Consider the following 107,596-nt stretch of genomic DNA (forward strand, 5'->3'; position numbering starts at 1 on the left):
GTTTGAATAGATAATGATAGTGGTGGGAGACTGTGCCGAAAGTATAAGGAAAGTGAGGAATTGAAGTGTGTCAGGTCATGAGATAGTAGTAGAAGAAAGCTAGAATGTGAGAGAAAATAGTGGTTTGATAGTAAATTGTGATGTTGTACAAGATAGCAATGAGAGCGGTGATGAAAGAGAGAGAGAAAATGATTTCAATGATGAAAAAAATGAGAAATTAGCTGTAATGAGTGAGATCGCACTGTTCCTTGGAGTAATACATAGGACGAAAGCGGCAGTTGGAGCAACTGCAAAACTCTTTCCAGAGCGCCTCAGCTAATGGAAATAAGCAAGTGTATGAAAGGAAAAATAAGCTTATGACCGAGTGTTTCAGAAATGAAGGAAAGAGTGTTGTATGGTGACTCGTTAGTAAGAGGTGTGATAGATGAGAGTGACTAAATTTTACTTTTAGAGTGGTGACTGAATGAGTGGAATAAGCCAGAGTCCGTTTCTGTTGTGGGTGCTATGACAGTAAATGAGTTCAAGCAAAGTATGATAGATACTGTGTGAATGTCAAATAGTTGAGATGGACATAATGTTTAGGGCCTCACTCCATTATTACAGGAGTCGCCTGTAATAATAATAACTCATTGCTTTTGACTGGGAAGAAAGTGACTGTATTTTTTCAGTAATGTTACTATCGCCTCTCCTTAGCGATTATAGCGACAGGAGAACCTTGTAGCTTAGTCAGTATTGACAAAACAGAACTAGAAATTGCCTGGATTCAAAAATTTGTAACTGTTTTTCAAACATCATCAATTGAGATAATGGAGACTTAGTGAGACAGTTTCTACAGTTGGTAAAGATGTTCTTTAGCTGGAAAGAGATGTAGGTTTCAATTCGGTCTAAGATGTTAAGAAACTTTCAAAAGTGTTTTCAACGGAATGTCAGCCAGTTTCATGAGGAGGGTAGAGATTTACTCTTGAATTCATTCACTGTCTGCAAAGGCAAGCCTCATTCTCTCATATGAGAGAAAAAATAGCTCATATCTTATTCTTGACTGCATTCATTCTGAACTTCTGTAGATGTCCTTTCCAAAACAAAAACAACTCCATTTAGAGATATCCTGTATTGAACCTTTCACGTTATCGATTTAACCAAAAAAAAATGTTCTTTTTCGTATCAAACTTAATTTACTGTGTGTATATATGTGTTTCATTTAAGGAATCGTCTTAGTTTAACGATTTCTTTTAAAAAGTTAAGGCTTTAAGAGTGGTTTACCACATGTAATCAAAAAATTACACATAGTAATCTGATAATGGCCAATGGTAGCATGGCTGTTTTATCAACAAATTAACACACATCCTACATATTTTCATACCATTGTACATCCATTAATGAGATGAGAATGTAAAACGATATTCTCCACACTGTGGCCCACTCAGATGTAAGTTTCCACAACAATAAACATTGGAGAAAGAGCTTACATACCTCATGCAGATTTTGCTTCCATAAAATAATAAATTGTGCCCTCTCATTTCCTGTTAAAGCTAGATAAGAGTGGACATGATTTATTTCTTGTATGGAAAAAGCAGCGGGGTTAGTCTGGAGGCTATGCGCTTCGCAACTATGTGTCAGGGGAAGGGGTGTCCTAGGTTCGATTCCTGTCGACGACATGAGCTCAAGGATCTTCCTCAGCCATAGCCAAATTAGCCAGTCTTGGGCATGGACAGCTGAGTTTTACTCCCCAGTTTATCTGGGGGTTTTCATCCCACAAGCAGGCAAACCGGCCCCTTGAACACACGGATGCACGGTCATAGGATACCTCCAGGAATAAGGATTAACCAGCCTGATCTGTAGGATTTCGGTTCTGAACGCCTACAAGGTAAAATGTGTAGGTCTACTCGTGAGCGTAAAATTAGAATTAGAAAATATATGTGTATTTATATATATATATACTCACACACACACACAATATGGCAGTACAGTGGAAATATTTACTAGAATATTTGGCTCGTTAAAAATCCACATGGCAATTTACATATGTACAATGTGGCATATTTATTTCCTTGTAAAGGCAACTGAATAGCAAAAATTGTATCTCGACGTATAAAAAATTCTGAAATGCATATTTTGTGATAATTCTTATTTGTCTAAAAAGGAGACAAAAAAATAAATTTTTTAAATTTATTTTTAAGAGATCACCAGTCGTGAATTTTATAGATGGACAGGGGTGAGGTATAATGATGCTCTGATAAAACTGGACGAAGTAGATTTATGTTGTCATCAGAAATCATAGACCTAAATGAAGATGATGAAATTGTAGTACCTGATAACATTGATGGTGTGGCTGATGGAAGCAGGGAGAACCATTCCGGAGGTGAAGATAATACGAAGTTTTTCTATTTGGACTTCATGTATAATGAAATACCAGATATTTTATGCTTATCACCTCCAGAAGTTATTCTCGATTATTTTAACTGTAGTCCTGGGGCATGCTTGGATATTTGCTATGCCAAAGTGGAAGCACCTGATGAGATTTCATACCCGTTTTATACGTCAAAAGAAAAATTAATCTACGCTATATGGTTTCTGAAATGCACTCTTCTGTGTGCATGCAGACTGGTCGTTTTCAGGTGCTTGGCGGACGCCAATATTTGATCACTCCCGTGGTTGTGGCTAAGAAGTTTTTGAAATTTACGAGTTGTGATATTTTTCAAAAAATTAAACAGAAAACCTCCTTATGTATTGCGTGAGATCATACATTTTTAAAGCTAAAACAGAAATCACTTGGATGTCCTGAGGACAAACACCAGAAAGCCTCTGAGTTTTTGCAAAGGGAAGGAATCATATTAGATGATCTAGTATGATTCCTTCATACTAGATGATCAACATATTAGTAACAATCCTGCCAAAGCGTTCACCTGATAGAGTTACTTAAATTCTTCATGGCACGCATAGTAACGAGTCCTTTGGAAATTGCACGGAAATGATTTCCTGGTGTTCTTGGAAACTCAGAATTCCTGGATATGAGTAAAATCATTCAAGATGATAGGATAATTTTGGAGGAGCATATGATGGTTTCCTGCTCTCCTATTCAAGGCATTGAGCATGTAAATAGGAAAGGAATGTCGTTATCACTTTTGTAGCCACTTGAATTAGGATAAAGTTATATGAACTTATGGAACTTTTGCAACGTGGATGTATTTTATACAGCGAACTTGATTCTGTTATTTTCGCCAAGAGAAGAAAAAGTGGAGAATTTTCACTGGTCACTTTCTTGGCGAACTAGGTGGTGAATTAAACGGTGATGGCATCGTAAAATTTGTCACAACTTGTCCTAAATTATATTTCTACAGAATGTAGCTGAGAGAGAAGAGTGTGGAAGAATTGTGATCGAGTTATTTAAATTCTGGATGTCTTGTAACGTCTCAAAGATATCTAGATGATTTCACACGGGGAGGAATTATGGGAAAGCTTGAAGATCGCCAACTTACTGATATTGCCAGACAGTTTGGAATCTCACATCCGTTGTATCCAGAGGCTGGGAAGCATTTCGAACCAATGTGTTTCAGATCTTTTCTAAGTGGTCGCTCTCGTTTTACCACGGGGCATTAATATTAAGAATAAGTACTAGTAATTGACGCACCATGGCAGGGCAGGTCAGGTTGCAAGTCGGCTCCATTCAAGCACAGGTACATAGATATCTCGACAAAGTGGGGCAAGTTGTCTGAGAGAATAGACCTATATGTCCAAAGGCCTGTAGTCTGCATCACTTTATCCACAGCAATTGTAGAGCACTTTTTCAGTGGTGTATCCATAAAAACTGGACAGTACATCAAGAGGCTGATGTACTGTTTACAGATGGGTTTTATTTTCTACTATTTTAGATGGCTTGATCTGGTGTGAAAGTGGTACTGCTTACCATCAAGAGAATATTCCTGAAAAGGACATATACAGCGGTGCTGGGGTCATGAAGTGGGGAGGCATTAAGCTTATTGGACGCATCGAGTTACAGTTGCTGGGAAAAGGAGCCTATGACTAAGTGAATGATATCGCAACGAAGTTTTTCAACTTCATGTTCGATTGTTACGTGGTGCTGTAGGCAAAGAATTCATTATTCATTTTTACTGATGATTGCCACACCATATCGTAAAAAGGCAGTAGAGATAATTCTGGAGGCTGAAGATATTAATGAAATCGAGTGGCCATCACTCTGCTCAGATTTCAACTCCTCCATAGCTTCTGGAATGCAATAGGGACTAAATTCCTCTCCAAGCAACAAACGCATTATTCTGGCTCTGAAGGAGGAAGAGTGGGCCATTTTGCCTAAAGAACTGAATCACTTGGTGTTAAACATGGGATGATGTAAGAGCTGCATCTAAGTTTATAGTGGACATATTCCATACTGGAATGTCTCTGCATAGTTTTCTGTAAGCACTGCACATAAATCCATTAACATTAATCCCACGTCCTTAGGAAATTTGTAACTTTTGATAAAAACGTATTGCAATTTAATTTGTACGAAATTTATCACACATTTTTGTGTAATGTGTATATTTTAGTATGCTGACAAATGTGTATCCACATTTGGCTGTGGTCATAAAAAAATTTTTCTATACAGATAAAAATGTATTTTGTCCTTTACTAGTACACCAGTGTCCAAAAGTAAAGCCCAGCAAAATTTTGGTTTACTTATAAGCGGATTCACTCTCAATCATCCCTGCAAAAATAAATGGGGAAAAAAAATTGAAAAGTTATGGCTGAAACTATCTCAGATACTCAATTTGAGGACTAAACGGGGGTTGCCTTTTTTTCTCTGTCTCTCTCTCCCGTTATATAACGCGTTATGACTAAATAGAATCGAATATATTTAGAGGATTCATTACTTTTGATGTATTATATCATGACAGTTACAAGAATCGTTTTTTGAAGAAAAAAAAATATATGGAAGGCCCTTCAGTAGCAGATTATTGAAGAGAAAGGGTCAATTTATGTAACTTTATCTGATGTGTAGGTAATTCATTTTTGTATTTGCAGATATATAAACTTCTCCTAGAAATGTCCTGGAAGAAAAAGTAATAGAAATAGATTTGATAACAATATACTGCATAATATATAAAGTATAACAGATTCCCAAAATGTTGATTTAAAACTAGAAAATTTGAATAGCTAGCTATAAATGCTGCAATTAATTCGAAAGCTTTATACTGTAAACTGGTTCCATAGAGAAAAATCGCGATAACTCAAAAATTGAATGATGAGTTGTTAATACAGTTCAGTAAAAAGTAGAATGATATAAGATGTGAAAGAAACTCGCAAAAATTATAAATATAAGTAGTGTCTTCATTCTATTTGTTACCGAATTAATGGTCAAAATGAGACAAAGTGCCTCAATAAAAAGTGGTCACCATTCATCAATACTGTGCTCGCTGTTCTTTATATAATAGTAGCCAGGAGATCCGTTCATAATAACTATTCCTCCTGTAAAGCTCTCCTAAGCCCTTGAAGGTTTTTGTTGGAGGTTGGGTTAAGGACAGCAACGTGTTTATCTAGAGCATCCCAGACATTCAAAATATTGGTCCATGAACATTATCGTCTCCCCCTAGCACCCGCGTATTGGATGCACATAGGGTTTTAGAACTTCGTCTCTATCTATAAATTGCAGCATTCATGGTTCCGCTAGGAAGCACATACAGGCCCTTGCGTTTATTTACCCACGAAATGCCTCCCAAACCGCAGTAGCTCCACCATAAGTGTCCCTTTCACGAATATTAGAATAATGATAGTGTTCCCTGGTGCTTTTCAGATCAGAGCATGCCTGCTATCCATTTGAAGTGCAAATTACGTAGTTGAAAAGAGTGGTTGATTAAGAGATACCAGACTAGTTTATTCTGGAATTAGAATCTAGTAGAAGGGTTGTGACCGATGGCGTTGTAGAGGACTCAATTCTACATTAACGATACAGGAAATTATCTGAGAAGTATTACTCAGTTGTTTGACATTTATAAGCGATTGGGCAGAGAAATAGACAAAGAGGTTAAATAGATGGCAATGTCGGCAAAGAAGAATGAACGTCAGTTTAATGAGACAAAGTGTAAGGATATGTATTTTGTGCTGAAAAGATTAACAACTGTGTAACATAGTGATGAAAATACTCCGGAAAATGGATGCAGCCAGAGATTTCGAAGTATTATTGAATAGAGTTTTTAGAGGTCATTGCAAAAGTGGCTAGGACAACTCATCGGATGGCTGCAGAACAATCTCATTATCCTGTCTTGGTAAGACCCGACCTTGACTTGTGCACAGATCTAGACTCCTGCGTTTCTTAGGGATAAGAAAACGGTGGAAAGGATCCAGAAGAAGTGACCAAGATGATGGCAGCCTCGAATGCACCTCACACCGATAAGCTGAGGATTTATGTGTTACAGAAATTGTTTACAGATGGAAAGCGGCGATATGATTGGAACACAAATCACCGAAGTGCTATTACAAGATTAATAAAGAGGAAAATTTGTAGAACATGTCTGGTGTCATGAGAACTAGGAGATATCCTTGGAAATTGAGCAAGGGTGTGACGACTAGATATTTTGCTTGCATAGTGGTAAATGATTGGAATTGGTTGATAGAGGCTGTTGTTTGCGCATGAATTCAAAGCAAAGTATGATAGATATTTTACTTTCAACCGTGTAATAATCATCAGTTGTCCTATAATAATAATCGGGACTCCATAAACAAATACTGATCCGTATGGGCTTGGGTACAGTTAACGTTGGAGCCTGGCTCATTTCAAATGTTCTCCACTGTGGCTTGGAGGTTACGGGCATTAAATCTACCCTTTTTTTCTGCTCACTGTGGAAATACGCAAATGTTCTCTCTTGTAGCCCACTCGAGGTCAAATCATAGCTAATTTGGGGCAGCACTCCTGTGTCGTTTACCTATGTCTCCTATTATCTGCTTGCCAACACAGGAGTTATAACCCGTAGTCTTCATTCACTGCATCTCCAGGATGTCTGTAATATTTGGAATTGGTTCCATAGGCTGTTAATGACTCATGCCACTATCTTGCTACCAGCAGCCGAATTAGGCTAGGCTCTACTCTTACGATGGCTTGACACCTGAATTCATCGATTTTCATTTCGTGTTTGGAAACGTAAGGCACAGATCCATGTTGGGTGTGACTAGTATTCCTCTCGCCCTTCCGAACGGGTTGGTTGCACTGTACGTGTTTGTTCTCCAGTCACCCCAGGAATGAACCTAGAAAAAGGAAATCCTATGAAGATTCTGCAAGAAATAAAATTTAAATTTACTTTACTACACTTGTAAGCTTTTAGAAATACTACTCTGAGAGAATTATCGCATAGGCAAAAATTTAACTTCTTCCCTAGAACTAATTAGATAGGTGGACTACATGTTTTTTCTCAAACTTAATTTCATCTAATGCTTCCTGCTTTATGTTCGAAAAACCACGAAGAGAGGTGCAGAATTTAAATAATACAATCTGGTACAGTGTAAACGGATTAGAGGGGGGGGGGGGGGCTTAAAATCCTTTGCATAACTTTTCCGGACTTTACATGGTATTTCAGTTCATTAATTATTCATGTTAATATTCTGTGTCTCTTGTTTACTCGTGGAATTAACTGTAGGAAAAAAAAATATGTTCTTTGGTGAGTAGCAGTATATGTAATCTTTTCATAATTGCGTCCATATTTTATGAGATGAGGCAGGAGTAAAATGTTGGATGACTATCATGATCAATGGCGGCTAGTGACAATAGAAACAGGTGGTCCAGGGGCTAAAAACAACTTAAAAACAATTTTTTTATATTTATATAGTGGGTTCTATTTTTGATTTATAGTTATTATTTCTATTAAAATAATGTTTAGTCAGAGTGTACTGAGATTGTGAAGCATGTGCTTCACAATCAAAGAATCGCGCGCTATGTACGTACGTGCCAACACAGTGACTGGGCTAGACTAAACTGGCCCCAAGATAAGCGTTGCGCCCGGTAAACAAATACAATTGCCAGTGCACGTGTCTCATACATGTCCTGTGTTCTACACCTATAAAATAGGGCCAGCCATGACTGGCCCCAGAGACCGTACTAAATCGCATTATACAATATTGCCACAAAATATTACAGTAATTTTTTTTATTAAACAATAAAACGTGTTGGAAATAGATCAAAAAATAATAATTACAAGAAACATATTTTTTAAAAGTACAATTATTGGGCTAGTTATACAAATATAGGTTGAGCCTGGCCCCTATAGACGAGCCGCCTCTGATCATGATTATATGTTAGAGAATGGATCTCTACTGATGTTGCACATCAACTTGTTGATATTCACGACGAGATTTCCGTAAGCTTTTCTCCAGTTAAGGTCGCTCCTCATTGGGTAACCTCTCTCCTTAGTATATTGCTAAAACGGACTTCTTTGTAGGTGTAGAGATCCAGGCAACTAATATGGGAATGGACGAAGAGAAGCTTGTATCAGTTTTTTTTTTCTGTGGATCCCTGCGTTGTAGTTTGAGGAAATCAACTGCTAAAGCGTTCGCATGTTAATTTGCAATGGTCTGGCACTTTGGAACCTTTGTACCTCTTGACATGTAACAGCTGGAGTCTGTCATACGCAGTACCAGAGGAATAGCTACCCAGTTGTTGGGTATAGCACCTTTTGTTTGCAGGATATCGTGTTGCTGTTATACAGTAATTCCAGTACTGTGCGGCCGAAGCCTCCCGATTCTACTCAGAGTTCTTGTCTTTCTCTTTATCTACTTCACTGTGAATATTACTCTAGAAGGATTTGAGAGATTTCTGATATAACTGGGTTTCTTCTTCTTCCTCCTCTGTTTATTCTTTCTAATTCCTCATTTTCTTCAACATCTATTATTTCAGTCATATTAATCATGTATTGGCATCATCAATATGGCAGGATAGATGATTGCCTTAATAACTGCTGCTTTGTAGAAAAGAGATAGCAGTCCGACTCTCCAGTTATATAACATTGCGTCGATTTTCCTTTCCATTTTCCCTATCTGCCGCGCTGGTTGTGCTGTGATTGAAACCCCTCAGAACAGTAAGGGGTCTTCTTTAGAGACATGCCTAAAAGGGATGTCGTTCTAAAAGCGATTTCCCTGAAGAGCCCACCATATTGTTCTCATAGGCGATTACCTTAACCTCCGTGGTAGGGGTTGAACTGGAATACCTGTTGTTCCATGCTTGCGGAAAAAGCTCAAAAACTAAAGCAAAGAGCAGAGGGATAAGGGAAGAGCATTATTTCATCCTCTCTATCTTTATATGATCTGATGCTGTTTATAAGCAGATAAGTCGTAAGTCTTAGAAGTTATATGGTTTCTTGCATTGATAGAGTCCATCCATCCATCTCATTGATGGTCTACCCCTTCCTCTTTTTCCAGGAACTTTACCTTCTAATACTGTTCTGAGAAGTCCCGCTTCCATCCTTTCAATGTGTCCAAAATATTTTAACTTTCTTCTGTCAAAATTGGGATAAGATCGCCACTTATCCCAGTTTTTTTTTTTTTAATACTCTATGAAAAATGAAATAAGTGTCCGAGGCCATCAAACTCTCGGCTTAGGGCTACAGTAAACAATGCTCTTGAAAGATTTTTGTTGTTGACTAATGGAATCAGGTCTCTCAGAAGAAACAGACTGAATTCCATCGCTCGGCCTGGGACATCATAACTTTATTTTGTGTGGTTCGGAAGACATCTCATCATCTGGAGTCGGTAATTAATTTTACTCCGTATTAGCTAAGTTACATAGGACTAGAATGGCTCACTAAATGGTTGGCTGCAAGCTCCCAAAGGGAAGGATCCCTATGAGACTTAGGGATCATATCAGTGTAGCATTTCCCCAGCGAGTAGAACGGCGTCCAAGAATAGGTAGAACAAAGTCTCATGCCTCGCGATTTAACTTTTAAACCATCGGGCACAGCGTTGCTTATTATTACTGTGGTGATAAGCCTGTTGAACCCTGTTTGTAACATATTCAGGAAATTCATAAATGCTCCAAGACGAGAAGCGCTACTATCTTGAGATACTATCTTGTGTGTGTGTCCACTGGGCATCCACAGATGCCTTATGGTAACTTCGGGCCTCGCCATGTAGTCCTGTTTGCTTTTCTGGAGGCCTGAACTCTCTGAAGATCAGTCACCCACACACACCATCCATCCATCTCATTGATGGTCTACCCCTTCCTCTTTTTCCAGGAACTTTACCTTCTAATACTGTTCTGAGAAGTCCCACTTCCATCCTTTCAATGTGTCCAAAATATTTTAACTTTCTTCTGTCAATATTTTTATGGAGCCTGAAAGTTCTACTGATCTTTTCTAACACCCATTCATTTGTACGTCTTTCAGTATATGATATCATCAACAGCCTTCTGTAACACTAGAGGTGTTGATTGGATTTCCTAAAAGTGACAAGTATTTGGTAAGTATTATTTAAATCATGCCTGCCTTCATTGATGTTAGTGAACGTCCTCTCTTCCCAGAACTTGGTGAAATACCTATGATAGAAATTCGCTGGTAGCAGTGCCGCTCGTGCAGTAGCATATTTTGCCGCCCCTTCTCCCTTATTTTTCGTATATAGTTTATGCCAACTTTGTCGCCCCATGCAAATGCACGTCTTTCACCGTCGGTAGAGGCCTGTTCTGGCTGGCAGTTTGTTGATCGATGGAAATTGCCGCTGAATTTTAAATTTTCTCTCCTCTATCCGACTTCTCTTTCCGAGTTTATTTCTCGTAAAATATATTTTCACGTTGTACACCGCTGCGTTGGTTGGCTTAAAACCAACTTCCCTGCTTGCAGAGATCACAGAGTCGCTGTCTTCTTGCAACGAGCTGTTCTTTTTCCCCGTTGAATCATATTCTCTTTTGACTCTGCTTCAAATGTGACCGATATCACCCAATCCCACCTAGCGTTTTGCCAAGTGGAACAGAGATGAATAGAATAGAACTTAGCTGAGAAAAGGAATGGGAAATGTGAATGTATTCAAGAACCAAAGCTAACCTCTACATTTTCGAGGCACTGCATGTAAGTATGATCGGTCTGTAATCCAATAGGTTGATACTAAAGTTAGCAAGTTGCACATCCCTCACTCTGTCAAATATCTCACATATCGTGTGTAATTAGCCACAGCCCTTGTCCCGGTTATTGGGTTTCCTTCACTCTTATGTTGTTCGGGATTTTAGATACAGTTAAAGTCACCCTCAGATTAATGTGATGAGCTCCATAAAAGGAGGTTTCTATCCTTGCAAAAAAGTAGGTCTGTCCTTCCGCTGTGAGTGAAAGGGGGGGGATGTGTATTCAGGAATCATGTCCTACAGCATCTGGGCTTCCAGTCGGATGTTAAGATTCTACCTTTTGCATTCCTCCAAACATTGTGAAAAACTCCAAGAAGGGGGAAAGGGAGGATTATTAGGTCTCCCACATCGGTGGAGTGTACTGTTCCATTAATTTAGTACGAAAGCACCGGATAATTGTTGGTAATATGTCTGACATTTTGGTACCTGTAGAAATGTTTCTTTCATAAATAAAAATTGGATGATTCAAATTTCCATACCTCCTGTTTATGTGGTGAAAAGAGCCTGCACACATTAACAGGGACGATGCAGAAGGGAAGTCCCATGCGTTAACAAGCTGTTTTTTTTTCGGCCCAGATGTTGGATGTGTAGATAATTAACTCTTCAATTTGTATGTAAGGAGGGAACTACATTACTTGTACCCCGTAAGTTTCCTTGTACTTTAAAGAATGAAAATATTGCCAACAAGTAGTGTATAGAGGAGGAGATTCCAAGATGAAGTAGCACATCGATTTAACCAATGGCGTGCCGCAAGGTTCTGGTTCTGCACGTGGACCATTATTGCTTATTTTATGCATAAATGATTCAGTTGTTTGTGATGATACAATGTTGGGTAGTATAATAATTAATCAATCTAATCTACAGAGCTTGCAAGATGATTTAAACAACCTGACGGTATAGGCAAAAGATAATGGATGTCTGTTAAATGTGCAAAAAGTGTTATGTTATGAATTAGGAATTAAAAGATTACATGCTGTATCTCACTTTGATGAAACTGTACTCCAGGTTATTGATGAGGCTGGGGACTTCGGGGTATTGGTGGAAGAGAGAGTTGAAGTTCAAAGGGCATATTACTAAGGTGTCAAAGATAGCTCATAGGATTACTTGTCTATTGAAGAACACACACTAGCATGTAGAGATAAAGAAATTATTATTCATTTTACTAGTATATAGCGTTGATATATTCACATCTGGATTACTGTGTTCAGGTCTGATCGTTTTGATTCTTTATAGAAGAGTTGGGACAAAGTTGATGAGTGGTGTAAGAAAATCTCCCTACATTGATTGATTGATTGATTGATAGTTTGTGGGTGACAGAAGTTAGTTCATAGGGGAGAAAGGGGATATGATAGAAACAAATAAGATTAAAAATCAGCTAACAGCTTTTTATTCCAGTTTAAGAAGTAGGCGAAGCTGTTTTAGCCCTATCTAACTCTTGAAGACTGAGTGGGCAGTTCAATCTTCACTGGTAGTCAATCAGAGATAGCTGACTCAAGGCTATCACTAATTGAAGCAGCTCGCAGTGGAGAGACGGCTCAATAAGTGCAGCAGTCTCGTGGTTCCTAAACCTAACACAATATTTTTAATCTCTGAAATAGTGTGGGGGTTCCACGAGGATGAGAGGAAAAAAGCGCCTTCGTAGCACAATGGGAAGAACGACGCTACATTGCGTTGTTCTTCCAGTGGATTCGATTGGAAAAGGTCTAAGCTCGATTCTCGTCGTGACGGGAGTAATCTTTGTATGGGATTTTTCAGTTGAAGGTGCGTTATCCGATCTGATACGGCGGTAGCAGGGATTTTTCTCCCAGAAACTCGTCTTTTTCATCCCGCATACAGAGAAATCGGCCCTTCAAAACACACGCAATTTACAGACAAAAAATACTAGTGGCGGTAGATGGCTTTGATGTAGATGATAATAGTAGAGGTTCAGTGTAGTTGGTGGATGGAGTTGATGGATTGAGTAGAGTAGATGTCTTCCCTCGATGAGTCTCGATGAGTCAAGTACTCATCGAGGGAGGACATCTATTTATATAATTTTTTTAAACATTTTATTATTTCTCGGATAAATTACACACATTATATGGAGACAATTATGCATAACAAATACTTTCTCGTACATAAAGTTGTTTTAATATAATAATAATAATAAAAACTACAACATATATTATTATAATATTCATAATGATGATTATTACAGATGTTTGTTTGCAATTTTTCACTCTATATATACAATATCAATGGATATAATCACTCTATATTGCATACTTTTATTACAGTTATTACATACATTACAGTAGTAATGTATGTAATAACAGGTGACATAAATGTCTGGGATGTAGAAGTTTCGCGGCCTTTCCGTAGTGATTATTGTATTTATATGTGATATAATTATGATACATTACTTATGATACTTACATTACATAAATTTGTTTACATATAATACATACATTACATACTTTGGTTTGCATGTGATACGTACATTACATGCACTTGGTTACATATGATACATCTTGGATGAGAATTAATGTCTCTGCTTTCATCCTCGAAGCTTATATCTAAGCTTATCTGAGGATGACACCAGTTGATTATTATTTATTGGGTTTTTTTTTTTTTTTTTTTTTTGCTGTGTTGGGAAGCTACGAAATCTATGATTGAGAAATTCTCGCGCGCGCACACACAATAACTTGGAATGTATTGATGCATCGCTGAACTGGAAGCCTGAACGAATATATTGTGTTTCATTAAGTTTGTATGGTATTTTGGGTGCGTGCTTCTTGTTCGTAGTATGTCCCTAGAGCTCTTTTCAGGCTATTGTAGTTTGTAAGGTTTCTGTATTCAAAAGGTAATTTGTTTATCATGTCTGGGATGTAGAAGTTTCCTTTCCGTCGTGATCATTGTATTTATATGTGATATAATTAGTAGTCTGAGGTCTTGTTATACGGTTTGTATTTCTGACTGTCCTGTAGTTGGCATCGAAATAATGTTTTAGCAAAGCTGCATAGTGACATAAATGTTTTGCTGTCAGTATTTTGTGTTCTGACATTGCAATGTAAGGTCGTTATTTTCTCTTTGTTCCCAAAAGATCAGTTTTATCATTTTGTACTGTAGCGACATTAATCTATTTAATTTGTAGGGTGCACAGAAAGCATACGTTGTTATAGTGTATCTTAGTATATTTTGGCATAGTGCTTTGTATATTAGTGTTTTTAGGCGTATGTGAACTATGTCTTTTAACCTGTAGAGTTTGACACTTATTGTTTGGAGTTTGTTGTGTAGATGGTGTATGTGGCTATTCCAGTTCATATCTGCATCGAAGTAAATTCCAAGGTATCGTATTGTTTCAACCTGAGTGATTGTAGTGGTTTAGCTGTTCTGTGTGATTTTTATGTTGCAAAGTGGATGTTGGATGGTTATATATTTGTTATCAACTGGTCGAGTCAGTGGATTTCTGAATATCATTAATTTTGTCTTTTCTGAGTTTAGGTGTATGGAGTTTTTCGTGAGCCAGTCTATGATCTCGTTTATGTCATGTTGCATATTTGTTTGGGCTATGCTTGGGTTATTATGGATGGATATTATTGCGTACTGGAATATCTTACCTTTGAGTGGTAGCTGATTAATATCGTGCGTGCAAATGTTGAATAGAGTTGGGGAGAGTACAGCTCCCTGTGGTACTCCACAGGTTACTGTACTCTGCTTCAATTTCACCTGATACGTGTGATATGCTTTCTATTTTGAAGGTAGTTTGTAAACCACCTGTAAAGAGACCCGTCTATTCCAACATGCCTCAGCTTTTCTAACAAGGTTTGATGTGTAAGTGTATCGAATGCTTTAGTTAGATCAATAAAGACTACCATGACAATTTTGTTTTTGTCTAAGGGGGTATTAATTACGTCTGTAAAGTCTTACAAGAGAGATGTTGTTCTCTTATTTTTCTGAAAACCATATTGTGTTTTGGGGATAATATTAAAGATCTCAGTGTATGCTGTGAGTTTCTTCAGTATGATCCGCCCCATAATTTGATTGATAATTGGTAATGTTGCTATGGGTCTGTAACTGCTGATTAAATTTCTTTTTCCATGTTTGTATATGGGTGTGATTATGGCGGTCTTTAGCATACTTGGTATCTGTCCCGTTTTAAATATTTTATTTATTAATTTTAGTTGGATAGGACTTAAACTAGTTGCATGTTGCTTTATATCTTTAGGTCTTATACCATCAATTCCTGGGCCTTTGTTTGGTGTGATTTGATGTATTGCAGAGAGAAGTTCTGCTGCTTTTATGATTGGGAACCATAATGTCTGTTTTGATTGTGATCCAAGTGGAGGATCTCGTTTTGTGATTGGGGGAATAATTCTGTGCAGTTCTTGGATGGAGTCTGCAAAGTATTGGTTAAAGTCATTTGCTAGTTGTTGGATAGGTTTTGCGTCTTTCATGAAACTGTGTTTTATGGTTTCGGAGGCGGTGGTGTTGGGAACAAAATCTAGCATCTCATTGATCAGATGCTAGGTTTGTTTCATATTGTTTTGTGCAGAGGTTAGTTTGTCTCTGTAGTAGCTTCTTTTTGCATTTCTGATTTGTGTTGTAAGGCGATTCCTTGTTATCTTATATTCAGTTTTTAAAGCTGTGTTATTTGGATATCGTTTTAATTCTTTCCAAAAAGCGTCCTTTCTGTGTATTTCTAGGATTAAGTTTCGTGTTATCCAAGATTTTGTGTTGTTTTTGAACGAATTCTGACTTTCTTTGTAGCTTTCTTATATATTTCCTTCAGTGTGAGTTTAATGTTGTTGTATAAGATATCTGCTGAATCTGATGCCAGGTGTTCCCAGTCTGTTTTTTTTTTTATTTCGTGCTTGACTATTTCTTCGTCTATTGTTGTTTTCTGTCGCTTTTCTTCTGTGGGACATTGCATGGATATTGTCTTGATGTGGAGGTTTAGAACGGTGAAGTAATGTCTGCTACTTTGCACTTTATGACTGATGCAGTGTAACTGTTTGGTGGTGCTCGGACGTTTATATGATCTAGACAGGAGGCAGTGATAGTATTTCCGACTATTTCTTCTCTAGTACATGATGTTATTGTTGGTATTAGATTATACATGGATAGCGTGTTTAGGTATTGTACAATGTTGTTCTGATTTTCGTTTGCAATATTCATGTTTATGTCGCCAATTATCATTAGGTATTCGGTTGAGCATATTTCTTGGCTTGAAAGCCAGCAATTGAGTTTGTGCAAGAATTTTATCATCTTTAGGTTTGGTGGCCTGTAAATAGCATTTAGTATTATGGGATGCTGTCTATTGGTGGTATTAGTGATTTCGAGGCAAAGGGTTTCAGCATGCTCAAACTGATAGGCCGTTTCTTTTGTAATTAATTTTTGTTTGATAAATATTAATATTCTACCCCCTCTTTTTGTTTGGCAGCATGATCTATGTTGTTGGAAGCCTGGAATTTGGAAAGCAGTCGCTTCGGCATTAGTTATGGATACTTCTGTAAGAATCAATATATCAATAATATCAGGGTAATTCCTCAGATAAGCCTGTAACAATAACCAATGTTTTCGGATGCTTCTGATGTTAATATGCAAGATTGAGAGACCTCTCGCTTGTACTGTGTGTTGTTTCCATGCATCAAGCGATTCGAAAGTACAATTACTGATGTATTCTGGTGTAATTACAGTACATCTATCTGATGGTTCACATTAATTTTGTTGTGTTGAGATCTTCTTATTGAACTAATTTGGAGGCTTTTGTTTCACTCTGGCAACCTGTCTATATCTTCCTAGCTTTTTATTTGTATAAACTTTGAAGTCTGTGACTTTCTCAAGAATATTTTGCCGTCTTTGATCCATAAAAATTGATACTTTTTTCTGTTTTTTCTTTTCTTGCTTGGTTCAAAAGATTCTGATTGAAAGGTGTTAAATACTCAGATAGGAAGATTGGCGTATTGTATTGCGATGCATTTAAATCCTTGACTACTGGTTTTTTCAGTCTGCTGGCTTTTATGAGATTGTCTCTTGTAGCCTTGCTCGTCAGACGAACTATGACTGGTGCGGGTCGTGGCGAGCCTTGTTTTTTGTTCTTCCTTGGAAACCGATTTATGGTCTGAATATCACTATGCTCTAGCGGGATGTCAATTGCATGGCCTAACTTTAAAACTACGTCTCTGAGATTTTCTGTGGATTCAGTTTCTGGAAGACCGTTTATGACAAGGTCTTCTTTATGTTGTTGGTTTAAAACTTCGTATTGTAGTTTCAGGGAATTAAATTCTTGACGAAGTTCCGATGTGTCTTTTATCAATTTGTGCTGCTTGTCAGTTAATGCGTTAATGCTGGTTTTAATGTCTTTTACTGTTTGTAAGACTTCGACTTTTGAATTATTAAATTTAACAAACTCTTCATATTCGCTATTTTTTTTTTTTTTTTTTTTTGTTATTTCTTTATTCTGTTTATCAAATAGTTCTTGGACAAGATCTACCAAGCTGGCTTTTATATATTTTAAACCTTTTTCTAGTAAAAATTTACGGATAAATTTAGTAATAAATAGTAATAATAATAATAAACCCGGTTGCCCGTGCCAGATCGACTAACTCGTTAACCGTCGGGAAAAAAAAAAAAAAAAAGCCTTAATAAAAGTTCCTTTAGTCGGCAAGTAGACTTAAACTTAAATATATCTGCAATCGACTGAGGAGTACAAACACCACTTCCACCGAACAACACAGGCACATGTAAGATACTAAAAAGTTTTTATAAGATTGATGAAGGCGAAATATTTCAGCAGTTTGATAGTGGTGAAAGAACAAGTGGTTATCCCTGAAAATGAAGTAGGATTGTGGTTAAACAAGGATGTGAGAACTAGACTTTTCTCTTGGAGAGTGGTCAATGAATGGAATGCGTTGCCTGACTCAGTTGTGAGCGCTTCGTCTGTCAATGAGTTCAAGAAGAGGTATCATTGATATTGTGTGGATAGTTTGGGTCTCCTGCGATGAAATTACTTAACTGAGTCCATGAAGGTGTCCGTTTTTAATAACTGCCTCTAAAAAAACCCGCTTAAAATAAAAAGAAAACAAAACTACTAAAATAATGTTAAAAAATTCTACTACCATACCTAATTAAAAAATCCGACATACTGTATATTTTTTTTTATTAAGTTTAACAATATTTTACTAATTAAATTAATTGTCGATACTTGAAACTTGCTGATAGGTATTGAAAATCTTGGATCCCTCGGACTAATTCCGTGCAATATGAAAACGTATTACATGTATATACACACACACGAGCATATGCGCATACAACATCCGTCTATCTCTCCCTTTCATCTGCTTCAGACGGGTTGGGTCTCCTCCTAATGAGGAGTCATGGCGAAATAATGCAGCCAGCACGCCACTCCTCTGCTGCATCCCTATTGGAGGTATTCATGACTAGTCTATGTATTCACGGGGTCGGTTTGCCTGCTTACCGGATGAAAAAAGCCCCAGCTAAACTGGGGGGAAACCCTACTACCCGCGCCCAAGGCCAACTTGGCTATGGATCCTTGAGCTCCTCACGTTTCCGACGGGAATCGAACTTAGATCACTCCTTCCCCACGCATATGGTTGCGAGGCACACAGCCACTAGGCTAACCGCGCGGACACACACTAAGAGTAATCACTAAATTCCTTTTTAATTTTATTATTGTAAAAATAATATTTTTATAATAATTATGAATTATTATTTTTATTTTTAACCTGCCAACTGTGATTGTCCACTTCATCGCGGTAGTCTTAAACTGCTTGTTATTAGTATTCGTGCGTTTTCTTGTCATATAAATATAAATATTGATAATGAGGAATGTTTTGTGATAAATATTTTAATTTAGAAAAATGATTTCGGCAAGATTTAGGTGCACTACTACTCAGTCCAATGTGAAGGAAAACAGTGGAGTTTAAATTTTGTAAGGCATTATAGATTAAGCAATTTTACTTTTCAATGTGATTAAAAACGTATGAGAAGAATATAACCTGCTCCTTTTTGCATGAATATTAGTATGGTCAATTAATGTCGCATTCTTAATCAAATGACTAAATAAGCAAAATAGTTGCTGCCTTGAAAGGCCTGTACTAATGTATATTTCACAATGCGTTCATATATTATTTATTATATTTGCCTCTTTCTAAAGATTTTCTGAAACTTGATTTCAATTCGCTCCTGATAATAGACAAAAAATAGCAAAGTTATTAGATACTGAAGCTACCCTATTTCCAGTGGAGATAAGAGGGTAGCTCCATGTTCTAATTAGCTTTGTATTCTGTTAGCTCTTTTCATTGTTTTAAAACGCACAATGAACTGTAATTCCTTCTTTCTCATTAATCGTGGTACCAGGTTTTGCAACCGAGTGTGTGGAATTAGTATTAAAAACAATAGTGGATTATTCCTTTGTGTACACCCAGCTTACCTTTGGAAACGCAAGGAGCAGCATGTATGACTTATACAAATTAAAAAGTATTTTTTTTTAAATTATGTTTAGTATCAGTTATAAAGAATACCACTGGCATAAATATGAGGAGCCAAATTAGAATGATTGTTTGATTTGTTCAAAGGAAAGCCAGAAAACTATCAGCAATTATTATCTGAAAATATTTACTTTTCACAGTTCTCTTCCTGTTAGACAAAATAAAGTGTTGAACTTGGTGCTAAAGATTTGATTTGAAAGAACTGTTAGATTCTTGTTGTATAAGAAGAAGAATAACAGTTGCATTTGAAAGGCCTTTATGTTTATTCAGTTTGCTTCAACAAGAAGTTTTGGTTTTTCATTCAAAACATGCAAACTAACCCAGAGAAAAACAGTTCACAAACATAATACACAAATGCATATCCCATAGGTATAATTGCTTTGCATGAGCTAAACAGTTGTATATTTGACCTCTGTAATGCAGATGAAAGAACAGCAGTACCTTAGCATTTGGCTGAAAATGCTTTTGTCCAAATCTTGTCTAAGATACAAAGGAACTTTTTTAAAGGCATTTCACCTGAAGATGAGTTAGAGACATATGGAGTGGCGTAAGGATCTTTTTTTTTTTTTTCCCATAATACAAATCAGCCAAAGATGAGTCCTTGGTCTCCTTGGAGGTATCTATAACAAAATAATAACATGATGTGTAGTATGCACACATCATGTTATTATTTATGCAATATTTAGGCCCAAATATTGCATGCATCATCTACAATAAATTATATGGGACAAGAAATTATATTTTTGTTTTATTCCTTCAGTCTTGTATAAGCAAACAAAAATTTGTTTTGTGTGTGCATGATATATCTTCACAACTAGGATACTTGAACATCAAAACATATGACTTCACATAATTTGTCCACATAATATCCCTTAATGCAAACATTCTTCTTTAGTGTATAATGTTATGCATTATGGCAAGAGCCAGTAACTAAATGAATGCACTTTTATTGATGTCTCATCACTTGGAGCTAGACCCATTGAGATACTGAGAACTAAATCAATTTTCAAGTCACTTTTTTTTGTGATTTCTCATTTCATATTTGAAAATTAATGTAGCAAAAGCGGTGTATTATTTTCTTTTAGAATAGTTCTTGCCACTGCCTTTGTTACTTATTAAATTGGGAAATTTAAACTTTTTTGTGCATTAAAAAAAGTTTATTATTATTTTTTTATTTTTTTTCCAAAACTATTTAGCTGGATGTTTTGGTATCTAATGTTTCTCACTACCTTTCCTTGATGAAGCTGAATCTGTTTATAAATAAATGCATACATTTATAAGAATGACGTTGATGCAGAAATTGATGATTGAGGTAGTTGGTGAGTGTCTTCTCATATCTTTTGCAGTAGTAGCATTCTTATTTACAAACAAAAAAACTGAAAACCACAAATACTTATTGTTTATATTTTTGATTCCTAAGTATGTAGTCTCCAAAATTGCTTGAACAGCATAGGCATTTTGTCAACGTACTTTTTCGTGTGCAATGGAGAAATTCAACTTATCTTTTCATTTTTTCTATTAAAGCCCTTTATAATTTAAAATAATTAGCATGTGTATTAGACTTTAATCAATTTTAATTAATTTACAAATGCTAATGCATGAATGATTATTAATCATTCATTGAATTACCTGTTTGGCTTTCTTATCTGGGCATCTCTTAACCATATGTGATTTATTATATTTTCGTTGTGCAAATCAGCTGACAAGAGCCAAAAATTTGTACACTTTGGTTATTTTATTTCTGTTTAGGATGTTGGATAATTATTAGTTATATCATGCCCAACATAAAGAAGTTTATAAATTCACATGGAGAGAAGAAATGTCTTATTGTACTGGCAATATCTTCACACTGGTTCAAAATACAAGAGTGTACAAGGGATTTGAAATATGAAATGATCACCATTCACATGGTAAGAGGATAAAAGTGAATGTCATATTGAAAAGACATATGCAAGAATGTTTTAAAAAGAATCAATTCAGGAGCTTTCAGAGATGAACTGTAAACTCAAATACAGTTATCAAAAAAATGAGTTTCATAACAAGAACCAAACCATTGAATCTCAGTGGCAGCCTCTGCAGAAAGCATTGATAAATTGATTGATTCAACCAGGAAGCATGTAGTGAGGTTGTTTAATAGGCCCAAAAATTCTGAACTTTGATTGCAGCAATACTTTGGATGTTGACTATTATAGATACTAGACTGGTGATTTCATTGTATAAAGCCCTGATCAGACCTCATTATCTGGATTATTGTACTCATATCTTCACTAAAATTTGAATAGGATAAAATAACACTTAAGGGGTGCTTAAGGGTCAGAGCTGTATAACTGAGAGGAGACCTCCACATAGCCTTTAAAGGAATGCGGAGAACTGACCAGGGCTTCTGACCTAATGTCCAATCCTCACCTTCTTGTGGTGCACCATGTTGGGTATCTAACTGGATACTGAACGAACGAGGATGGGCTGGCAATTTGGGATTTAGCCGACCAAATTGTATTCTTATTGGTTAAACCAAAATAAAAAAAATGATGGTACAACACGACAAAATTTCATGGCGGCTGTGGCGTCGCCCAGTTAAACAACGCCCCCGTTGTTTTTGCCAGGGAACCAAGGCAAACAGCGAAAAGTCAGCTACTGCAACAAATCTGAAAGCACACCCCAACTCAACATCACCAGAGTTAAAGATCGGTACTGTCAACATAAGAAGCCTGAATGGCAAAGAAATGGAGCTAGCTGAGGAATTAGATAAGTACCAGATCGACATAATAGAGGTGACTGAAACAAAAAAAGACAAAAACTGGTGAGATCTTTCTGAGCAATAAGTACAAAATGTTATATTCAGGCAATGACAATCAAGAAAAAGAAGGAGTAGCCATAGTATTCAATACAAAATATGAGGCTAATCTTCTTGAATGGCAGTCAGTCTCAAGTAGAGCGATGTCGGCAAATATGAGAATGGAGAACTGGACAATGAGACTTATTTGTGCCTATGGTCCCACAGAAGGTTCTACTAAGGAAGAAGTGGAGGAATTTTTTGAGGCTTTATAAAAAGCAACTGACACAATGAAAAAGGAACAGTTGGTCCTTGTTGGAGATCTAAATAGCAGAGTAGGAAATGATTGTGAGACATACAGAAATATTTTGGTAAAATTTGGAGAAAAGAGCAAACCTAATAATAATGGCAAATATCTGTTGGATTTCTGCTCAGGACATCGACTGGTTATTACTAACACCATGTTCCAACATAAAAATGTGCACAAATTCACATGGAGAGAAGAGACAAGGAATAAGAAAAGTCTTATTGACTATGTTATTGTTGATAGTGATGTTTTCTCCCTAGTTCAGGACACCAGAGTGTACAGAGGATTTGAAATTGGAAGTGATCACTATTTAGTCTTGAGCAAGAAAAAATTGAATTTCATATTGAAAAGAATAACATGTAAGAAAGTTTTAAAGCGAATAAAAGTTGAGCAGCACCGAGATGTGAACTGTAGACTAAAATACACAAAGATTATTGAAGAAAAAATGAAAGAACAAGCACCAAACAGTGGAGATTCAGTGGCAAACCTTGAAGAAATTCCTGATTGATTCAGCTAGAGAGGCATGTGGTGAAGTTGTCTGCAAGGATAGAAAAATTAGAACTCCATGGTGGACACAGGAAGTTAAAGAGGCAGTGAAGGAAAAGAAGAAATCATATCAAAAGTTCCTGGCAAATAAGTCAGCTTGTGCTCTTAGAGAATACAGAGACAAATGTAAGACAGCCTAAACAGTGTGTAAAACTAGCTAAACAAAAGTCATGGGAGGACTTCGGCAAGAACATAGAAAATAAATATCAACAAGGTGATACAGATATTCTCGAGGTTGTTGAAGAAGCTTAAGAATTGGCCTGAATTCAAGCTGGATTCAGGCCAAATAGAGGCTGTCAGGATCAGATCTTTACTTTACGACAAATAGTCGAGAAATCATGGGAATATAACAAAGATCTGTATTTAAGTTTTGTCGATTTGTAAAAGGCATATGACAAGGTGCCAAGAGAAAAGCTATTCAATACGCTACAGTTATATGGTGTCGAAGGGGCATTATATCAAGCAATACTTAGACTGCATTTGAGTTGTAAGTCAGCAGTTAGAATTGAAGGAAGTACAGGGAGATGGTTTAATGTTAAATCTGGTGTGAGACAAGGATGTACATTATGCCCTCTGTTATTCATTATCTATATGGATCACATTATGAAGGAAAGTGGTATTAAACATGATATCAGAATTGGAGATGTTAATGTCAGCTCTTTGCTTTATGCAGACATGTTATACTTCTAAATAAATCCGCTACAAGTTTGCAAGATTCCCTGACTAAATTGAATAATTGTTGTAATAGATATGGTATGAAGGTCAGCATTAAAAAGACAAAGACAATGAAAATAGGCAGAATCATTGAAAATGTCAACTGTGTTGTGAATGGAGAACCTGTGGAACAAGTAAAACATTTCAGCTACTTAGACACGATTTTTAGTGAAGATGGTAAATGAAATATAGAAATAGACAACAGAATCAGCAAAGCTGGTATGGTGGGAAGTCAATTGAGTAAATTCATATGGAATAAGAGAGAAATTAGTCAGAACAAATTAGCTGTATACAAGACAGTGTTCAAACCAGTTTTAACTTATGGATCTAAGAGCTGGGTCAGAAGTAAAACACTTGACCAAAGACGAGACCACAGATATGAGACTACAGATGGCATCAATGGCAATATCATATTAAAAACGGGGATATTAGGAAAGAACTTGACATTGTCAGCATCCAGGAATGCATTAGCAGAGCTAATCTCAGGTGGTATGGTCACTTAAACAGAATGGGCAAAGAAAGATTAGCAAAACAAGTGTTCTCTGCCAGGTTTGCAGCAAAACGACCCAGAGGAAGATGATGATATAGGTGGATTGATACGGTTCAAAGTGCCTTAGACGATAGAAATATAAGATCTGATAATGTTGGAGTCTTGACAAGTAAGAAACTGATTTGGAGGAAAATTGTAGATAGGAAGTTAGTAATGATGTAATTTTTTTCATGTAGTACTATCATATCCTGTACACTTCTTGAGGGTACATGGCAGGAATTTGGTGATGATGATAAAATAACACTGTAGAGGTACAGAGTTGAATAACAGAAATGATATTAGGATTGAGAAGTTGCAGAGAAAAATTGTGCAAGGGAAATTTGGAGAAGTGCAAACTTCATCCAAACTGTTAGGGATTGTCATTATTAGAATTTAACTTTAAGAAAAAGAGCTGAGAAATAATGGAATTTTACAAGATTTTATATTTATATGCCAGCTTAGTTGGCCGAGTGGTTAGCGTATCCAGCCGAGAGGCAGTGGGTTCAAATCCTGCCGTGGGGATGGATGTTTGTGATTGTCTGTGGAAATAGTGGTGGTGGTTGGCAGGAGATGGCGCTGGTTTAGATGATGAATGTATTGTTTAGTGGAGACGGAGAGCTGTAGAGCAGTGCCCTCCCTTGATGAGTCTTTGGACTGCCTGTAGGTGTCAAGTAATAATAATAATAATAATAATAATAATAAAGTTTTTTATATTGGGAAAAGACATATGACATGATTGCATGAAAAGCTATTCAAAATAGAAAGTTATATGCTGTAAGCAGGACGTTATATCAATCCGTAAGTAATCTATATTTGTGTTTAAAGGCAGAATCTAGAATTGAAGGAGACCTCAACATAGTTTGATGTAAAATCAGGTAAGATCAGTAAATTAAAGATGCCAAGAAAATGTATTCTTTGTTTTATCTTTTATCCAAGCTTAAGCAAACAAAATTTGCATGTGACTTCAAATGCAAATTTCCATCATCCAAATTACACTTGGATGATGGATGAAACCAAGAATATAATTTCTTGGCATCTTTAATTTATAGTATAACCAAGTGGAAAAATCTTCAACAGGTAAGATCAGGTTGCATATCATCTTCACTCTTATTAATAATCATCTATATGAATCACATTATAAAGGAAAATGGAATTAGGCCTAATATCAAAATTGGATTTAATCTCAACTGTATACTTTTAATTATTCACACATCACCCATGATACTTTTCCTTGAACTCTATCAGTGGTAAAGAACACTCTTGCAATGAGTGCCATCCATTCACTACCTTCAAAGCAAAATATAAGTCCTCACTTCCTTTGCTAATAGCACCTTACAAAATTTTTAGGAGTGATCCGTTAATCTCTCCCTTCCTGCAATTGTATTGAAAAAAGTCTCTTCTCCAAATATCCTTTTAATAACCTAAACATTTATAATGTCCTCTTTTTTTAGTCTTTCAAGTGAGCTTAGTTACCCACGAAATTGATATATTATGAAGAAAGAGAGAGAGAAAAAGAATTTCATAGACTTGTCATGAGTTTTTAATGGTATTTGTGACATAATGATGGTTATCATGTCAGATATTAACAAGGACAAACATGTATTTACATGTGTTAACACATGCTTAGTAGCCACATGCTCCAGAGTAGCCATATCGGTCATTACAAAATAAAATTAATAATAAAACTAAAATTAAAATAAATTTATTTTGAAATACAAGAAACAAGATAAAAAGTAAAATAAGTTTGAAACATTACAAAAGGTTTTGCATAAATAAGAGACAAGTATGCTACTGCTTGCCATTTATGAGGACTAAATTTCCAAATCATATCATTCATTCTGATTTAAGTTTGGGCAGTGTAGAAGCACTTCAGCACTCTCTTTAAACAACTGCCCAAATTAAACCAGCACCAATATAAAAGACAGTAATGAAGTAGAGGATATTATAGCAGTGTCCACTCCACTATACTAAGCCAGATTTTTCAGGTACAGGGTGTTCGGGATAAATTTGACAGTTTCGTAAGGAAAAAGAAAATCTTCTTTGTATCTATTAAATTTAATGAATTGACAAAAAAACATTACAGGCAGAGTTAATTACAATACTATCAACAAGATTTACTCAAAATAACCACCATTAGCATCGATCACAGCTTCAATTCTGCTTCGGAACCTCGAACAAGCTGATGCTACAGTCTCCCTGGGAAGGGCTGCAAAAACTGTTTTAATTTTATCCATTAACTGGGCTTTTGTATTACTGGAAGTGCGATTGGTGTCTTTTTCAACTGCGCCCCATACAAAATAATCCATGGGGTTAAGGTCTGGGGAGTTTGGAGGCCAAACATTTGGACTGGTGAAGTCGTAGAAAATTTCAGACAACCATTTTTGACTTTTCCCAGAGGTGTGGCAAGGGGCCGAATCCTGCTGCCATACATACGGCCTACCATTGGCTACCCTTGTTATCCAGGGCTTGACTACAGTTAGCAACTCCACGAACAAAGCCCGAATTCCAATGCCAGGGTTCTTCAACACCTGTTCCTGCAGATTTGCGAGGAATTCTGCTGTACGAACGCAATCAGATCGTCTGCTAGGGATCTTTCTTCTTGCTACATCCTCGTAGTCACCATTGCAAGTCTCTAGTTCATGCCTGATTGTTTTTACTGTATTCAGGGAGCATTGGGCAGCAGTCGTAATATCCTTATTTTGATGGCGGGCACGAATCATCATGATACAAGTTATTCTCTTCCATGATTCAGGTGGGTTCCAGCTATCCATCCTTTCTGACATCTTGTATATGAATGAAGAAGGGTCCAAACTTTTAAATGAAGAGAAGTGTGTGTTAATACATGTAACTTACGGAAAAATATAATTAATTATAAATATGTCAAATTTATCCCGAACACCCTGTATGTTGTGGCTGATATAATACTAGTGTTTCCATTGTTTGTGACCAAACATTGTGTTTTGTCAAAAAATATCTGTAGGATGTATGCACTGAGAATCATTGTGAACCTATAAAACATTATGGAAGGAAAGAGGAGCCCGTTTGTCTTTTGTAGTTTGTAACCAAGAGGTTTTTTTTTTTTTTTTTTAAATAGGGAAGAATGTCGAGACTAAACTGTATGTTTTCAGGATCTTTGTAGTTTCCTTCCAGATGCCACAATGTATGGTATTGAAATTCACTAGACTGGTTCGTTATTTTTAAAGACTGGTTTGTAAGTGTCCATAATGTGTTTAAACTAGATTGAGCTGAAGCCATTTTGTAATATGGTTCTTTGGATGGTGCCTGTTGTGATGAATCTTGTTGTATGCAGCAGCCTCTGAAGGTATATCGTTTGGTTTATTCTGTGACTTCCGCAACTGAATTGTCAGATTTCTCTCTCTCTTTTAGATGTGCATTGCATGTGATGGTGAATGGTTCTTGTAACCATGCAGCTAATGCTGGAGACCTGATAGATTCTGTCTTCTCACCCACCTTGTTCTATATATCAATGACTTACTGCTGTTGACCATACAATCATAGAACACTATATTCCTCCTTCTTGCTTGACAAACCTTGCATCACACAAACCACCACAACTTACAGAGTAACAACTTCCGATGATACCTAAATTCAGATCTGGATCTAAATCATTCTTTGATTGGGTTTGAATAACCTTGTTAATTTCAATGCCTGCAAAATATAGTTTTGCCTTGTTTCCCACAAAAAAAAAAAAAAAAAAAAAAAAAAGGAAAAAGGAATCAGATTCTTCCAGCCTTACCTTTTGACAACAGCACCTAAATTTCTAGGCAAGAAGAGATCCTCTCCTTGGGACTACACTGAGATCAATCCTCTTGGCATAAACACATTATTGAACATGTTTCCTTGTCATACAAAAAAACTAGTATTTGTCTTTCGCTCAGGGCATTACTTTACCTCCAAACAGCTACTATCTAAAAATCACAAATCCACCCATCCATCCATCAAGTATTATTGCTCGCACATTTGGGACAGTTCTCTGAAGAGTTGACTGAAAATACTCAGATCATTACAGAAGAGAGCAGTCAAACTGATCAGTGATCTGTCTCTTACCATTTCATTCCACCCACTTTTACAGTGTTTGGTTTCCACTGCATGCTTTTATAAATACACGGTAATCAAAATTAAAGTATCCCTGTTTAAGACCTTGTGGCACAGCACTTGGTGATCCAGATACTGAGAAACTTTCCAGGAATACATGTGAAAGCGATATCTGAGAAAAAAAAGTACTTCCAGAATTCACCACCAGTGGGAACTGCATGATGTACCAAATGTAGATGTAGTAACTTTTCTGTGGTGAAGAAGAAAAGCAACACAAGATTAAATAACATATTATTATTCGCTTTCATTATGAATTCACTAGTTGTATTGCTCAATGTGTTGCACTTCCCAGTATTCCACAAAGTGCATCCTTTGCACAGTGTGTTCAACAGCAGAACGTAGCTGGTCAGGACTGATGTTGTGCACATTCTACATTATGCTGTCTTTCAGCTCTAGCAAGTTATCAGGATGAACCCAATAAACTCTGTCTTTGAGTAATACCAGAGCCAGAAGTCACAGGAGGTCAGATTAGGTGAATGAGGTGGCCATGCAGTGGGATACATGCACACAGGTGCTCGTATAGCTGTGGCATAACAAAACTGTTTATTGTATCTCAATCATGGCAGTAAGTGTGAATGTCCTCAGAAAGGTCTCCAATGATAAATGATGCTGTAACCCTGCACCAGACAGTAACTTTGGGTAAATGCAAAGGAATTTGTTGGATTGTATGTGGATTTTGTGTAGCTCATACTCAGCACCTGTGGGTATTCACAGCTCTCTTCAGGTGAAAGTGAGCCTCATCTCCCCACAAAATTATCCATGGCAACACTGTGTCCAACTCCACTCGAGCAAGGAATGTTAAAGCAAATTTCAGTCACCTATCAAACTTTCAGTCACCTATCAAAATTCAGAATCTTCCAAAGAATTTTCCAGACAGTTGTGTAAGGCACATCCATGTGTTTTGATATGTTGGTTCCTGCATGTGCACTGCAGGAACCAACTCTGTGAACTGATTGGTTTGGAACCTCTGGTATGCCTAACTCCCAATGATCCAGTTTCTTCAAAACAACTAATCATTCATTGCAGAGCACATGGAGATAGCAGACCTCATCTGTATTTGTTCATGCGATGAAATTCGCAGAGTGCAGCAGCATCGTTGCAATTTTTTAAGTAGTACAGCTTCATGAGCAAAGCACATTGGAGCAAGTTTAATACTATTACTGTGGACAGTATTAACAACCAGAATAAATGGAATATCTTGTATTCATCTTTTTAAACCCTCCTGACACCTGCCGAGTTGCTTGATATGCAAATTTCAGGCATTTTCTGTATACAACACTCCTGGTGGTGAATTTTAGAACTTTTTTTTCCCTCAGATATCACTTCTACATGACACACAATGTATTCCTACAAAGTTTTGCAGCATTTGGATCACTGGATGGCACTCCACAAAGCCTTGAATAGGGATACTTTAATTTTGATAACCCTGTATTTTTTTTTTTAACAGTTTATTATTATCATTCCCATCATGTATACAAGATATTTATATTATACAATTCAATGTACAGTATTATACAATACAAATCAAGTTATACCATTTGATGTACAGTATTATACAATACAAATCAAGTTATACAATTCAATGTACACTAGTATTATTATTCAGGCCTCCATGGAGTCAAAAGGCTCATCGTGGGAGGTCCTTCCTAAGAACATAAAGTCTGTCAAGACTCATCGAGGGGAGGTCCCCCCTAAGAAACACAAAGTCTATCATACCACTCCTTAAACTCATTGACCGTTTTTGCTCTCACCACACCATCGGGCAATGCATTCCACGGTTCAACCACCCTCCATGCAAAGAAATCACTCCTCACCCTCTTGCTCACAGTTTCATTTTGTAACTTCCAGGGATGACCTCTTGTCATCACTCCTTCCCGCTGTTCAACCAAGCGAAAGAACTCCCCATTGTCAACCCTGTAACCACCTCTCAACAGTTTAAAAGTTTCAATCATATCACCTCCCCTTCTTCTATCCACCAAACTCTGCAGTCCACATTCCCTCAGTCGATCCTCATAACCAAAATTGTACAGTCCTGAAACCATCTTTGTCATCTATCTTTGTACCCTTTCCACAGTTAATTTATCCCCTTCAAATCCTGGGAACCAAATCTGAGAACAATAGTCTAAGTGTGGTCTGATCAGAGACTTATACAACAGAATGATAACCCTTTTATCTCTGCAGGTCAGTGTCCTTCTCATAATTGCAGCAATCCTCTCAGGGGATTGCTGCAATTATGAGATCATCAACCCCAGATCTCTTGTCTCCCCAACTTCCTCCAGTATAACTCCTCCCATAGAGTATGCAGCATCCCATCGATGTTTCCCAAACCTCAAGACCTTACATTTTGCTGCATTAAACTGATACCCCCATTTATTTGCCCATCTATCTAGCTTATTCAAATCCTCTTGCAGGGCACATCTGTACTGTTACTAATAATCCTTCCCAGCTTCGCATCATCCGCAAACAACTGAATATCCCCTTGCAATCCACTGGCAATGTCATTGATATAAAGGTTAAACAATATAGGTCCTAGTACTGAGCCCTGTGGGACCCCACTTGTAACCCTTTGCCTCCTTGAAACCGCTCCACCATACACAACTCTCTGATACCTATCAGACAACCAATCCTGAATCCAGTTGACCAATCTGACATCCAGACCCATGAGATGCAACTTAAATATCAGCTTATCATGTGGCACCCTGTCAGATGCCTTTGCTAAGTCTAAGAAAATTGCAGTATATACCTTTCCCTCATCTAATGTTCTTGTAACTTTATTATAAAAGGCTAGCATATTGCTAAAACAAGAGTGCCCTTTCACAAATCCATGTTGACTCTCACAGATAGCAGTACCCTTATCTGCCCAATGCTGTATACGGTTCCTCACTACTTTCTCCAAGATCTTAACAACTACTGATGACACACAAACTGGCCTATAATTAGACACTTCCAGTCTGTTACCACCCTTATGCAATGGCACTATCTCTTACCTCCCTTCCATTTCCTGGGCACTTTTCCCGCAGCCAGACTTTCATTGAAAAGCCAGGTCAAAGGCACTGTCAGTTCCCTAGCACATTCTCTCAAAACTCGTGATGAAATACCATCCAGTCCCAAATCTTTACTGACATCCAGAGTACTCAGTATCTGAAACACACACTCCTCCTGTACCTCTAAACCTCGAACCTGCCCTATCCCTCTAGCATTAAAACTGACTCCTCTAGGATGAAATACTCCAATGAAGTGTTCATTGAACAATTCCACTATGTCCTCTGCATCAGTCACTCTATTCCCATTTTTATCCCACAATATCATTCTTCCACAGTCATTTCTCCTCTTACTGGCCACATAGCTAAAAAATTCCCTAGGATTTTCTTTGGATCTTAGGGCCAATCTCTTCTCATATTCCAGTTTCGCTTTCCTTACCACACTAGTCACTCTTCTGGCCTATGTCTTATATTCTTCATGCATCTTCTCTTCACCTGTCTCCTTATATCTCTTCCATAGCCTCTTTTTCGCATGCAATTCCTGTTTAATATTGTTTGTCATCCACTTTACTCCAAATTGTGTCCTCTTTTTCACTCGTGGTATACAACTTACCATTGCTGCTAACAAATATTCTTTCACAATTTCCCACACACTAATGATATCCCAGCCTTCCAATTCCTCTCTCCATGAAACTTCCCGAAGTTGACGTCTAAGACTACTATAATCACCTGCTTTATAATTCCACATAAGTTCTCGTCTCTGATACTCCTGCATGTCTATTCATTTTCCAAGTCAAAACCATATGGCCACTCTCTCCAACTGGTGGGAGAGATGTCATCTCAGTTATTATCAACTCTTCTGATGCTATAACCAAATCCAAAACTCTTGAACCTCTTATTCCCTCTGTTACATGTTGCCTAAGACATTTGTCCCTCGATAATTCTAGAAATTCCATTCCGCTATTGCTACGTGCATCTTCCTCTCTCCAATTTATACTACTGTAGTTAAAATATCCCATAACAATCATTCTTCTTGCACTTGCCAAACTTAACTGTCTAAACATCTCCTGGTCCCCATCCTCTGTGCTCCTGGGTCTGTAGCAACACCCCACTAAATATCCTGTCTTGCCCACCTCTACCTCACAATTATACAATATGAATTAAGTTGTACAATTCAATATACAGTATTATACAATACAGTTCAAGTTTTGCAATTCAATGTATAATGCAATTCAAGTTGCACAATTCAATGTACAATTTTATACAATATAGTTCAAGTATTACTATCATTTTCTGTTGGTAATTATACTTATTTTTGGCTATTATTTTGTTACAGTTAGTAAATGTTTCCTTATATATATATACACAAATAGAGTAAAATACATTTCAGATAGTTTTCGTAGTTTATAATAAGTTACTGGTTTTAGTGATAAAGTAAGTTAGTTTGTGTATTTATGTGTAATCAAGGGCGGTAGCCATACTGGTTACTAGAGAATTAAATTAGTTCGAAACAGTCACCACGAGTCCAGTGACAGTATATATGAGGGCTCACCTTACACGGTTTGATTTGATGTACATGTTAATATATTAGTCTCCTAAGTGAATGAAGTAGTTTCCATGATAAATGTTCATCAGAACTAGCATCAGTAATTCTCTCTCTCTCTCCCTCCACCAAATCCAACGAAATACATGCTGCTGTCACTCAATAACCCCTTTAAAGTCTAACTCCAAACTGAAGAACAATTTTCTTCCTCCTCTTTCATTCCTGCTGCTGTATCTTGGAACATTCTCTCCTCCTCTGTGTTTTCCAGTGAATACAATACCCAGGCCTACTAATCTAATAGGAACAAGTTCCTCCTATTTCTCAAATAATTTTCGTATTCTCGGTACTAATGTACTATAGGATGACTAACCAACATCTTGTATATGGACCATAACATAAAAAAACAGTCAGTTCTGTGATTTGATTGCCTGTTACGTTGTGATCTTTCCAAGTATTGAACTAATCTATATATTGAGCCAACTAATCCATATCTTGTTTTTCAATTTTTAACTCCAAAACTTTGCAGATGAGTCACTTCCTAATCTATACTTTTTTTTAATGCAAATTCCACTCACAGAAGGTAGTAAACTTATCTTATCTTTCATTTTATTATTATTATTATTGTTATTACACCCTCTGGAGTCGACAGACTCATCATTGGAGGTTCATTCATCTAACAACATATCATATAGAATCTTAAAGTCCTTAACACTCCTTGCATTAACAACACATTCTGGTAATGCATTTCATTCACTGACAATTCTGAATGTAAAAAATCTACTCCTCACACCCTTCTTCACCACACTTTTACATAACTTCCAGGAAGGAATGGCCTCTGGTTCTTCCCCTCTCACCTTCTACTCTTTTTATAATCCCCTCTGGATTAATCTGATAAAATCCTCTCACTAACTTAAACATCTCTATCATATCACCTCTCTTCCTCCTATCCACCAAACTCTGCAATCTACATCTCTTCAACTACTCTCCATAGCCAGCATTCTAAACCCCTGATATTGTCTTAGTCACTCATCTCTGGACCCTCTCCAATGTCTCCACATCATATGGAAAACCAGGTGACCAGATCTGAACACAGTAGTCTAAGTGTGGTCTGACCAGTGGCTTACACAGCAGCACAACCACTTCCTTATCATAACAGCACTACAATGTGCAATGCTAGCAATATGCCCTCTAAACTTCAGTTTACTGTCAACCATCACTCCCAAATCTCTAATCTCATCCACTTCTTGCAGTACAGCACCATCAATATTGTACACAGCCTTATATTTCTGCACTCCAAAATGCAACACCTTGCACTTATTGATATTAAAACTACAACCCCATGCTTTTGCAAGTAAAAAGTCTATTTAAATCTTCCTGAAGGGATTCAACATCAACAGTGCTACTTATAATTTTTCCCAACTTTGCATCATCAGCAAATAACTGAAGATCCCCAGACAGCCTACATGGTATATCATTTACAAACAAGTTAAACAGCAGAGACCCAAGAACAGAACCCTGGGACATGCTGCTAGTTATTACCCTTCTTCTACTACATCATACACAGCCTGCTGGTATCGTTCGGAGAGCCAATCTCTGATCCATCTAACTAATATACTGTCTATTCCCATCCTCTACAGCTTGCACACCATCCTCTCATGTGGTAATCTATCAAATGCTTTTGCAGAGTCTAAGAATATCACTGTATGTGATTCTCTCTTATCTAACACACTCATCACCTTATCATAAAATGCAAGTAAATTACTGAAACAGGAACTATCCTTTACAAATCCATGCTGACCTTCTTAAGAATGCCATGTCCATCAACCCAATTCTGTATTCTATTCCTTATCAATCTCTCCAACACCTTGACCACAACTGCAGTTATACAGACTGGCTTATAGTTGAGGACTTCTGTCTTAGAACCATGCTTGTGGAGTGGAAAGAGGGTTTTGCCCTCTTTCCACTCCTTAGGAACCCTACCCACTGCAAAATTTTCATTAAATAACCAGGTCAAACCAACCGTGGTGCACATTCCTTAAGTATATGTGGTGAAATGTCATCCATTCCTACAGCCTTATTCACATTTAATCCAACCAGCATCTGATACACCTCTGTTTCTTTCACTTCCAACTCTACTAATACTTGCTTGTCTTCTATATGCAGCAATCCCTCGATTAGTGCGCTTAATGCGTTCCTTAAAACAGGCACATTAATCGAAAATGCACTGATCGAATACAGTAACCTATGGGGAAATGTATAATTCGTTCCTCAGATTTCTTTTTTGATCCTTAATTTTTTTTATAAAAGAATTAAGGTATGTCTCAGGTTCTAGTTAAAGGAAAACCATGAAGCTGAAAGACAATAAAACATATTCTGAATATAAATTTATTATTCTACTTGTTAACAAAGAATTGAGCTACCTTAGTTTGGCAGGCATTTTGTTTCTTTTTTTCATACAACCAATGGTATGGCCCTATTGCCTCTTCTGCAAATTTTGCTGCTTCTCTCTTCATCAGGGTCAGCCTCTAAGCATTGTTGCTTAAAAACTTTGATTGTACGAAAAATATTTTCAAATTGTTTCTGTGAAATCTCTTTTGGCTGATTATCAGTGATTAAATTTTCTTCATATTCCCGCTGTGCATCTAAATTTAGCAGGTTGGAATCAGTCAAATCTTCAGAATGAGATTTAATTAACTCTTGGATGATATCATTGAAGGGGAGAAAGAAATGAAGGATGTACGAATTGGTTGCCAATACGCGAAAGCACGTGCTTTATAGATAAAATTTTCCAACTGTTATACAACCAAATAGTTACCACTTTAAAAACTACAATGATCATAAAAGAGAAGTTAATTTTCTGACGTGTAATAATAAATAACTCATCCCTTTTGTGACATTCGCAGTGTTGAAGTGTTGAAGGGTCTCGAATCTGTGGGCATACTATAGCAGACGACATAAATTTTGTCGGTAAAAATTTGAAACACAGTATACATCAGGGGTGTTCAACCCGTCGATCGCGGAACGATTTTTGGTTGATCTCTTATGTATTCCTCCTTAATTGCAAATTTAATTAAAACTGAAAACATAATATTTTATTTATCATTATTTTGTATTATTTTAAATTCTCTTTAAGTGTATTGCTATTGTTTATTTATTTTTCGTTAAAATTGTCAAATCAGTAATTTTCTTATAAGTCAGGTAAATGAATTAATTTGGATCAGTGGAAGTCAATCAGCGAGCCGAGTGAATACGATTATAAGCAAAGTGTAAAAACTCGATTGTCGCTTAAATATTAAATATTCCAAAGCACATTACATAGATTTTTTACTTAGGTTAAGTCCCATGTGAATATTGTAAAAAAATAAACTTTGTTTGTCTCGGTACAGTTTGTATTAGATATTTTTGTAAATAACTCTTTTGAAGCTAACTGTATATACTGCTTTAATAAGAATATGTTAGAGTGTTAAAAACAAAGGCAATGTTTTTGTCGCCAAAGCTGTACATGGCGGCATTAGAAAGACTGTTATTGAAACTTGTATCTATGAGAAAGGCTTGCAGGCTCTAAGTGTAAACATATCCGAAGTCAGTCAGAAAGAGTTCAAACAACTTTCCGATGGCCAGCAACTTACAATCAAAAGAAAGCGGAGGAGAACAAAAGGCATGACAAACTTGAAATTTAAGATGAATGACTCATACCGATTCTTTGGGGGTTGCCAGACTTCATGCAAGGTCTCAGAGGAGGCTTAATAAAAAGGGACTGAAGCAAGCAGAAGGGGTCCCGGTTCCAGAATTGTCAGAGAGGAGGCCGCCCAGTCAGAGTCGTCGTCAGAGAGACTGCCCAGATCCACATTGCTTGAGAGAGGAGTTTCCTGCTTCCAGAAAGGAGCTTCTCGGTTCAAGACGTTGCTAGAGAGAGACTACTTCTAGACTGCAGACTTTCTAGACTTTTTGCCAATTTGAAACCTTGTTTCAAATTGCCAAAAAGAAGAGTTCCAGTTGCCGGAGAAAAGTTTCTAGGCCAGGTTAATGTCAGACATTCACCTGTGTGTTGTGTTTTCATTACAATTTGATGAATCAAACAACTTCACTGATATTGCTCAGTTAATGGTATTTATTCGCATGGTATTTCAAGATTATTCAAGTAAAGAACTTTGGAAAATTATACCATTATTGGGAAGGACTAGGGGAGAAGACATTTTTTCAGCATTTGATGAATTTGTGAAACAACACAAACTTCCGCTTTTTAAACTTGTGTCTATTACTACTGATGGTGCTCCTGCAATGATAGGTAATAAATCAGGCTTCATTTCATTATGTAAAAACGATGACAAATATCCAGATTTGTTAACGTACCACTGTATTATTCACCAACAAGTACTGTGTAGTAAAAGATTAAACACAAAAGATGTTTTGGATATTACATTTAAAATTGTAAATTCTGTTCGAGGAAAAGACCTGCAATGGCGGTTATTTAAATTACAGGCGGATGATGATAGGGAACTTCTGTTGTACAATAATGTTCGCTGGCTCAGCAGAAGTCAATTTTTAGAAAGATTTCTTGTATTAATTAACGATATGAAAAATTTTCTTAATTAAAAAGGAGATATTTTTCCATAATTGAGTGATAAAAGATAGTTGTTACACTTATCATTTTTAGTAGATTTCTGTACGAAATTAAGCAATTTAAATTTAGAGTTAGAAGGTAGAAATAAAAATTTAATTGACATGTTAAGTTCAATAAAAACTTTCCAATAATACTTACTTTTATTAAAGAAAAACATAAATTACCACGAATTCAGACATCTCCCATATTTATTAAAATTTTTTGAACAAAGTCAAGAAATGCTTCGCTATGATTTAAAAGAATTTATTCGTGAAATAGAATTAGTTGAGGAAGAAATAAATTCAAGATTTAAAGATTTTAATAAAACTTTAATGATTGTATCTTTTATTAATAATCCATTTCAAGAAAACTTGAACATCACAGAAATTTCAAATAAAATTAGTGGACTGTTTGATATAAACCAAGCTGAAGTAGAACTTTAGATAATAAACATTCAGAATAGTTTACATTTAAAATCAATAAACAATGAAGTCATTTGGAAGTATGCACATGAAAAATTCTGTTGTGGTTTGGATTGACATACTTGTGAGAATCTGCTTTTTCAGATATGATCGTCATAAAAAATCAGTTAAGAAACCAAATTACAAATGATCATTTGAATGATTCTCTGCGATTGGCCACTTCTTCATATCAATTTGACTATGAAAATATTGCGAGGTCCAAACAATGCCAAATTTCACATTAACTTTTTTTTTTTTAATCAACCAGCATTTCCTGTAACTTGTGAGTTTGTAATCAATCTGTTGTTTTTTCTAACTTTGGTTTTCCAAAATAGAAAAATAAATATTTTATTCCAATATTTTTTTTTGTTGTATTAAAATAATTAAAAGTGATAAATAAATTTTTAAATACACAAATAAAGTTTTTAGTTGTGTATTTTTTTTTAGTTGTTTATTTGTGCGTAATCAGATTGGGGTTGGGGGAATGTGATCTATATAAGAGAGTAGATCGCCGAATAACGTTTTATAGAAAAGTAGCTCACGTAGTAAAAAAGGTTGAACACCACTGGTATACATAGTGTACATGAAAGTAGTGTAGTAGGCCATTAAAAATAACTTTGTAAAATGTTTTAAATCGCAACTAAATTATTTCATCTGGTGAGTGATTTTTTAAAATAGTTAGCCATTAAAATATATAGATAGAAAATTTTTAAAATCTATAACATTTATTTTTAAGATGTATATAGGTGCATAATTGAGTTTTAGAGGCACACTAATTGAATTTGGGTATCGAAAAAAAATGATGCACTAATCGAGGGATTACTGTATTGTACTGGATAATTTATACCGGTATGATATACACTGATAAAGTGCTTGTTCAATAATTCCACTATATCCTTTACAGCTGTTAGTCTGCTGCCATGACTATCTACCAATGTTAGTCTGCCATAATTATTCTTCCTCTTGCTTGCCATATAGCAGAAAAATTCCCTCAAGTTTACCTTGGCCTGACCAACCCATCTCTTCTCTTCTCTTCTCATACTGCACCTTTTCTTTCTTTACCATGCTCATCACCTTTCTAGCCTGAACCTCATAGTCCTCATGGATCTCATCACCACTAACTGTCTTGTACTTCCTCCATGGCATTTTCTTTTCCAGCACAGCTTGCTTGATTTTGCTGTTCATCCATTTCACTCCCACTCTATTTACTCACGTAAGCCTCAGTATGCAGTCATACTTCGCTTTTGTCAGATACTGCCTTATGAGTTTCCATGCATTTACAACATCTTTTCTGCTCAGCTCATCTACCTGACATTTACCTAACATACTGATGCTAACTGACAACAGAGCTTCCTATAATCACCTGTTTTATACTTCCACATGTATCCATTTTTGGCAGTGACCTTTTCTTGTTTCATCACTTCCCAAACAAGTACCTCATGATCACTCTCACCAACTGGCGGCAGTGTCAACACCTCATTAACAACTACATCTTGTGAAGTTATCAATAGATACAAAACATTAAAGCCTCTAGTTGCTTCAGTCACGTGCTGCTTAATATACTTATCTCTCAGAAATTCCACAAACTATCTCTCAGAAATTTCACAAACTTGCTTTCCTTGTTCTCATACACTATCACCTCCTTCCAGTCTATATTCCTGTAATTAAAGTCTTCCATCAGGATCACCTTCTTTTTACTTGCCCAACTAATTTGCCTAAATATTTCACAATCAGTATTCTCTGCATTCCCTGGCCTATAACAGCGTTCTATCAGATATACTAACTGTTTATTTCAAATTTGCACCACACAGATTCAAAATCTGTGCATGCACCATCAACTTCCACACTTTGCAGACACAGTTCCTCTGCAATCATTAACAACACTTCCCCCCTCCTCTTTTCACATCTCTATCCTTCCAGAAAAGTATATATCCTTCTAATTCTATTCCCGACATCACATCCTTCTCAGACAACCACCAAGTTTCACTTATTCCAATTACTTTTGGGCATACCGTCTCAATCAATGCCGCAAACTCAGTTTTTGTTTCACTGTGTGTTTGATGCCATCTTACTAGCAGCAATGTTCTCTATTCGAGCTGCTATACTACACCTCTCTCTTCAGTTTGACCACTCCCATATCCCTGATCCTGACTGTGATTTCCATTCTTACCTGTCTCATCCTCACCTTTATGCATTCCATCACCTTGTGCTGCTGCAACCACATCTTCAACCTTATATCCGTCTTCCTCCTATTATATAGTGAACTAAGAGTTGATAATCCAGAGTGCCTGCATGATGATACATAGACAGATTAAATATGGAACTTGATCATGTTACTTGAAGACATTCACAAACATCCATACCTGCAGTAGGATTCAGATCCATGACTTGATTCCTGGAGAGAAGAATTACTGTCTGCTTGGCTAGCATAACCATCCAGATTAGATTAACACATAAGCATTCTTAAAAATAAATCCTGATAAGAGTCTATCTGATATATCCATTTTAATATAAGTTTGCCATTTTTTACTTCCCTAATTATCCCCAGAACTGTCAGTTATGTCTCAAGTCATTGATTGCAGGGAACAATTTAAATTTAGCACAGCTGCTCTGTGTCAGGCAACATCCTGTAATTATTAAAAGTCATGGTTCCATTGAATGACATGACCAACACCACATTCATGTTCAGGTTGAAATTCCTCACATTATATTTTTAGACATTTGTACCTTCATCATCATCATCATGCGTATCAAGGATTTAGGCCTAGCATGGCCTGTTCCGGCCTTAGAAGTCATCCTTTAAGAGGACGTCGTGGGTTTCTTTTTCCTAATGGCTTGTACTTTACAGCTTGTTTTGGTAATCTTTCTGTTTTCATTCTTTGAACGTGTTCCATCTATTTATGTTTATATTTTTTAATTTTTTCTATTACTGGTTCTTGGTTTAATTATTTCATAATTTCTTCATTTCTTTTGTGATCAAATAGCGTATACTTTGCAGTTTTTCTCATAAACTTCATTTCTGCTGATATTAATCTTTGTTTGTCCTTTTGTTTTATTGTCCAGATTTTGCTTCTATACATTAAGACTGGTAGGGCTAATGTATTGTATACTTTTAGTCTGGTTTGTTTTTGAAGTAGGTTTGGTTTAAACATAGAGTTAATTACACCTGTTATTTTTAAATATTTTGCAATTTTTACGTTTATATCTTTTTTATTTTCATATGTGATCATACATCTTAGGTAGTTAAATGAATTCACCTGTTCTAAGATCTTGTTATCTAATACTATTTTAGTTCTTGCTGGATCTTGTCCTTTAAATGCCATAGTTTTTGATTTTTCCGTTGATATTATCATACCATAATCTTTGGATATCTCATTTAGATTTAAAATAGCTTTCTGCAAGTTATCTTCAGAATTTGTAATTATTATTTGGTCGTCTGCAAAGAGGAGAGTGTTTAAGTTAACTGTAGGTGAAAGTTTAATTCCTTGGTGTAAATTTTTACTCCATTTTATTATTATTTCATTTAAGTAGATATTAAAAAGAGTTGCTGAGAGGGGACATCCCTGTCGGACCCCTTGGTTTATCTCTCTTGTATATGATAGCTCGTGATTTAATCTTATTTGTATTTGATTATTTTCATATATGCTTATGATAGCTTTTAGGATATTATTTGGTATTTGTCTTTCTTTTAATATGTTAAGTAATGTTTCTTTTAATTTTGTCAAATGCTTTTTTAAAGTCAATAAATGCAATATGTATTTCTAAGTTGTATTCTCTTCTTTTCTCTATTATTAATTTTAGGCAAAAGGCCAGGTCTATACATGATCGTCCTTTTCTAAATCCATTCTGTACTTCTAAAATAAAGTTTTCGGAATATTTCATTAGTTTGCTATTTAAGATTCTGCTATTTATTTTGTAACATGAATTTAGTATACTGATACCGCTATAGTTTTTAGAGTCATCTCTATTACTTTTTTTAAAGATAGGAATCACAATTGTTTTTTTTTTTTCATTCTATTGGGGGGATACCAGTTGAATAAATTTTATTTAAAAATAATAAGAGTCTTTCTTTGAATCTTGTTCCTGCGTATTTATATAGTTCTGAACCTAGCTTATCTTCTCCAGGTGATTTTCCGTTTCTTGTTTCTTTCAGGCTGATTTCTAATTCTTCTTTAGTTATTTCCTTTTCATTTTTGTTAATTGTTTGCCAGTTGTCTTTTTTAAAATATTTATCTCTCCACAATTCTTTGTTGTAATTTAGAAATTCTTCTAATTTCAATTCAGTATTTAATTTTATGTTTTCTTTGGTATCTGCATTTAAGTGTTTCAAAACCTTATATACATTGGTTCTTATTTTATATAAATCATGTTCTAAATTAGCAACAAATTTGTTTCATGATTCTCTTTCTTTTTCTAACTTCTCTTTTAACTATGGCTCTAATTCTTTTATATTCTATTTCATCTAATCTTTTACTGCTTAACCATTTATGATAGACTTCTTTTTTCTTTTTGATTATTTCTTTGATTGTATCATCCCATATCTTCAGTTTTTTCCTTTTATTGAATTTTTTGGTCTTTCCTAAGCTTTCATTTGCTGCTGTATTTAGTATCGTTTTTATATTAAGCCCATTCTATTTCTATTTCTTCATTTTGTTTTATTTTATCTAGATATTGGTTAATTCTTTGTTCATATAGCCATTGTATATTTGTGTCATTCAGTAGGCTAGTTTTATAAACAAATGTTTTAAATTTCTTTCTGTTCTTGTTACTTGTAGCCATTTAGGTGGTAATCTTAATTTTATTTTTACAAGGTAGTGGTCACTACTTATTTCATATCCTCTGTGAACTCTAACATCTAGCGAAAACTTTGATATCTTTTCATTTAATATAAAATAATCTAATATTGATTTCCATCCTCTTGCTGCCCAAGTATAATATGTATGTTTTTATGTTTATAGAAAGAATTTATTATTTTTAGTTTATTATAAACTACAAAGTCAATCAATTTTTTTCCATTCCTGTTTAGAGTATGTTCTCCATGTATTCATATATTATTATTAATTTTCGTGTTTCCAATTCTTGCATTTAAGTCTCCTGCTAAAATTACATAATCATTTTTATTTATTTTATTATATATGTTTTGTAACTGATTATAAAAATCAATATTATCCTGTTCTCTTCCTTCTTTCTAGAATTTGAAATTTATTGATGTTTGCTATTTAAAACCAATCAAATTATAATACTTCTGGGTATTATTATTACTATTATTATTACTACCCCAAGATCTCATGGAGTCAAAGACTCATCTGGGAGGTCCTTTTATCACACACACATCTCATCATACCATGTCTTAAACACACAAACTCCTTGCAGACACCACACTCTCAGGTAAGGCATTCCAATCATTCACAACTCTGCACGAAAAAAACCTGCCTCTCACTCCCCTACTCACACCCTCCTTATACAGTTTCCAGGGATGACCTCTGGTTCTCCCCTGATCTCCCACTATTCTCTGTAGAACTTCTCCACCATTGATCCTATAACAACCCCTTACCAACTTGTAGGTCTCTATCATATCTCCCCTCTTCCTCCTGTCCACTAGACTCTGCAAATTACATCTTCTCAATCTTTCCTCATACTCGAAAATGTCGAGTATGAGGAAAACTAACTTGACTTAGACTGACTAACTCGAATATGTCGAGTTAGTCAGTCCAAAGGCGACTGACTAACTACCTTAGCCTTTGGACCCTTTCCAACATCTCTTCATCCTTCTGAAAACCCGGTGACCAAATCTGGGCACAATAGTCCATGTGTGGCCTAATCAAAGCCATAACATTTTTTGTTTTATAAATTGTTATTTTTGTTTTTTGAATTGGTTTTGTGATATAATAGAATGGTACCCATGCTTCGCAAAGGTGTTTGCAAAAGTAAATGAAAACTAATAAAGAAAAAAGTATATAGAGTTTGAATAAAGCAAGCATGTTGATGCAGAAAAATGATGGAAGCATTTCTTTAACCTGAGGAATTCATAAGTCAAGTCCATCTTTCTAAGTATTACAACCATTCTAAGTATTACACACATGCATGTGCACATCTAACTGAAATGGCACCCAACTAGAAGAGTGTTCTAAAAATTCACTAGTTTTGCATTTTCATATGTTTATGTGAAGATGCAAAACTAATATAATCTTGATAAGCCTGTTTTGCACAAAACCAGGCTAATCAACATTCAGAAATGCAACTATTTCTATGTGTGATTGATTATGTGTGATCTATTAATATAATTATTAAAACTGGAAATCAATTAATTATTGATTTTTTTTTTTTTTTTTAGGAATAATCTTAGCATTTACAAAATGGAAATGAGATCTGAGCACAAGAATCATTTACCAGAATTCTTTTCAAGTTCCATCATATTTCCAGGTGTATATTTGAATTCTGTTATTTACAATGAAGTTCATTGTTGAAAAATTGCATGAAATGACCAAATTTAGATCCAGTTGTTTACTGCCACCATAGAAAGAAATTTATTAATATCACATAATACAAAACTGCATTTGTATGTATACAAATAGTGTTGCAGTCTTGGGTAATATACATATATGTATATATTTTTAGACATGTAGTCTTTTTGTTGTTTCCTGCTTTTTCTTTTGGAAGGATATATATGTATATACAAACACACACATAAAAATTGATGCAATGGAAGGCAATTCTAGGTCTAAAACAGAAGGGAAAAAAGAAACTTCAGAAGAGCCTTTTACTCTACTGAGTGAGAAATGGACAAAAACAAGATTATTTGCATGTGAAATTTGTGATAGGAAGTACACGGAGAAAGGAAGTCTTAATAGGCACATAAGAATTCACACAAATGAACGACAGTTTTGCTGTGAAGTATGTGACAAAAAATTTTTAGAAAAAGGTACCCTTAAAATACATATGAGAATTCACACTGATGAAAAACCCTGGGCATGTAGTATTTGTGAGAAAAAGTTTGTACAAAAAGGAAACCTTGATAAACATGTAAGGACTCATACAAATGACAAACCTTTTGCCTGTGAAATCTGTGAAAAGAGATTTTCACAGCTTGGAAATCTTGTTGCACACAAAAGAAGTCACACAAATGAAAAGCCATTTGCTTGCGAAGACTGTGGGAAAAAATTTGCACGGAAAACAAACCTCATTGTGCATAAAAGAGTGCATACTAATGAAAAACCATATGCATGTAAAACTTGTGGGAAAAGATTTTCACAGAAAGGAAATCTTTTAAAACATGGAAAAACTCACTATGAGAAACATTTTATATGTGAAATATGTGGTGAGAACTTTTCACTAAGAAAATTACTTGTTCAGCATCGAAAACTGTTGCATGCAATTGAAATTCCCTTAATGTGTAAAACATGTGGAAAGCGATTTTTGCATCCAAAAGTATTTGCCCTACATATCAGATATCATTTTAAAAAGGGAGTGTTTTTATGTGAAATCTGTGGAAAACAATTTTCACAACAAACAAGGCTCACTCTCCATAAAAGAATTCACACTGGCGACAAACCTTTTTTATGTGAGACATGTGGGAAAGAATTTGTAACATCGCGTCATCTTACTGAGCACAAGAAAACACACTCTAAAGTGAAGCCATTTTTGTGTGATACCTGTGGAAAGAGATTTTCATCCTCAGGCCACATGATTATGCATAAAAGGACACACACAAATGATAGGCGTTTTCACTGCAAGACTTGTGGTAAAAAATTTGTGTGGTCAGGGGATCGTACAGTACATGAGAGAATGCACAGAAATGAAAAACCTTTTGCATGTGAAATATGTGGGAAAAAATTCTCACATTCTGGACATCTGAGTGCACATAGAAAACTTCACCTTAATGAGAAACCTCACAGATGTGAAATTTGTGATAAAAAATTTGCACGTTTAAGACAGTTGAACTTTCACAAAAAGGTACATTTATTACAGAGATCTGATTCATGAAGATATGAGTTCAAAAATTGTGTGTAGGACTGCTATATGCTTTAAAAATAAAACAATGCATATGTTTACAAAAACAAATTTCTTTCTCTCTCTCTCTCTCTCTCTCTGAAATCAGTTTCATGTTTCATTATAAGTGCTTACATTCATTTAGCTATAGTAGCAGTAAGAAACAAAAAGTATTGAGGTGATTTGTGATGTTCTAAAATGCTGTTCCCCCCCTCCCTCCCTCCTGCCAGAAACTGAGTGGGGAATGGGGAAACTTTTTTTTTCCCAGGTATATATTTAATGATGTAGTTATCCATTTCATGTTGCCAGTAATTGAAAAAAGATATGTTACATCTCATGTTTCCATTTCATTATAGCATAGTGTCAAAAATAATGCAAGTATGTTAAATTTTGTATGAAGCTTGGGAAAACAGCAAATGACGATGTCCTCTGCATAAAGAAGGAAAATCATTTATTGAAAGTGATGAAAATGCATTAAGCCTGTCAGCATTGTGAAATGACGCCAACTCTTCAGTGTGATAGTGTGATAAGCAATGAAAGATAGCAGAGTAGAAAATATCTGCATGGAAGAAAAGTAGATATCAAGATTTCAGAACCAGAAAAATTGCCAGATTATTTGCTTCATTACTGCAGTGTACTAACCATTCACATCATGAGATTTTAAACTATTGAGCATATTCCATAAATGCTAAAACTGTTTAGTATTGCCTTATATGATTTTTTTTTCCTTTTCCTTCTGGAAAGGATAAGATGTTATACAAATTAACAACAGGAACTGTAGCAGAGTAACTTTTAGTGTTTCTTTAGTGACTGTAGAAAATTAAGCCCAAACCTCTAAGTAAAATGTACAGTTTCATATCAGTACTTTATTAAAATAGCTCCTCTTATATTCATAATTAACTTTGGAATTTAACACTTATTTATTTAAAAAAAAATTATCAGACTCTGCTTCTAAACTGCAATTGTAATATGGAATTGACGTTGCAGAGTAATCTAAATAATGATGATGGCGACAGTAGTTAATAACTTTTTCCTCTTTTATTTTCCATCTCCCAGCATTCCAAATATCTATTATTTCTACACTGGCGTCCAAAACCTAAGGATGAACATTGTTTTGGAAGATTATATCTGCAAATTCGGATGAATCAGCTTGTGGCAGTTTGTATAACTGACGATTTCAAGTAGAAAGCAGGTGCACATTCAAATTTTTGAATTACACACAAAGGGGTCACTTGGTAGCACTCAGCAAGATAAAAGGCAAAAGGCTGCACTATGTGAATTGTGTTTGAAGGAAGCTTTTTTCATGAAGGAATAAAGTTGCACATTTGAATGTGTTCTAATGCCTCAAAGATATCATCTAGATGAATTCACATGGGGAAGAAGAATTATTGGAAAGCTTGATGAATATTGCCAGAGAGTTTAGAATCTCACACAGCATTGTATCCAGGCTCTGGGCAGCATTTCAGACTAATGGAATGTGTTCCAGACATTTGCTAAGAGGTTGCCCTCGTTCTGCCATGGAGCATGAAGATAGATTTTTGGTTATAACAGTAAAACGTAATCGATACACCACGGCAAGTCAGCTCCATTCAAGCACATGTAAGCAGATATCTTGACAAACTGTGGCAATACATCTGCAATAATAGGCCTATATGCCCGAAGGCCTGTAGTCTGCATCCTTTATCCACAGCTCATTGTAGAGCACATTTTCAGTGGTGTTGTATCCATAAAAATTGGACAAGACACCAGTGGGCTAATGTACTCTTTACAGATGAGAGGTTTTTTATTCTTTCCTCTGATTCTAGATGACGCTTGATCTGGTACTGCTTGAAAGTGGTATTGCTTACCATCGCAGAGAGAATGTTCTTGAAAGGGATGGATACGGCAGTGCTGGAGTCATGATGTGGGGAGGCATTATGCTTGATGGACACACTGGGCTACAAATGTTGGAAAAAGGGACTATGACTGGTGAACAATATTGTAATGAAGTTCTTCATCATGTTTAATTGTTCCATGATACTGTAGACGAAGAATTCATATTTATGGATGACAGTGCCACACCACATCGTACACGAGCACTGGAAATACTTCTGGAGACTGAGGATATTAATTGATTTGAGTGGCCAGCATGCTCCCCCAGATCTCATTCCCATAGAACACTTTTGGGACTTAATAGGGAGACACTTGCTGCTCAAAATTCCCCCCTCCAGAAAACAAACACGGTCTTATCATTGCTCTGAGGGAGGAGAGGGACTGCCGAATCACATTGTGCCAAGCATGGTACAACATTGTTAGAGTTGCATTACAGTTCGGGGTGGATATATATACTGAAATGTCTCTCCGCATAATTTTCTGTAAACACCTTACATTAATTCCTTAACTACCTCATTAGGAAATTTGTAACTTTTACCAAAATCATATTACAATTTAATTTGTATGAAATTTATAATGCATTTTTTGGGTAATGTAATTTATTAGTATGCTGGGAATAAATTTATATCCACATTTGGCTTTAGTCATAATGTTTTCATAAACAGGGAAAAATATACTTTGTCTTAGCTTTTGGACATCCTCATTATTAACTTAAAATGGGAAGCTGTTGCATTTTGGAGAAGAGTTATGGAAATATGTATTCATAAAACAAATATGAACCCTGTATGGGATATTTTTAGAAACTGCTTAGTACAGTAATGAATGTTTTAAAAAGTAATGTATAGAAATTTACTTTAGGTATATATACATATTTCTGTTCAGTAATTTATGCCAAAAAAGAAGGAAATTATTATATCCTAACACTTAAGTTTTGGTAAATTTGGATATCAGTAAAGTGCCTTAAGTTTCTTTGCACAAATTACAGCTCACCAATTAGGTTTAAAAATTTGGAAAGCAAAGATGGGATGCAGAACTTTATGCTTGGTGAGGATATATTGTCGGAGGTGGAGGAAATAAGAGATTTGGGGGTGATAGGGATAAGGATCTGAAATTTAGGGGACACAATCGTGAAGACAACACAAAGGCTTATGGGAATGATGCAGAGGACACTGACTTGTAAAAGTAAAGAGATTCTTGTTCCATTGTATAAGGTTTTGATTAGGCCACACATGGACTATTGTGCCCAGATTTGGTCACCTGGTTTTCAGAAGGACGAAGAGATGTTGGAAAGGGTCCAGAAGTGACTGACTAAGATAGTTTCTAACCTCTGGAAAGTCGAGTATCAGGAAAGATTGAGAAGATGCAACTTGCAGAGTCTGGTGTACATGAGGAAGAGGGGAGATATGATAGAGACCTACAAGTTAGTAAGGGGTTGTTATAGGATCAGTGCTGGAGAGGTTCTACAGAAAATAGTGGGAGATCAGGGGAGAACCAGAGGTTATCCCTGGAAACTGTATAAAGAGGGTGTGAATAGGCGAGTGAGAAGCAGGGTTTTTTTCATGCAGAGTTGTAAAAGATTGGAATGCCTTGCCTGAGAGTGTGGTGTCTGCAGAGAATTCGAGTGTGTTTAAAGCATGGTATGATGAGCTGTGTGTATGATAAAAGGACCTCCCAGATGAGTCTTTGACTTCATGGGGTCTTGGGTAATAATAATAATAATGATGATAATATACTTCCATGCAATAAAAGATAGTAAATTTTAACATTTTAATTGATCATCAAAGACTTAGATAATTTATGAATATCAACTATGTGATGTTCTTTTACAATCTTAAAAGGATAGTATGCAAAAGAAATTTGTGACATGGATAGGTGAATGGCTGACTGATAGTATCAGAAAGTGATGTATGGTAGTGCTGATTCTAGGAGAATGGGGATGACCAGTGGAGTACAACATGTTTAGCAGGCTGGTATACTTGAACTTTATGTTTTAACTATATTGGGGATGGACTAGATGGAGACATCCAGTTGCTTACTGATAATCCTGTGTTGGAGGAATGTGATAAGGGATGTAAGGCACAGTTTAATGTTTCTAAATGTATGGTTATGCATTATGAATGAAGTATGTTGCAGGTAGAGCATCATATTAATGGGAATTTGCTGCAGGTAGTTAATGAAGCTAGAGACTTGGGGGGCAGACTGCAAGTTAAAGTTTAGGCACCACATTTCTATTCTATGTAGATGGGATAACAGTTGAAAAAACCCAAAGATGAGGGTAACGAAATTTCAATTGGCCTCTGAAATTGTATAAGCATATAAGGAAATGTGGTTTTTGAAGTTTGATTAATAGATAGATGAGGGGAGATACAGGTTAGTAAGATCTTATAGTATAGATATAAGTAAGATTTTGCAGCTTAATGCTAGTGCAGGTGGAACTTGTCCTTCTGGAAACTGGCTAAGGAGGGCTTGTATGGGCCAAATTCTTTATTTGATGAGTGTGTGGAATGAGCTGCTACTAGATGTTTTTAATGTCTCTTCAGCGAGTGTGTTCAAAAAAAAGAGAGAGAGAGAGAGAGATGATAGATATTTTAAGATTATCTTCTAAAATTAACCTCCCTTGATCAGTCCTTGCACTTCCTGGAGGAGTATACATAAAAATGGTAATAATAACAATAATATCTTCTCTCCAGCCAAAAAGCTGCGGGTTCGAATCCTGCCGTGGAGCATGGATATTTGTGATTGTCTGTGGAAGTGGCGGTGGGCAGTAGATGGCTTTGGGGTAATTGCGGTTAGTTGTAGTTGGCAGATTGAGTGAGTGGTGGAGACAGAGTTATAGAATAGATGCCCTCCCTCGATGAGTCTTTGGACTCCCTGAAGGCGTCACGTAATGATAATAATAATAATGTTCATGATATAATACAATCAAATTATGCATGAATAGCAAATCATATCTCGATTTAATGTAGTGACTTTTTTTTTATCTAAAACACCAGCACTTTAAATTGCTTTCAGGTCAGATCAATGAGAAATGAAAAGGTAATCGACACCTCCAGATTTCTGACTGATTAGGAAAAGTATTCTAATGGTGTGGGTTCCAAGTAAATAAGTAGACAAGTTTCATATATCTGATATTCTTCTTATCAGTGTTAAAAATCAGGAAATGATGATGGTGATATGATGATCAACATAAATAAATCACAGGTTATGAAAGTTTTATATCTTGTTATATTTATATTGGTCATCATAATGTCCTGGGATGTGTACCTTCAAGGGATGTACAGGATACTGTAATAGCCTAGGATAAGATTTAATTACAGTAATCTACCATTTATCAGAATGTTGAGTACGGATAATTGAAGTACACTTACATGGTGCACTGCCAGAAGTCAGTTGATATGCAAAGATCAGTTAATTGAAGGATCACTGTTTTGAAAGTCAGATAAATGGTAGATAACTGTACAACAAACCCTTCTATCATCTGTTTCCTTCTGGATCAGGTTTTTATATGTCAGGTCCCCGAATATGGTCAGCTCTGGATAGAGCATATGGATTTTTTTATTTGTAGAATATTCTGTGAAATTTTCAAGTTTATATTGTGTTTAGGAGATGTTGAAATATCTTTCCACAAAAGTTTCTAAATCATTTGGTTACATAATTTGCCTTCATTGCTCATATATCACATTCATGTATTTGCTCACAATTAGTTGTTGTATGTTAGCAACTTTGGAGATGTAAAAAAAGTCATTAAAGATTACTAATGAGAAAAAAATAAAAATAAATAGGTGAAGAGATGGATAATAGATATGACATTAGGACTTGAATCTTGATTATCAGGATAGACTGAGGGCATGCAGACTTCAGAGTTTGGTCGTTATAAGATAAAGGAGCAGGGGATGTGATTGAGGCATTTAAGCTGTTGAAGGTTTAATATTGGATTAACACTCAGGAGGTTTTTCATATGATAGAATGAGGGGAAAGGAACAAGGACAGGAGGCAATCTCTGGAAGTTACAAAAGAAAGTAGTGATTAAAAAGGTAAGAAGTATTTTTGCCATGGAGATTGATAGGAGCATGAAATACATTGCTTGTAACGGTGGTGAAAATGCAGACAGTGGATGAATTTAAGGTGTGGTACAATAGATGTATTGACTAGTCTTGTAACTCCATGGAGATCAAGAAAATGATAATAATAATAATAACATTTGGTAGAGAAGCATAGTAAGATCAGCTTTTACATTTTGAAAATGTAAGAGAAAATTACAAGTTCAAAATGTAATGTCAAATTAAAAATTTAACCAGTTATTTAAGTTGACTAAAGACCTTTAAAGATAGCAGTAAGTTTATTTAAAAGGATAATGTCACTTACTTAGAGTAAATAATATGGTGAGATTTTGGTCTTGATTATCCTCACTGAGCTGCTTATTCTTCTCCAGTTTTTCCTTTAATTATTTATCTTAGTCTTTTCTCAAATATGCTTCTGTGAATCTTTCCTGGAACACTGAGTGGCATCTGATATCCTCAAGGAGTGTACAGAATATTATCAGATCTGGTAATGACTATTCTCCAAAGGGAGAGTAACCAAGTTAATTTTAGTCCTAAATATTTTTTTTTTAATATTGGTGGCAGTCAGTTTCTTTCCCCATCACTGATGGCTGTCCCTAAACTATCAATAAACAAAAGGCATCCAGGAAGGGAAATATGACAGACAGTTGTTGGTGCCATCTTGTAGTCCCTAACACTATATATAATTATCTGAAATAGCATGAGCTATTACAGTCAATTTTCTTGAATTGTGTTATTAAAAACTAGAGTTTCTGGGAGAAAAAAAAAAAATCTACTTGCCTGTGCCAAAGATCATCTAACTCAGGAGCTGGCTGAAAAAAAGCTTAGAAAAAGAAAAAATATACTATCATAATACTAAATAATGAAGTTTACATTACTACTAGTTTCTTATCAGTAGTTTTGTTCCAAATAAGTCTGCTTTGTCGTGTCACCAGTATTGTGAAATCTTATATTTCATTCTTCTAAGATACTACTACTGCACACCCCAATTTGATTTGCCTTCTGCATTTTACCATCCTGGTATCAGACACCTGCTTTACATACCTTTTCACCTGTTCTGTTTATATGACCACACCACCCTAGATTAGTTTTGCTGCACTTTCTTGAATGCTAATGATATATTTCCCGCAAATGGATTCATTTGTAATATGATTATGCCATTAATATGCCATCTGATCATTCCCTTAATTGTCCTCAGAACTATACTATCATATCAGCAGTCATTAGTACTTGTCAAAGAGAGTTATGACAAACAGTTTTACTTCTAATCCTACTTTCAGATCCATCAATGAAAATCGGTTTGAACACCATCTCTTATATTGCTCATTTGGTGTTTTGTCTAATTTTCTCGAGTATTCCATTTAAATTTATTAAACTGGCTCTCCACATCTCCAGCTTTGTTTATTTATCTGTTTTTATATTTAATTTGCCATCATTACTAAAAAATTGTGCCTAAATTTTAAATAAACCTAAATTAGATTTTAATTTAGATTTCAGTCGTTTCGTTAAGTGTGAGGTCTGTCATATGTATTCCTTCGATTACATAAATGATTTGTGGATGTTTAGTGCGGATGGAAGAAGGGTGTGTGTGCAAAGTGTGACCTGAATGAGGAACTGATGAATGCAAATATGAAATTGATGACAGAAAGTGTTAGTAATGATTGTGTTGTGAGTGCACGTTTGAAAGAGAAGGATGGTGAAAAAGAGAGGTGAAAAAATGTTAAAAAATCAGGAAAAAAGAAAAAGAGCGATTTGAAAACCGTAACGGATGTTAAAAGGGACAAAAGTGAGGCGAGAGTGGCGGAAAGAAACGAAATTGAGAGAACGAATGAAAGTAGAAATGCCGTGATGCAGAAATCGCAAGTGAAAAAAATCGAAATAATAAATTATAGTGAAAAAAGAATGAATGATGGCGAAAGTTGGATGCATGTTGGACTAAAAGTACTGAAACAAAGAAAGATGAATGAGAGTAAAAGTGAGAAGAATGATAGCGAAAGTTGGACACACATTAGTCCGAAAGTACGGAAACAAAGAAAGATAAATGAGAGTGAAAGTGAGAAGAATGATAGTGAAAGTTGGACGTATGTTGGACCGAAAATACGGAAACAAAGAAGGATGAATGAGAGGGAATATGAGAAGAGGGGGTCGAGAGTTAGAAAGATTTAATGATAGAGAGAATGTGTCGCGAGATTCGGAAAGTGAATTGGATTGGATGAGGCAAGAAATGAAACGGATGCGGAATGAAATTAAGAGAATTCAGGTCAAAGCTATTAAAATAAATCATGATGGCATGAAAGAGTTAACGAAAGATGAGAGAGTGGTGTTGTATGGCGACTCCATTATTAAAGGTGTGCTAGAGGATAAAATGCACAAGGTATGTTTTCCAGGCGGTAAAATGAGTAGAGTGATTGAGGCATTGGTATTGAGGCGGGAGCGAGCAAAAGATTTAATTGTATTAATTGGTACAAATGATTTGAGAGAGAACAAAGAGCTTGTCAGAATGAATGTCAGGAGGCTGCTTGGAAAGATAAAAGAGAATAGTGTGACAGGAAGGGTAGTCAGTGTGTTGCCTAGGTATGATTGTGGTGAAATGAGGCGGAGAGCAAGGATTATGAATGATATTTTGGCTGAAATGTGTGAGGAGATGGGAGTACAGTTTGTTAATGTGTGGAATGAATTTGAGGGACGAAGTGAGCTGTATGGGAGCGATGGACTGCATTTGAGTGGTTATGGTGTGAGTTGCTTGGAGAGACTGCTGCTGGAAGTGAATCGAGAGAATGAATCAGATCGAGAGGGGAGTGATGTGGAAGAGCAGGAGAGATTGAAGAAGTGGAATTGACTGGGGAAGTGAGTGGTATGAGTATAGAAAATGAGAGAATGGGTGTGCAAGAGGAGCAGGGAAACGGGGAGGCTCAGGGTGGACAGGGGTACACAGCATGAGAAAGGTGGATGCTCCAAGAGGAGGTGAGAGCATGTGAAGGCAGGAAAGAAATGGGATGACCAGGGATCAGGAGGAAACAGATGAAATTGAAAAGGGTTCTAAAATGAAGAAGCAGAAAGGGAAATGGCCCCAGTCCAGCATGGAGAGATCACATCGAGTGAGCAGTATCAGTGGAACTAGCTGTAGATCCAGAAATGAGCTGTCGTGTTTGTATACCAATGCTAGAAGTATAAGAAACGAGGCGGATGAAATGGTTGCACTAATTGCGTCTGTTCACCCAAAGATTGTCGGAATAAGTGAGACATGGTTAGATGAGGACGACATCCTGACAGGAATAGAGATGGAAGGGTATGATATGTTTCGTGAGGATAGAAGGAGTAAAAAGGGAGGGGGAGTACTATTGATGATAGAGAAAGAGTTATGTCCATACAAGGTAGAGATGCAAGAGGGAAATAGGGCCAGTGGTTTTGAGGCAGTATGGTGTGAGATAGAGGTGAATAGAATCAAATACTTGGTGGGATGTTGTTATAGACTTGGTAATGTGGATGGTGGTGATAGTGACATGTATAGTCAAATAAGCCAAGCAAATAAGAAAAGGGTGATCATTATGGGTGATTTTAATTATGGCAATATAGACTGGAATGAAGAGATAGCAACTGGAAGTAAAGAAAATGAGTTTCTTGAGTTTTTGAGGGATAACTACCTCAGACAGTATGTAACAGAGGGCACATGAGGATTAAGGGTCTTGGATTTGGTCATCTCATCAGAGGATGTAATTATAAACGAGGTGTCAAATCATCCACCAATTGGTGAAAGTGACCATGAGGTGATTACCTGGGTGGTTGCCAGCAGTGCAAGGATCCCTGCGAAAAAAAAAGGGTATATGTGGAACTACAAGGGGGGTGATTATGAAGAGCTCAGGTGACAACTTGCGGGTGTAGCATGGAATGAGGAGTTAGCTGGAAAAGAGATCAATGCAGCTTGGGAAATTTTCAAAAACTATTTAGTAGATGCAATGTCTAAATGTATTCCAAGGGTGAAAAGGTTAAATAAGGTAGGTGTGAGATGGATGAATAAAGAGATTAAGCATGCGATACAGAGAAAAAGGGCATTGTGGAGGCAGCATAAGAGAAGTGGAAGTAACCAATTTCATGAGGTCTACAACAACCAGGCAAGGAGGGTGACTTGGTTGGTAAGAATAGCTAAAGAGAGGTATGAACAGCAGTTAGCTAATGAAGCCAAAAAGAATCCTAGGGAGTTCTTTCGATATGTAGCCAGCAAAAGAAAGAATGATTATTGACATTGATTGGAGAAAATGGTATAAAGACAGCTGTTGCAGAATGTGTGGTGGAGATACTTAATGAGCATTTCATAAAGATCTTTCAATCTTGAGAATGTGACTTCATGGAGAGATTGAGAGCAGTTGATGATGGGGAGGAGAGACTGACTGTAAGTGAGCAAGAGGTGTTTAGGGAGCTGAGTAAACTAGATGTAAATAAGGCTGTGAGACTTGATAATATATCACCGCATATTCTGAAGGAATGTGCCAGAGAGTTGACACCTGCCTTGACATATTTTTTTAATAAGAGTCTTGCACTTGATCAAGTTCCTAAAGAGTGGATGGAGGGAAAGATTGTGCCACTTCATAAACGAGGTGATCGAACTCAAGCATCAAACTATAGGCCTATCTCTGTGTCAGGTGTTGTGGTTAAGTTGTTGGAGAAGCTTGTGAGAACTAGGATCCAGAGGTGGGTTGACAACAATGATATAATCTTTGATGGACAGCATGGATTTGCTAAAGGGAGGTCATGTTTTAGTAATCTACTTACTTATTACAATCAAGTGACTGCTTCCTTGGACAGAGGAGAAGGATACACACAGTAATATACTTGGATTTCGCAAAGGTACCTCATGATAAGTTGACAGTCAAACTAGAGCAGATGGGATTGGATATTAGATTAGTGCATTGGATTGGAGACTGGCTATCTGATAGGTATCAACAAGTTGTGTATGAGGGTGTGATATCCAGGAAAAGGAAAGTCACTAATGGAGTGCCTCAGGGATCTGCTTTAGGGCCATTAATATTTAACTTGTATATTAATGATATTGGTGAAGATTTGGATGGAGATATTCAGTTGTTTGCAGATGATACAAAGTTGGGACGAACCATAAAGAGTAGTGAAGATGTTGTGGCCTTGCAAGAAGATGTGAATAAATTGAGTGATTGGGCACAGAAATGGGGATGTGAATTCAGTGTTGCAAAATGTAAGGTTTTAAAATTTGGAAAACAAAGATGGGATGCAGAATTTATGCTTGGTGAGAATATATTGTTGGAGGTAGAGAAAATAAGAGATCTGGGAGGTGATAGTGGATAAGGATCTAAAATTTAGGGGACACATCACCAAAATTGTCAAGACAACACAAAGACTTCTGAGAATGATGCTGAGGACACTGATGTGTAGAAGTAGGGAGATTCTTGTTCCATTGTATATGGCTTTGATTAGGCCACACATGGACTATTGTGCCCAGATTTGTTCACCGGGTTTTCAGAAGGGTGAAGAGATGTTGGAAAGGGGCCAAAGGCGACTGACTAAGGTAGTTTCTGACCTCTGGAATGTTGAGTATGGGGAAAGATTGAGAAGATGTAATTTGCAGAGTCTGGTGGAGAGAAGGAAGAGGGGAGATATGATAGAGACCTACAAGTTGGTAAGGGGTTGTTATAAGATCAATGGTGGAGAAGTTCTACAGAGAATAGTGGGAGATCAGGGGAGAACCAGAGGTCATCCCTGGATACTGTATAAAGAGGGTGTGAGTAGGGGGAGTGAGAGGCAGGTTTTTTTCATGCAGAGTTGTGAATGATTGGAATGCCTTGCCTGAGAGTGTGGTGTCTGCAAAGAGTTTGTGTGTGTTTAAGACATGGTATGATGAGATGTGTGTGTGATAAAAGGACCTCCCAGATGAGTCCTTGACTCCATGAGGTCTTGGGAAATAATAATAATAATAATAAATAATAAAATGTGCTATTCATGTTTTCCTTGTTCTTTGTCTATTTTCATAATATTTGTCTTTTTATTTCTTATTTTCATACCAAATTTATTAGAACTACTATTCAATTTACCCAGTCCTCAGCCAACCTGGTGGACCTAATGATTAGCATACCCATGTTCCAGCCAACAGGCTGTGGGTTCAAATCCCACTGTGGGCATGAATGCTTCATGTTTGGTCTCTAGAGCTGGGTTTCCAGACTGTAAAATATATATTATTATTATTATTATTATTACATGACCCCTCCAGGGAGTCCAAAGACTCATCGAGGGAGAACTTGCTCTATAATGAGCCACAACTACACCAATACCATCTACTGCCCACCACCACTAGAATATTCACAGACAATCACAAACATCCATGCCCACGGCAGGATTCAAACCTGCAGCCTTTTGGCTGGACAGCGGATATGCTAACCACTCAGCCAACCAGGTCGGCAATATATATATATACATATATAAGAATATATATAAAAAATTAGTTTGAATTAATGTTAATTAATGTTAAGATACTACTAGTTTCGTTGAATAAATGAACTTCTTCAGGTATCACGGGCAAAGAATTATATAAAATAACAGAGACATGATAAAATTACATCAACAGATCTAGTATAAAACACAGTAGTAATTTTAAAACAGGAATATGTCCTGGAGTTCCAATTGAAGTTGACTACGTGCATGAGCTGTCATGAGTGCGCCAATACTGGACAGTGGCAATGTGTGCATCAGAAAGATTGTAGCTAATGCTGTTGTTAATATGGGATGAATTGAGCAATATTTCTCTCGATTTGATAATCTTTCTTTCAAGTTCATCATAATACACATGGATATTAGAAGTTGGTGGCCTTCATCCGAGTTGATAGAGAAAAGAACGTGGCTAGAGAGAGCGCTGGCCGTGGTCCTATTGTAGAAGATGTCTCTTTGGTGTTCTTCCATACGTAAAAGGATGGATTTAGCTGTCTGGCCGTAATATGGTTTGCCACATTCATACAAAATCTTGTAGACTCCTGGATACTGAATTAGAAGATGTTTCACTTTAGGTCTACTTAGTATGGAGCAAAGTTTTGGAAACGTAGTGAAGCAAGTTCTAATGTTGAATTTCTTAAGAATTTTTGCCAGTTTTGAGGAGAGAGAGCTGATATATGGCAACGATATAAAAGCTCTTGTGGGAGAAGAATCTTCAATAGCAGTTGAGCGATGTAAAGAGAAAAATTTATCAATCTTTTTTAAGAGAGAAACCATTGTTGACAAAAGTCCTTTTTAGTAAATGGATTTCATTTTCAATTTCTGTTTCATCTGTTAGTAAAGATCTGGCTCGATGTGCCAGGGTTGAAATAATACCAAATTTTTGCAGAGGGTAGTGATGGGAAGAAGCATGAAAGTATCTGTCTGTATGTGTGGGTTTTCTAAAAATGGAGATTTTGATGTTTTCAGCACATCTCATAAGTTTTAGGTCCAGAAAGGGGAGACAGTCGTTGGATAATGGCAAGTTTCGTAGGTAAAATTGATTTTCTCATGAAACTTGTTGAGGTGGTCTAGAAAAAATTGAGGTTGTTGACACCATGTTCCCAGATGAGGAATACATCGTCTATATAATGATACCATATTTTGGGTTTTAGAGTCAAGGAATTGCGTTTTCTTCAACATCCTTAAGAAATATGTCGGCAAGAATCAGAGAGAGCGGACTGCCCATAGCCAAACTTACGTTCTGTTTGTAAATGCTGTTTTCATATTTGAAGTATCCTGAATTTACACATTGAGAAAGTAAGGAAGAGAATTTCTTGGGTAGTTTGTTTTGGAGAAGATGGAGGACTTTCGTGAGTAGGTACATTCGTGAAAAGGGGAACTATATCGAATCTTGCCATTAAATCTGATTTGTCGAGTTTGATGTCTTTGATTTTGGACACAAAATCAGCTGAATTTTTTATATGAGAAAAGGAAGTTCCATATAAAAAGGATTTTTTAAAAAGGATGTGAGGTAGTTAGATAGGTTGTAAGTAGGGGAGTTTATGCCCTCAACGTTTGGTCTGAATGGAGAGTTTAATTTATGGATCGTTGGGAGTCCATATAATCTTGGAATTAGCAGATGAATTGACCTGAGGGAAAGACGGATGTTTCTTGGTAACTCTGAGGTGGTTTTCAGTAAATTGTTGGGCCTATTGTGCAGTATTTTTGTAGGGTCACTATTTAGTTCCGAGTAAGTGTCAGTGTTTAGTAGTTCCAAAATTTTGTTATGGTAATCAGATTTGTTTAAGATGACAGTAGCATTCCCTTTGTCTGCAGGGAAAATAATGATGTCATTATTATTTCTTAAGTTTTTTATAGCTGATCTTTCAGAATGAGAAATGTTGTCAGATGGCGGTCTTGCATGATTTATAGTGAATAGAGCTTCCATATGAAGAAGGTTTGCCTCTTGGTTTGGTAATAAGGATGCTGCTTTTTCTATCTTGGTTAAGAATAGTTCTTTAGGTATGGAAGTAGGAGCGATAACAAAATTGAGACTTTTAGCAAGTACACTTTCTTCTGCCGATGAAAATGGATGGGAAGAATTATTTATTATAACTTTTTTAAAAAGGTAGAATTATGATGGGATGTGAGACGATCCTGTATTCATTTTAGAGAATCAAATTTTCTGATGAGATTAATTTTATTTGTATTCTTGGCTTTTTTAGAACACTGATTTCTTTTAAATTGTTCCAAGATGAAGTGTCTAGAGAATTAGATAAAACAAACAGATTTCAAGAGATTGAAAGTTTATTTTTCACTTGGTTAGAGTATAATAAATTTAGTTTAATCCTTTATCCAAGCGTGAGCAAACAAAGTTTGCGCCTGAAAGTATCTTCAGGACTGGGGTAAGCTGGTACAACACCAGGGCAACTCGTTGCAAAAGTGGAGCAAGCTACCAACACTCCTGTCTCGATATCTCCTATAATGCAAAACATTATTTATGTCTAATGTTATGCATTAAGGGAAGGGCCACTACCCAGACTAGTTTCGACCTTTATTGAGGTCTCTTCAGTGGGAGCCAGGCCCAAGTTGAGATACCAGGCAGAAGCATTAGCAGGAGTTTTTGCCGAATGCTCTCTCTCCTCAAAACTGGCAAAAATTCTTAAGAAATTCAACATTAGAACTTGCTTCACTACGTTTCCAAAACTCCATACTAAGTAGACCTAAAGTGAAACATCTTCCAATTCAGTATCCAGGAGTCTACAAGATTTTATGTGAATGTGGCAAACCATATTACGGCCAGACAGCTAAATCCATCCTTTTACATATGGAAGAACACCAAAGATACATCTCCTATAATAGGATCAGAGCCAGTGCTCTCTCTAGCCACGTTTTCTTCTCTATCAACTCGGATGAAGGTCATCAACACCTCGTTGACTGGCCGTAAACTTCTAATATCCATGTGTGTTATGATGAACTCGAAAGAAAAATTATCGAATCTAGAGAAACATCACTCGATTTATCCCATATTAACAACAGCCTTAGCTACAATCTTTCTGATGCACACATTGCCACTGTCCAGTATTGGTGCACTCATGACAGCTCATGCATGTAGTCAACTTCAATTGGAACTCCAATACATATTCCTGTTTTAAAATTACTATTGTGTTTTATACTAGATCTGTTGATGTAATTTTATCATGTCCCTATTATTTTATATAATGCTTTGTCTGTGATACCTGAAGAAGTTGATTTATTCAACGAAACTAGTAGTATCTTAACATTAAACCTTTTCTTCTTCATTCTCGGTATATAGTCATTTAAACTAATTTTTCATAACGTTATCTACCAAGTAAATATGAATGATAATATGAATATGTATATGTGTATAAAATTAAGGTTTAAGAAATGAAAAAAATCTTAGCTTATCTATGATATACATGTTCTATAGGTTTACAAAAAATCTTTTGTGGGTGGAAGCCCCATAAATTAAAAAAAAAAAAAAAACTGTTTAGATGTTATTATTACATGACATAACACAAAGTCCACGGACTTGTCATATGAGCGAACTCTAACCAACAATACTGCATCATCTGCTATCTGCTAATAATAAATTGTTTGTTAATTGCATATTTTCTCTGGCCAATTTTTCAGTTTTGCAAATAAAAAAATCTAGAAATGCTACTATCTCCATATAAGACTGTCTAACCTCACTCCCAGTCAAAGAAAGCCCACATAAAGATTCCTCTCATCACAACAATTGAGCACAGTTGTTTTCCAGGGTACATACCTTGTTATCTTTCCAACTGCATTATGGAAAACCAATAAACTCTGAAGCTGAAAGTTGCCTAATCTCATGATAGACATGCCACAGTTCTGAATTAATTTTAAATAGTTCTTCTTTCTAATTTTTTAACATTTTCCTTAAACTCAGGAAACTGAATCACTGTTGTCACTGGTTTATATCCCTCTTTTTATAATTGATTTTTTATTCCTTTTGTCATATTTTTTCCTTCATTTCTAACTTTCTTAGTTTTTTCCAAAACATTTGTCACCTTTTTGATATTTATCTTCTGTACTCTTTCCAAAATATTCCCATGACTTTTGTTTTGTTGCTTTTACATATTATTTTGCTTTTCTACATTTTCATCATATGCCAAATTACAGATTTGAGAACAGGGCTGGTTGTGGGAGGACTAGGGGACATCCAAGGAAACTGGGCAAAAGTGTGGTTAGTAAAGGTGTTAGAGCTGGGTTCTTTACTTTTAGAGTAGTGAATAAGTGGAATGCGCTCCCTGAGTCTGTGGTGGATGCTGTGACAGTGAATGAGTTTAAGACGAGGTATGATAGATACTGTATGAATGTCGAATAGTTGTGATGAATATGATTTGGGGCCTCCCTCGATAAGTCTAATGACTCCCTGGAGTTGCCGTAATAATAGTAATAATAGTAATTTCTTCTTTTCCAGAACTACCTTTTAACTTGTTGAGTTCACTATGAAGTTGCTCAAACTATTTCATTTTTTCATCAGTACAGTAATCCCTTGATTAGTGCGTCATTTTTTTTTGATACCCAAATTCGATTAGTGCGTCTATGTACATCTTAAAAATAAATGTTACAGATTTTAAAAATTTTCTATCTATACATTTTTATGGCTAACTATTTTGAAAAATCACTCACTAGAATGAAATAATTTAGTTACTGATTTAAAACATTTTACAAAGTAATTTTTAATGGCATACTACACTACCTGCATGTACGCTATGTATACTATGTTCCAAAATTTACCACCAATATTTATGTCGTCTGCTATAGTACGCCCACAGATTTGAGATCCTTCGACACTTCGCGTGTTGGTGACCGATTCGTACGTCCTTCATTTCTTTCTCCCCTTCAGCATGAATCGACTATTCTTGGCACCAAGACAAGTGAAGCTGTACAAAAGTGTGGGCGTACTATAATTACATAGCACTTTGATGGTCGTATCTCGTGCCTCCTTTGCAATGTTCTGTGAGCGTGTTTTCCTTACTTTTTTTATTTTAAAGTATTTTCCCAAGCTTTAATCATGAGTAAAAGAATTAGTGAGCAAAAAAGTGGATGTGTGAAAAAGATTCGATGATGAAGAGAGAAGCAGTAAAATTTGCAGAAGAGTAGAAGAAGCAATAGGGGCCATACCGTCGGTTGTATGAAAAAAAGAAAAATGCACCAAACTACGTTAGCCCAATTCTTTGTTAAGAAGTAGAATAATAAAATTTATATTCTGAATATGTTTTATTGTCTTTCAGCTTCATGGTTTCCCTTTAATTAGATCCTGAGATATACCTTAATTCTTTTATAAAAAAATTAAGGTTCGAAAAAGAAATTTGAAGAACGAATTATGCTGTTTCCCATAGGTTATTATATAATATATATATTCAATTAGTGCGTTTTCGATTAATATGCCTGTTTTAAAGAACGCATTAGGTGCACTAATCGAGGGATCTGTACTTTGATTCTTTTTTTACAGTTTTAAAATGATCTAATATATATATATGTAGAGAGTTTTTTTACCTTAGTTTACCTTGGGTATAATATATGTTAAAGATACCAAGCTATTTTAAATATAAACCTGGTTTTTTACTCCATTTCCCAAGTAAGCAAACAGACAAGTCAGTCAAGTTTGCTCCTGCAAGTCTAGCTGACCCTGCAGGTAGTGCAAGTCAAGGCAACTCGTGGTAAAGTAAAATAAGCTCTGATCACTATTCTTAATATTTACCCTTAATGCAAAGCACATCTCCTGGAGGAGATGTATGATGCTATGTATTAAAGGCAAGGGCCACTACCCAGACCGGTTTCGACCTTTATTGAGATCTCGTCAGTGGGAGCCAGGCTAAGAAATACAAGTTTTAAGTAATATAGAGCTTATAAATATTTTACCAAAACAAGTTACCATAAGATGCATTGACCTTATTAAATAAAAATCTCAGGATGAGAGATAGATGTAGAGAGTTTTTTACCTTGGGTATAATATATGTTAAAGATACCAAGCTATTTTAAATATAAACTGGTTTTTTATATTTCCATTTCCCAAGTAAGCAAACAGACAAGTCAGTCAAGTTTGTGCCTGCAAGTGTTGCAAGTCTAGCTGACCTTGCAGGTAGTGCAAGTCAAGGCAACTTGTGGTAAAGTAGAATAAGCTCTGATCACTATTCTTAATATTTACCTAAAATATTTTGGTAAAATATTTATAAGCTCTGTATTACTTAAAACTTAGTATTTCTTAGCCTGGCTCCCACTGACGAGATCTCAATAAATGTCGAAACCGGTCTGGGTAGTGGCCCCTTGCCTTTAATACATATCATCATACATCTCCTCCAGGAGATATGCTTTGCATTAAGGGTAAATATTAAGAATAGTGATCAGAGCTTATTCTACTTTACCAGGAGTTGCCTTGACTTGCACTACCTGCAAGGTCAGCTAGACTTGCAACACTTGCAGGTGCAAACTTGACTGACTTGTCTGTCTGCTTACTTGAGAAATGGAGTAAAAAACAAGGTTTATATTTAAAATAGCTTGGTATCTTTAACATATATATATATCAGAATATCATTTCTTGGCATCTTTAATTTTTAATTTAACAAAATGAAAAAACTTTCAGCATCTATCTCTGATCCAGAGTAATTTAATAATAGTGTGATATGCCTTTTCACTACTTGTATATGGGAAATATATGACTTCTGCATTACTTCAACCTTAGTATCTCTTCTGGGTCTGGCTCCCACCGATATGGTTTCCCATGGATGTAGAACCACTGAAATGGTCTCAATCACTGCATTCCATTGGATGCTAGTCTATGGTATGGCCCTCATCGGTCTTTTAGGTGGTGCTTTTCTGTGGAAGATGAGCAGAATGACCACTGAGTATCTTTGAGTATTTGGAAGTTATGAGTTAAAATGACTCTTTGGGTCACCTAGTTTTTGGAGAAGGCACTTTGCTTATACATTGTCTGAGTAGTGGCCCTTCCCATAATGTATAGCATTATACACGCCCTAATGGATGTGTGTGTTTTGCATTATGGATACTAAGGCAACTGATATGAAGTCGTGTATATACTAGTATCCCAGTCATGAAAATACTTCATGTGTAAACTTTGTTTACTTACACTTGGATAAAGGATTAAATGAAGAATGTAATTTCTTGGCATCTTTAATATATATACTCTTGATGTTTTCTACCCATTTACTTCCATCATCCTGGTGGTATCTTTTCTTCTACTCTCTGTTTTAGAGAATTTGGGGAAACTTTTTAGTGGGCATGTTGTACACATGCCTGTGCCATTGCAACTGGTTTTCTTGATTTTTGTTATTATTGAAATATGATAGTGTAATTTTTCTCTGATCTTCTGTTTGGTTTTCATTTCAGTCTGTAATGTTTTATATATTTGATAGATGGAACTGAAAGCTTGTTCATGGTAATATCAACCTGCCTTAAGCAGATGAGGAAGAAGATGATAATGGTGAATTAACTCTTCCTTAGTCCACTCACAGTATGAAATGTATGATAGATTTATGGTCTCTTTTGTGGAATGAATTTGCATAAAATCTGGTTGAGTGCCATGTGGTGCAGTTCCATATCAATCATTTAAACACTTAAAACATTTTCCATTTTATTATAGTAACTTTACTACAGTTTTGTTGTGCTCAGCCTTAACATTATCCAAGTTGATTTCATCCCATTGCAGGCATGTATGTTAGCAAAAAAGCTTTAGAATAGATCATTTTTTTTATGACTTGAAGAGGTGCTATGTTTCATCTCTTAAGCAAGGTTCCTAGATTTTTTAACCCTTACATCGTCTATACTAAGTACTAAATATGTAAGTTACAATTTATCATGGGCAAGATTCATGAAAAATAAAATACATTCTCAAGGTTAGAACAGATGATACTCTCTTGCACATTGTTGGCAGTTTTTTTTTGTGTAGCCAAATTTATTTTCAAGAAGTTCTAGAGGATACACTAATTCCCAGAATAGCCATCATACTCCCAAGCAGTATCTTTAAGGTGGTAGATTTTCAACATCATACACCATGAGAGATGTCAAGCACATAGTGTGCAAGTCTAGTTTTTCCACGGAGATAATGACTAAATATTTAGACACTTGAGTCACTAGATTCCGAGAGCTGTCTTTCTTATATATTATATATACAGGAAACTCATTCACCTCTAACAGATACTTAAATATTTATTGATACCACCATTGGGGAAGATTTGAAAGAAGATATTCAGGTTTTTTTTTTTTTAATGTTGGGCCCATACACAAGAGGCTGGTTGATCAACCTGTTGTACGTTAGTACTGTATATGGATTGGGAGAAGAAAAAGTTGTTCACATTTGATTTAAAAACCTGTATATTGTATTCCTTGGGAAATACATCAGGGAGAAGATTTCCACAGTACAGCAGTAGCAGGGATGAAGGAGGAGGAAAAGAAACTTGTTCTGTGGTTTCAGGGTGTACTGTGAAGAGTGAGTTAGTAAGAAGTGGATCATTTATCAACCTAATTGCTCTCCTCTGTATTAAGTCAAGCATTTTGAGGAAGCTTTTAGGAGCCACACTCCAAATGCGAGAGCAGTGTTTGCAAATGATGTAAAGTTGAGAAGAATTATTATTATTATTATTAGACACCTCCAGGGAGTCCAAAGACTCACCGAGGGAGGACACCTACTCTACAACTCTCCATCTCAACCTCATCCACCAACTGCATCATCTACACCAACGCCATCTATTGTCCACCACTACCACTAGTATTTTCACAGACAATCACAAACATCCATGCTCACAGCTGGAACCTGCAGCCTTTTGGCTGGAGAATAGATACGCTAACCACTCGGCCAACCAGGCCAGCATTAAAATGCCGAAGTCACCATGTTGCCTAACAGGTAACCACGCTATCGTAGCATGTCCTTACATTCCCAGGAAATTCATCGAAATACGGTCTTTCCTCTTCTTCCCTGCACTTGGAGTCACGTACCTGGAACCAAAATTTGGAGATGACAAAAAATTGAGTGCCAATTATGAAGAGTGTAGCATATGTTGTGGCTTTACAAGAAAACTTGAATAGACTGAGTGAATGGACATGGGAGTGATGTTGTCAGTTCATTGTTGCAGAGTGTACAGTTTTAAATTTGGAAAACAGAGATGGGATGTAGAGTATACACTTGCTGGTGATATATTGGAGGAGGTGGAGGAAACAAGAGATTTGGGTCTGATGGTGGATAGGGATCAAAAATATAGAGAACACATTGTTAAAATTGTGAACACAGCACAACAAATTTTTGCAATAATGAGGAGTACACAGACTTGTAGAAGCAAGGATAATCTTGTTCCCTTGTATAAGGCCTTGATTAGGCTACATATTGCCTACTGTACACAGATTTGGTCTTGTGGTTTTCAAAAGGATGAAGAGGTACTGGAAAGGATCCAGAAGTGATTGACTAAGGTGGTTTCTGGTCTTTGGAATGTTGAGTATGAAGAAAGGTTGAGAATGTGCTGTATACAGAGTTCAGTGGATAGAAGGAGAGGTGATATAGTAGATTAATCAGCTTAACATTGAGGAGGCTTGTTCATAGAATTGTGGGAGATGGGAGGAGAAGAAAAGTATTTTTAGTATTAAGTATAAGGTGAGTGTGATCAATGGAGTGAGAAGCAAGTTTTTTTGGCTTGGAGAGTGGTGAATGTATTTAAGGCATGGTATGATGAGTTGTGTGCATGATAGAGGAACCTCCCATGATGAGTCTTTGACTCCATGGAGGTCTGGGGATAATCATAATGATTCTGCACAAAAAAAAAAAAAAAAAAAAAATGCTAAAACACTAGGCTAGAGCCATTTACTCTAATGACATCAGACTAAAAAAAAAAAACAAAAAAAACTGCAATATATTCTTAAAGTTTGAGGAGGAGGCACATGCCATCATACTCTCAGATAAGATCAGATACTTCATAAAACATGTGGCTTATGCTGTCATACAAAATGAAGCAATACTGGACCCAAGTCAAATTCTTGCTCCACTTTGAAATCGTGTTTTCTGGAACAAGAAAAAAACAGAAAATTAGTACATGACATTTGTGCACACCATATATGTAAAACTTTTAAGATGTTTTATTATTTCTTAAAATTTTTAATATTTCCTCACAATTAGAGAAACCTGTTTTATAAAAAAAAAAAAAAAAAATCTTAACATTCAAACTAGCTTCTATTATAAGCTCTTCTAAAATGCACACATTATCAGTACCAGAATTATACAGCATACATCAAGATATACTGACATTGTAAACTTGCCTGTTAACGACTTTTTTTGCAGATTTTCAGTTTAACTAAGAAGAATACCATATTATATATTATTATTATTATTATTCAGGCCTCCACGGAGTCAAAAGACTCATCGTGGGAGGTCCTTCCTAAGAACATAAAGACCCATCGAGGGGAGGTTCCCCCTAAGAAACAAAAAGTCTATCATACCACTCCTTAAACTCATTGACCGTTCTCGCCCTCACCACTCTATCAGGCAATGCATTCCATGGCTCAACCACCCTCCATGCAAAGAAACTACTCCTCACCCGCTTGCTCACAGTTTCCTTTCGTAACTTCCAAGGATGGCCTCTTGTCATTACTCCTTCCCGCTGTTCAACCAAGTGAAAGAACTCCCCAGTGTCAACCCTGTAACCACCTCTCAACAGTTTAAAAGTCTCAATCATATCACCTCTCCTTCTTCTATCCGCCAAACTCTGCAGTCCACATTCCCTCAGCCGATTCTCATAACTATCCTTGTACAGTCCTGAGACCATCTTTGTCATCCGTCTTTGTATCTTTTCCATAGTTAATTTATCCCCTTCAAATCCTGGGGACCAAATCTGAGAACAATAATCCAAGTGTGGTCTGATTAGAGACTTATACAACGGAATGATAACCCTCTTATCTCTGTAAGTCAGTGTCCTTCTCATAATTGCAGCAATCCTCTGTGTTACCTTCACCACCTTTGCAATATGTCCCCTAAACTTCAGGTTTCTATCAATCATCAACCCCAGATCTCTTGTCTCCCTAACTTCCTCCAGTATAACTCCTCCCATAGAGTATGCAGCATCCCATCGATGTTTCCCAAACCTCAAGACCTTACATTTTGCTGCATTAAACTGATACCCCATTCATTTGCCCATCTATCTAGCTTATTCAAATCCTCTTGCAGGGCTACCACATCTGCACTATTACTAATAATCCTTCCCAGCTTCGCATCATCCGCAAACAACTGAATATCCCCTTGCAATCCACTGACAATGTCATTGATATAAAGGTTAAACAATATAGGTCCTAGTACTGAGCCCTGTGGGACCCCACTTGTAACCTTCTGTCTCCTTGAAACTGCTCCACCATACACAACTCTCTGATACCTATCAGACAGCCAATCCTGAATCCAGTTGACCAATCTGACATCCAGACACATGTGTTACAACTTAAATATCAGCTTATCATGTGGCACCCTGTCAAATGCCTTTGCTAAGTCTAAGAAAATTGCAGTATATGCCTTTCCCTCATCTAATGTTCTTGTAACTTTATTATAAAAGGCTAGCATATTGCTAAAACAAGAGCACCCTTTCACAAATCCATGTTGACTCTCACAGATAACATTACCCTCATCTGCCCAGTGCTGTATATGGTCCCTCACTACTTTCTCCAAGATCTTAACAACTACTGATGACACACAGACTGGTCTATAATTAGACACTTCCAGTCTGTTACCACCCTTATGCAGTGGCACTATCTCTTACCTTCCTTCCATTCCCCGGGTACCTTTGCCGAAGCCAGACTTTCATTGAAAAGCCAGGTTAAAGGCACTGTCAGTTCCCTAGCACATTCTCTCAAAACTCGTGGTGAAATACCATCCAGTCCCAAAGCTTTATTGACATCCAGAGTTCTCAGTATCTGAAACACACTCTCCTCCTGTACCTCTAAACCTTGGACCTGCCCTCTCCCTCTAACATTAAAACTGACTCCTCCAGCATGAAATACTCCAATACAGTGGTCATTGAACAATTCCACTATGTCCTCTGCATCAGTCACTCTATTCCCATTTTTATCCCACAATATCATTCTTCCACAGTCATTTCTCCTCCTACTGGCCACATAGCTAAAAAATTCCCTAGGATATTTATGAAGCAATATAGAAAAAGCAGAATTGCAGAACAACCTTAATGTAGTAAAATGAACAAAAAAAAAAACAAAAAAAAACAGTGCTTCAGAACTGGAAGTCTGTTTTGGTAGATCAGCATATGCTGTACAGAACTAAATTTTGCAGCGGAAAAAAACAAACAAACTGGCCATCCTTGAATACACTTTCATTCATAGAAACCGCATCACGTTATATAAATATAGTTTTTATTGGTTAAATTGTCATTTTCATTGTTGTTTATCATGAGACATTTCATTTATCATTCCAACAGGTTTCTGTATAGTGTAATAGTTGCTACTATTGCATCAGAATTTTTGATGCTATAAACAGATAGCAAGAGTTAGTTTTCACATTTTCGTGCTGAGATGAGTGAGATGAGATGAGAAGAGAGATCGCAGAAAAATAACACTTTGCAGAAAAAATGTGATTCAAGAAGAGTGTGAATAGAGAAGGCTATTCCTCTCGTGAAATAGCTAAAAGCGTTCCTGTAGCCAATCTACTGTAGTATGGCTGCTGTCAAAAGTGAAGGAAACCAGATCTGCTGGAAGGAAAATGAGGGTAGGAAGAAAGCCACTGTCTACACCATGCCAGATTGAGTTCTAAAGTGGCTCTGCCTTAAAAATCGTCATGCGTCATCCAGAGAACTAAAACAGAACTGTTTCTTTTAGTATTACACGGTGATCAGCATTCATTTTAGTAAAATTATGGAGACTACAACCGTGTTAGGAATAGTTATTTTAATTTCGCAATGTTTTGACCTTCATATAAAGTCATAATCTGGAGTACACACACACACACACACACACATATATATATATATACACACACACACAAAGACAATCTACATTACATCTGGAGTACACACACACACACACACACACACATATATACACACACACACACACAAAAAAAGACAATCTACATTACATTTCATTTCTAACAGTAAGTTGAAGTGACAATGATTTGATCAGTTGTTATTCTACTGGCCTGACCGCTAGTGAGAAAAAAAAACAAACATCAAAACTATATTCTACTTATAACATTATTCAGTGAGAACAAATTCATATACATACAACAAAGTACTTGCTTAATCCATAATTTAACAAGAGTGTTATATTAGAATTATGATCCTGAATTGCTTACAGCCCTAATTATAATTAACTCTTAGACCAAAAGGTTAAGTGGCTAGAATATGTGCCCTCCATATTCTTGGGATTTTTAGATTATTCAGTGAGAACAAATTCATATAGATAGCTTTCATATAGATATTTCAAATTCATATAGATATAGATACAACAAAGTACTTGCTTAATCCATAATTTAACAAGAGTGTTATATTAGAATTATGATCCTGAATTGCTTACAGCGTAATTATAATTAACTCTTAGACCAAAAGGTTAAGTGGCTAGAATATGTGCCCTCCATATTCTTGGGATTTTTAGACCACTATTATTATTAAGATTTTGATAAGAATTTCACAGGCCTTCTTAAATTTACACTCAATTTACACATTTTGGTGCAATGTAAACAACAGGTGCCTTTTTTCAGTAGAGTATTCAGGACATGATGAGAAAGGTCAGATTTACTTATTAAATTTAAGGCATTTATATTCCTTTTTTCTGATAGGAATTGACCTATGCAGGGCAAATTACAAGTGAAAAATATGGTATACTCTATGGTGGGCCAGTGGAGGAAGCGGATCCTTGGATGAGTTAAATAAGTTTTTTTTTTAATTTTGCAGGAGGTTTAAATTAAAAGTTTTTTATTTAAACTAATGTTAAATTTAAATTATGGATTAGGTCTGTGAAATTCTTATCAACCACCCTAATCTTAACAATAATGGGGGTCTAAAAATTCCAAGAATATGGATGGCACATATTCTACTCACTTAACTTTTTTTTTTTGGTCTGAGAGTTAATTATAATTAGGACTGTAAGCAATGCAGGATCATAACTCTAATATAACATTCTTGTTAAATTATGGATTAAGCCGTTACTTTGTTGTATTAAAACTATCCATATGAATTTGTTCTCTGACTGGTCTAATGTTATAAATATAATATAGCTTTGATGAAGGTTTTTTTTTTTTTTTCCCATTAGAGGTCAGGCCAATAGAATAACAATTGATCAAATCATTGTCACTTTGGCTTACTGTTAGAAATGTAATGTAGCTTGTTTTTTTATGTGTGAATATATATACACACAGTGTGTGTATACTCCAGATGATGACCTTAATATGAAAGTCTAAACATCGGGAAATGAAACAGGACTGGGAGGAACAAATGGGAGTTGTGGCAAGTTCTGTAACTATCAGAAGAAAACTCATTTGACATTTGACAGTGACTGATAGCCAGATGCCCTAAAAAGAAACCCTTGTTAATAACAACAACAACAACAACAAAAAAATGAAATTTGTTCAGTTAAATGTGCAAAGAACATGCCAAGTGGACCCATGATCAGTTGAAGAGTAATTTTTTTCTGATGAGAAAAGGTTTAACCTGTAGGGCACCAAACAGTAGATAGTTTTAAATGATCAGGGCAAAAATTCAACCCTGACTGTCTGGTATCAACAGTCAAATTCTCGGCCAGTTAGATGATTTGGAGCTGCATGTCATATCATAGTGGTGTTTGCATGCATTTCACAAAAGGTTTAGTGAATGAACAAGTGTACCAGAAAATTTTAGAAGAATTGCCCTACTATCAGAGACCACTTTACCATAATGATGAACTGCATCTTTCAGGATGACTTATGCCATATCTTGTACTAAAAAGAGCCAAATAATAATCAAAAATAAAAATGTTACACTACTGTCTTCATTATTTGTGACAATCATTGTGTTATTATCCCTTTTAAAATAGGCATTCAAATTTACTTACAAAAAACATGGTCACAGCACGGGATGTTGTTTCTATGAACATTAGTATATTTCATGCCCGTATTTAATTCTGTATTGTGTACCTTTTGTGTTGCTCCTAAACGTGAGAATTCCTCAGTAACAGGAGGCAAAACTGGTAATAAAGTGTTTATCTCTTATCTGTTGTATTGAACTCCACTAACAGTATGTTAAAGTGTTTGCATTTCTAATCCAAAAAACTCAAATTTGTTCTAAGATTTCTTTATGATATATCATGCTAGAGATATATTTCCTCCTCACAGTCATTCCATGAATAACATTTATAAAATTTGTTCCAGTGTTAGTACGTAACATGTGTTGTATTATAACTGGTGTTATTATTCACTGCAATAGTAGAAAACAGTATGTTGCAATTCCATTAATAAAATAATCTTTTGTTCATTTTTGTTATTCTTTCAAAAGAAAGCACAATGATCTTGAATAGTACATATCTTTGTGTAGCATTTTTTCTGGAGAATGAAGCTAATCATTACCATTTAGGGATTTGCTTTTTGAGCAGTGCATTATGTTCCCTTTCTCTTACTCACTTAAAGACCTCAAGTTATTTCCTTTGACAGTTTCTTTCATTGTGAACATCATCTCTAACTGGATGCTACAGGTTTTTTGTTCTTCCAGTTACTTAAAATTACTTGAATCCAGGGGGGAGCAATCTCAGAATTACTTCAGTCCTCAATGTGCACCTCAAACCACAATCCTCAAAGTCCAGAGGTGATTGACTAAGGTAGTTTCTGGTTTCAGGAATGTTGAGTATGAAGAATGGTTGAGAAGATGCAATTTACAGAGTGTAGTAGATAGGAGCAAGAGTGGTGATATGATATGAATGGGGGGGAAAACAAAGTCATCTCTAGACACTGTATAAGGAAGGTGTGAGCAAGGGATGACTAAGAGGAAGGTTTTTTACATGAAGAGCTAGGAATGATTGGAATGCATTGCCTGTGAGTGTGATGTCTGCACAGAATTTGAATGTACTGAAGGCACATTATGATGAGCTGTTTGTATGACAAAAAAATCTCCCACAATGAGTTTGACTCCGTGGGGAAGGGGGTCTTGTAATTATAATAATAAATGTAGGGCTTCATTTCAAGATATCACTTTTCTTTACGTCATTGGAAATATTGTACCCTCCTAGTAATCTTCAAGAATGGACCTTCTTCTGTAGCACTAATTGCAGAACATCATAAAGAAAGACAGCTTGAGAAATACAGTAGCTTGAAATGTAGGAGGATGAAGGTCCATTAGCTTGATAAATTTGATCATCACCCCCCCCTACCCCACTTATTGGAAGCCTGAAATGTCTTGAAAAAGTTTCTCTTATGTTTGGTCTCTAGATCAGGATTTTCTGACTATGTGAAAAAATATTTGGTTTAGTTCTTTAACCAAGTGTAAGCAAACAAAGTTTGCACCTGAAGTATTTTCAGGACTGCAGCAACTCGTGGCAAAGGTGGTATAACTTCTCAGCACTTGCCTTAGTATCCCATAATGCAAAGCACATCTCCTTGTGGATATGTATAATGTTATATATTAGGGAAGGGGTCACTACCCAGACTAGTTTTGACTTTTATTGAGGTCTCTCATCAGTGGGGGTCAGACCCAGAGTTGGTAATACTAAGGTGGAAGTAATGGAGAAGTCATATTTCCATATACCAGTTGCCAAAAGGTGTCACACCTTATTATTAAAATTCTCTGGATTAGAGATAAGTTGATGGAAGTTTTTTTCACTTGGCTATGCTACCAATTATATATTTGGTTTAATCCTTTATCCAAATATTTTCAGGAAATACTTCAGGTGCAAACTTTGTTTGCTTCACTTGGATAAAGGATTAAACCAAATATATAATATATAAAAAATAAATGAAAAATACAAAAAAAAAATATATATATATATAAAATTGATTTTAAAAAAAAATCCCTAGCCTGCCAACAGTACAAAATGTACTATAGATTTACAAATAACCTTTCAAGGGTAGGAGCAACATAAAAAAAAAAAAAATTATATTAGCCGAGTAATTCTTCTCATTAATTTTACCTTTAGTACACCTCCAAAGGTTGATGCTACACTTTTGTAACAGAAGTAGTTCCTAAGAGAGAAGCTCCTGCATGCAAATTGTCACTGAGATCTCACAATTATTAAAATATTACAGGTTTGCTATCTCTCTTATGTTGGACTGATAAAAATAAATAAAACACTTACTTTTATACATATTCAATTGTCAAAAATCTGCGTTTTCTATCAATTATAGTAGAACCAGTATTTAAATTAAGGGGATATTAAATCCCACATTGTTTTAAAACCGAATAAGAAACTCAAAGATTGGAATCAGAGAGTTTCATGCCGAATATATAGTAAACTATAAAAGTATTGGCGATTACTAGCGTGAGCTAATGCAAGTAGTCCTAGTATGTAGTACAATCTCGGGCAACTCGCAGCAAAGGTGGTAAAGTTCTGATCGCTATTCTTGGCATTTTCCATAATGTAAAAACACATTTCTAGGAAATGTATGCTGTTATTACATTATGGTGGGAGGTCACTACCCAGACTGGTTTCAGCCTTTTTTGAATGTAAAAGTGAAACGGGCTCTAAAAATAACTTCGATCCTGAAAGATCGCCCAACTCTGCTTTGTTCCACTCAATGACAGGCTCACCCTGTCACCGAGAAGAACTTCTCAGTATTGGCTCTACCCAGTGGCAGGCTCACCCCACCACCAAGCAGAGCCATAATCTCAAAGGTGGCCCCACTCAGAGACAGGCAAAAACCTATCCCCAAACAGAGCCTCATGGAGCCTCCACCGGTTTCAGCCTTATGAATAAGTAAAGCCATCTCTAAAAATTCAGACGATCCCTAGGCCACTCAATTGTGGGCGAAAGACCGTCCATCTCAGTCATGGCCTTCCACCCACCACCACCGAGCAGAACCGCTCGTATTCCGAAGAAAAGCATTTACCGACAAAACCCCTCACCGGGCCTTGCCGGAAAACACTTTCCCCGGAGACTCAAATTGCTCCCTTAAGGCAAAAACCTTAAGAGAGCGAACTCATAATAGCCCCCCACCGGTTTCAGCCTTTTTTGAGGCTTCATCGGTGAGTAGCTAGACCAAATAGATACCAAAGGGTATAGTGAAAAGAACTTATATACTCTGCTATACGAGTTGTCAAAAAGGTGCAACCATTAAGTTACTTAAATATAAAGAGCCAATGGGCTTCATTTCGGCGATATAAACATTATTTAAATTAAGGGGATATTAAATCCCACATTTAAGTAACTTAATGGTTGCACCTTTTTGACAACTCGTATAGCAGAGTATATAAGTTCTTTTCATTATACCCTTTGGTATCTATTTGATCTAGCTACTCACTGATGAAGCCTCAAAAAAAGGCTGAAACCGATCTGGGTAATGACCTCCCGCCATAATGTAATAACAGCATACATCTAGGAAATGTGTTTTTACATTATTGAAAATACCAAAAATAGTGATCAGAACTTTACCACCTTTGCTGCGAGTTGCCCAAGATTGTACTACGTACTAGGACTACTTGCATTAGCTCACACTAGTAATCGCCAATACTTTTATAGTTTACTATATATTCGCCCTGAAACTCTCTGATTCCAATCTTTGAGTTTCTTATTCGGTTTTAAAACAATGTGGGATTTAATATCCCCTTAATTTAAATAATGTTTATATTGCCGAAATGAAGCCCATTGGCTCTTTATATTTATAGTAGAACCAGTTGCGATTATAAACTGTCACAGTAGAAGTGCATTGTTGTAAATTTGTAAGACTGTAGATTAAAAGCATTATACAAATTTTCTGAGAGGTGGGCACTGATGGCAACCAAGGAGTTACTTTAACTGATTGCAGTTTTTAAAAATCCCATTTTTGCTATTATGCTGGTAGAAAATAAAGTATTAAAAAAAGCAATTACTCATTATTTTAATAAATTCTTAGCCGAAATAAACATGCATCATTTTATTAATTATGACTATTACAGTGATCTGATTTTCAAGATATTTATACAATCTTGAATAAGTCTTCCAACATCTTTTTTCTCTCACTTGGCTGATTCTTTAGTGCCACAACATGATTTTGTTGTATCACAGCATTTTTCCTTCGTATCTTGACAACAGGAACTTCCTTCTTTTGTAGTAGTGCAGCATTCTTTATCTGTACAACATTTATCTCCAGCTGTGTCTGTAAATGAAAAAGGTTGATTATACACATGGTAATATTATTACAGATTATGAAATGTGAATGAAATAGGGTGATTAAAGCATGTTTTTGGATTGCTAATATTAGAGATGTGACTTTAATTGCACTGAAGAATAAAAACACATGAAAGAGATGATTATATTACTTTTTTTTCTGAATGATTTCTGTTAGAAGAATATGAATGAAGAATGCCAGCCCAGTGGACCGAGTGGTTAGCATATCTGCTCTCCAGCCAGAAGGCTGCGGGTTTGAATCCTGCCGTGGGCATGGATGTTTGTCATTGTCTGTGAAAAATACTAGTGGTGATGGTGAGCAATAGATGGTCTTGGTGTTCTTGGGTTCACTGTAGTTGGTGGATTTGAGTGGTGGAGACGAAGAGAATTGTACAGTAGGTGTCCTCCCTTGATGAGTCTTTGGATGGATGTGTCACGTATTGATAATAATAAATCAGAAAAGTTGAATGTAAAAAAAAGAAGATATGTGATAGAAAAGGGAATTGTGGGTTTTGCTACTTAAGGACTGTAATTGCAGTCCTTCATTTTTGCTTGTGAGTTATTGGATGATTTGAAAATTAAGAATTGGTACAATCAAGAATTGGTAGTCATGATTTGAATGTTACTGAAAATTGATAGGTGAGCAACTGAATGCACAGAATCAGTTCTGTGTATGAGCGAGTGATTTGTGTAATAAGATGAATGTTTATTAGGAAGGTAATTGAGAAAAAAGAAGTAACTTCTCATGTGTTTTTTGAACAACTGGAAGTTAGACTTGACAAGAAATCCTGTTCTTGTTTTACCCCTAAGCATAAGAAAACAAGTTTAAGCACGAAATATCAAAACTAGGCTACTTTTATATGGAAGCAATGATGACACATCAAATTGCCCTCATGCACAGTACACTTCCTTTTTATATGTAATATTGCTTTACATTACAGGAAGACTTGCTATCCAGACTGGTTTCAACTTTTGAGGGAGTTAGGCCTTCTGCAACTAAATTGTTGCATAAGACATACTTTCTATATATAAATAGCAAAATGTACCATCATATTGTTGAATTGGATTTTAACGGTATTCCACCTGGTATCATCATATTATTAAAACATGGTGATACGCTCCCTCTCTACATTACTTATCCTCAGACACTATGGCATTATCCATCTATACAAAATACCATCTACTGTCCACTAATAGTATTTTTTGTCTGAATATTGCATGTATACTCTACCTGATTTACCTGTGTGCAGGACGAAAAAAAAAAGTTTCAGGATTAAAAACCTAGCTATCTCTATAGGGGAAAAAAAAAAAGAAAACAAGAATGTAATTTCTTCTCTAATATAATAAGTTTAGTTTAATCCTTTATCCAAGTGTGAGCAAACGAAGTTTGCACCTGAAATTATCTTCAGGACTGAGCTAAAGGTGGTGCAACTCATGGCAAAGGTGGAGAAAGCTATCATCACTCCTATCTCAGATCGCCCATATTGCAAAGCACATCGCCTTGCAGATATGTGTAATGCTATGCATTAAGGCAATGGCTACTACCCATACCGGTTTCGACCTTTATTGAGGTCTTGTCAGTGGGAGCTAGGCCCAGTAGTGGAGACACCAAGGCAGAAGCAATGAGAGAGAGATGTCTGCCTTAATGTCTCCACTACTGGGCCTAGCTCCCACCGACAAGACCTCAATAAAGGTCGAAACCAGTATGGGTAGTAGCCATTGCCTTAATGCATAGCATTACACATATCTGCAAGGAGATGTGCTTTGCATTATGGGAGATACTGAGATAGGAGTGATGATAGCTTTCTCCACCTTTGCCATGAGTTACCTTGGTGTTGCACCACCTTAGCTCAGTCCTGAATATACTTTCAGGCGCAAACTTTGTTTGCTCACACTTGGATAAAGGATTAAACTAAACTTATTATAGTCTAACCAAGTGAAAAATAAACTTTCAACAGTAATTTCTTCTCATCTGGTTTCTACTGTACCAAGCCAATTTTCTTAAACATTTTCTGCTCATCCTCTAACATTCCCTGGCCTATAGCAACATATGTCCATTTCCACTATTGTAACATTCCACCACTCCATTTCTTCCTCATATCCTGCTGGAAAATTGCATACCCTTCCACTTCTATTCCTGTGAGGACATCTGTGATTAAAAAAGGTTTTCATTAATACAATCAAAGTAACTATTTGGTATATTTCAGCATATGAGTACAATTTGTGCATAATATGTTGATATTTTCCATATATCAATGTTCCTTCTTTTTTTTTCAAGTTAGTTGATCATTGTATAGGTAAGGTAAGTAGTTTCTTTCCCTGATCTTAGAAACTCAGGTTTTTAATCCTGTAATTCAACCATCTGTAGAAATCACAATATTTCAGACAACACTATATAACAATTATGGCTAAGGAAGATGAGATGGCAGCAATTTTCCACCATACTCTATTCTAATGGCTCTGAAATCACTGTAGCCATGGGGTCAGTTCTAATAGCTGAAAAAAAATTTAAGAAATAAAGGAGTTCTTTGTGGAATAAAAGACGTTGGAGGATTTATTATTTTTGTAAAAATGACGATTTACAACTTTTCTTATACTGTACTCCAAATGTTAACTCCAAACGGTTGGTTACATAAGTTTTACATTTATTTAATACAATATGTATTTATTGTTAACGAATACAAAAGTATTAAAAGATTTACTACACGAAAATCCACCCTTTGACAAGCAAAATATAAATTTCTGAGTATCCAATAGTTTAGGAGTCCATTGAAACTACCACACGGCAAAAAGTATCAAATCTCCGAGGAAGATTTGAAAATTTCTTTCAAATTTTACTCAGCCCGAAACCTTTCGTGCTGAGTAAAATTATCTTGTGGTTCTGACCTCCAACTGGTTGGATAGAATTATGGCCGAATGAACTAAGACAATGAAATCGATGGGTGTTCTCTAGTCGTTTGTCCGTTTTTGTAGGAGTAAAAACCCTGTCACTTCCATCTGAGCCAGATAACTCTTTTTAGCTGAAAAGCCTGCGATTTAGTTTCCTCCAGTGGCGTAGCTAGAGCTTTTGTCGCCCAGGTTTGCCGCTCCTCTCAATACACACCAAAAATACTGCAAAAAGTCAAAACGATGTATAGGGAAATAAATTAAACACTGTTTATTTTAAAACTAAAACTTTAATTCCAACATTCTTGCTTTTCTGTTATCAAAATCGAGGACATTGTCGAAGTCTATTTCATCACTCAGTTGCTTCTATAGACAGTATGACAAGATTTCTTTAACGCAAAGTTCTCATTGTAGATTTTAGGTAATTCTTAATCAATTTTAATTTAGAAAAATTCCTCTCCCAACTAGCAAGACGTACAGCAATTGTGAAGAAAATTCGCAGCAGTATTACAATAACTATTTTAGAATAAACTGCAGAAGTTCAAGGGGACCGTCCTTCACGTCTCTGTTTCCTCTTGCGTAGCAGCAAACAAATAAAACTCTTGAGTCTTTTTCTCTCAACGAGGAACTCTTCCTTATTAATGTAATCGTGATCATGATTTAGTTGACATTGGTATTTATCATTCAAAAGATTCGATGGAGTAAAGAAGGCATTTTTCAGCAAGAATATGAAGCTGTTGAAATGACTTCTTGGGTTATTCTGTCCAGTGAAAAACATTTCTCACCTCAACTCAGTTTCGTATGACCATTCGGCATCTCATGATTCTTTACCTGCCATCAGTTTCTTCTTTCTACACCGACAATCCATGACTATCCCCAGATCATCACAAATTTCTTTGGCGTAAGCTACTGAATTGTTAAATTCATCCCTATTTTCAGTTAAAATTGTTTTAAAGCCTCGAGGTTTATGTTACATTGTTATATATTCAATCCTTTGGTTTGGAGGTAGACTTGTGTGTCAATATCTGGGACGGATTCCCACAGGCCAAGCAGGAAGGAAAACGATTGTAACGCCACAAGCAGCACGCCAGCATCTGACATGGTAACTATTTTCTTCTTCACCAGTTAAATGTTCTACAGCATTTAAGATTTTCGAGTAATTTTTTTACAACACTCAGCATCTCCCCGTGCACTCCACCGAGTTTCTACTACACGCTTGACACTTTGACCATGACTGAAGTCAGAATATCCAAGCGATTGGTTGATGAAGAAAAAAACGTGAACAAACGCTCCATAGTTCCAAAAAAGGTACAGAATTCACAGCAACAGAAGCTGCATGTTCACCTGCGAAATTCAGCGAGTGATTTGTACATGCGACAAATTCTGCTTTTCCATTAATTTCCTTTATGCATCTCTGAACGCCAGTATGTTGACCAGCCATTACGGTAGTATTTATCATATGCTTGTCCTCTACAATTCTGAATATCAATTCCATCGTTTTCTAATTTTGCAACATCATAGTTGAAATATTCTCGGCGGTTTTACCTTTTGTTTCAGTGCAGTGGCAGCTTGTACATAAGCACTGCGACACTGCAGCACTCCAAGGAAAAAATGAAAAAATTAAATTTTGTTTGCGTTTATAAATAATAACAATGCTTAAAACATTATACAAATGCAATACAACATGTTAAAGATTACAGCTTATGTTTCGACATTGATTGAATAGCTAATAATTGGATTTGTTCGATTAACGCTTTAGATTACGAAACAAGTGTCGGAATTATCACATTTGGCCAATTTCAGCTAGACTCGCGATATTTGTTTGCACTTGTCACTGTAGGTAACCAGTGAATCCGAGACTGCTCAGCGAGCAGTGTCGCTACAGATAAATCGTATGCTTGTGCGCGTTATTTCTGTGAGATACGAAACTTTTCTTATTGGTGTGTGGTCATGTTGAGGGTGAAATATTTTTAATAAAGCAATATTTTAATATGGAAATTATTTATTAATAAATTGGTTACTGATTAGGGAAAAATTTTTTTTTTTTTTTTTTTTTTTCATTTTATATATGCGATCCCCCACGCCACACACACATATTTCACCGGCCGCCACTGTTCCAATGAAATCAACAAATGATTCCACAACCTTCTTTATTTCCATCGATCATAACGTAGCGTAAAACTTGGTTAGTTTGATCCTTCTGAGAAATATCAGGTGTGCTGTCGAATATCATAGAAAAATACTTGATAACTTTCTTCTTTTTCTCCCAAAATTTCTATAAACTCGTCCTGAATAGTTCTCAATCGCCGTGCCATGCGTTTTATTGTTTCTAATTCCCTTCAGAACACACGCAATTTACAGACAAAAAATACTAGTTGTGGTGGAGGTCGGCGGTAGATGGCGTTGATGGAGATGATTCGTAGTAGAGGTTCGGTGTAGTGGTTGAGACAGTTTTAGGTGTCCTCCCACGATGAGTCTTCGGACTCCTTGGAGGTGTCACGAATAATAATAATAATTTCCGACCCGAGCGGCACTTTTTTGGAGGTTTTCACTTGAGCCACAATGTTATTTTTCGACAATTCGTTTATTTATGTTAACTTAGTAATTTTTATTACTTAATAATTAGTTTTTAACAACTATACTTATAAATAAAATATAACAAAACCGTTATATTTTTAAGAATTTGAATTGTAGTATGATAGGGAAATATAACGGTTTTGTTATATTTATATTTTATTTATTTTAGCCGGTCTTGGGCGCGGTCAGTAGGGTTTTTTCCGCCAGTTTATCTGGCGTTTTTCATCCCGCAAACTGGCAAACCGGCCCCGTGAACATACGCCTCTACAGTCAAAAATATATTTCCCCCCCCCCCCCCCAGCGGCAGACCAGGCGACGGGTCGGTTGAGAGTAGTACTAACAAGAAGTCGCATCTAAAAAGTAACACGCGGACCCTGCATGGGAAACGGGAATAACGCGTAGAAGAAGAAGAAGAAGAAGATATTTTATTTATTTTAGTTGTAAGTATAGTTGTTAAAAACTAATTATTAATTAAGTAATAAAAATTATTAAGTTAACATAAATAAAATAATCGTCGAAAAATAAAATTGTGGCTTACGTAAAAACCTCCAATAAAGTGCCGCTCGGGGAGGACCTCCCCCTCCGCACCCCCCTAGCTACACATTGGTTTTTTCGCAAACAAGACGGAAAAATATCGTCCTCATAGGAGTGGACGACGTGACATTTCTCCTCTGTAGGGTAAAGTTGACTATTGATTCTCCAAATAGACTCGTGTCCAGGCCATTCCTCCCCCCCCCCTCAATTTTTTTTCGGTCTCCTGGTTATATTCGCCGTACGAGACGATTATAGCAATTAAAACAACTATTACCTATCTTGTGAGGCATACAGTGAGAAACTAGCTTCAAATACTAGCTAATATACGTCATTCCTCGTGAAATAACCTATCTCCTGCAAATTAATACACCTAGCTAAGTGATATAAAAATCCGCCCTTTATAGATGAGACGAGTACAGATAAAGTGTATCTTTAAAAAAAAAGCATCATTAAAAAATAGGTGTTCCCATCCCAGTAATTGCAAAAAAAGAGAGGTCAGTTTTTTGTAGGACAGTTATCTCCCTCATAAAACAGGATGTGGCCGAATTGTTTAGGCTGCATAAGTCGAATTACATCGTCGTTAATGTAACAGGGAATGGCCAACCCAAGGCCTACAGGTCGTCGACTGGCTGGCCAGAATTGCGAGATGCCTGATGAATGCAATGTGATATTGCCAAAGGAAAATGACCAATGAATATTATTTAATTTCTATGGACAGTTTCTCCTAAGTTTTGAAAATGAACACAATTATGAAACAGAAATATCAAACCAATTTAAAGGAACGATAAAAAAAATAATGGCATAACTAACATGTCTCGAAACACATTGTAAGTTGTTTAAATTGTTTCCACTAATTATTGTCATATTAAGTGAAAAATTCTGCACACACTGTGAAGTGGCTTGTATGTCAATTTTTGTTTGTTGACACCAGAGTAAAGATTTATCGCTTCTTGTATGGAAGTAAATAGGAATGGAAAATAGAGCCAAACGAAGTATATCTACTACAAATCGGAAGCATCTTTTATGGGACCGCGTGTTTGAGAGACTTGCAATTTAAGTTAATATGTTCAGCTTGGAACTCATGCAATGAATTCTGCATGACTGAAAACTGAATTCTTCTGTGAATTTCTTTTATAGTACATCTCTCCTGCATCAGTCCACTTGAAAACACTTAATTAAAAATATATTAAAAGTGCTAAAACAGAAATGTAAAAGAAAGCATCAGATTATTTAATTGTCAGTAACGTTTATCCTTATGTAAAGCCTCTGAAAGCAAATTACTTACCACAGCACTTTTTTCCGTCATTGTCCATTTCAGCTCAAAATCTACTTAGAAAAAATTACGTCGGAAGGAAATTATGTTGTCTCGATTTCTGTTCTGCTGTATCGTGTATGTGCGTGCCTATATATATATAGTTATAAACATCTGTGATATGCGCTGCATAGATAGGAACGTGTGCAAACCGTGAGTAGAATTGAAACATGTTGCAACTGTAGTTGCATCAGTAACGGACGACTGGTATAAGTTAATTTCTCAAGGTGATGGTAAATATAGTCTTGCATACATAATGACAGTGCAGAAAGAACTGAAAGAATTACTTTGAACAGCAGACAGACAAGTATGAAAAACAAATTATCACGCAAGAATTTCAACGCAGTCTGGTTAGATTACGCGCTGCTTTGGCAAAGGAAAAAAAAAATGTTATAACGTAATAGTGGCATAACTAGTATGCCTCGAAACACATTATAAGAATCAGTTGTATGAATTCAATCGAAGCATAGGAAAAGCGTAAGGGGGGGGGGGATACAGAAACACCAAATTTTTGAGTGTGGGCAAGATTTTTTTTTCCGCCCTTCGGTCGAAATTGTATATATATATATATATAGTGAATAAATAAATAAAATATTTTTGTGTTTATTATATATATATATATATATATATATATATATATATATATATATATAGTGAATAAATAAAAAAAATATTTTTGTGTTTATTATATAATGAGTACATAATTTTAACACAATTTATAAATATTGCATAAATCACATTAAGTATGACAAAACAAATATGAAAAAAATCTATAAATTCAGTTTTAATTATTTAAAAAAAGAGACCTTTCTACCTTAATTTCGGCAAAAGACTTCACTACTTCTTCTAGATCTAATGTCTCGGCTATATCACTTTCAATGATAAAGTGGTTAAGCTATCTAATCTCTCTTGGGACATTGTGGACCGCAAATAAATTTTAATAAGTCTTAATTTAGGAAAACTGCGCTCTGCACTTGCAACTATAGTTGGGATTGTTAAAAGAATTCGTAGTGATTTATGCACTTATTTGCACAAATATAATTTAATATTACTTTGGGAGAATAATTATTTGATATCCTCCGAGACAATATTTTTAATTCATCTAATAAATCTATTGCTGAAATATCTTTTTGATCACCATCAGACAGAACAATTTCTAAGTCGAAACAAGCCTTTTTACTGTATCATTATCCAATTTTAAGTTGCCAATGTTAAAGAGAAACCCAAAAATTGATTCATATTTATTTAGCTGTTCAAATCTCTCAGTAATTGATGTTACTGCTGAATCAAGAATTACATTAAAAAAAAAATAATTTGAAACTGTCTCTCAAAATTAGTAATTAATTTGTTAGGACATTCATAATCAAATTGAATTTTTACATGTCGAGTTCGTGTGCTTTCGTTAGTTGGAAAATCAGCATTTAACCCAATATTTAGAGCAAAGTTATGGGCCTGGTGCTTAACTTTCAAAAATTTATTTTCGCTTCTGTATGACGTCAAGAATTTTTTCGTGACATCTAATGATTTCAAGCATTTAACCCAATCAGCATTTAACCCAATATTTAGAGCAAAGTTATGGGCCTGGTGCTTAACTTTCAAAAATTTATTTTCGCTTCTGTATGACGTCAAGAATTTTTTCGTGATATCTAAGGATTTCAAGGCTTTCATAATATTGCAAGGGATATTCTGCAGTTGTTTGCTAGATGCATTGACTTCACTTAGAATATCATACCAAACAAATGTGCCAAATATAAACTTGAAAGAATTCATTTTTTTTTTTTGCTAACGAACTAGCTTCCAATTTTGTTTTAATGCCTTGTCCAATTAAGCTGCCATCTTCTGTGATAAAAATTAAAGCTTCATGTATTTCTTTTACTTGATTTCGTATTGCTTTTACAACTTCAATGCAACTTTCCCGTCTCGTCGTGTATAAAGGTTTTAAAGTAAAATTTTGGATGTGGTTTAGAACTCCCCATCGATGACTCGACGAAGAAAAGAAATTATAGATTGAATGAATAATGTCAAAAAATAAAACCGTATCTACATTGCAGCTTGCTGCATCGCTCAATACCAAGTTCAAGGAATGCGTACAACACGGAACAAAAAATGCTCTAGGATTTTTGTTCCTTAAAAGTGCTTCCCCTGCATTCTTCCCCTTCATATCCCTGACCACGGATATTTTGAATATTTAAGTTTTTTTTTCTAATAATTTTAAAATTACTTCAACCATACCACTTCCTGTTGTATTATTAATTTTAATAAAATCTAGAAATCTTTCCTCTATTTGTATAATATCTTGGGTTTCTTCATTTTTGTCTTTTATGGAAAAATATCTTACAATTAAGGACATTTGCTCCTGCTGCGAAATATCAGTGGTGCAATTAACAATCATTGAAAAATACTTAGCATTCATTATTTTAGATACAATTTTTTAAATTTCATTACTCAATATAGTAATGATTTCGTTTTGTATATTAATACATTTCCCTAAATAATGAACGTGAATTTCATTGTTTTTTATGCGTTCTACATGTTTTTGTAATAGGCTGTCAAATTCGGCGAATAATTCAATCAGTTTCAAAAATTTTCCATTATTATTTGTATATAGAGTATCTGAACTTCCTCTGAATGCTGTTTTCTTTTGCAAGAAATTTAATAAACCGATATTATGCGTTTTAAAACATGCATCCAGTGTTCTTGTTCTTTTTTTTGAATAATTTTAGCTGATGTTGATCAATTGTAGTTTCATTTTTTAAACGCTTTTCCAAATCAATCCATTTTTCAAAATTATTAAAATGTTCTTGAGATTTTTCGTGGCGCTGAAGAACTTGGGACATATGTTTCCAATTGTTATTTCTTCCGAAATTAAGTTCATAGTTCGAATATTAGAAAATAATTTGCAGCAGAAACAAAATACTACATTTTTTGAACTTCAGTAAAATAACCAAGATCTTTTAATAGTTTCTCCGTTACTCAAAATCCTATAATAATGCGATACATGAAAACTTCTATTATGTTCATCGCTTGAAAAAAAAAAAAAAAAAAAGTCTATTTTTAATTCAGCAGGAGGACCTCGTTTTTCTAATATATCAATTATTGAATTGGACGAGTTTGGTCAAAAAGCTCGTAATTTAGTGTTGAGGTATTTGTATTTGAAGTTGAAGTCGAAGGTATTGGATGTTTCTGAAGAGCCTGATCATCATCTAAACACAAATTCAAATTTTCAGACTCATTGTCAGTGGGGAACTCTACAGGAACGTCGCTTTTTTTTTTTTTTTTTTTGAAATTATCAGAAAGAAGAGTCAGTGAAAGTTTTAAAAATTTCTGCAATTGATTTTCTTGCTGAGTTCGAATAACTTCTCATTCTGCTCGTCTTTTTCTATAGTAATGACCAGAAAGGGTTTTAATTTGGTTCTCTGGTATGCCTTTTTAATATAATAATAATAATTATTATTATTATAAAAATCTCCATGGAGTCAAAGACTCATCGTGGGAGGTCCACTATTATACACATAGTTTATCATACCACGCCTTAAATATATTTACTGTCTCTGCGCTCACCACACTCTCCATGCAAAACATCTGCTCCTCACTCCCTTGCTCACACAAATTCCAAATCTCCTTATATCGCTTGTTGCTTTCTTTACTTGCTCTTCCTTTTATCTTTTCCTTTTGAGAAAAGCAGCTCCCGATAACTTTTTCTCTTTCAAATTACTAATCTAAATGACAATAAATTTCGTATTGATAAATTATTATTTTTCTATTAATTATTAATTTTGAGTTTATTTATTATTTTTAAGAGTTTTAAAAAACTTAAATCTTATTTTTTAAAAAAATCGATTTAAAACAGTTGCCTTCTACGGATTTCTGCTATAAATAATTAATTTATACAATAATTTGAAAATTTGATAATTAAAGGCAAACTATAATTATTGAGGGCAATGTAAGACGTAAAGTATGCTACCCAACGAGCGATTTTGGCATTTTGGCAAAATGCTCCTCTGATTAATGTTTATAATTTATAAACTATTATCTTTAAAATGTTATTTGTCTATCAAAAATCCAAAAATATGTATACACAATTAAAAACAAAGTCAAAAATTGTCCAAAGTCACATAAATACTGAATACACAATACACTCAATATGTTTCACATTCAAAATTGAAATGACGCTGAAAAAAATTATGTAATGTAAGTGCATATTACGCTGTTTCGTCTATCCCAATTCGAAGCAGAATTTAAGAAAACGAACAGTGTAATATACACCTATGTTTCAGAATAAATATTTGGAGAGATCAGTGTTTCTGAAACCTCAGATATCCATGTAACCCTTCTTTAATTTTCATTATTACCAAGTACCTTATCAAAATAATAATAATAATAATAAATAAATAAAAATATATTTCATTGTAAATGTCTGTTTTATTTGAATTTAGATGTACATTTAAACAAAAAAAAAAGATATATTTTTAATAGAACAAAATTTATAAAGATACTATACATTTTTACTCAATATAAATAATTTATCACCGATGAGAGGAGTAAAATTGCTTATTGCTATATCTGCTATATTGCTCTCTTTTGTGCGTTTTATAAATCCAGTCTTTAACCAATGATCCATACTTAAGAATTTAAAAACTAAAAAAATTACCGTATTTACTCGAATATAACTCGCACTTTTTTCCCAAAATTAAAGCTAAAAAATCGTGGTGCGAGATATATGCGGGGATTTTTGGAAACTAAAGTTTTCAGAAAAGAAAAAAAAAACTGAAAGTAGGTATGACTTACCAAGACGCTTCTATTCTCCCTCACTTCTTCTGTCCTCTAGAGTGGTTTCCTTGTGTGCAATGTCAAAGTTATCTACCCAAATAGAGTCATTTTCTTTCCCATTATATCAAGCAAAAATTACCAGTAATTTAAGACTTGAGATATATATAATGAACAATCCTTGACAAATTACTAATGAGAAGTGAAAGATGTGGCGATTGTAGGCCAGTAAAGAAAGAGCAGTTATTAAGAAGTGCATATGATTGGTGCGGTATTAACAAAAGATCGTGCGACCCAAACAAAAAGCAAGCTGAGTGACAATTGAATGGATATGCTAATTTTCTTAAAACGATTTCCATAATATCTGAAATACATTCACTATATATTTCTTAGTTTTAACATGTTCATGACTGGGTCAAGCAAAACCATATGTTGCACCAGCAACATGTGGTTTTGCTTGAGAGTATACAGCAGTTTCTGTTGGAGGGGAGATGTGATTAATTAGTTAGTGTTTATATTCCCAGTTGTCTGTAATTGCACTATTTGTTGAGAAATATATTACAGTCTGGAGATGTCTGTGAACCTTATTCAGTGACATGATAAAATTAATCGTTTTTCGTGTTTCTGCAGTATAGTTGCTGTTGTGGAGGGCGTATTGTTTACTGCAGGGAGCGAGTTATCGCTCCAACGTGAAATTCGGGGCAATAGAGACTCGCAATTTGAGTAGGAGAATTCATGCATAATATAATTTAATATATATATATATATATATATATATAATTTTTTTATTAATAAAATATAATAAGCACATATTTAACTGTCAATGGGAAATGGCGCCTGTTTTTATTTGGTAAACTAAATGCTGTATTTTTGTAAAATATCTTGTTGCCGTAATACGGCTGAACGAGTGCCCTTATTAAGCAGCGCCGTGAGGCAGGCTGCCTCTATGCTACACCCAGTCGACGGTACTGTCCCAGGGATTATCAAAATAAAAATAATTAATTGGAGCTTATATAATTAGAATAAAATGATTATCTTTATAAATATATATATATATATTTAATATTTTTAAATATGATATATCCAATTTAATTTTTTTTTTCCTGCCTCCAGTATAATTGTAACATAAACTCTGTAAGTTTTCCGCCCTTTTATTTTTTCCCGTGCGGCATTCGTACATTTCGCCCTTGCCTCGCGCCGGGCCTGTCTGTGGTAAATATAAACGTGATTAGTACTTTAAAATTATGATTACAAATTATTCCCTTAACAGGAATAGCAATTTATAATCACAGTATCACCCCTTCCCTATAATATAATTCTGCACAGAAATGCATATTATTGAGGAGTTGCCGATCAAAGATATTATTTATTCATGATAATCTGTAGGAAATTAAAAATAAACATTTAAGAATGTCTTCGGAGTAATGTTTCTTTCTTCTATTAATCTTTATATTCTATTATCAATAATTTTTTATATTGATAATAGAATATAAAGTTCTTTAAATTCTATTATAAATATTACCAAGCAGAAAAGAGCCAATTTACTAAACTTGGAAATACTTATATTTAATTTCTTGATTAGAATGAATAAATTAAAAAAAAACCTTCTATATGTTTGACTGCCGATATAAAATTAATAAACTTAGATTTCCGGCCTAAACATTAATTTTATGTATATGCTGTAATTTATTTATATAATATAATAGTGATAGCCTTTAGGAAAAGGTAAGTCGCTCGCGAAGATGGCGAGATATCCAAGTTTGTTTTTACTCCTTTTCTTTTAATTTGTGGCAGCTGTTTGTATTATTTCGATATTGTCCGCTATTTTATAAATACTTAATATTAAATGCTTTATTTTCGTTAATCTTGTGTTTTACTTATACAAGTTCTTCTTGGATGCAACGTTTCCATATCCTGAGGTAAAATATTAAGCGGGTTGAAAAGTAATGTTTTTTAGTGACTGTCTCCAGTTCGAAGTAAAATCATGACCGAAAATAAAATTTTAGAACGAATTAACTGCTTCACATATCTGGGGTATTCTAAATCATATACAGAGAAAGTTGACATCGATACCAAAATTTTGAACTTCTTAAACATAAAAAGGATGAAGAATATATTTTCAAACCTAACCAAGTTCAAAAGCATGTAAGAGTAAAAGTTCATGACACTCGAGACCTTCTCCACTGTATGGAAATTATCTGTACGTAACCCTTCTAATACTTAGCGATATGACATCACACGGCTCGTTCTATATATGAATGATCAATTGTTCTTATTCCACTTTGTTTTTTAAAAACTATTCCTATGTAGCCACTGAAGATGGACTGTAATATTCAGACCGAAATATTTGACAAATTAAGCATTATTCTTGTGCTAACGTGTATATATTTCTAATCATTACGTAACACCTCCAAGGTCTCATCGCGAGAGAACACCCTACTCCACTCCGCTACACACACTCCACTAATAGTTAATCCTCCCACTACCATCAACGCCATCTGCCATCCATCACTACCAACAACAGTATTTTCTCTCTGTGAATTGCGTATGATCTGATGGCTAATTTGCCTGTAAGCAAGAAGAAAACCCCCTGCTACCCCCGTATGAGATTGACTAACTCATCTTCACCTGAAAAAAAGTCCATGTAACGATTCCTCTCTCACGACGAGAATCGAATTCGTGTTTTTTTTTTTTTTTTCAATCGAATTTCGAAGTGTAACGTCGTTCTTCCAATTGCACTACGGAGATAAAATCTGAACTATAAAAACTTCAGAATACACACACTCTGAAGAAATGAAAAAGAGCAAGCTGTACACTCGAGACCTTCATATGAGAGAAAAAAGAAACAGAGAAATTGATTAAATCGAAAGAATGGACAGTTCGTGACTACCCAAAAAGGTGCTCTGACACCACTCATTTGGAGGACATGGAAAATCAGGGACGACCAAGAGCAAAGATGGATGGGACTGGAAAGAAAGCCATGTGGCTAAATCCCTGAAAGTGACGGTTATGACGGCGAATACTAATTGCCAACATTCGTCCTTCTCTGTGTTTACCTTGATTCTGGATACATTTTTCCCAACCATCACGACGATGTCCTTTTTTGAAATTACCTAGGTTCGAATCAGGAGTAGGATGCAAACTTTTCGCTTCCCCCCTCCCCCTTAATCTGAAGGTGGATGTCGTATGAGAGGTTTTCGGGTTCACTTACGAAACTCCAGTTTTTATTCCGCAAGAACACATACTCTTACCATTATTTCAAACAGCAACTATAATGACCTTTTACCTGAAGTTGAGTTAGTTTCGTATGAGTGGAAGGATTTTACACCCTGAAACACGGATTCATCCCGCAAAACAACACAGCGAGATGAACACGCAAAAATTAACGGACATGATGCATTGGTCTATATAGGCTTAGTAGTTTGGCCCATAACTCCAAAGAGAAACAATCCAGACTTCGGAGAAATGTGTGACTTTTGAGGATAAATCCAATATGTTAGACAGGATATAGCATGATTTTTCTAACCAAATTGAAATTTCATAGACAATCCTTTAAGAGATTGTCTATAAAATACCCAATCTCTTCAGGGATTGAGTATTTGCCTGTTCCCGTTTCTGGTCTCTCCATCTTGCAGCTCTCTCTTTGTTCTATATTTATCCATCTCTTTTGGTAGCCGATATCTTTTCATCATTGGTCATTCATGGAAAGATATGTCAAGGAGACTTATCGTGTGAGGGTAGAGATACTACTAATATACCTTCGTTATCGATGCGAACCAAACACGTGTCTCGCTGCATATGCTGGAATCTCCGATTTACATACGAAAACTTACCGGCGTCAATAGTAGTTAGTGGGCGAGCGTATGCAGTTTTGAATGGACGAGACGATTATTAAGTATTTTTAAAAATGCGGCATAAGTAACGTGATGGATGGTATTGAAGATGACTTAGTTTTTGAAGAGAGTGATAACGTTCAGACAATAATAACGAGACGAGTGAAGACGAACTGAATGCTTCTGGTACAAATTATGGTAATAATAAATGAAATTTATGGTCTGCGAATATTTTTTCTAAAAATTGTCTCATTCGTTTCGGATGCATCTTATCGTCCGAAAAATACGGTATGTAGATACTAGTCTATTTTATCATTTATTCCCATAAAGTATACACACATCTATTATAAAAAGTTAAAATTTAACCAACTTACGCGCACAAACACTTACAGACCGTACGTGGCCATTTGCAGTTGAGAGAAATGTAAAGATGCAGTGTTAAATCAAAACGGCATAAAATTGGCTGTTATTAAGTAGGTAATTATGACGAAAGAATTATGAAAGAATGAAACCAAGAACCAGTAATAGAAAAAATTAAAAAACATAAACATAAATGGATGGAACACGTTCAAAGAATGAAAACAGAAAGATTACCAAAACAAGCCTTAAAGTACAAGCCATTAGGAAAAAGAAAACCAGGATGTCCTCTTAAACGATTCAACGATGACTGACTTCTAATAGGAACAGGCCATGCTAGGCCTAACGCATGATGATGATTTAGGTAAATTAATTAGCATGAAATAAAATTTTTATAACGATTCATTCATTAGTGTATAGGCCACGCTACCGCGAAGCAATCGTATCGATTGCACTAGGCTACCATAAAGTAATCATATTGCTGCTGTTGCCGCTTCGTTATCAATGAATGGATAACATTATACCTGTAAATAAATATGAATAGTTTCTTTTTCACGTTATATTTTCATTTTTGATGTCTAGTGTTAGTAATACGTATAACAAATACAGCGTTTTGTATCTTATAAGACAATATTGATGTTAGTACTGACGATTCATCTTGTGAACAGACGACGTAAACTTACTATATCGATAAATACAGTACAGTATTGTAAAATATATTTTCACTTCCTTATGATTTTCTTAATAACATTTTCTTTTCTCTAGCTTACTTTATTGTAAGAATATAGTATATAATACATATACCATACAAATTATGTGTTAATCGACTGTTTACGTTATCGGTAAGGCTTCTGGTCAACAGTAGGCTACCAGAATTAAGTTTTGGAGGACTCAAAAGTTATACACGAATTTTCGAACAATGCGGGGGGGGTCGGCTCCCCTAACCCCCGCTTTGTTCAAGGGCCAACTGTATATGAATATAATATTATTTTTTTTAAATATTTCCTGACTCCCGTGAAACATGTTTCTCAATTTCAGAAATATCATTCCAAATTAAACCAAGAGCCAATCGATATAATGGTTGCTTACTCATAGAGCTTCGGTTTCAAGAACTGTTGTTTCACATCAAACTGGCATAACTCACTTCGGGATTGAGGCGGTTAGAATTACGTTTAAAATCAACAAAGGCTATGAAGTCAGTACTGTATGTTATGTCTGTTAATTGTGTGAATTTTCTGGTCATTTCTCCAGTTTTGAGAAATGAAAAACTCGAGTTTCTCGAGTGGAAACCCAGCAATCTCTTATATACACGAATGAACAGCTTTTCGTTAATTAACGCCACATAGAGCATAAAATTTAATTAAAATTTGTTTAAAAAAATAAATAAACATCCTCTTTTGGGATTCTCGTTACGTTGATCATCTCATCGTGGGCTATAGATGTTCAATTAAAGCCACAGGCTTGAGATGCGTCCTTAGCATTATTTTTTTATTTATTTATTTTTTTGTATAAGTACAATTTACGAGATTGAACTGCCCACTCAGTCTCCAAAGTTAAATAGGGTAAACGGCCTCGCCTGTTCCCTATACGGGAACAACATAGTCGTTAGCTGATTAGTCTTGGCATCACATGACGATTTTGTTATTAGTTTAAGCGCGCCCGCAGCGCAGTAGGAACAGTAGGATATTGCGCCTTCTATTGGAAAAGATATCTGAGTTTATTCTCGTTGTGACGAGAGGGAATTTTATATGGACTTTTTCAGTTATAGGGGAATTAGCCGATCTCAAACAGAGATAGCAGGGTGTTTACCTACAGTACTTCAGGTTGCGAAAACAAAAATATGGATGAATTTGAATCCCCCAGCTGTTAACATTTTATGCAACGAGAAACTCCATTGTGAGGCCCTAAGAACCGAAATAATATTTATTATTATGTAATTGTTTAACTTTTTTTTCACCATTAACTATTATTAAATAAGTAAAATCTGCAGTGCAGTGTACCTTGAAATGAGAAGAGCCTACAAAACTTTTATTTAGTCCTGAATCGTGTGAGGAAACTATATTAAACTTTGTTATTCTAGCTCTTGCCATTTTGGTTAAAATCCATAACAAAATGGAAAATAATTGGATGGTCAAAACAATAGAATGATCAGAAATAATCCAAAGACTAAGCATGTATGCCGTCCATAACTCAAATTTACAAATAAATAAAATATAAGTAAAAGAAGTAAGAATACTTCCCGTGTATTAGTCAACTATATTTTCCGTTAAGGAAATTGTCAGCAGCTTCCTTAACGGTACATTCCGTCGTTCTATTCGCAAATAACGTTCCCTCTTAAAAATAATAAAATAAAAAATAAAACTGATAGGAAACAACTGCTAAAATCTGCGAAATTCGAATTTGGCAGATTCTTGTTTCTTCTCAAAAGCGAACGTCATATCTTTAATATAAACGAAATTAAAAGAAAGTTTCTTTTAAAATATACCAGTAAGTTTAATTTCCTCTGCAATGAATTATTTATTTATTTATTTATTTTTTACTAGGGAGAACTAAGAAATATTTGGAGTTGAATTAAATCAAATATACTAAGGTATCAAAAAAAATTTAAAAAAAAAATCCAACAATGGAAGTTACGCTTTTAACAGTTATTGCTAAAAGTGGTACTATAATTTCTATAAATAAATATACATGCTATTATCCAGTTTATATGTATAAATTACGTATGCATGGACCATAAACACGCCTTTACTATCTAACCTACATCTCCCCAAATTCCATTGTTATATGAATGTTAATGTTTGTGAATGTTGTTACATCTTTCATTGACTGGTGCGAGACTACAATTTCATAAAAACTTCTCGACTCTCTAGCCTGTAGATTATGGTTCAAAATTCAATGCTACTGATATTTGTTAACATTTATAGGTAGTTTTCATCGTCCGGTATGCGATCAACGAATCATAAAAACGCTAAGAACAAATAAAAGCTACCAAATATATCATTCCATATGTGTTTCCGTTCCATATTTCATAATCATGAGATTTTGTCAGTATTTTCTGATAGGAGTTCGTTAACGCTAGTCGATGAGCATTTCTGTACTTATTTATATCAACGAATATGATAAAATACTCTTATGGTTAACGTTAGTATGGAAGACCTTTCCAAAATACACCTCGAAACTTTGAATAGGTTTAAATGAACTTTGTAACTGGTTCGTTTCCAGATTGATTTTTGTTAGAATAATAATAAAAAATAAATCTGAGATTTCATGTTCCACCTGGATTGCTGAATGAATAGTGTCTCCATTATTCAACAACCTGTGGACTATGGGTTTTGAATCCTTGTGTGAAGCGGATGTCTTTAGATTGGTTTCATCGTCTGATGTGAGATTACCACCTTGCTATTGCAGGCCTGAAGTAACTGAAAAAATTACCATGTTTGCTTCAAGAAGGTTCCCGGTTTTTCTCACAGACGATATTAATGTTCTAGAAAGGATTACAACCTTTTATGGACACACCTGCCATCTTCTTCTTCGTGAATATTTTGCAATTGAGCAGGGTCTTCTCTTAGTAGTAGCAAACACTTTCCTTCCACTCTCTTCTGTTCTGAGCCTTCTCTTTCAAGGTTGTGTACCTGTCTCCGTTCAGCATGTCATCTAGCATTGTTTTCCTTACTCTTCATCTGGATCTTTTTCCGTCTATTTTTCCTTCGATGGCATCTCTGGTGATTCCATTCCCTCTCAGAATATGTCCGATCCAGTTTCCCTTACTTCTTTTTATCCTCCTTAACAGACTTTCTTCTTCTACTCTTTTTAAGACCTCTTCATTAGTTATTTTATTTGTCCTTTTAATTTTTTTCATCCTTCTCCAAATCCACATATCAAAGTTTTCCAAAATCTTAATTTCTTCGATGTCCAAGTTTCAGCTGCATAGAGGACAACGCTCCACACATAACATTTTATTAGTCTTTTCTTTAGGTCTCTATCCATTTTACTTCTGAATAAATTCCAAATTCCATTTTCTATTAAAGGCATCTCTTCCCATCGCTAATCTTGCTTTTCTGTCACTTTTACATCTATCATCATTACTAATCTTTTTAACTTTACTTATGACAGAACTGCCATAAGTAAAGTTAAAAGAAAACTCATTGGGACTCCAACTCATTTACTACAGTGGTTAGGAATCCAATTAATTAAATAAAATTTCATTAAATGGATTCCCAAGTCTTAGTAGCGCTGCGTATGTGCAAGAGTGAACCAACAAGTAATTACACTTCAAAATGCGAATATAAGACAATAACCTATGAATTCCTTCAATGATGATGCCAGCAGATGAATTTAGTGTGCGCCACGTTTGAAATGATTGATTTAACCTTTATTTTTTAAACATATAATGTAGTATATTAAAATCGCTACGTGGCGCGATGATAATTAAGTGCGGAAAGTAGGAGCATTTCGAGACGTCCACACAACATGAGCGTACTATTACTGCATCCTTCAGTGTAAAATTGTAAGAAAAGTTTGTTACGCGTCACTTAATTAGAAATACTGCATTAAGCTTGTAGATTGATGAATTGTATAGATCCCAAGCAATGCTGCAATCAATGATAGGGTTGATGCCCGAAAATCAAGTTTTTCCTTCAGTAAAACAGGTGAATCGATATACAGAGGACCACGACAATACGTACTGGCCACCATACTCTGTCGAAACTAGTTCTGATTGAAATAATGAGCATCTTTGCAGAGCAAGGATAGTTAACTGCAATAGATTATGATAATTTATCATGCCTTAGCGTGAAGTTCAGAATACACTAAAATACGTTGATATCCCTGCCCGTTAAGAATGCTCAGTGCGATGAAGAAACCCACATAAATTTAACTTAAAACTACACTGAATGGACAAAACATTAAAGACAGCAGTGATGGGAAGTTGACACTGGCATTCCCCGAGTAAAGTGAAACGTACCCAAACCGAGCGCAGACGGTATAAATAAGCAGACATCGGGCATCTTAACAGTATCGCAATTGACGAACATGGATAAATGTGGCGATCTGATCGCAGAACTGTTCTTCGCAAGATACATGGTTCATTCTGTCTATCGTCCAAGTGGTAAGAACTCGAGGGTACCATATCAAGAGCCTACCGCGAGTATACCATCAAAAGGCGTACCAGCGAGCAAGTGGTGGCCAACCACACACCCTTGATGACCGGGGTCGATCTAGACTGTTCAGGCTCGTACAGACCAACCACTGGGCAACGCGGCCCAAATTATATCCAGTTTCAATGTCGGAGGTCCAAGCAGCATCAGCGAGCGAACGCTATGAACCCTGCATATTATGGGAGCCAGTGTACCATTGTTGACAGCTCGTCATCGACATTGCGCCTCGCCTGGTCCCGCAACTAAGCGAGGCGCAATGTACCTAAACTTTACCTCTGCAAAGTCGACCAGAGTCGTGTGGTCTGTTGAATCCTGTTATCAGTTGTACCGAGCTGACGGGAGGGTGCGAGCATGGCTAGAATGACCTGCAGCATCTGGTGGAGTCAATGTCTTGGAGAGCATAGGCTGTTATTCTTGCTAGAAAAGGTCTGGCACATATTAGGTAGGTATCTTTAATGTTTTGTCCATTGAGTGTATTAACTATTAAAATATAAAATCCATCTCTGTAGCAAAAATTCCAAGGACAAAGATTAGCTCAAAATGCAAATATTGGCATGGCATTCCAGTATGAAATTTTCTAAATAGATCATTAATTTAGTCATGATTTTAGATAAAAAGACGTAGTTACTCTGTTGATTTTTTGGGGGGGGGGTGTAATCTGAAAGTGCCTCTTTAGCCATGAGAAAATGGCGTTTTGCATTCATAACGCTAAGCTGTCCAAAGAATTAATTCGGTTGTAGTCGCCGATTAGAGGAACTTTTCCGAGTCTGATCAGCTGGCTCCTGAGTTAGCCAATCTTTAGTAGTTGATTAAGGTTTGAACTCTGCATGATAAGAAGTAGACCACGGAACACGTACTGTTAGTGACTATAATACCACTGTTAACTCTAGTGCCACGAGATGGCGGTTGTATCCTCTCTCTCTCTCAGATTTTAAGGAAACTGGCTGCTTATATCTCCCAAAAGCTAGTTAGAGCTAAATAGCTCTGCTGCTGCCTACTTTCTCTGGGGAACAATATATATATATATATATATATACAGTATTTGGAAGGTTAGAACAGATACCATAGTGGAGCAATACACCAATGGCTCCTACATTAATAAGATGTACGACAACCTCCTTTCACTGCGATGACTTCGGCAACCCTATGGGGTATATTTTCCACAAGCGTACGATAGCGATCAATGGAATTTTGGACCATTCTTCCTGTAAGCATGTAATGAGGTGGTGGGGAAGACGTTCCTTAACCTCACTAGGCGCTCCAGTTCATCCCATAGATGTTCAATAGGGTTGAGATCAGGGCTCTGTGGAGGCTGGTCAAGTGTGGTAACGTTCATGTTACAAACACGCAGTTACAGCAGCAGTCCTATGACAAGGTACATTGCCTTGCGGAAAGAGACAATGGTCAGTTCCGTATAAACGCCACAAAATAGGAAGCATTGCGTTGTCCAGAATGTTTAGATACCTCTCGGAGTTCAATATTCGTGGCACCCCAGAGCGAAACCAAACCAAGGAAAACAGGACCATACCATCGCACCGCCACCTCCGAATTTCATAGTTGGGCTTACGCACTCTGGTAACGTTTAGCGGGCATCCGACACACCTATACTCGTCAGTCGAGTCGGTAAAGTGTGTAGCGTGATTTGTCGCACCATAACACAGCTTTCCAAGCCTCCACATCCCACCGTAAAATTTTTTTGCACCACTGAAGACGACGCTGCATGTTGGTTCTAGTAATGTGAGCAAGGCCGTATTCATGGGTGTGCGGTAGCACAGGGCCCCACAAAACGCAACAAAATTGAAAAAAGAAAATCAATTATTTTTTTAATTATTATATAAATTAATATTGTAATTATTATATAGAAAAATAGATGTATATAATTTTACAACCAACTATTGTTATAGTAAGCGGAATAAGATCGTAGTGCTAGAGCGGTAGTAGTTGAAACTACTCAAGATATATAACAATATCGTACAACATAGTGTTAAATAGAGAAAAGTGCATTTTAAAACAGGTGTTTTTAATAATTTTAAGGAGATTTTGATTTTAGTTTATGATTTTATGAACAAGTAAGTATATACACATACTGTCATGGCAAATTGTTTTATGTGACATTACTTGCAAAACATCTTAAAAAATATATTTTGTAAACTGGTTTTAGGTTATCCGACATCAGAATTTTTCTTTAATAGGAGTTTTCAACTATATTAGATTTATTTATTTTCTAATATTATCTATTTTAGATATATTTTATTTATCAGGTAAGTAATTTTGTTTTAATTTATTAACTTATTTTATAATTAATCTATCGTATTTAATTCTAGAGTATGACTAGCCATGAGAGAGATTATTATGGAAGAAAATACACAAGTGGACATGAAAAACGAAAACGAAAACAAGAAAATTAGGAACGTCAAAGAAATTCACTGTTTAAATTTATAAAGTTGAACTCATTTGTTCAACTTTATTTGTTCAGACTTTATTTGTTCAACTTTATTTGTTCAGACTTTATTTGTTCAACTTTATTTGTTCAGACTTTATTTGTTCAACTTTATTTGTTGAACTATATTTGTTCAGATATACCAGTTGATAACGGGAGTTCTGAAATAACTACAAACAGTTCTTCTGCTTCAACATTAATTAATAATGAGAGTTCTGAAATACTCAAAGGAAGCGGAGAACATGACGCATTTGGTCAAACAATGAGTATTGAAGATTCTAAAACTGAGACACCAGAGGAAGGTGAACTATTTACTGTTGATGATCCAGCAACATTGGCCAAAATTTTGAACAACGCAACACTAACACAAATTGTACAACGTGGTCCACCGTCTCCTCCGTACTGAAAATGATTTTCTAAATAATGACAACAAGAGGTGTTTTTCCACAGCTCACTATGTTAGGACAATTGCAAACGGAGAGAAGCAAAACAGAAAATGGCTTGTATATTCAAACTCTTCCAACTATAATTTTTTATCTAATAATGGCTTTTCTGACTGGCGACATTAAGTGAAAGATTAAAGTCGCACGAACGAAATCCAGTGCACATGAAATGCATGTATTCATGGATACAAATGGAATGTAATTTAAAAAATCACAATACAATTGATCAAACAAATCAAAATGTCATAAAATTTGAAGCAGAACGGTTAAGAAATGTTTTAAGACGAATAGTAGCAGCAATTTTTAAATTATTATTGACCAGTCCAGTTAGGGTCGCATCAGCAGAAAGGTCATTTTCCAAATTAAAATTAATAAAAACCTATTTGCGATCTTCTATGTCTCAAGAACGTTTGTCGTCCCTTGCAATAATATCTATAGAGCATGAAATTGCAAAAAAATTGAATTTTGATAGCATTATAAATGATTTTATTGATAAGCCCATTAGGTTAAATAAAATTTAATATATTAAGATTTCTTTTAAATCTTATAAGTTGTTAAACATATATTTCATTCTTTATAGTAAAAATGGATAATTTTTTCATATTTTTATATTATTATTTATATTATTAAATAAATCATTGTTCTAGCGTATTTATACGATAATGTGTACTTACATAATAAAATAATATATCATGTACATACAAACACATTTATTTTTTAACTAATTTTTTCCCTTTACTTAAATTGATGCTAAAGAGCATACTTGTTTATTTATGTGCATAAATATTTTTCATATTTGATTTAATCAATTAATTAACAAGATATTCTTCCATTTAAAATTTCCATAAATGTTACTAACTTTCAGAGACCCCGCTTTTCCATTTCGCACAGGGTCTCGCAAAATGTAGAAACGGCCCTGAATGTGAGGCTTACATATTGCTATTCTCCCATGGAAATCTATGTTGTGAAGCTTGGTTCTGAAAGTTTTTGGCAGATTCACTCGATTCCTGGAACTCGAATTAATGTGTCGGCCGACGAATGGCAGTTTTTACATATTATCCTGTGTCATCTACTGTCACGTTCGGTGAGTGTGGTTGGTCATCTACCGCGGATAGCACTTGCAGTTGACTCCCTGCGCTATGTAGGGTAGAGGTTTCTAAGATGTGGGGTTTTAAAACTCAATGTTCTGGGAAGAAGAAAGAAACCCTACTGGCCTGAAAATGACCAACTAACTCGGAAATCGGCAGAAAAAACGGCCTAGACGAAGTTCCTCTAGTCAGCTACTAGAATTGATCAAATCTTTTTTACTGGGAAGGAGAAGACCGGCTCGGCGGACTATCGCGAATTTTTCGGTGAGCCGTCGTACGAATGGGCATAAATATATCTGAATTTTTAAAATTATTCATGTGCCATTTTTATTCAGTGAACACGTTCTTAAATAGAAACGCTTCAAAAATTCGGGCGGAAAATACCAAGAAATACACCTAGGATAAAATAATGAACATGCTTACGTACTGGCCAATAGCAACGAAGTTGGTCTCTTGCAACACACTATTCAGATAGTAATGCACACTTTTGTGCATGTGGATCGTTCAGCGTTCATTTGTTTACTTCGTAACTAGATGCATTTCTAGCTGCTAAAATAACAGTAATAATTATGTAGCTCAGTGGAAGTGGTGTTTGCACTCCTCAGCATTAAATCGCACGAAGAAGAGCTTCGCTAGTTCGATTTTAGTTGCCGACTAAAAAAGCTTTTTCTAAGGTCATTTTTTCTACTGGTTATCGAGTTAGTTGATCTCTTGCACGGCAAGTGGGCTTTTCCTCCCGGAAACTCGAGATGGTTTCGTTTACGGGACGAGTTTTTCGTCTCGTAAACTCAAGAAAATCGACCACAGAATCCCACTATTTTCAGACATTAAAAATATTGGGTTAGGTTTAGGTACCACGAGATGGCGACACTTGTTAGCCATCTCTTCACTGCAAGCCGCTTAATTAGCGATAGCTTTGGGCAGCTATCTCTGAATGGTTACCAGTGGAGATGGAACTGCCTACTCAGTCTCCCAAAAGTTATATAGGGCTAAAACGGCCTCACCTCTATAAGGGAATAATGGGCGTTAGCTGATGATATATATACTGTATATATATATATATATATATATATATATATATATATATATATATATATATATATATATATATATATATATATATATATATATATATATATAAAGTATTTTTACCTTGGGTATAATTATGTTAAAGATACCAAGCAATTTTAAACCTGGTTTTACTCCATTTTTCCCAAGTAAGCAAACAGACAAAAATGTCAAGTTTGCACCTGCAAGTGATGCAAGACTAGCTGATCCTACAGGTAGTGCAAGACCAAGGCAACTCGTGGTAGAGGTGGAACAAGCTCCGATCACTAATCTTAATATTTACGTATTGCCAAAACACATCTCCAAGAAGGGGATGTATGATGTTTTGTATTAAAGGCAAGGGGCCACTACCCAGACCGGTTTTGAACTTTTTTGAGGCCTCATCAGTGGGAGCTAGGCTAGAAATACCAAGATTTAGTAATACAGAGCTTGTAAGTATTTTACCAAAACAAGTTGCCATAAGGTGTTTTAACCTTATTAAATAAAAATCTCAGGAGGAGATATAGATGTAGAAAGTATTTTTACCTTTGGTATAATTATGTTAAAGATACCAAGCAATTTTAAACCTGGTTTTACTCCATTTTTCCCAAGTAAGCAAACAGACAAAAATGTCAAGGTTGCGCCTGCAAGTGATGCAAGACTAGCTGATCCTACAGGTAGTGCAAGACCAAGGCAACTCGTGGTATTTTTATTTAATAAGGTTAAAACACCTTATGGCAACTTGTTTTGGTAAAATACTTACAAGCTCTGTATTACTAAATCTTGGTATTTCCAGCCTAGCTCCCACTGATGAGGCCTCAAAAAAGGTCGAAACCGGTCTGGGTAGTGGCCCCTTGCCTTTAATACAAAACATCATACATCCCCTTCTTGGAGATGTGTTTTGGCATTAAGGGTAAATATTAAGATTAGTGATCGGATCTTGTTCCACCTCTACCACGAGTTGCCTTGGTCTTGCACTACCTGTAGGATCAGCTAGTCTTGCATCACTTGCAGGTGCAAACTTGACATTTTTGTCTGTCTGTTTGCTTACTTGGGAAAAATGGAGTAAAACCAGGTTTAAAATTGCTTGGTATCTTTAACATATATTCAACCTTTTTGACTGACTGAACCGAGAAAATAGATAACATGTTAATTTAATGAAGCACACAACATGTTTCGTCAAAACAACTTCTTAAAGCAAATTTAAAAAAAACAAAAAACAAAAACATTGTGCCATTATAATAACAGACTTGTAAACTAAATTAACTACTTGTTATCTAGTTTCTCGTTTCAGTCAGTCAAAAAAAAGATGAGCATACCTAATCACCAAGTAAATGTAACTAATGATTTTATATATATATATATATATATATATATATATATATATATATATATATATATATATATATATATATATATATATATATATATATATATATATATATATACTGTATATATGTATGTGTGTATATATATATATATAGAAAGTATTTTTACCTTGGGTATAATTATGTTAAAGATACCAAGCAATTTTAAACCTGGTTTTACTCCATTTTTCCCAAGTAAGCAAACAGACAAAAATGTCAAGTTTGCGCCTGCAAGTGATGCAAGACTAGCTGATCCTACAGGTAGTGCAAGACCAAGGCAACTCGTGGTAGATGTGGAACAAGCTCCGATCACTAATCTTAATATTTACCCTTAATGCCAAAACACATCTCCAAGAAGGGGATGTATGATGTTTTGTATTAAAGGCAAGGGGCCACTACCCAGACCGGTTTCGACCTTTTTTGAGGCCTCATCAGTGGGAGCTAGGCTAGAAATACCAAGATTTAGTAATACAGAGCTTGTAAGTATTTTACCAAAACAAGTTGCCATAAGGTGTTTTAACCTTATTAAATAAAAATCTCAGGAGGAGATATAGATGTATAAAGTATTTTTACCTTGGGTATAATTATGTTAAAGATACCAAGCAATTTTAAACCTGGTTTTACTCCATTTTTCCCAAATAAGCAAACAGACAAAAATGTCAAGTTTGCGCCTGCAAGTGATGCAAGACTAGCTGATCCTACAGGTAGTGCAAGACCAAGTAATATTAAAAATATTCATTTTTAATATTAACTGACTTAAAACCCGAGAGTTATAACAAAATGAGATTTATTGAGAATCTTCACAGGTTGCTCAACCACTTAAACAACCTCCATCAGAATATAAAATTGACCATGGAGATTGAAGAAAATAGTTCCATCTGTTTCCTAGATGTTAAACTCACCAAGACGCCTGAATCAATAAAAGTCTGTATATTTAGAAAGCCAACACACACGGACAGATATTTGCAAGCGTCCTCACATCACCATCCAGCGCAAAAGTTGGGTATTATATCATCTCTTGCGAATCGTGTAAGATCTGTACTGTCAGATGAAGAAGAACTAAAAAAAGAACTACAACATCTTAAATGGACCTTTAAAAACAATGACTACTCTTTAAAAAGTATTAACAACCAATTATCCCACCGTCAGTGTAGCAACGTAGAGACACAGGACGACTCCAAAGGTCATATCGTCTTGCCATATATTAGCACACTATCCAAAAAGGTGAATAGAATCCTAAAGAAGTTTAACATACAAACGTGCTTCTCGACTCTGCCAAAAATAAGATCACGTTTCAACAACTATAAACAATCTCACAACCTTCTACAATTTTCAGGTGTATACAAGGTCACATGTGAGTGCGGAAAGCCTTACTATGGGCAAACGGAGAAATCTATCCTACTACGTCTCGAGGAGCACCAGAGAGACATTGCTTATAAGAGAACCAGAACAACTGCTCTGTCGGGCCATGTCCTGTTTTCAATAAACACGAACAACGAAAGCCGCCAACATGAGATAAATTGGACACCAACTTCGAACCTACACATTTGCCATGATGAGGTGGAACGCCGCATTGTGGAGTCAAAAGAAATCACCTTGGACCCGCTTCATATGAACAATAATCTCAGCTATAATTTGCCTGACTCTTTCAGCTCTACTATCAGATACTGGAGATCGCGTGGTTCCACACACGCATAAGTGTACAACAATAGAACTTTAACACGGACTATAGCTCAAGTTCATAATAACTGTAATTCACAGTCGAATATTATAACTTTATAATTGTATAGCTTTAGAGTGTCTCAATGTTATTTTCAGTGTCTTTTAATACCTTTCTATGTTCTTAACGCCTGATGAAGTCAATCTCGACGAAACATGTTGCGTTTTCAAATAAATCTCATTTTGTTATAATTCTCGGGTTTTAAGTCAGTTAATAGTAAAAATGAACATATCCCAACCCCGAGTTTATAGTA

General features: G+C 35.6%; 1 protein-coding gene and 1 long non-coding RNA gene across 5 annotated transcripts; one reads left to right on the forward strand and one right to left on the reverse strand.

The window, feature by feature from the left end:
- The first annotated feature begins 18,563 nt into the window (after positions 1-18,563).
- Positions 18,564-107,091, forward strand: LOC150096510 (uncharacterized). Of its 4 annotated transcripts, XR_016549791.1 has the most exons (4): positions 18,564-18,729; positions 20,775-20,897; positions 44,486-44,574; positions 106,960-107,091. XR_016549791.1 is itself a non-coding variant. In XM_090407977.1 (3 exons), the coding sequence occupies exon 3, from the start codon at positions 44,854-44,856 to the stop codon at positions 46,132-46,134; it is 1,281 nt and encodes a 426-aa protein (XP_090264103.1). In that variant the 5' UTR covers positions 18,564-18,729; positions 20,775-20,897; positions 44,486-44,853; the 3' UTR covers positions 46,135-46,398. The 4 variants fall into 4 exon arrangements, 3 of the variants coding, with proteins under 3 accessions (XP_090264103.1, XP_090264105.1, XP_090264104.1); XM_090407977.1 differs by lacking the exon at positions 106,960-107,091 and having other exon boundaries at positions 44,486-46,398; XM_090407979.1 differs by lacking the exons at positions 20,775-20,897; positions 106,960-107,091 and having other exon boundaries at positions 44,486-46,398.
- On the reverse strand, positions 77,569-85,309 carry LOC150096511 (uncharacterized). Its single transcript, XR_016549861.1, has 2 exons — positions 85,099-85,309; positions 77,569-77,805 (listed from the first exon to the last, which is right to left on the reverse strand). It is a non-coding gene; the product is annotated as an uncharacterized LOC150096511 (long non-coding RNA).
- Positions 107,092-107,596: the final 505 nt, after the last annotated feature.

This window comes from Typopeltis vanoorti, chromosome 18 (genome assembly GCF_054136105.1).
Source record: "Typopeltis vanoorti isolate ZY-2024b chromosome 18, IOZ_Tvanoo_1.0, whole genome shotgun sequence".
NCBI lineage: Eukaryota > Metazoa > Arthropoda > Arachnida > Uropygi > Thelyphonidae > Typopeltis > Typopeltis vanoorti.

Excerpts from the sequence above, each read along its gene's own strand:
- LOC150096510 (XM_090407977.1), top strand. The coding sequence starts at position 44,854 with ATGGAAGGCAATTCTAGGTCTAAAACAGAAGGGAAAAAAGAAACTTCA.